The 144,179-nt window shown below is 36.5% G+C and overlaps 1 long non-coding RNA gene across 1 annotated transcript; it reads left to right on the top strand.

Annotated features, from left to right (window-relative positions):
- Positions 1–29,349: 29,349 nt before the first annotated feature.
- Positions 29,350–109,425, top strand: LOC137205037 (uncharacterized). Its single transcript, XR_010933968.1, has 3 exons — positions 29,350–29,485; positions 29,851–30,001; positions 109,335–109,425. It is a non-coding gene; the product is annotated as an uncharacterized lncRNA (long non-coding RNA).
- The last annotated feature ends 34,754 nt before the right edge of the window (positions 109,426–144,179 follow it).

Here is a 144,179-nt window from a genome sequence, read left to right as displayed (position 1 = left end):
TATGTTTTCTTTGTATTTAATTTTTGACAGTTTGATTAATATGTGTCTTGGCGTCTTTCTCCTTAGATTTATCCTGTATGGGAATCTCTGTGCTTCCTGGACTTGATTAACTATTTCCCTTCCCATATTAGGGAAGTTTTCAACTATAATCTCTTCAAATATTTTCTCAGTCCCTTTCTTTTTCTCTTCTTCTTCTGGAACCCCTATAATTCGAATGTTGGTGTGTTTAATGTTGTCCCAGAGGTCTCTGAGACTGTCCTCAGTTCTTTTCATTCTTTTTTCTTTATTCTGCTCTGCAGTAGTTATTTCCACTATTTTATCTTCCAGGTCACTTATCCATTCTTCTGCCTCAGTTATTCTGCTATTGATCCCATCTAGAGTATTTTTAATTTCATTTATTGTGTTGTTCATCATTGCTTGTTTCATCTTTAGTTCTTCTAGGTCCTTGTTAAATGTTTCTTGCATTTTGTCTATTCTATTTCCAAGATTTTGGATCATCTTTACTATCATTATTCTGAATTCTTTTTCAGGTACACTGTCTATTTCCTCTTCATTTGTTAGGTCTGGTGGGTTTTTATCTTGCTCCTTCATCTGCTGTGTGTTTTTCAGGCTTCTCATTTTGCTTATCTTACTGTATTTGGGGGTCTCCATTTTGCAAGCTGCAGGTTCGTAGTTCCCGTTGTTTTTCATGTCTGTACCCAGTGGCTAAAGTTGGTTCAGTGGGTTGTTTAGGCTTCCTGGTGTAGGGGACTAGTGCCTGTGTTCTGGTGGATGAGGCTGGATCTTGTCTTTCTGGTGGGCAGGTCCACGTCTGGTTGTGTGTTTTGGGGTGTCTGTGGCCTTATTATTTCAGGCAGCCTCTCTGCTAATGGGTGGGGTTGTGTTCCTGTCTTGCTAGTTGTTTGACATAGGGTGTCCAGCACTGTAGCTTGCTCTTCGTTGAGTGAAGCTGGATGCTGGTCTTGAGATGGAGATCTCTGGGAGATTTTTGCCATTTGATATTATGTGGAGCTGGGAGGTCTCGTGTGGACCAGTGTCCTGAAGTTGGCTCTCCCACCTCAGAGGCACAGCACTGACTCCTGGCTGGAGCACCAAGAGCTTTCATCCACACGGCTGAGAATAAAAGGGAGAAAAAGTAGAAAGAAAGAATTAGTAGAAGAAAGAAAGGAAGGAAGGAAGGGAGGGAGGGAAGAAAGGAGGGAAGGAAAGAAAGAAAGAAGATAAAATAAAGTAAGATAAAATAAAATAGTTATTAAAATAAATAATTATTAAGAAAAAAACTTTTTTTTTGAAGGAACTAAAAAACGGACGGATAGAGCCCTAGGACAAATGGTGGAAGCAAAGCTATACAGAGAAAATCTCACACAGAAGCATACACATACACACTCACAAAAAGAGGAAAAGGGGAGAAAATCATAGATCTTGCTCTCAAAGTCCACCTCCTCAATTTGGGATGATTCGTTGTCTATTCATGTATTCCAGAGATGCAGGGTACATCAAGTTGATGGTGGAGCTTTAATCCGCTGCTTCTGAGGCTGCTGGGAGAGATTTCCCTTTCTCTTCTTTGTTTGCACAGCTCCCGGGGTTCAGCTTTGGATTTGGCCCCGCCTCTACGTGTAGGTCACCAGAGGGCATCTGTTCTTCAGTCAGACAGGACGGGGTTAAAGGAGTAGCTGCTTTGGGGACTCTGGTTCACTCAGGCCGAGGGGAGGGAGGGGTATGGAGTGCAGGGCGAGCCTGCGGCGGCAGAGGCCGTTGTGACGTTGCACCAGCCTGAGGCACGCTGTGCTGCTTTCTCCTGGGGAAGTTGTCCCTGGATCCCAGGACCCTGGCAGTGGCGGGCTGCACAGTCTCCCCAGAAGGGGGGTGTGGATAGTGACCTGTGCTCGCACACAGGCTTCTTGGTGGCGGCAGCAGCAGCCTTAGCATGTCATGCCCGTCTCTGGGGTCCGCGCTTTTAGCCGTGGCTCGCGTCTGTCTCTGGAGCTCCTTTAAGCAGCGCTCTTAATCCCCTCTTCTCGCGCACCAGGAAACAAAGAGGGAAGAAAAAGTCTCTTGCCTCTTCGGCAGGTCCAGACTTTTCCCCGGACTCCCTTCCGTCTAGCCGTGGCGCACTAACCCCCTGCAGGCTTTGTTCACGCCGCCAGCCCCAGTCCTCTCCCGGCGCTCCGACCAAATCCCGAGTCTCAGCTCCCAGCCCCGCCCGCCCCGTTGGGTGAGCAGACAAGCGTCTCTGGCTGGTCAGTGCCGGTCGGCACCAATCCTCTGTGCGGGAATCTCTCTGCTTTGCCCTCCACACCCCTGTTGCTGCGCTCTCCTCCATGGCTCCAAAGCTTCCCCCCTCCGCCACCCGCAGTCTCCGCCCGCGAAGGGGCTTCCTAGTGTGTGGAAACCTTTCCTCCTTCACAGCTCCCTCCCACTGGTGTGGGTCCCGTCCCTATTCTTTTGTCTCCATTTATTCTTTTTTCTCTTGCCCTACCCTGGTACGTGGGGAGTTTCTTGCCTTTTGGGTGGTCTGAGGTCTTCTGCCAGTGTTCAGTAGGTGTTCTCTAGGAGTTATTCCACGTGTAGATGTATTTCTGGTGTATCAGTGGGGAGGAAGGTGATCTCTGTGTCTTACTCTTCTGCCATCTTCCCCTTGTCTCCCTCCTTTATTTTTTTATTTCTTTTTCTCTCTCCTTCTCTTTTCTCTCTTTCTTCCCTTTCTTTCCTTCATCCATCCTTCCCATCCTCTCTCCTTCCTTCCATTTCTCCTTCCTCCCTCCTTTCCTTTCTTCCTTGGTTTCTTTTTCTTGCCTTTCTTTCTTTTTTCTTTTCTTTGCTTTCCAAACTTTGAATAATTAACATATTGTTTGTGTAATCAAGAAAATATAGTACAATAATCATGAAATACACAAATTAAAAATATTGCATATGAAATATTAAAAAATCTTATTTTTATTTTAGTACCTGAGAATAGAGATTGTCAAAATAATTTCCTTTGTATGTGGTTGTTGTTTTCATTTCTGTCTCTCTATTTGTCTTTATCTTAATAAAGTCACACGTAGCTATAATGAATTCTTGGACCAAGGCCAGGTAAAAATGGCCCTATGGTGAGTCTTTCCTTTAATTTCTCTTCATAGACTATCCTAATGATCTCTGCTTCTCTTCTGATGGTATTTCTAAAATGCTTACGTTCAACTGGGACAACACACACCCATAATGGCAATATATTAAGGAATACCTTTTTGGTTTAAAAAAAAGTGCAAGTTTTATCTCTTCGTGTAAATTATAGATACTTATAAAATAATTAAAATATTAATATATACTTAACTGAAAGATAGGTTTCAATTAATATCACTTATCCAAGGACTTCATGGTTCTTATAATGTGGTTGCTTTAGACTTTAAGTATAGTTCTTGAAAGTGTAATGTTTCTTCAAAGCCCAGAATGAAGCCAATTTGTCTAATTTCAAATCCCAACTCCAAACCTCAATATCTGTGTGACCTTGAACAAGTTACTTAACCTGTCTGTGCCTTAGTTTCTCATATGCAAGATGAAATAATAATATAATCTATCTCTTAGGGTCATTTTAGAAGGAGATGAATGATTAAAGGTAAGTCACACATGGTAACTACACAGTAAGTGTGAGCTATTGTTCTTTCTATTATACAAACTGAGGTCCTGCTCAAAGGTGACCTCCAAATGATAGAGCAACCCTATCCTTACATAAATCAAAATATCTTCGCAGTACTTTTTACCTAACTTTGTATATTAGAATTAGCCACATTTACAGAATATCTTCGTTCTAAAGCTGTATTGACATATTTAACATATCTTAACATTAAAAATGAAATGATTGATATTATTTTAGAACTTACAGTTGAGAAAGAGTTTTTCCATAAATTATCTGATTTCAGTTTAAGCTTCACACTTTGTTACACCCTAAATAATAGTGCCTAGCCTGTAGGTGTGCTAATTACCTGAAAGAGTTCTGTACATTCAAACTCCAAGTTGCAGTTAATTAACTTAATTACTTTTTCATCATAATTTGATCCCTAAGCCCCATTTTGGTTGTAATTTCTTGTAGTGTTCTGAGCAAACCAACGAAACACACAAAAAATAGCATAATATTCCAGCTGTGACTTTTATCCTTGTATAACAAGAGACAACCAAACAAAATGTATAGCTAATAGATAATGTTTCATGAAAAGTGGAAAAAATGACAGAGAATAGGGTTGGCTGATGTTGAACATAGGTAAAGAGGAGGAAGCACCCCAGGGAAAGGGGAGAAGATAGAAGAAATCAATAAATGAGGAAGAGGTAAGAGAAAAAATATGTGGACGGGATTAAAAAAAAAAAAAGGTTAGAAAGATTTCTCAGTCAATAGAGCCAAAAAAATGAGGGAAGAGTATGAGGTTCCAAGACTCAGCTCATGTGGAAAGAGAAAGAAGAGGACATATGGAAGTGCTAGAATAAAAAAATTAAATAAGCTAAAAATAATAACAAGTGAATCTGCATTTGCTTGAAATCAGTTACAAAACCAGTGCAAAAGTGGTAGGGCTGATACCCAAATGGTCAAGGGATTGGGGTTCTAGAAGGTTTCGTAGGGGCTGGAGAAGTGGGCTCTGAAGCTTGTGAAGATTTACAAGCATGGACAGCATGCCTCAGGGCTGCTTCAGGGTAAGGACCTGCAGAAAACTCAGTACTCCTCACTCCCCCACCTCTTCCTGTAAAAAGGTAAGGGGATTTGTTGTATCTGTCTCTTAAGAGAAAATGTCACTGAGGGGAAATTGGAATCCCAGGCATACCTTACATGTAGGTATGGAGAGATAATGCACATATCCCACATGGCTGAGAACCACATGGCAAAAATTCAGTGTAGAAATTGGTCCAGGATCATTGAAGCCCTTGAAATTCCCTGAATAAACAAGCCCAAAACATCTCTGAAGTGACGTTTTCACAACAATAGGGCCTCCTATTGAAAATAATAAATTAAATAAATAAATAGAATTTCAACTAGACAAAAATTGCTAATGCACAGCAAATAAAGTAACATGAGAATTGTCAGGTAGAATGAAGAGCAGAACGACCTAACTAGAAAAAATATTTGAAGTAAGAATACTAAAAATGATTAAAGAGTTAAAAGAAACAATAAAACCATAAGCAAATGACAGCAACAAGAAGAGGCCTGAATTTAAAGCCCAAAAGTCCTGGGATTGATCAAGTTCACCAATAAATAGTTGAAAAACTGGTGTTGAATTTCTCTGAGCTTTAATTTTCTCATGGAACTGCTGATTTATTTATCTCATGGTGTTTGCATAAAAGATGGTGTGAAGAAATGCATGTAAAGTTCCTAGAAAATTATAAGTGCTCAGTAAATATCAGTGTTTATCTTAGTTCCCATTTATGAAAGAAAAAGTTAGATGTTGAAGCTCAGTCAACTGTTTATTTGCAATTCTGAGTACCAAGATCTATTTAGTGTACATTAAGTTTTGAAACACGATTTCCTACTTAGTAGGATTGTAAGAAAATAGTATGGAATAGGACATCTATCAAGATATGCAGTTAACCTAACAACAGTAGCATACCAATTTTCTCTCCATATATGTAATATCTTCAGGGACATGTAGAACATAGTCCAAATGCTTCTCTCAAGCATGACCTTCTCTAAGGGATAGGGCATAAGAACAGCACCATCTATTATTTCAGATAAGCCTTAGAAACATTTTTGTCAAGTTTGAAATACATCTTTTTCAGATACTGATTAGAATTTCATTGTTTACAAGTAATTTTTGGAAATGGATACCTTTATACCATCCCATCTTTTCATCCAGAAATCTGATATATCTCTCTCCTTTTATTTACCTTTTAAAATATTCTTCTTTCGTGAAGTTTTGTGATAACTTTCATAAATATTTCTTATAAAATTAATTCCTATATATTATAGACATTTGTTGCTATAGAGACTCACGTCTTAGATATTAGGTATCCAAGGAAACTTTTTATTTCTTTATATTTCACATCTAACATATACCATTTTTTTATTTTAAGTGCTTTTAAGTTTAATTTTTTCCTTTGCTTTTTTTAGGTAGATAGTGGCATATTCTGGATGCCTTCCTTTACAAATTATTTCTACTATTATTTATCACACTGACAAGAAGTTTCAAATAGTATGGCGTGGTAAGTGGAGAGCATAGAACTTCTTGTCCTGTACATGTTGAAGAAGTATCATTCTACATTTAATTTTCTAAAGATGACAATTTCTTTGGTATCTTTTTGTCATTTTTGCAGATGATAATTTAGTTTTCTCTCTTTTAACATATTAAAGAATTTTGTTACTAAAATTCCTACTTGGAACCATCCTTTTCTTGCTGTATATAAATTGATTATGAAGTAAAGTTCTTTTAATAATATTCGGAAGATCATGTCCTTGTGTTTTGGACAACCTCAAAAGGTCATACCATAGTTCATGTGCATGTGTTTATGTGTTACTTTGTGAGGTCTAAATATGAAGGCTAAATTTACTATCCTGAGAATAATATGTTTCTTGACAGTTTGAAGTAATGCAACTGTAAAACTGTACTGTAAGCTGTGAAGGCAAGGATATTTTCTGTGATAAACACAACTCAGAGGCTTATAGAGATATGCATGGAGTAGGTAAAGTCACAGCATAAACACAAAACATTATTAATTTTACTAAAATATTCTTTTTCTGTTGAGGAATCTATACCTTTATATTTAAACAAATAAGGATATTGACTGAAGTAAAAATGCTCAATTGTATTCTGCTATTAATGGCCCTTAGTGGAAAATTTTAAAATGCTCTGGCCCACTTGATCTGTTAAGCTATTTTTACTATGCCAGTTTTTCATTCCACTTATTTTCAGTGTTTTAAAAAATTAAAAAAATTTTGCTTTATGTATTTTAAGACAGATATTTGGCAGAATCTTAGGATCTTAGAATACTTTTCGTTTTGATGATCCCCTTTAGTCATTCATTTTATGTATTTTCATAAATAGTCATTATTATTTTTGTCATTGTTGATATTGTTATTTGTTTAAAGTCAATGCTTTTGCAAGATTTTCTTGCTTTCCAATGCCTTTGACTTAACTTCCCTGCCTTCCTTTTAAGTTGTATGTACTTCTTTTAGATATACCGCTGATCCTTGAACAATGCAACGGTTGGGTTGCCAAGCCTCCATGAAATTGAAAATCCAAATATAAACTTATAACAGGCCCTCCACATATAGGGCGACTGCATATATAGGTTCCTCCATATCTACAGTTTTTTTTTTAAAAGGAATTTTGCCCTTTTAAAAATTGTATTTATTTATTTATTTAAGATCTACTGTCTTAACTTTCAAGTGTATAATACTCTGTTGTTAACTGTAGTCACCATCTTATATTAGATCTCCAGAACTTATTCATCTTATAGCTGTAAGTTTGTACCCTTTGATCAACATTCCCCCACCCCTCAACTCCTGGCAACCATCATTCTGCTTTCTTTCTATGAGTTCAGCTTTTTTAGATTCCATATATAAGTGAGAACATACAGCATTTGTCTTTCTCTTCTCTGACGTATTTCACTTGGCTTATGCCCTCAAGGTCCAACTGTGTTGTCACAAAAGGCAGGATTTCCTTCCTTCTTATGGCTAAACAATATTCCATTGTATATGTATACCATATTTTCTTTGTTTATTCATCCATCAGTGAATACTTACGTTGTTTCTGTGTCTTGTCTATTGTAAATAACACTGCAATGGACATGAGGGTGCAAATATCTCTTTAAGATAGTGATTTTGTTTCCTTTGGATAAATACCCAGAAATTGCTGAATTATATGGTAGTTCTATTTTTACTGTTTTGAGGGATCTCCATTCTGTTTTCCGTAGTCGCTGCACCAATTTACATACCCACAAACAATGCACAAAGGTTCCCTTTTCTCCACATCTTCAGGAACACTTGTTTCTTATTTTTTTGATGAAAGCCATTTTAACGGTGTGAGATATCTCATTGTGGTTTTGATTTACATTTCCTTGATGATTAGTGATGGGCATCTTTTCATGTACTTGTTTCATGTACTTGTATATCTTCTTGGAAAAAAATGTCTATTCAAATCCTTCTCATTTTTTAACTGGATTTTCTTTTTTAACTACGGAGTTGTATGAGCTATTGATTTGTATTAACCCTTTATCCCACAGATGGTTTGCAAATATTTTCTCCTGTTTCCCAGATTTCCTTTTCTTTTTATTGATGATTTCTTTTGCTGTGCTAAAACGTATTTGATGTAGTCCTACTTGTTTATTTTTGCATTTGTTGCTTACACTTTTGGTGTCATATCCAAAAAGTCATTGCCAAGACTAATGTCAAAGAGCTTTTTCTGTTTTCTTCTAATGGGTTTATAGTTTGGGGTCTTACATTTAATTCATTAATCCATTTTGCATTAATTTTGTGAGTGTTATAAAATATGAGTTGAATTTTATCCTTTTGCCTGTGAATATCCAGTTTTCTTAACACCATTTATTGAAGAGACTAAGCTTTCCCCATTGAGTATTCTTGTCTCCCTTATCAAATATTCATTCACTGTATATGCTTTGGTTTATTTCTGGACTCTTGATTCTTTTCGGTTGGTCTATGTGTCTATTTTTATGCCAGTACCAAACTGTTTTGATTACTTTTGGTGTCTATCCAAAAAAATCATAGACATTTTAAGATTGTTTTGCCCTTCTGTAAAAAATGCCATTGGAATTTTGATAGAGATTGCATTGAATCTATAAATGGCTTTGAGTATGGACATTTTAACAACATTAATTATTCCAATTCATAAAACATGGGATAGCTTTCCACTTGCATGTGACTCCTTTAATTTCTTTGATCAAGCTCTTGTAATTTTCAGCACAGATTTTTCACCTCTGTTTTGTGCTGATCCCAGCCTATTGATAGTGTTGCTCTTGGCTAGAAATACCAGGGTTGGGTGCCTACCTGGGCCTGAGGCAAGCTCCCCGTAGACTTTTCCCCTTTTGGAACCAATGTTATGGCTGGACCAGCCCTTGTGGTTCTTATTATGACTGCAAGATGCCCTCAGCAGTTAACATCAAGACACTGTGAAACTACAGGGTTTATTACTCACAGGTCTTGGAGAGTACGTGGCATACCTGAGGCCACACAGTGAGGCCTCAGGTGGAATGAGGGCAGGTGGGGAGAGAGAGAACACACACACTCAGGCCTGGGAGCTCTGCTTTTATTGGGATCAATAGTGGGGGCCTGTGGTTTCGTGGGTTCATTCTTTACTGGTGAATTTAAAGCATAAGATCAGGAATTAATGTTCAAGAAGAGAAAAACAAACAGCCAACAGTCAGTTATCTAAGTGAATCAAAGATCTCTAAAACAAGCAAACTTTGGTGCAGTAGGGGTGAGGTGGATGTGGTGTGAAGCCTGGCTCTTACCTAGTCATGTGGCTGGCAGTGTGTTTAGTCAAGAGAGCTGTCTTTGAATTGGATTCCTTAGCAATCAGAGCTTAAGTTAGGCACTTGTATTATGATAAAAACAAAAAATAAACAAAAAACTGTCAGACACTTACACTACAACCTCTTTGGTTAAATTTATTCCTAAGTATTTTATTATTTGTGATTCTGTTGAAATGGGGTTGTTTTATTTTTTTCAGATAGTTTGTTGTTAGTACATAGAAACACAGCTGATTTTTTTTTTTGCGGTACGTGGGCCGCTCACTGCTGTGGCCTCTCCCGTTGCAGAGCACTGGCTCTGGATGCGCAGGCTCAGCGGCCATGGCTCACGGGCCCAGCCACTCCGCGGCACGTGGGATCTTCCCGGACCAGGGCATGAACCCGTGTCCCCTGCATCGGCAGGCGGACTCTCCACCACTGCGCCACCAGGGAAGCCCCACAGCTGATTTTTTTATGTTGATGTCTGTGTCCTGCAACTTTTAAAAATTCACTTTTTAGTGTTAACAGTGTTTTGGTGGCATCTTTCGGGCTTTCTATGTATAAGATGTCACCTGCAAACAGAGACACTTTTACTTCCTCTTCTCCAATTTGGACACCTCTTATTTATTTATTATTTTTCTTACATAATTGCTCTGGCTAGAACTTCCAGTACTGTATTGAACAGGAGTGGTAAAATGAGCACCCTTGTCTTGTTCCTGATCTTAGTAGGAAAGGTTTTAACATTTAACCATTGAGTGTGATGTTATATATGGCCTTTATTATGTTGAGGTCTGTTCCCTCTATACCCACTTTGTTGAGAGTTTTTGTCATAAAAGTTTGTTGCTTTTGCTGCATCCCATAAGTTTTGGTATTTTGTATTTGCATTTGTTTCAAGATAATTTTTTATTTCCCTTCTGATTTCTTCTTTGACCCATTGGTTGTTTGGGAGTGGTTGTTTAATTTCCACACATTTATTATGTTTTCAGTTTTCCTCCTGTTACTGATCTCTAGTTTCATACCGTTGTGGTTGGACAAGATACTTGGTATGATTTCAATCTTGTATTTGCTAAGGCGTGTTTTGTGTCCTAACATATATCTATCCTGGAGAAAACTACAGGTACACTTGAGAAGAATATGTATTCTGCTGCTGTTGGGTGAAATGTTTTACACATGTCTGTCAGGTCCATTTGATCTAAGGTATAGTTCACGTCCAACGTTTCTTTACTGATTTTCTCTCTGGATGATCTTCCAGTAGTTTAAGTAGGGTATTGAAGTCCCCTAATATTATTGTCTATTTCTCCCATTCTGTAGTATTTGCTAAATATATTTAGGTGCTCTGATACTGGGCACATATATATTTATAATTGTTATATTCTCTTGATGAATTGATCCCTTTATCATTATGTATCTGTCTCTTGTTGAAGTTTTTGACTTAAAATCTACTTTGTCTGATATAAGTATAGCGACCCTCTCTCTTTTGGGTTCCATTTGCTTGGAATATCATTTTCCATCCCTTCATTTGGAGCCTATGTGTGTCCTTAAAGCTAAAATGAGTTGCTTGTAGGCAGCATAAAGTTGGGTCTTATTTTTTAATCCATTCAGCCATTTATCTCTTTTGATTGGAGAAGTTAGTGCATTTACATTCAAAGTAATTTTGATAGGCATGTATTTACTATTGCCATTTGTTTAATGTAGCTGTTTTGTAGCTGTTTTGTAATTTCTTTGTTCCTTCTTTTTTCTGTTACTCTCTTCCTTGGTGACTTTATGATTTTTTTAATAGTGGTATGTCTTAATTCTTTTTTTAGTATTTTTTATATATCTAAAATAGGTGTTTGCTTTGTGGTTGCCATTAGGCTTACAGAAAATGTATTATATTTACAACAATCAACTTTAAGTTGATAATAACTCCAAACACATACTCATGTTCTACAATTTTCTATCTCCTCATATATTTTGTTTTTGATTTCATTTTTCATCTATATATACTGCATATCCATTTACAAATTATTGTTTTGTAGTTATTTTTAATACTTTTGTCTGTAACTTTCATACTAGGCTTGTGATTTACCCACCTTCGTTACCCACCTTCTCTTTGATTTTATTCAGTTTTATAATGTGTCTTGGAGTTAGACTGTTTTGAGTTGAAATTTTGGGGTGACTTACTACCTTCATGAACTTGGATATTGAAAATATTGAAATCGGTCCCCAGATTTGGGAAGTTCTTATTATTTCTTTTCTTTTTAGTTTGATTTAATTTCTATATTTAAAGAAAATTTTTAACATCTTTATTGGAGTACAGTTGCTTTACAGTAGTGTGTTAGTTTCTGCTATATAATAAAGTGAATCAGCTATACATACACATACATCACCATATCTCCTCCTTCTTGCATCTCCCTCCCACCCCTCTAAGTGGACACAAAGCACCCAGCTGATCTCCCTGTGCTATGCGGCTGCTTCCCACTAGCTATCTGTTTTACATTTGGTAGTGTATATATGTCAATGCCACTCTCTCACTTCATCCCAGCTTACCCTTCCCCCTCCCCATATCCTCAAGTCCATTCTCTATGTCAGCGTCTGTATTCCTGTCCTGCCCCTAGGTTCTTCAGAACTTTTTTTTTTTAGATTCCATATGTATGTGTTAGCATATGGTATTTGTTTTTCTTTCTGACTTAATTCACTCTGTATGACAGACTCTAGGTCCATCCACCTCACTGCAAATAACTCAGTTTCGTTTCCTTTTATGGCTGAGTAATATTCCATTGTATACATGTGCCACATCTTCTTTATCCATTCTTCTGTTGATGGACACTCAGGTTGCTTCCATGTCCTGGCTATTGTAAATAGAGCTGCAGTGAATATTGTGGTACATGACTCTTTCTGAATTATGGTTTTCTCAGGGTATATGCCCAGTAGTGGAATTGCTGGGTCATATGGTAGTTCTATTTGTAGTTTTTTAAGGAACCTCCATACTGTTCTCCATAGTGGCTGTATCAATTTACATTCCCACCAACAGTGCAAGACGGTTCCCTATTCTCCACACCCTCTCCAGCATTTATTGTTTGTAGATTTTTTGATGATGGCCATTCTGACTAGTGTGAGGTGATATCTCATTGTAGTTTTGATTTGTATTTCTCTAATGATTAATGATGTTGAGCATCCTTTCATGTGTTTGTTGGCAATCTGTATATCTTCTTTGGAGAAATGTCTATTTAGGTCTTCTGCCCATTTTTTGATTGGGTTGTTTTTTTGATATTGAGCTGCATGAGCTGCTTGTATATTTTGGAGATTAATCCTTTGTCAGTTGCTTCATTTGCAAATATTTTCTCCCATTCTGAGGGTTGTCTTTTTGTCTTGTTTATGGTCCTTTGCTGTGTGAAAGCTTTTAAGTTTCATTAGGTCCCATTTGTTGATTTTTGTTTTTATTTCCATTTCTCTAGGAAGTGGGTCAAAAATGATCTTGCTGTGTTTTATGTGGTGGAGTGTTCTGCCTTTGTTTATGCTAAGAGATTTATACTGTCTGGCCTTACATTTAGCTCTTTAATCCATTTTGAGTTTATTTTTATGTATGGTGTCAGGGAGTGTTCTACTTTCATTCTTTTACATGTAGCTGTCCAGTTTTCCCAGCATCACTTATTGAAGAGGCTGTCTTTTCTCCATTGTATATTCTTGCCTCCTTTATCAAAGATAAGGTGACCATATGTGCGTGGGATTATCTCTGGGCTTTCTGTCCTGTTCCACTGATCTATATTTCTGTTTTTGTGCCAGTGCCATACTGTCTTGATTACTGTAGCTTTGTACTATAGTCCAAAGTCAGGGAGCCTGATTCCTCCAGCTCCGTTTTTCTTTCTTAATATTGCTTGGCTATTCATGTTCTTTTGTATTTCCATACAAATTGTGAAATTTTTTGTTCTAGTTCTGTGAAAAATGCCATTGGTTGTTTGATAGGGATTGCATTGAATCTGTAGATGGCTTTGGGTAGTGTAGTCATTTTCACAATGTTGATTCTTCCAATCCAAGAACATGGTATATCTCTCCATCTGTTTGTATCATCTTTAATTTCCTTCATCAGTGTCTCATAGTTTTCTGCATACAGGTCTTTTTTCTCCTTAGGTAGGTTTATTCCTAGGTATTTTATTCTTTTCGTTGCAGTAGTAAATGGGAGTATTTCCTCAATTTCTCTTTCACATTTTTCATCGTTAGTGTATAGGAATGCAAGAGATTTCTGTGCATTAATTTTGTATCCTGCTACTTTACCAAATTCATTGATTAGCTCTAGTAGTTTTCTGGTCGTGTCTTAGGATTTTCTATGTATAGTATCATGTCATCTGCAAACAGTGACAGCTTTACTTCTTCTTTTCTGATTTGGATTCCTTTTATTTCTTTTTCTTTTCTGATTGCTGTGGCTAAAACTTCCAAAACTATGTTGAATAATAGTGGTGAGAGTGGGCAACCTTCTTCCTGATCTCAGTTTTTCACCATTGAGAATGATGTTAGCTGTGGGTTTGTCATATATGGCCTTTATTATGTTGAGGTAAGTTCCCTCTATGCCTACTTTCTGGAGGGTTTTTATCATGAATGTGTGTTGAATTTTGTCGAAAGCTTTTTCTGCATCTTTTGAGATGATCCTGTGGTTTTTCTCCTTCAATTTGTTAAAATTGTGTATCACATTGATTGAATTGCGTATACTGAAGAATCCTTGCATTCCTGGAATAAACCCCACTTGATCATGGTGTATGATCCTTTTAATGTGCTGTTGGATTCTGTTTGCCAGTATTTTCTTGAGGATTTTTGGATGTATGTTCATCAGTGATACTGGCCTATAGTTTTCTTTTTTTGTGGCATCTTTGTCTGGTTTTGGTATCAGGGTGATGGTGGCCTTGTAGAATGAGTTTGGGAGTGTTCCTCCCTCTGCTATATTTTGGAAGAGTTTGAGAAGGATAGGTGCTAGCTCTTCTCTAAATGTTTGATAGAATTCGCCTGTGAAGCCATCTGGTCCTGGGCTTTTGTTTGTTGGAAGATTTATTTATTTATTTATTTTTGCTGTACGTGGGCCTCTCCCATTGCGGAGCACAGGCTCCGGACGCGCAGGCTCAGAGGCCATGGCTCACGGGCCCAGCTGCTCTGCGGCTTGTGGGATCTTCCCGGACCGGGGCACGAACCCGCGTCCCCTGCATCGGCAGGTGGACTCTCAACCACTGCGCCACCAGGGAAGCCCTTGTTGGAAGATTTTTAATCACAGTTTCAATTTCAGTGCTTGTGATTGGTCTGTTTATATTTTCTGTTTCTTTCTGGTTCAGTTTTGGAAGGTTGTGCTTTTCTAAGAATTCCTCCATTTCTTTCAGGTTGTCCATTTTATTGGCATTTAATTGCTTGTAGTAATCTCTCATGATCCTTTGTATTTCTGCAGTACCAGTTGTTACTTCTCCTTTTTTCATTTCTAATTCTATTGATTTGAGTCTGCTCCCTTTTTTTTTTTTGATGAGTCTGGCTAATGGTTTATCAATTTTGTTTATCTTTTCAAAGAGCCTGCTTTTAGTTTTATTGATCTTTACTATCTTTTCCTTCATTTCTTTTTGTTTTTATAAATTTATTTATTTATTTATTTTTGGCTGACTTGGGTCTTTGTTGCTGCACAAGGCCTTCTCTAGTTGCGGTGAGTGGGGGCTATTCTTCGTTGTGGTCCGTGGGCTTCTCATTGAGGTGCCTTCTCATTGCGGAGCATGGGCTCTAGGTGTGCGGGCTTCAGTAGTTCTGGCTCGCGGGCTCTAGAGCGCTGGCTCAGTAGTTGTGGCGCACGGGCTTAGTTGTTCCACGGCATGTGGGATCTTCCCAGACCAGGGCTCGAACCCATGTCCCCTGCATTGGCAGGTGGATTCTTAACCCCTATGCCACCACGGAAGCCCTCCTTCATTTCTTTTTCAATTATTTCTGATCTGAACTTTATGATTTCTTTCCTTCTGCTAACTTTGGGGTTTTTTTTCTTGTTCTTTCTCTAATTGCTTCAGGTGTATGTTTAGGTTTTTTATTTTAGATGTTTCTTGTTTCTTGAGGTAGCATTGTATTGCTATAAGCTTCCCTCTTAGAACTGCTTTTCCTGCATTCCATAGGTTTTGGGTCATCGTGTTTTCATTGCCATTGTCATTTGTTTCTAGGTTTTTTTTAATTTCCTCTTTGATTTCTTCAGTAATCTCTTGGTTATTTAGTAGTGTATCATTTAGCCTCCATTTGTTTGTATTTTTTACAGTTTTCTTCCTGTAATTGATATCTAGTCTCAAAGCATTGTGATCGGAAAAGATACTTGATATGATTTCAATTTTCTTAAATTTACCAAGGCTTGATTTGTGACCCAGGATATGATCTATCCTGTAGAATGTTCCATTTGCACTTGGGAAGAAAGTGTAATCTGCTTTTGGATGGAATATCCTATAAACATCAATTAAGTCCATCTTGTGTAAAGTATCATTTAAAGCTTGTGTTTCCTTATTTATTTTCATTTTGGATGATCTGTCCATCTGTAAAAGTTGGGTGTTAAAGTCCCCTACTATTATTGTGTTACTGTCAATTTCCCCTTTTGTGGCTGTTAGCATTTTCCTTATGTATTGAGGTGCTCCTATGTTGGGTGCATAAATATTTACAATTGTTATATCTTCTTCTTTGACTGATCCCTTGATCATTATGTAGTGTCCTTCTTTGCCTCTTGTAATAGTCTTTATTTTAAAGTCTATTTTGTCTGATATGAGAATCACTACTTCAGCTTTTATTTTTTTTATTTATTTTTTTTGTGGTACGCAGGCATCTCACTGTTGCGGCCTCTCCCATTGCGGAGCACAGGCTCCAGATGCGCAGGCTCAGCAGCCATGGCTCACGGGCCCAGCCGCTCCGCGGCATGCGGGACCTTCCCAGACTGGGGCACGAACCCATGTCACCCGCATCGGCAGGCGGACCCTCAACCATTGCGCCACCAGGGAACCCCTCCAGCTTTCTTTTGATTTCCATTTGCATGGAATATCTTATTCCATCCCCTCACTTTCAGTCTGTATGTGTTCCTAGGTCTGAAGTGGGTCTCTTGTAGACAGCATATGTACGGGTCTTGTTTTTGTATCCTTTCAGCCAGTGTATGTCTTTTGGTTGGAGCATTTAATCCATTTACATTTAAGGTAGTTATCGATACGTATGTTCCTATTACCATTTTCTTAATTGTTTTGGGTTTGTTCTGTAGGTCTTTTCCTTCTCTTGTGTTTGCTGCCTAGAGAAGTTCCTTTAGCATTTGTTGTAGAGCTGGTTTGGTGGTGCTGAATTCTCTTAGCTTTTGCTTGTCTGTAAAGGTTTTAATTTCTCTGTCAACTCTGAAGGAGATCCTTGCTGGGCAGAGTAATCTTGGTTGTAGGCTTTTCCCTTTTATCACTTTAAATATGTCCTGCCACTTTCAGAGTTTTTGCTGAAAGATCAGCTGTTAACCTTATGGTGATTCCCTTGTGTGGTATTTGTTGTTTTTCCCTTGCTGGTTTTAATATTTTTTCTTTGTATGTAATTTTTGATAATTTGATTAATATGTGTCTTGGTGTGTTTCTCCTTGGATGTATCCTGTGTGGGACTCTCTGCCCTTCCTGGACTTGATTGACTATTTCCTTACTCATATTAGGGAAGTTTTCAACTATAATCTCTTCAAGTATTTTCTCAGTCCCTTTTTTTTTCTCTTCTGGGACCCCTATGATTGGAATATTGGTGCATTTAATGTTGTCCGAGAGGTCTCTGAGATTGTCCTCAATTCTTTTCATTCTTTTTTCTTTATTCTGCTCTGTGGTAGTTATTTCCACTCTTTTATCTTCCAGGTCACTTATCCGTTCTTCTGCCTCAGTTATTCTGCTATTCATTTCTTCTAGAGAATTTTTAATTTAATTGATTCTGTTGTTCATCACTGTTTGCTCTTTCGTTCTTCTAAGTCCTTGTTAAATATTTCTTGCATTTTCTCCATTCTATTTCCAAGATTTTGGATCATCTTTACTATCATTACTCTGAATTCTTTTTCAGGTAGACTATTGCCTTTTCATTTGTTTGGTCTGGTGGGTTTTTACCTTGCTCCTTCATCTGCTCTGTATTTCTCTGTCTTCTCATTTTGCTTAACTTACTGTGTTTGGGGTCTCTGTTTCACAGGCTGCAGATTCATAGTTCCCATTGTTTTGGGTGTCTGCCCCCAGTGGGTAGCGTTGGTTCAGTGGGTCGTGTAGGCTTCCTGGTGGAGTCATCTGGTGCCTGTGTTCTGGTGAATGAGGCTGGATCTTGTCTTTCTGGTGGGCAGGACCATGTCCAGTGGTGTGTTTTGAGGTGTCTGTGAACATATTATGATTTTAGGCAGCATTTCTGCTAATGGGTGACGTTGTGTTTCTGTCTTGCTAGTTGTGTGGCATAGGGCATCCAGCACTGTAGCTTGCTGGTCATTGAGTGGAGCTGGGTCTCAGCGTTGAGATGGAGATGTCTGGGAAAGCTTTTGCCGTTTGATATTACATGGCGCCAGGAAGTCTCTGGTGGACCAATGTCCTGAATTCGGCTCTCCCACCTCAGAGGCTGAGGCCTGATACCCAGCCAGAGCACCAAGACACCCTGTCAGCCACGTGGCTCAGAAGAAAAGGGAGAAAAGGAAGGAAGGAGGAGAGGGAGGGAAGGAGGAAGGGTGGAAAAAAATAAAGTTATTAAAATAGAAAAAAATTATTAAAAATAAAAAAGTTAAAAAAAAGAGAGAAAGAAAGAAGACAACAACCAAACCATAAAAGAAATCCACCAGTGATAACAAGCGCTAAAAACTATACCGGGAAAAAAAAAAGAAGGACAGTCAGAACCCTAGGACCAATGGCAAAAGCAAAGCTATACAGACAGAATCTCACAAAGAAGCATACACATACACACTCACAAAAAGAGAAAAAGGAAAAATATATATATATAAAAAATTAAAAAAGGAAGAGAGCAACCAAATCAACAAACAAATCTACCAATGATAATAAACTCTAAATACTAAACTAATATCAACATAAAACCAGAAACAAATTAGATGCAGAAAGCAAATCCCAAGTCTACAGTTGCTTCCAACATCTACCGCCTCAATTTTGGATGGTTCATTGTTTATTCAGGTATTCCAGAGATGCAGGGTACATCAAGTTGATTGTGGAGATTTAATCCGCTGCTCCTGAGGCTGCTGGGAGAGATTTCCCTTTCTCTTCTTTGTTCGCACAGCTCCTGTGGTTCAGCTTTGGATTTGGCCCTGCCTCTGCGTGTAGGTCACCTGAGGGCGACTTTTGGGAAGTCTGAGGTCTTCTGCCAGCATTCAGCAGGTGTTCTGTAGGAGTTGTTCCACATGTAGATGTATTTTTGATGTATTTGTGGGGAGGAAGGTGATTTCCATGCCTTACTCCTCTGCCATCTTGAAGGCCATTATTTCTTTAAGTAATCTTTCTGCTCCTTTCTTGTTCAGTTCTGCTTCTTAGACTCCAGTAATGCTTAGATTGTTTCTTTTAATGATAGCCCATAATTCACTCTTTTTCATTCTTTTATCTTTTTCTCCTCTGTGTGATTTCAAATGATCTGTATTTTAGTTTTTGTCAGACAATTTGTAGATCTTTATTTCTTTAGGATTCATCACTGAAGCTTATTAGTTTCCTTTGGCAACGTCCTATTTCCTTCATTATAAATGATCCTTGTGGCTTTGCGCTTATGTCTGGGCATTTGAGAGGCACCTCTTCTAGTCTTTATAGACTGGTTTCAGCAGGCATAGCCCTCCAGAGTCAGTTTGTCCAGAGATTCTGGGTGGGCCATCTGATGGTGTCCATGGGTGGACTTGCTGCTAGAGTCCTTGGGCAGGCACAGCTGGTACCTGGGTCAGCAGATGGCCAAGCTTAGTGCTTGGGTACACGGGCACCAGTCCAGTGCCTGGATCTGCAGTTGTAGATGTAGATATCGATTCCACAGGAACAAACCAGTACTGGGATTAGCTGGCAGCCAGGTTTGGTGGAACCCAATCTGGAAGCTGGAGTTATTGAGGTCATCCTCACAGTAGGATGAGCATGGAACCTGGGGCTACAAGAGTCAGCCTATAACCTGAGGTCTCGGGTACTAACCTGGGCCTAGCCTAGTGCCATGAGCCTGGGTCAGTGAGAGCTGGTCTAGAGTCTAGGTCTGTGGGTACTGGTCTGGCACTGGTGTGGGTCAAAAGTCTGGGTTCTCAGGAGTTGGCCTGGCATACGGCCTAGCTGGGAGCCTGTATTCACACGTGCCCACCTGGAGCCTCATGCCACGAAAGTTGCCCAGGTCCATGGGATCCAGCTGGCACTGGGGTGAGCCGGAGCTGAGGTTCACAGAAGCCTATTGAAAGCCTGGGGCCATAGGAGGCGCCCTGGGCCATTGGAGCCAGTCGGCACTGGGGTGGGCTGGGACCCTGGGATTGTTGGGTTCCACTGACTGCCTGGTGTCATGGGAGCCACCTGGGGCCTCAGGAGCTGCCCAGGTCCTTAGGAGCTGGCAGGAGCGAGGGTGAGCTGGGAGCCTATGTGGAGCCTCATGCCATATATGCTGCCTGGGGCTGCAGGAGCCACTGAGGCCACTGGAGTTGGCAGGTGCCAGGGTACGTCAGGGGCCTGGGTTTGTGGGAGCATGCAGGGACCACCTAAGGCCCAGGGATCAGCCTGGAATTTGGTAGGCCTCCTCTGGGGTTCACGGTAAAGTCAAGCGCTCACTTCACTCTCCTTCTCACACAGGGAGTGTCTATCTCCACACCGGGCTGCCCAGGCTTGGGGAAAGGATGATGGAGGTAGTGTGAATGTATGCTTCTTACCCTTCTCAATCCATCTTTTCTCATTTTTGTGCTTCACCCATGTGCTGTAATCCCTCACCTTGAATCCTTCACTTTTATGAAGGTATTTTTGAATGCAGATAGTTAATCAAATTGATGTTTTTGTTGGGGTAGAGCTAGAAATTCCTATGCTGCCATAGGAATTTCTCTTGACACCTTTTTTTTAGCATTATTATTAATTCAATAAATATGTAAATATTTATTGAGAGTTACCGTGTTCCGAGTACCTGTCTAGGTATTATGGAACTAGCAGCCTTGGATTTATGTCAAACATTATTATACCCTCCTTATCTCATAACTTATCTCTCATATTATCTGACAGATTATCTCTCTAGCTTTCTGTGCTATAGTCTGTATTATTTTGCAACATCCTTTTTATCCTACTCATTAATTCTCTTCACCTTTATCTGTTTTATAGAAAAATTCTTAATTTCAAACTAAAATTTTTATTTGTAGAAGTGTGATTTTATCCTTTTCTAACCTGCTTGTTATTTCCATCATCCTCTAGTTGCCTCAAGAAATGTTATAGCTATTCGTTTATGATACCTTTCAGATTTAACTCTGTTACTCTACTTGTTAAGGCTAAAAATGTAGGAGTCACCATTGATTCTTTTTTGTTCACCCTATGTCTAATTCTTGACTTCTCTTCGATATATATCCAGAATCTTTCCACTTTCTTCCACTTCCACTGGTACCAGTCTGGTACACGTCACTATCATTTGTGCCTGGATTATTGCAATAGCCTCTTAACTCTTTACTTCTAAACTTGTTCACTGCCCCCCAACCCACTATATTCTGAGCCTCAGCCAGAGTGAATGTTTCAAACTCTAATTTAGATTATGTTACTTCTGAGTTTAAAATCCTTGTCTGTCCCAGTCTTTCTCAAGGTGAAAATCAAAATTCTTTCCACGGCTAACTCAGTTCTATACCGTCTGGCACCTATTTCTTCACTTAACTCCAATTCTCTTTGTTTTTTTTTCCCTTACTCAGCTCCAGCTACATTGGCCTCCTTACTGTTCCTCAAACATGCCAGGCATGTTCTTATCTCAGAGACTGGCCCTTGCTGTTCTTTCTGGATGCTCTTCCTCTAGATATCTGCATGTGTATTGATTATCTACTGCTGCCTAGCAAATTATCCCAAAACTTAGTGATTTGAAATTTTAAATATTAACTCTCACAGATTCTTTGGGTGCAAAATTCAGGGGCATGTTGGCTGAGAAATTCTGTCTCACCTTCTCATGGGATGCAGCAAGATGTTGGCTGGGACTGCATACATCCCATGGATTTATGCATTTACTGGGCCTGGGAGACCCAATTCCAAAGAGCCTGCTCACATGTATGGCAAGTTGGTGTTGGATATTGGTGGGAAACATTTCTTCTCCATGATAGCCTCTTCACAGGCTGGTTGAATGTCCTCATGACGTGACAGCTGGATATCCCTAGAGAGTGATCTAAGAAGTCAAGATGGAAGAAGTCACACACTGTCTATTCTACAGTATCAAGTCTTTCTAGTGTCACCTTCTCAGTGAGGACTTTCTTGACCTCATGAATTTTTAAGTGCAACCTCACTGCCATCCTTGCTCCCTATTCCCTTTCTCCGTTTTTTATAGATTTTTGATGACACGTATCATCTTCCAATGTAGCAGAAGTTTAATTGCTCATTGTGTCTCTGGCTGTCTCTCCCCAGTGGAACATGAAGTCTGTGAAGAGAGGGACTTGGTTTTCTTCATTTCTATATCCACAGTGCTGAGAAGACTGGCTCATAGTGAAAATTAGTGTTGATCATTAGTTTCTGCCTTTTCAATCTGCTAATGTCTGCTTCACTGAGGTTTTCAATTCAGTGATTGTATTGTTCTTCTCTGTGTAGTTTCATCTGGTTCATATTTTCCCTTTCATTGTCTGCACTACTGCCTTGACTCCTATAAAGAGACACTGAGTACACATACCTTTAAAATGTTTAGGATTTTGTCAGAAAACCTAACTCTTCTGACTGCTCTTCTGAGTTACTCTCTTTTGAACTTCCATGGAATTTTGTATAGCCAGTGATTTTTCTATACTAGCTTCTCCTTACAGAGAACTCTCTTGGGTCGTTCTGCTCTGGTGTGAAATGGGACTTGTCAGAGGTTGTGAGACTGAGTCTTTCAAGCTGAAATGAAGGGAGAAGAATAAAGTTCCCATATATCATTTGTCAGTTTAGAGCTCTATTTCCAGAGGTTTGTAGAGAGAGACCAATGGGATAGGCTTTGCAGCAGGGAGCCTCCCCCCATTCAGAGACCACCTTTTTGTGTTTATCATGGCAGCCATTATTTGGCAGGGGTATTTCCAAGGATACACCATGAGCGAGTGCCACGGGATCAGACATGTAAGGCAGACACGAACTGGGCACTTACTGAGTTTCCGATGGGATCACATATTGCTGTCTTACTGTCCTAATACCCCATTTGTCCTTCTGCATGCTGCTGCTAGTGAGTTCTTTTGGGATCTCCTCACTTATTTCCCAAGCAAGGTGTTCATCTGCATGCAGACAAGCAGTTGTCTGTGCAGGTTCTCCTTATGTAGAGAATTTTCTTAAAGTTTCTGGTGTGTGACTGCTATTCTTCCATGTTTTCTAATACTGGTACAGGATTTTCTCTGTATATATTGTATGTTTAGATAGTCATTTTAATATGATTTAGAGAAAAAGATGTATCCCATTCATTATTTACTCAGGAAATCAGCATGATACACTTAACACGAGGTGCTTAGAGAGAGTATCTCTGTCCCATCCAAAGAAGGTCCTTTTTTTAAAAAATTTTGAGGCATAACCATCTATATTATTCCCTCAGAGCACTTAAACAATTTTAAGTTTTTTAACCATTTCTTTACTTATTCTTTGCTCTCTTTTATGTTGAAAGCTCTGTGTGGTTAGAAATTGTTATGTTTGTAGTTGTATCTCCACTGCCTAACATAGTGCCTGAAAATCAATAGTTTTAGACGAGATACCAGGGATATGAGATGAGTGAGGTAAACAGCCTGTGTAGTCTGTTAGGCCACAGACCTTCACAACTTTCAGCTTTGTGCCCATTTTGTGGTATTCATTTCTTAAAGGGGTTGAGAGAAATATGAAAATACAAGAAAATGCCTCTAACTTTACATTTCAGGAACAGCTAAAGGAGTGAGTGTTATCACTGGCAAAATAATAAGATTTCTGAACTAAATATATGCACCATTACAAAAATACACCAATAAACCTGATTGTATTATCTGCAGCATTATTAAAGACACAGCAAGAATTATCGGCATTTACTTGTACAGGAAAAACACAAACTGAAGTACAACTTCAGATAACTTCCCAGTAAGATCATTAATGACAGGAAAAATTGCCAAAGGGCATTACAGAATATTCTTTTTTACAGTATCCTCTAGAAAAGGAGAAATACCAGTTAGGTGTTTCAGATTCAGCCTTTGTCAAGGCAAGTCATCTCTGAAAATTTCTTTTAGATGTAAAAATAAACCAGAGTAAAATATTTCAGACATTTTTTTTTGACACAAGCTAAATGTAAGCCTAGAATAATGTGCTAAAATGTCATGAGAGGAAAAAAAAGAATAGCTGCCTTTAAGCTTAACTATAGTATTTTCTTGTATCCGTGCTCAAAAAAATCACCCACCGCTATTAGCTAACAGAAAACATTAAATCCAAAGGATTTAGGATCATGGCTAATGTTCTTTATGAGCTGCATGGGCCTAGGTATGGCAGCCCATATTTTACATATGTGATTCTGCTTTGGGACTACTTTAAAACCAATGTACAATATGCTGAATTAATAATGCTTATAAGTGTAATATATATGAAGAGAGTTTGAGAAACTCTTGATGGAAGGTGATATATATTTATGAGGTGCCAGATGTTTGCCTTTAAAAGTAATTTTTACTAACCCACACTATGGAGATTTGTACTGAAGTGGTCTCTTTATGGTAGTGTATTATTTAAAATATGTTCTGTGAGACCTAGGTACAATGGGGTGAATAAAAGAATAAGTACCTGTCTAAATTTTATGTATTTTTAAAAATGGGACCATTGGGGTACATTTTTTTAATGCAGGTGCAGTGGATTAGACAGAAAACAAAATTATATATTTCATATACAACTGCAGGTGTTGAAACTGCACATATTATTTTAATATTTTCTTTTTATTATGGAGGCAATCATGATATCATATACTTGTATGTATTTTTTTCAAGGTGTTCAGACACATCACGTGAATTATTTTACATTTCATAACTTCTCTGGAGGGAAACAGAGACAAGTATTATTGCCGCATTTTACAGATGAAGTACCTTATTACTAAATGGCCACTCTCTAAATGTCTTCAGAAAATTTTCAAGCAATTTGTCAGGGATTTTCCCTCTGGCCTTCTGCATTGTGGAAGAAACTGGACTGTTTCTGTTGCTGTTGATCGCCAGGGTCACCACTCCTCTGGTGACTGTCCCTGCCACTGTGCCTGGGGCACTCAAGAATGTGTTCACTTCTTCCCAAATGAAAGGCAAAGTTCACATTGCAAATTGGTTTTTTTCCTGTGATTCCATTTTTTAAAAAAATATTTTATCTTATATTGAAGTACAGTTGATTAACAATGTTGTATTAGTTTCAGGTGTACAGCAAAGTGATTCAGTTATACATATACCTATTCTTTTTCAAATTCTTTTCCCATTCAGCTTATTACAGAATACTGAGCAGAGTTCCCTGTGCTGTACAGTAGGTCTATTGCTGGTTACCTATTTTAAGTATAGTAGTGTGTATATGTCAATCCCAAACTCCCAATCTATCCCTCCCTCCCCACACACACTCCCCCACTAGTAACCATAAGTTTATTCTCTAAGTCTGTGAGTCTGTTTGTTTTGTACATAGGCTCATCTATATCATTTTTTTTGATTGCACATATAAGTCATATATGATATTTGTCTTTCTCTGACTTACATCTCTCAGTATGATAATCTTCAGGTCCGTTCATGTTGCTGCAAATGGCATTATTTCATTCTTTTTTAGGGCTGAGTGATATTCTATTGTATATATGTACCACATCTTCTTTATCCATTCATCTGTTGTTGGACGTTGAGTTGCTTCCATGTCCTGGCTATTGTAAGCAGTGCTGTAATAGACATTGGGATGCATGTATCCTTTCGAACCTTGGTTTTCCCTGGATATATGCCCAGGAGTGGAATTGCTGGACCACATGGTAGCTCTATTTTTAGTTTTTTTAAGGAACCTCCATACTGTTCTTCATAATGGCTCTACCAATTTATATTCCCACCAACAGTATAGGAGGGTTCCTTTTTCTCCACATCCTCTCCAGGATTTATTGTTTGTAGACTTTTTTTGGCCCTGCCGGTGGGATCTCAGTTCCCTGACCAGGGATCTAACCCAGGCCACAGCAGTGAAAGTCCAGAATCCTAACTACTAGGCCATCAGGGAACTCCCATGTAGACTTTTCAATGATGGCCATTCTGACTGATATGAGGTGATATCTCTTTGTAGTTTTGATTTGCATTTCTCTAATAATTAGCAGTGTTGTACATCTTTTCATATACCTCTTGGCCATCAGTATGTCTTCTTTGGAGAAATGTCTATTTAGATCTCCTGCCCATTTTTTGATAGGGTTGTTTGCTTTTTTGATATTGAGCTGCAAGAGCTGTTTGTAAATTTTGGAGGTTAATCCCTTATCGGTTGCATTGTTCGCAAATATTTTCTCTTTTATTGTGGGTTTTCTTTTCATTTTGTTTATGGTTTCCTTTGCCGTGCAAAAGCTTTTGAGTTTAATTATGTCCCATTTGTTTATTTTTTATTTCGATTACTCTAGGAGACGGATCGCAAAAGATATTGCTGTGACTTACGTCAAAGACTTCTGCCTGTTTTTCTCTAAGAGTTTTATAGTACCAGGTCTTACATTTAGGTCTTTAATCCATTTTGAGTTTATTTTTGTGTGTGGTGTTAGAGAATGTTCTAATTTCATTCTTTTACATGTAGCTGTCCTGTTTTCCTAGCACCACTTATTGAAGAGACTGTCTTTTCTCCACTGTATATTCTTGCCTCCTTTGTCATAGATTAGTTGACCGTAGGTGTGTGGGTTTATCTCTGGGATTTCTATCCTCTTCCATTGATCTATATTTCTGTTTTTGTGCCAGTGCCATACTGTCTTGATTACTGTAGCTTTGTAGTATAGTCTGAAGTCAGGGAGCCTGATGCCTCCAGCTGTTTTTCTTTCTCAAGATTGCTTTGGCTATTCGGGGTCTTTGGTGTCTCCATACAAATTTAAAAATTTTTGGTTCTAGTTCTGTGAAAAATGCCATTGGTAATTTGATAGGGATTGCACTGAATCTGTAGATTGCTTTAGGTAGTATAGTCATTTTAATGATACTGAATCTTCCAATCCAAGAACATGGTATATCTCTCCATCTGTTTGTGTCACCTTCAATTTCTTTCATCAGTGTCTTACAGTTTTTGGAGTACAGGTCTTTTGTCTCCCTCGGTAGGTTTATTCCTAGGTATTTTATTCTTTTTGATGCAATGGTCAGTGAGATTGTTTCTTTCATTGTTAATGTATAGAAATGCAACAGATTTCTGTGTATTAATTTTATATCTTACAACTTTACCAAATTAATGAATGAGCTCTAGTAGTTTCCTGATAGCATCTTTAGGATTTTCTACGTATAGGATCATGTCAAACAGCGACAGTTTTACTTCTTCTTTTCCAATTTGCATTCCTTTTATTTATTATATATATTATATATATATATATTTATATATATATAATATATATATTATATATATTATATATATATTTATTTATATATTATATTATTTATATTATTATTATATCTTCTCATTGCCTTGGCTAGATTGTAGTTCTCCATGTTTCTGCTGTCTGCCCCCCTGGTGGATGAGGTTGGTCCAGGGGCTTGTGCAGGCTTTCTGGTGGGACAGATGGGTGCCTGCCCACTGGTGGGTGGAGCTGGGTGTTGTCCCTCTTGTCCCGTGGCAGACTTATGTCAAGGGGTGTGTTTAGCAGGCAGCTGTGTGCTCAGGAAGACTTTAAGCAGCCTGTCTGCTGACAGGTGGAGTTGTGTTCTCACCCTGTTGGTTGTTTGGCCTGAGGCATCCCTGCACTAGAGCCTACAGGCTATTTGTGGGATCTGGTCTTGGTGGGAAAATGTCAGCCTCCAGGAGGGCTCACACCAGTCAGTACTCCCCAGAACTACCACCGTCAGTGTCTTTGTCCCTGCAGTGAGCCACAGCTGCACCACTCCCCCACCTCAGGAAACTCTCCAATATTAGCAGGTAGGTCTGGCCCAGGATCTTATGATGTCACTGCTTTTTTCCCTGAGTCCTGGTAAGCACGAGCCCTTGTGTGCACCCTCCAAGAGTGGAATTTCTCTTTCCCCAGTCCTGTGGAATTCCTGTGATCAAACCCTGCTGGCTTTCAAAGCCAAATTCTCTGGAGGTTCCTTCTCCTGTTGCCGGACACCCAGGCTGGGGAGCCTGACACGTGGCTCAGAACTTTCACTCCTGTGGGAGAACTTCTGTGACATAATTGTTTTCCAGTTTGTGGGTCACCCACCTGGCACGTATTGGATTTGATTTTATTGTGATTGCTCCCCTCCTACTGTTTCGTTGTGGCTTCTGCTTTGTCTTTGGATGTCTTTTTTGGTAGGTTCCAGCAATTTTTTGTTGTTGTTGATGGTTGTTCAGCAGTTCGTTAGTTGTTTGTTATTATGGTATTTTCCTAAGAAGAGGTGAGCTCACGTCCTTCTACTCCACCATCTTGTCTCCACCTAGCTGCTCCTCCACAGTGTGTCTTTCTGTAATTTGAGGAGATACTCACCAGTGGTTTAAGGTGGTGGAAAGATGCATTGGTCCTGGAGCTCTGGGCAGAGAGAGGGTCTCACAAACTCTTCCAACAAATGCTCCATCTTGCATGTCTCCGGAGGAGGGGCCCACTGTGCACGTCCTGCCCCACTTGCACTATATGCTGCAGTAGGCCCCACTCTGTTTTTCTGGGACTTGGCCCTAACTTTACAACACTCCGCAGCCGGGCGATAGGCTCCACACTGTAAATTGTAATGAAATTTTAGTAAACATTTGGGAAAGTAGGTGTATGTAAAAAAAAAAAAAAAAAAAAAAGTACTTTCAACAACTGCACAGGTCCAGACCCATCACAGAGCCTCCTCTTGGCTTGCTTTCTGTCTTACTCCTGACCCACTTCCAGAGACCATGGCAATTCTTCCCTTCCTACATCTTAGAGTCAGATCTACTTGAGGCTCCAGGAAGACCAGAACAAATTTCTTTCCCTAATCTAAAATCCACTGCCATGGGTGCCAGAATTAACTTCTTCCCATTTATCTTAAAGGAAAGTCCACCCTCATCTATACAAGAGTATGTTGCATCTTAACACCAAGTAACACCAAATTTATGCAATAGTCAAATTCACTGTCTATTGTCTGGCTTTTTTGTCTTGAATGACATCATGTATGTGACAGAAACAGCCTGGCCAGATGGGCCTGCACCCATGTCTATTTCTCATTAGGGAGTCAGTGTTGAGTCTCACTTAAGGCTCCTGGTTTTTGTGACACACAATCCTTGCATGCAGGACAACAAACAACTCAGCAGGATCTAAAGTTCTAAGGCCAGCAGTACACTGGGACCCCGTTTGAGTCTCATATCAGTCATTGTATTCATTCACTCAATGACTGACTCATTAAACAAACATCTATTTCAATATTTTTTATCCTTATATAAATTCACAGATTCATAGACTCTTAAGAGTTGGAAGGTACCTCAGAAGTCTTAACTCCCATTAAACACTGGTATCCCTTTATCCCCATAATGGACAGATTTTTTTCCTTCATTTGAACACATAAAAAAATGGAAAACTCACTGTTTTTCAGGCAGTTCATTTCACTGTTGGGCAGCCTTGATGGCTCTCAGCAATTCTCCATTATACCTGAAAACCTGCCCTTTCAGTCTTCTATACATTGGCTTACTTGGTGCTATCTCTTTACATATGGGAAGAGAAAAATAATGTGCCTTCCCCCTCCCCTTCTTTTTTCCAGGCTAAAAACCTTACTTTATGGCAAGAGAAGAATCCGTTATTTCAGGCAGGGGGAGCAACACGACAAACGTGCAGAGCAAGCACCTTGTGAAATGAGCTCACAGCACTGGCTACAGCATGAAGTTCGTGAGGAGTGGTAAGAGAAAATAGAAAAGTTGGAAATGAAGACTGGGGTCTGATTGTGGGTAGTTGTGGGCAAGAGGTTCTTTGCTGTATTTATTAGGCAGGGTCGTGATATGATCAGAGAGCTGCTTCTGCAAGAGTGATCAGGACATGACTAGATCATAAGTCCCAATTATATATGAATTTTTTGGTCAGTTCGTCCACATGTTAGCTTTTTCACATTCCAGTTCTTGTGTAATCCCCTTTCGTTGAGTGTAGGCCAAACCTTGTAGCTAGATTCTAACCACCAGAAGACAATATAAGTGCTGGGCTGTCACTTTGGTTACACAAGATTGTGACTTCCATCTTAATAGCAGACTCTCTCTATTGCCTTCTCAGCTGGCATGGTTTCATGAAGCAAGTTGACACCTTGGAAATGTCCACACTCAAGGAACTGAGAGTTCCCTCTGGCCAACTACCAGTGAGAAACTGAGGCTCTCAGTCCAACAGCTTGCAAAGAACAGAGTCTTGCCACCTACCACCTGAACATGTAAGTGGATATTTCCCTAGTTAAGCCTTGAGGTGACTACATTTCGATGCAGATCAAAACAATTTAGAAAACCTGGAAAAGTTATAAAATGATTTACTTAAAGGCGTCAGAGAACTTCAGCAGCTACAAAGACTAAAAAGAATAAGATTCCAACAAGGGGATACATTTATGGAGGAGAGCTAAGGACCTGAGCATCCTTGCAGGCATTTGTTGGTTGTAGATTTGAGACAAAAGCAGAGATCCCTAAGTAAGCCTGCATATAGTGTTGCTACTAGGGGGACAGAGTGGCCAGCAGAGATTTTGGGGGTCACACAGGACTGGGTTAACAGAATGGGAGGTTTCAGGGAGCTCAGATATGGCTGCTCTCCCCCTCAGTGTATGTCCTGAGTTCTGAAACTGCACAGAGCTGGAGGGACAGAACTAAGACCAAAGATAAAATGCCTAATAAATCAAGGGACTATATTGGCTTTGAATTGGAAGACTAGTTATTGTAACTACATCAATTTTTCCTGAGCTTATCTAAGGATTCAGTGCAATTCCGACCAGAATCCTTAAGGGTATTTTTTAGGAGAAATTGATAAACTGGTTAAAAAATAAAATCTGAAACAGAAGTATAAAATTGGAGAATGTACACTAACAGATACCAAAACTCAAGAACTATTATAAAGCTATAGTAATTAAGACAGTGTGTATTGGTATAGGCTAATGAAATGAAATCGAGAGTCCAGAAACATGCCACCTGTATATGGTCACCTGATTTATGACATAGATGACACTATAATGCCAGGGGGCAAAGATGATCTTTTCAATAAATTATCTTGTGTCAACTGTATATCCATAGGGGAAAAAAATGAAATCTGGCACTTACCTCACACTTATATAAAAGCCAATTCCTGGTGGATTATAGTTATAAATATGAAAAGTATGGCAATAAAGTTTTAAAAGATAATATAGAGGGAAATCATCTTGACCTTGGGAAAGTGAAAGACTTCTTGTAATAGTTATAAAAGTGATAACCATAAAAAATAGACTCAGATTAAAATAAAAACTACTGCTTATCAGAAGGCACCGTTTGAAGAATAAAAATGCAAGCTCCCCTGACCCCCACAAATGGGTGGTATGATTTTAAACACATATAGCTAAGAAAGGGTTTGTATCCATACATTATAAAGGACTACTACATGTTGATAAGGAAAGGACAAATCCATAGATTTAGTGGCAGGACTCGGCCGTGAAGTCAAATAAGATTCAACCACATTAGCCATCAGTAAGTTAACCCCACTCTGAGATACCGCTCTTCCCGTGGAGGAAGGGCTAAAGTTTAAGATAGAAAAATTGGGTGAGGATGTGGGACAGTGGGAACTCTAATACCCTGCTGTTGGGTGTGTAAATTGGTGCAACCACTTCAGAAAACATTTTGTCATGATACACCAACATTGGAAATATGAGAACTTTTTGATACAGAAATTCTAGTTGAAGGTTTGTACTAATTAGAAATACATAAATCTGAGTACGAAAAGAATTTTAACAGTAGTAACCATAAGAGCCCCAACTGAAACTATAGATTAATGAAAATGAATCTCCTGAATAGAACGTGGAGCAAAGGATGCCAGGCACAAAAGAATGTCATCTGTATTGTTGGATTCATAAGAGTTCAAAAGCAGAGAAATCAAAACTGTTGTGTTAAAAGTAGGAATATGGATCAACAAAAAGAAAATCCACAGAATGGGAGAAAACATTTGCAAATGAAGTGGCCAACAAGGGATTCATCTCCGAAATATACAAACAGCTCAATATCAAAAAGAACAAAAAACCCCAACAAAAAAATTGGCAGAAGATCTAAATAGACATTTCTCCAAAGAAGACATACAGATTGACAAGAGGCATGTGAAAAGATGCTCAACATCACTAATTATTAGAGAAATGCAAATCAAAACTACAGTGAGGTATTACCTCATGCTGGTCAGAATGGCCATCATCAAAAAATCTACAAACAGCTGTGACAAAGCGAGAGAGAGGCATGGACATATATACACTACGAAACATAAGGTAGATAGCTAGTGGGAAGCAGCCGCATAGCACAGGGATCAGCTCGGTGCTTTGTGACCGCCTGGAGGGGTGGGATAGGGAGGGTGAGAGGGAGGGAGACGCAAGAGGGAAGAGATATGGGAACATATGTATATGTATAAGTGATTCACTTTGTTATAAAGCAGAAACTAACACACCATTGTAAAGCAATTATACTCCACTAAAGATATAAAAATAAATAAATACTTAAAAAAATCTACAAACAATAAATGCTGGAGAGGGTGTGGAGAAAAGGGAACACTTGCACTGTTGGTGGGAATGTAAATTGGTACAGCTGCCCTGGAGAACAGTATGGAGATTCCTTAAGAAACTAAAAGTAGAGCTACCCTATGATCCAGCAGTCCCACTCCTGGGTATATATCTGGAGAAAACCATAACTTGAAAGGATACATGCACCCCAGTGTTCATTGCAGCACTACTTACAGTAGCCAGGACATGGAAGCAACCTAAATGTGCGTCCATGGAGGAATGGATGTTACTCAGCCGTAAAAAAGAACGAAATAATGCCATTTGCGACAACATGGATGGACCTAGAGATTATCATACTAAATGAAGTTAAGTCAGAGAAAGACAAATATCATATGATGTCACTTGTGGAATCTAAAAAATAATGGTACAAATGAATCTACTTACAAAACAGAAATTGAGTCACAGATGTAGAAAACAAACATGGTTACCAAGGAGAAAAGGGTGGGGGAGGGATAAATTGAGAGATTGGTAGTAACATACACACACTACTACATATAAAATAGATAACTAATAAGAACCTGCTGTATAGCGCAGGGAACTCTATTCAATATTCTGTAATGGCCTATATGGGAACAGAATCTAAAAAAAGTGGATATATGTATATGTATAACTGACTAACTTTGCCATACAGCAGAAACTAACAACACTGTAAATCAACTACACTCCAACTAAAAAATTAATTTAAAAAAGTAGGAATATGGGTTACTTTGGGGGAAGGGATAGGGGAGAAGGGAAATGATTAGGAGGGCACAGAAAAAGGGCTTTTGAGTGATGGTGTTTCTACTGCTACGAAACAGCAGTTTAAAATAATATATCAGTTTCTATGGATCAGGAATCAGGGCACAATTCAGCTGGGTGCCTCTGCCTCAGTGTCTTTCGTGAGGATGAAATTAAAGCGTCATTCAGGACAGTCCTTTCAAGCCTCAACTGGGGCTAAAGTATCTTATACCAACTCACTAATGTGGTTTTGGCAGACCCCTGAAATCTGCTTCCAAGCTCACTCGAGCAGGTCTCTCCCCAGGGCTGTCTCATGACTTTGCAGCTGACTTGCATCAGCCTGAGTGATTTAAGAGAGAACAAGAGAAGGAATGCCAAGAGGGAAGCCATGTCCTTTGTATTATCTAGACTCAGAAGTGACATTCCATCACCTCTGCCTCATTCTTTTTGTTGGAAGCAAGTCTAGCTCAAATCATACAAGGGCATGAATAAACGGGAAGCAGGTGTCATTGAGGTCTATAGAGCTTGCCTGCCAGAGATGGCAATGGTCAATTTCTTGACCTTGGTGGAGATTATGTAATTGTTTAAGGTTATTCATTGGACTGTACATGTACTATGCATTTTTCTATAATGTCATCTTTTACAATAAAAATATTTTTAATTAAAAAAATACAGTCATAGAAATTTCTTCAAGCTTCATGTCCCTGATTCCTTGAATGGAATCAAGATGCTATACAACTCCAAAGAATCTCTTACCCACTCATTTAGATATATGGACTGTTTTAAGAATATTTAGGAACTTTAACTAAGGATCCCACTTACAAACAGGTAAGTCCAGCAGTGTTCAAAATAAAAATTGATAAATTAAATTGAACTGCTCTTTTATCAATACATGGAAGCAATTGTTCTTGAGACCCTATTCAAACAAACATTTCTTTCTTAGCATGTTTTTTTTTTGTTTTTTTGCGGTACGCAGGTCTCTCACTGTTGTGGCCTCTCCCGTTGCGGAGCACAGGCTCCGGACGCGCAGGCCTCAGTGGCCGTGGCTCACGGGCCCAGCCGCTCCGCGGCATGTGGGATCCTCCCGGACCGGGGCACGAGCCCATGTCCCCTGCATCGGCAGGCAGACTCTCAACCACTGCGCCACCAGGGAAGCCCTCTCAGCATGTTTTTTAGCTGCTTGAGGACAAATTCTACTTAAGAGAAAGTCTCAAATATGCCACAAATGCCACTCAATATGAACTTAACTTTTCTAATCATAATACCTTAATTACAATTTTCTAAATTTCTTTAAAATAAAGAATTCTTTCTATTTCATAGAAATGCCAATACTGATTGAATGGGAAAATCAACTAATCATATATTTTGCCATATATAAACATTTTCATTAGTACCTAAACATGAATATTATGCTTTAATGGAAATGTAAACAGTGTGCATGGCATTAATAGAAAACTCAATCATTAAATTTGTACTAGTAGTCCAATAACAATACACATATATAAATAAATTCGCTCATGAATAAAAGAGGAGCAGCTTACACTTTAAACGTACTGCTCACTCATTCCTTGACAAACTTGACAAATGGCACAGCCCAGCCAATCAACCTGCCCTTCTTGATGGAAAAGAACACAGAAGTGAACATAGATATGAAACACTTCTGTCACTTTCCCTCAAGTGGAGAAATCCAGAGGGAACTTGAGAACAGGTTAAGACGTACCAAAGAAAAACACAATGTTTCCTTTTAGTGTAATCCTTTACTATAAGTAAAAATCATTAACTACCAAGATTTGTAATGACATATACAAATAAAGTACATCAAACTTGACTTTTTAAAAGTATATATTAAATCATGAAGTCTAAATCCTTAGATTTTTAAGAAGAATTTCACAGTAATAACATTAATAAATGTGTCAGTTATTTAGCTATTCTTTCTCTTGACTCCAAACCCATCCTTCTAAACCATGATGCTGGGGTGGAGACCTTGTAGACCACACTGCCAGCTGCTACCTGATAGTTTCCACCAACAGGGTCCCAAGAAAGGGCCTGGAAGGCTGGAGAGGAAGAAAGGGCTTATTCTGTCCTCTGTGCTTGCTGGTCCTGACAGATGGCTCAACAACAACCCTTCACCCTGGCAGTGGCAGTTGATCCCAGTGCCTGTTTTTGTGCCCACTGCCAGACCCCGCGGAAGTGCAAGGGACATGGCTCCCAGGGCCCTCCACCCACTGCTTATTGTTCCCCAGCCCCAGAGGTGGTGGTGACTTCCAGCAGATACTGTCTCTGTGTTACCTCAGTATTTCCTTTTTATACTTCCAGTTCTCTAACATATGTTTAAGCAATTTCATATACTGACTTCTCTGTGTTCAGATAACAAATATGGTTTCTGTTTTCCTGACTGGACCTCCACTGATACAGCAGTCTACACAAGAATTCATCGTTATATAATTATTACACAATTGCATTATGGCCATATGTGATCCTATACCATGATTTACTGAAGAGGAAACTGTTTTTCCTCTGCCAGTTTAAATGAAAATAATTCCACTGGTTTAAGAAGAAAAATACTGATTACCATTTAGATTTTTGGAAGTCTACGTACAATTTCTGGACTCTAGACCCATGTAAGTGCTCCATAAAATTACAAGAAGTCATGCTTGCTAGATAGTAAGAATAAACTTCAGCTAAGATTATTAATATGCATCCTTCTAAGAAGTCCTATTGCCATACCATGCATGAAAAAACTTCAGCTAAGATTATTAATATGCATCCTTCTAAGAAGTCCTATTGCCATACCATGCATGAAAAAACATAAATCATCTGTATTTGTAATACAAATTGAGAGCTTTTTCTATCCTTAACAATGATAGAAAAAATAAAGGTATACTAATTTATTTTTGGTATTCATCAAAACAAAATTATTCAAATACTACAAAAATACTTGGCAACTGACCAACCTAAATACTATGTTTAATTGGAAATTATTTTTGAAAAATACCAATAAAAAGTTTGTTTCCATTGCATTCATATGCATTTTTTCAAAATAGTTTTAAATTGTTGTAACAAACCATTATATACATATTTCTGATGAGAAGGTGAATGCCTGTGAAAAATGTTTGTCATAGAGTTCCAGAGACAGTACACACTTCAATTTTTTAATAGAAATTACTTTCTACCTATGATTCATAACTTCATATTTATGGCTTTTTGGTGGTTTCTCTTTTTTTTGAGGTAGAACACAATAGTAATTTCGAAAATAAAGAATTGAAAAGCATATGTGAAGGAATTGGGACATAGGGCCCTAAATTTTAATAGATTATTAGTCAATTTGCATTAGGATACTTGGAAGCATTCTTTTTTCCAATAATATTAAGCTAATTAATACTTATCAAATGCAAAATTGGCCATTTTAATGTGACAGATATGACATGTAGTAGGATATGAGATCATATTGAATCACTTAGTAAATTGAGAAAAAATGATAAAATATTTATGGAGCATATGGATTTAACTTTTTCTGTTGGACTTTTCCTGTTATTGGAAAGAGCCCTCTTGAGTGAAAACTTGTGCTTCGATTACTGACTCTACTTCCGCCGCTCTCCAAATTGTTCAGTAACTTATAATTGCCAAAATCATTCACTCTTTCTGGTCCTCATCTTAGAGAAGCATAGGTAATGATTTCAAGCCCATGAAGTCACTGTTCTTGCTATCTATTGGGTCATGCAACAATTTAAGTATCTAGGTGGGCACCATGAGACCCTTGTCAGAATATAAAATTCCATGGCTGGAGTAAAGAACATGCAATGCTTGGCACATGGAGTCGCTATTGATACTGACCCTAAAGAATTCTTGCATTAAATATCTGGAAAAGGTGTAAGACTGCATAGCTATCTTAATTGGGGAAAACCACCAGATAGCCTGTGATACCAAGAAGTGGCACCCGCCCCCCCCCACAAGATGTATCCCATAATATGCTAAAAATCACTCAGGGACATTTTGAGTGGGCATTTTAAAGACTGACATTGGGGCTCTATCAGCAAACCAATATTACCATGTCTTTCAAAAGGGAACATGATGGCTGAAGCGGTGGTATAACTATGACTGTAGCAAAATATTATTCCTTTAGTTCAGGCAACGTGCAAGTAGGAATTTACTACTATTACCCTCTGGAAGTCTAACCACCAACTGTCTTGGTTTCTAAAAACAACCAACTGATTTTGATCCAGGGCCACCAAGAGAAGTAATAGGAAAAAAGAATCTGTGGAAGGTACACTGTGATTCATTGTGTCTTAGACTAACAAAGGCAATATTTATATGTGCAATGGTGGAGATTTTGCCCAGGGTAAAGGACTGTTCCCATCACCTCATGATATAAGAATGCACAGTAGTGATTCACAGTAAGGAAAGGAAGGGGTTATCCTACACTTGTGTTTACATGCTGTGCTTCTGCATATACCCAACCCATGGGTACACCTGTCAGGAAGACTCCTTGAATTAATTCTTCCCTTCCATGAAATACACACAAGAATTAATGGTTTTACTACAAACATTAATGCATGTTCAAAGGCTTGTGGGCTTCCAAGGCACTTAGGACAGTGTAAAGACCTTGAGGCTACAGGTTCAAGTCCACACTGAATTTATCAGGCTCTTCATATTTCTATGGAAAGAGATTTTTATTGTCATTGTTATTTCTACCTTGTGGTAAGAAACTATCTTTTCAGTCTCAGAAGTGTGAACTACATCACACATTATTGTAGATTTTTTTGTTTTGTTTTTGCAAATGAGCAGGTGCCTATGTGGTTAAATCAAACTGAGCTTGCATTTGCGGTAATGATAGGTCTACAAAGATACTGCAAATTAATAGGAAACTGAACATTCACTCACCATGACAGTCTGTGAGTGGTAGAGTTCCTGATTTAGACCTGGAAAGATAATCAGCAATGAATGTGCTGCTCTCTTCCCTCCCTTATAAAACTTTGAAGGCAAAGGTTGAAAATTACTGACTTATTGCCTGTGAATTCATTTGAGGTGGCATATATTGAAATTGAAAGCACTATTACATGGGTAGCCCATTGTACATGGTGATAAGGAAGCTATTACTTAACTTCGCTGAACATCTGTCAAGGATTGCTCTTGAAATGAGTCCTGTGCACACTTAGCTCTGCCACAAGGAAAATAAGCTCAGTCTTTATAACACATATTAAGTCAGGATCCAGAAATGTGCATGTCCTCCTCTCTATGTCCCTGTGAAAGGGACTTCAGGGCCCTGTGAAAATTAAGCACTGGGAATTATAGGTTATAAAATAGGGCTAGTTAATTCTTTTTTTGTTTTTGATAAATTGTTGCTATAATTACTCAGAGTTGATAGTTGTGATCAGCCAGAATAAGCAATTCTGTGGTGGCAAATGACCTCAAAAACCTCAGTGGCTTTAAAAAAGTAGTAGTTTAGGGCTTCCCTGGCGGCGCAGTGGTTGAGAGTCCGCCTGCCGATGCAGGGGAAACGGGTTCGTGCCCCAGTCCGGGAAGATCCCACATGCCGCAGAGCGGCTGGGCCCGTGAGCCATGGCTGCTGAGCCTGTGCGTCCGGAGCCTGTGCTCCGTAATGGGAGAGGCCAAAACAGTGAGAGGCCCGCGTACCGAAAAAAAAAAGTAGTTTAATTTTTGCACATGTTATTTGTCCATCATTGGTCAGCTGTATACTCATCTCTCTGACCCCTTCTCTTTTTTCGCCTTGGAACCCAGTGTGACAGAGCACCTCCTTTTAAGGATATTTCCATGCTAATGACAAGGTAAAGAAGCAAGGTAGCAGATAACGTAATAGTTTTCCAACCTGCTCAGAAGTATGTCCCTTTTATTCCTTTGGCCAAAATACTAGTGGGGACTCTGTTCATGGGTCCTTTATACAAGTATGGAATAGTCAAGGACTAAAGCTGACTGACCTCCATTGAATGAGTCATCTTATCCTGCTCATTATTTAGTGTCTCTTCTATGCTAGATACTCTTTACTTAGCACTGATATAAGATATAAAAATTTGTGCCTTTATGTCCACTCCCACACAAACTGGATGAGGGGTGGGATTTTCAACTGCATTAGTGGACCTCAACTTTCAGTTCACTCTCATTTGGTATTTGTAATTATACAGGTCAATGACACCCGTGTTGGATATCCATGCATTTCACTCCTAGGAGAAATCCATGCATTTCACACCACAGTCTATCAGCCGTCGGCACAGATCCCTGCAGGTCAGGACTTGTGGTTACCATTTTGGATAAATTACCTGTTACGGTAATAGTGAACACCTTGCCTCTGACAGTTCATTGCTGTCGTCTGACTTGTCCTGTTCAGAATCTCATTCTTTTGCTTCTAAAGAACCCGGAAGGCTTCCCTACCATTAACTCCGATCCACAAAGGAAAGTTACAACTAAGCTCCCTGGAAATGGCAGTGCCCTCACCACTGGATAATCCCCTAGTGCTTTAGTGAAGGAAGTGTCCTCTAGGTCCTCCTAGGGAGCATAGGCAGCTTATGATAACACATAATAAATTCATTGATAACACATAATACATATAATAAATTCATTGATAACACATAATAAATTCATTCTAGCATGACAACCTCTCTGAACCTCTTACATCCTTCCTCAATACTATGCCAAGGCAATTTTCACAACTACTCCCATTTTTACTGTAGGCCATCATGTTTTCCAAGCTTCAAGGAGCCATTCCAGCAGTGTATCCAAATTCACTCCTGGTATCTTTTTCCTTGTTAACTCTTTTTAGGAGAGCGCCTCTAATAAATTCCAAAGAATCTCAGGCTTCTTTTTAGTTTGCTTGTTTTGTTTTTAGAATTCTTAGACATATTCTGAAATGCTTAATTGTTCTTTACATTGATGCTTTAGTCAAAATGAAGGATGTTAGTCCTGACCATTAAAAGTTATATTGGAAAAATACAGTGTGAAGTCTGATCAATGCAAACCAAACCCTCTACTAGAATGTAAGCATGTTGTTGTTGTTTTTTTCCCCAAAGTGGATGCTGTCTGGCTTCTAGTCCGGTGGCATCCTTTGGGTGCCAATTTAGCTTACTGACCACATGGTACATGGTATCAGCCTTTGATCCTTTTGGGGCATAGGTCCAAAGTGTGTTCTTAGCTATATCCATGAGAAAGGAGATCAGAGGCAACAGAACAGGTCTTCCAAGACAGTGTCAAAAGGGTTGGCCTACATGGCAGATCTTAAGTACTTTGCAAATAATACGATTGTTCACTCTGTTTAGGCATCACCATGACCAAAGAGACCCCTGTGGATATGATGGAGGTGTGACTCTGGTGGGTTTCCTTAGACATCAAAAGTTATTCTTGTGAGAAAAAATGTAGTTTAGTAATCTACAATTCCCAATACATCTTATGGATTCTATTATCTGTTGGGTCTTGACATATCTCTGCTGGAGCCACAATGCTAATTTTACTAGAGAACAGAAGACTCTAAATCTGCCCCTGATAAGTCAAGCATCATGTTGAGGCTTAAACCATGTCTGTAATAAAGATACCCTTGAACTGAGGCATTGGTGCATCCACATAGGAATTTACAACTATTTTATTTCATCTCAGGAAGAAAGGGCCCCCACCTCCCCACCCTACCAAACATGTTACCATGACAGGTTCAAAAGTTATTTCGTTTATGTGTTGGTTTGTTTTTAATAATGCACAATTTATATACATTATTCTAGCCACCTTTGTAGCAGTAGCTGAGAACATGCTTTGTTTCTGACAGCCCTTATAGAAGTTAAGGGCACAACGGCAAGATATATGTAGTGTTGTTGCTCAAGGCTTCCATACCTTGAAGGGTTCTCACTTTGATCTCCCAAAATTCTAACACAGTTTACCATAATGATCATGGTTTTTGAATCAAAGTTGATTTTTTCTAAACTCTCCCACTAACTAGGTGAATGATCTCCATTAAGTTATTATCTCAGCTTGTTATTTTATCAGTAAAATGTACATCTTCATAGTACTGACCCCACAGAACAAGTGGTCAACAAATTACTATTATCATTATCATCAACAACATATGTTAATAAGGCTTACTGATCTTTTCTGGGCATGTTTATTTCTTACATATCTATTTTTATTTACTTGGGAGTGTTGAGCTAATGTCCACAGTAACATAAGAAACTTTGGTCTTTGTGGGGGGCTCTATTTTATTTTAAAAAGGCGGATTCAGAAGATAGGATAAAATTAGGAAGACTCATGTGATTGGATAATGAAAGTAGATTGTGATTGATTTGAGTAGAATGATATTAAGAAATAATAACTATCATAAAGGAATCTGGCTTGCACTCTCACCACTCTTATTCAACATAGTTTTGGAAGTTTTAGCCACAGCAATCAGAGAAGAAAAGGAAATAAAAGGAATCCAAATCGGAAAAGAAGAAGTAAAGCTGTCACTGTTTGCAGATGATATGACACTATACATAGATAATCCTAAAGATGCTACCAGAAAACTACTAGTGCTAATCAATGAATTTGGTAAAATAGCAGGATACAAAATTAATGCACAGAAATCTCTGGTATTCCTATACACTAATGATGAAAGATCTGAAAGGGAAATCAAGAAAACACTCCCATTTACCATTGCAACAAAAAGAATAAAATATCTAGGAATAAACCTACCTAAGGAGACAAAAGACCTGTATGCAGAAAATTATAAGACACTGATGAAAGAAATTAAAGATGATACAAATAGATGGAGAGATATACCATGTTCTTGGATTCGAAGAATCAACATTGTGAAAATGACTCTACCACCCAAAGCAATCTACAGATTCAATGCAATCCCTATCAAACTACCACTGGCATTTTTCACAGAACTAGAACAAAAAAATTTCACAATTTGTATGGAAACACAAAAGACCCCGAATGGCCAAAGCAATCTTGAGAACGAAAAACGGAGCTGAAGGAATCAGGCTTCCTGACTTCAGACTATACTACAAAGCTACAGTAATCAAGACAGTATGGTACTGGCACAAAAAGAGAAAGATAGATCAATGGAACAGGATAGAAAGCCCAGAAATAAACCCACACACATATGGTCACCTTATGTTTGGTAAAGGAGGCAGGAATGTACAGTGGAGAAAGGAAAGCCTCTTCAATAAGTGATGCTGGGAAAACTAGACAGGTACATGTAAAAGTATGAGATTAGATCACTCCCTAACACCATACACAAAAATATGCTAAAAAAGGATTAAAGACCTAAATGTAAGGCCAGAAACGATCAAACTCTTAGAGGAAAACATAGGCAGAACACTCTATGACATAAACCACAGCAAGATTCTTTTTGACCCACCTCCTAGAGAAATGGAAATAAAAACAAAAATAAACAAATGGGGCCTAATGAAACTTCAAAGCTTTTGTACAGCAAAGGAAACCATAAACAAGACAAAAAGACAACCCTCAGAATGGGAGAAAATATTTGCAAATGAAGCAACTGACAAAGGATTAATCTCCAAAATTTATAAGCAGCTCATGCAGCTCAATAACAAAAAAACAACCCAATCCAAAAATGGGTAGAAGACCTAAATAGACATTTCTCCAAAGAAGATATACAGATTGCCAACAAACACGTGAAAGGATGCTCAACATCATTAATCATTAGAGAAATGCAAATCAAAACTACAATGAGATATCATCTCACATCAGTCAGAATGGCCATCATCAAAAAATCTAGAAACAATAAGTGCTGGAGAGGGTGTGGAGAAAAGGGAACACTCTTGCACTGCTGGTGGGAATGTGAATTGGTACAGCCACTATGGAGAACAGTATGGAGGTTCCTTAAAAAACTACAAATAGAACTACCATATGACCCAGCAATCCCCCTACTGGGCATATACCTGAGTAAACCATAATTCAAAAAGAGTCATGTACCAAAATGTTCACTGCAACTCTATTTACAATAGCCCGGAGATGGAAACAACCTAAGTGTCCATCATCGGATGAATGGATAAAGAAGATGTGGCACATATATACAGTGGAATATTACTCAGCCATAAAAAGAAACGAAATTGAGCTATTTGTAATGAGGTGGATGGGCCTAGAGTCTGTCATACAGAGTGAAGTAAGTCAGAAAGAGAGAGACAAATACCATATGCTAACACATATATATGGAGTTTAAGGAAAAAAAATGTCATGAAGAACCTAGGGGTAAGACAGGAATAAAGACACAGACGTACTAGAGAATGGACTTGAGGATATGGGGAGGGGGAAGGGTAAGCTGTGACAAAGTGAGAGAGTGGCATGGACACATATACACTACCAAACGTAAAACAGATAGCTAGTGGGAAGCAGCCGCATAGCACAGGGAGATCAGCTCGGTGCTTTGTGACCACCTAGAGGGGTGGGATAGGGAGGGTGGGAGGGTGGGAGATGCAAGAAGGAAGAGATATGGGAACATGTGTATATGTATAACTGATTCACTTTGTTATAAAGTAGAAACTAACACACAACTGTAAAGCAATTATACTCCAATAAAGATGTAAAAAAAAAAGGAATCTGGCTTGGGTGGAAAATTATATAAGAATGAGAGAGGACAAATGTGTGTTGTGACATCTACTATCAGTAAGATGTCTTAATAAAGAGTGATAAGAAAAAGGGGAAAAAACAGTCATTAGGCTATGATTGGATGATATCTTAAGGAAAATCAAGGGCCAAGATATTTGTTCTCGTGTAACCCAGAACGTATGTGATTGCCTGAATTATGAGTATATAACAATCACTCCACTCATTTGACAGTTTCTGTTATGAAAAGAAAGGTCATAGGGAGTAAAGAAATCTAAATTGGACATGTATTCATATGAACTGTAGTTAGTTGAGTAACTCTTACAGTTACATTTAATTCTAAGCTATACTTTTTAGTAGAAACACTTTTTAGTATACCTTGGTCTCTTGTATAATTAATTAATTATATATTATCTCTTGTATTTTCATGTTCCTGATATTTTGGAACTTCCAAACCATGTATACCCACCTTCTTACCAGCTCTATACCAGTCATTTTACTGAAATTTGATGCACTAGGGATTCTGCAGTAAGGAATTCTCTCATGCACACTTATGGCTGCTGCTTCAGAGAAATTTCTGAAGGGGTACATCTCTAATAAGTGGTCTTTTACAATTTCACTTTGATTTTATTGAATAAGAGGTATGGGAAATAAATTTTTTTTTTAATATTTAGGTACAACTTCACCTGAATCATTCTTAGATAAATTGCTAGCAAAATGCAAGGGCGGAGAGCACAACTAGGCATGCAGTCATCAGAGATGAGATACATTTTCAACAAGAATAATCACTTAGAACATGATGCAGAACAGATGGATGAAAACAGTCCATGACTGCAGCTTCAAACTAAAAACAAGCTTCACAGGTATGTCATGCAGCAAAACTATGAAAGTGCTTTGACAGCCTCCTCCACATGGTGCATTATTACTGATTTGTAATGGATTGCACATGATAATGACAACTACCATATATATGAGCTGACCAAATCTCAGCTCTTGTCTAAAAGACAATTAATACATGGTTTTGACAACATTTAACTTTACATGCCCAAACTAGACAATAGAAGATGTTTCTTCCTGATGTTTGCTAATAATTATCTGTCAAAATAGTAAGAGTGTTCTGTTGATTTCCTCTCCAAAATACATTCTGTGATCTATAATAATGAATTTGTTTATGAAGTATATAATAAGTCAATGATCAAATTTTTGTGTTCTTTATAGGCAAGTAATATTAGAAGTTCTGAAGTATACAAAGATATAGCTGATAAAATCTAGTTGGTCCATTTACTTAAAATCCATTAACTTCCATTTTCTCCTGTGTGAAATGGGAAAGATAATAGTACCCATCCAGTAGGATATCAAAGTATCAAGAGTCTCATATAAAAATCTCTGGAATCTGCGCCAAATTCCTGGGGCAAATGTTGTATGCCTGGGCTGGTGGGTGGTGTTTGTTTAGAAGCCAAGAGCACAGGGCCAAGTGTTATACATAGGAAAGATTTTGTGTGCATACCCTTATACTTTCCCATATAACATGAGTGCATCTTTGCCACTTAGATTTCTATGAAAGTTTAGAAAAAAACAAAGGTGGAGAAATATAATCTACCATAATTATAATTATTTTAAAGCAAAATTACTCAGATGTTATAGCAAAATTATTAAGATAGTGTAATATTGGTGCTAGAGTGGAGAAAATAATCAATGGAGCAATAAAGATTCCAGGTGCAACTCACACATGTATTGGAACCAAGTGTTTCAAATGCAGCTTGGAGTGAAAATTTCTTTATGTGCTTATATGTTGAAATTTTATTATTCCTCTCAATTCATATAGTTTTTTATTATTACAAAGGCAAAATGCTCTATTAATTAGTGAAAATTGCTTGTACACACAGAAGTAATTACTGAAAGCTTTCAGATATTTACAAGAACAGGAAAATAGATTAATGGTTAAAAAATGAATGTTAAAAGAGGGCCTTAGCTAGATAACTAGAGAGAAATAATCTCCTTTTAGCAAAAAGAAAAAAAAGAAATCTAAAACAAATTTAAATGACACAAAGCAGAATAAGAGATTATATTAAATTATAATTCTTATCTTTGTGGAATTGTTTATTTTACTAGTATTCATAATACTCAATAAAATATCATTTAATAGCTATATTTAATTTGTAGTTATTCATCAATGGTACAAGTTTTTCAAGAAAAAGCCCTATTTAAAAATTCCTCATCTTGTGAGGCTCAATTAAAAGCAAAACCTTCCAATTCAAATTTTATGAGGAAGACAATTTTTAAAAATCATGGACAATAATATTTATGACAAATCATCTTTGATGCTCACACAATCAGGTTTATAAAGAATATGAGGAAAATAAAAAGAGTAAAATGAGGTAACCTAAACATATTTTGCTGTCACTAATCGGACTTTAAAACAACAGATTTTAAAACAATAAAGCTTTAAGATAACAACTTGTTAAAGTTTCCACCCTCTACTATTCTGACTTCACTTCACTGGGACTTCCAATCTGTTGATTCTATAAACATTTCTTTGTCTCTAATTCCATGTGTATCCTGACCTATCTTCTTACTCAACTGAAATTATAATTCCATGGTCAATCAGTATAACCACTCCTATATTTACATACTAGACTCCCTTGCCCCTCTATTTGCTTGGTGAAACTACATAGTTGACTGGATGTAGAGAGCTACTATATTCCTGAGCCAGCTGAATATGATTAGATAAAAGCATACAAGTTCATAGATGTGTCCATTTGAAATTTGTGGTCATAAACCTCAAGGGGTCCCTTAATCCTTCCAGACAATCACATTATATGTCCCTGGTTCATTCACTCAGTCACCTTCCTAGGTGAATATTTCACACCTTCTCCTCTCTTCAAACTTGTACACCTCCTATTACATTCTCTTTCTTACCTGATGACTTTTCTTCCTACTTGATTGAGAACATTAAAACAATCAGAAGCAAATTTCTTCAGACTTCCAAACCATGTATACCCACCTTCTAGCATTTATACCCACATACTTTGCCTTCCCGTCTATGATGAAAAATGAGTTATTCCAAAAGCCAACTTCCCTAGCACTTCTTGTCCGGTAATTCTAATTTTTCTCCTCTATCTTATAACTATTTGCTCTCTACTGGATCAGTCCCTTAAGTCTAACAACATATTGCTATTTATTTTTTTTAAATAAAATACTTTACTTAAAACCCAGCTTTAGGATGGACCTTCAAGATGGTGGAGGAGTAAGACGTGGAGATCACCTTCCTCCCAAAAAATACATCAAAAATACATCTACGTGTGGAACAACTCCTACAGAACACCTACTGAGTGGTGGCAGAAGACCTCAGACTTCCCAAAAGGCAAGAAACTCTCCATGTACCTGGCTATGTGGCTAACAGGGTCTTGGTGCTCCAGCGAGCTGTCAGGCCTGAGCTTCTGAGGAGGGATAACCAAGCTCAGAACACTGGACCACCAGAGACCTCCTGGCCCCATGTAATATCAATCAGCAAGAGCTCTCCCAGAGATTTCTGTCTCAATGCTAAGACCTAGCTCCACTCAATGCCCAGCAAGCTCCAGTGCTGGACACCCCATGCCAAACAACTAGTAAGACAGGTACACAAGCACACCCATTAGCAGAGAGGCTGCCTAAAATCATAATAAGTTCACAGAGACCCCAAAACACACCACCAGATGTGGTCCTGCCCACCAGAAAGACAAGATCCAGCCTCTTCCACCAGAACACAAGCACCAGTCCCCTCCACCAGGAAGCCTACACAACCCACTGAACCAACCTTACCCATTGGGAGCAGACACCAAAAACGGGAACTATGAACCTGCAGCCTGTGAAAAGGAGACCCCAAACACACTAAGTTAAGCAAAATGAGAAGACAGAGAAACACACAGCAGATGAAGGAGCAAAGTAAAAACCCATCAGACCAAACAAATGAAGAGGAAATAGGCAGAGGAATAGGCAGAAAAAGAATTCAGAGTAATGAAAGTAAAGATATCCAAAATCTTGGAAACAGAATGGAGAAAATACAAGAAATGCTTAATAAGGATCTAAAAGAACTAAAGAGCAAACAATGTGAACAACACAATAAATGATATTAAAAATTCTCTAGAAGGAACCAATAGCAGAATAATTGAGGCAGAAAAATGGATAAGTGACCTGGAAGATAAAATAGTGGAAATAACTACCACAGAGCAGAAAAAAGAATTGAGGACAGTCTCAGAGACCTCTGGGACAACATTAAATGCACCAACATTCGACTTATAGGAGTCCCAGAAGAAGAGAAAAAGAAAGAGACTGAGAAAATATTTGAGGAGACTATAGTTGAAAACTACCCTAATATGGGAAAGGAAATAGTCATTCAAATCCAGGAAGCATAGAGAGTCCCATAGAGGATAAATCCAAAGAGACACATGCCAAGACACACATTAATCAAAATATCAAAAATTAAATACAAAGAAAAAATGTTGAAGGCAGCAAGGGAAAAGCAACAAATAATATACAAGGGAATCCCCATAAGGTTAACAGTTGACCTTTCAGCAGAAACTCTGCAAGCAAGAAGGGAGTGGCAGGACATATCTAAAGTGATGAAAGGTAAAAACCTAAAACCAAGAGTACTCTACCCAGCAAGGATCTCTTTCAGATTTGACGGACAAAGTAAAACCTTTACAGACAAGCAAAAGCTAAGAGAATTCAGCACCACCAAACCAGCTCTACAACAAAGGCTAAAGGAACTTCTCTAGGCAGGAAACACAAGAGAAGGAAAAGACCTTCAGTAACAAACCCAAAACAATTAAGAAAATGGCAATAGGAGCATACATATCAATATAACTACCTTAAATGTAAATGGATTAAATGCTCCAACCAAAACACATAGGGTGGCTGAATGGATACAAAAAGAAGACCCATATATATGCTGTCTACAGGAGACCCACTTCAGATCTAGGGACACATACAGACCAAGAGTGAGGGAATGGAAAAAGATATTCCATGCAAATGGAAATCAAAAGAAAGCTGGAGTAGCAATTCTCATATCAGAGAAAATAGACTTTAAAATAAAGACTATTACAAGAGACAAAGAAGGACACTACATAATGATCAAGGGATCAATCCAAGAAGAAGATATAACAATTGTAAATATTTATTTACATATGATCATCTCAATAGATGCCGAAAAAGCTTTCAACAAAATTCAACACCCATTTGTGATAAAAACCCTCCAGAAAGTAGGCATAGAGGGAACTTACCTCAGCGTAATAAAGACCATATATGACAACCGCACAGCCAACATCATTCTCAATGGTGAAAAACTGAAACCATTTGCACTAAGATCAGGAACAAGACAAGGTTGCCCACTCTCACCACTCTTATTCAACATAGTTTTGGAAGTTTTAGCCTCAGCAATCAGAGAAGAAAAAGAAATAAAAGGAATACAAATCGGAAAAGAAGAAGTAAAGCTGTCACTGTTTGCAGATGACATGATACTATACGTAGAGAACCATAAAGCTGCTACCAGAAAATTACTAGACCTAATCAATGAATTTGGTAGAGTAGAAAGGATACAAAATAAATGCACAGAAATCTCTTACATTCCTATACACTAATGATGAAAAATCTGAAAGAGAAATTGAGGAAACACTCCCATTTACCACTGCAACAAAAAAGAATAAAATACCTAGGAATTAACCTACCTAAGGAGAAAAAAGACCTGTATGCAGAAAACTATAAGACACTGATTAAAGAAATTAAAGATGATACAAACAAATGCAGAGATATACTATGTTCTTGGATTGGAAGAATCAACATTGTGAAAATGACTATACCACCCAAAGCAATCTACAGATTCAGTGCAACCCCTATCAAACTCCCAATGGAATTTTTCACAGAACTAAAACAAAAAATTTCACGTTGATATGGAAACACAAAAGACCCTGAATAGCGAAAGCAATCTTGAGAATGAAAAACGGAGCTGGAGGAATCAGGCTCCCTGACTTCAGACTATACTACAAAGCTACAGTAATCAAGACAGTATGGTACTGGCACAAAAACAGAAATACAGATCAGTGCAACAGTATAGAAAGCCCAGAGATAAACCCACACACAAACGGTCACATTATCTTTGATAAAGGAGGCAAGAATATACAATGGAGAAAAGACAGCCTCTTCAATAAATGGTGCTGGGAAAACTGGACAGCTACATGTAAAAGGATGAAATTAGAACACTCCGTAACACCATACACAAAAATAAACTCAAAATGGATTAAAGACCTAAATGTAATGCCAGACATTATAAAACTCTTAGAGGAAAACATAGGCAGAACACTCCATGACATAAATCACAGCAAGATCCACCTCCTAGAGAAATGGAAATAAAAACAAAAATCAACAAATGGGACCTAATGAAACTTCAAAGCTTTTGCACAGCAAAGGAAACCGTGAACAAGACGAAAAGACAACCCTCAGAATGGGAGAATATATTTGCAAACCAAGCAATGACAAAGGATTAATCTCCAAAATTTACAAGCAGCTCATGCAGCTCAATATCAAAAAAACAAAAAACAAAAAACAACCCAATCCAAAATGGGCAGAAGACCTAAATAGACGTTTCTCCAAGGAAGATATACAGATTGCCAACAAACACGTGAAAGGATGCTCAACATCACGAATCATTAGAGAAATGCACATCAAAACTACAATGAGGTATCACCTCACACCTATCAGAATGGCCATCAGCAAAAAATCTACAAACAATAAATGCTGGAGAGGGTGTGGAGAAAAGGGAACCGTCCTACACTGTTGGTAGGAATGTAAATTGATACAGCCACTATGGAGAATAGTATGGAGGTTCCTTTAAAAACTAAAAATAGAACTACCATATGACCCAGCATTCACACCACTGGGCATATACCCTGAGAAAACCATAACTCAAAAAGAGTCATGTACCACAATGTTCATTGCAGCACTATTTACAATAGCCAGGACATGGAAACAACCTAAGTGTCCATCGACAGATGAATGGATAAAGAAGATGTGACACACATACACAATGGACTATTACTCAGCCATAAAAAGAAACGAAATTGAGTTATTTGTAATGAGGTGGATGAACCTAGAATCTGTCATATAGACTGAAGTAAGTCAGAAAGAGAAATGCCAGCACATATATATGGAGTCTGAAAAAGAAAACGGCTCTGAAGAACCTAGGGGCAGGACAGGAATAAAGACACAGGTGTAGAGAATGGACTTAAGGACATGGGGAGGTGTAAGGGAAGGTGGGACAAAGTGAGGGAGTTGCACTGACATATATACACTACCAAATGTAAAATAGATAGCTAGTGGAAGCAGCCGCATATCACAGGGAGATCAGTTCAGTGCTTTGTGACCACCTAGAGGGGTGGGATAGGGAGGGTGGGTGGGAGACGCAAGAGGGAGGGGATATGGGAATATAAGTATCATATAGCTGATTCACTTTGTTATACAGCAGAAACGACCACAACAATGTAAAGCAATTAGACTCCAATAATGATGTTAAAAAAAGAAAAACCAATGCCCCCCAGATTTACTTTGAAGCCAAAGCAAACAACACAAGCAGCTTTACTTACCAACCAGCTAGTATCAATGCTATATGTTTTTCCCCTTTGTTAGCAAAATTCTTCTATGTTTAGTTTCTCTAGTTCCTAAATACTCATTCCCTCTTGAGCCACTTGATAGAATTTTGCCCCCAAATTTCAGCTGAAACTGCGTTTGTCAAATTGATCACTGAACTTCAGTAGCTAAATCAAAGGGATATTTCTCACTGCAGCACTTAACCAGTTAATCATTCCTCCTTCCCTGGTAATCTTTCTTTATTGGGCTTTTGGGACAACTAATTGTACTGGGTTTAATCGTGTTCCTACATAATTCACATCCATCTGGAACCTGTGAATATGTCATTATTTGAAAATGAGTCTTTTACAGATGTAAGCAAATTAAGATGAAGTCATACTGAATTCAGGTAAGCACTAAATCCAATAAAACTGCTGTCCTTATAAAAGAAGGGAAATTTGGACACAGAGACCTAGAGAGAAGGAAGATAAGGTGAAGACACAGACACACAGGAGATAAGACCATGTGAAGGTGGAGACATAGGTTGGAGTGATGAATCTGTAAGTCAAGAAATGCCAAGAATTATTGGCAACCATAAGCAGCTAGAGGAAGCAAGGAAGGATTCTTCTGTAAAGCCTTGGGAGAGAATATGAGCCTACTGACACCTTGAATTTGGACTTCCCACTTCCAGAATTGTGAGAGAAGAAATTTTGGTTTAAGGAATTCAGTTTATGGTACTCTGTTATAGCAGCCCTAGGCAATTAATACGCCTACTCTTTTGGTTTTACTTTTTCCTGACTGATCACCCATTCTCAGTCACCTTTATTGGTTTTCTGCTTTCCTCTGACCTCTTAGAGGTGGAGTTTTCTTAGGCTTAATCTTTAATCTCTTTTTCTCTACCTGCATTTTGTAGAAGATTGTGTCAGTGCTCTAATGAGATCATCTGAGCCCCCTTTTTTACTATATTAATGTGTTTGAAAGCCTCTGGGGGTGGGACGCTTCCGTGTCATTTTACTTCCAACAGCAAGCACCTACAGCCTTTTTTTTTTTTTTTTTTCCAGAATTACCCTTGAGATTTTGGAGTCTGCTTTGGTCTCCACTAACCATTGAAGGTTTTTAATAAGTATATTGATATAAACATACTTATATTTTAAAGGGACATTATGGCTGCTCTGCTAATAATAAATGGTAGAGGGGCAGGGATAGATTCATAGAGATCTATTGGTTTATTGCAATACATCCCCTCCAACACACACATACCAATGCAGGCACACACGCACCCACAGACACACAATGTCCGGCTTCACGTACTGCAGGAAAAAATGAGGAAGAATATTCTTTTACCTAGTTAGTTTTTCTGACTTTGATTACTTGGAATCCCTAATGATTGCTTGGATGTCCCAGAAATCCATGCTAGATGTGATTTCACCTCCACATTCTGTCCTTGCTTTGAGATGAGCCTGCCCCAGAATTCTGGAAGAAACTCCTTCTGTTTTGTAACTGGGCTTCCATTTTTTTGTTCTTTTTCTCAATTTGTTACTGCTTTAAGCATGTGCAGTGCCCACCTACACTCCCCCTTTTAATTTTTCCAAATATGCTAAGAACAGGCTAGAATAGTAGAATGTTGACTACAAGAGAAGCAAATAGCAGATGATTAGAAATATGATCACATGTCAATGGTTAGAGACAATGATTAATAAATCTCGTGATATATTCATACACATGGAACATCATTCAGGCAGATAAAAGGAATGAAGAAAGCTTTCTATGTTCTGATATGAGAAGATCTCTAAAGTACGGAGTTGAGTAAAACAAGCGAGGTGTAGAAGAGTGTAGGTAGTACGCTACCGTTTGTGTTGATTAAAAATTAGGATATGTTCATAATTGCTAGCAGACACACAAAAGGAAACAGCCCAGTTCTATTTTTTTTCTGTCTTTCCTTCATCACTCAGTGGAATCTTACATTATCTATGTAAGCACTGGAAAACAAAAGATGCACTTGCTTCCCCCAAACAAAGAATTTTCTGGTATAATGCACATGTATTTAGGAAAACAAAATAATTCATTTCTTTAATCTGTAAGCATAGCACTCTATTAAAGATACACCTAATTTGTGTAAAAATTTAAACAAAAGTCTTACCAAGGCATTCTTAAGTATTAGAATTCAGGTTTATGGTAAGTTTAAGATTATTATTTTCTAATGGGTGGACATATAATTTTATAAAGAGCCTATTTTATGCTTTTTCTTTTAAAAACAAAATATAATTCTATGCTAAGTTGATGGATCTATCTCTAGAGAGAAATCGAGAAATTTATATTTAACACCGTAGTGTAAAAATTTTAGAATTCAAAGAAAAGTAGAGCAAAAAATACAATTAACACTCCTATAGTCATGATAGAGATATAACAACTGTACAATTTTGTCATATTTGTATTATGTTGCCTTTGATGAATTCTTTTAAATAAATTCAAGGTTATTACATTTTCATCTTAAAAACTTCAGAATGCAGCTCTAAATAGTAAGGATATTTTTCTACCAAAATATTATTAAAGCTATAAATAGTTAACAATAAATCTATAATATGAGGCAATAACCTTATATATTCAAAATTCTCTAGTAGTCCCAGAAAAGTCTTTGACTTCTAAATTGTTCATATCGGTGTCTAATCAAAGACCATGATTTGCATTTGGGTTTTGTGTTCCTTAACTTTGTCTTAATCTATAACTCTCCTCCCCCATTCTTCAGTTTTTTTTCATAATATTGGTTTGCTGCACATATTAAGCAATATGTTCTACCTATCTTGTAGAATAGGCGAGCAAATTTAAATGGTACTTATTCAATGTCAAAATAACAGAAACCTCAAAAAGCCTACCATATATATATTATGTGTGTATATTTATATGTATATATATATACACACGTATATATATATTTTAATCATGATTTTCTCTCTTAATTTAAAGTAAGCTTTTTATAGATTAATAATCTTTGAAAACATAATTTTACTCATATTTCTTATGAATTAATCATCTCCCTTTACTTGTTTTTATTTAATTTCCCCTATTGTATCTTACTCTGTAACAAACTCCTGTGCAATAAATATTCTCTCCTGCATCTATTTATTCCCTTATCACAGATCCTCCTAAACAGAATTACTGGCCAACAGTAGGATGACACACATTCCCAGACCCTTTTCTATTAACAGAAACTTCTTCAATCAGCACTGGATATCTCTTTGTCACCACACTCTCCCCAATACTGAGTACGATGATTTTTCACATTTGCATTTGTGTGAAAAATAAAAACAAATTATTCTTTTAATTCAAATTAATTTTACTACTAAGAAGTGTGAATTTTATTTCCATCCCTAATAACCATTTTTATTTATTCTTTGGGAACTCTATGTTTCTCTTACCCATTTTTCTATTGAGGCATTACTGTTTTTCTTTTCATTGTTGAAAACTCCTCTTTAAATCAAGGACATTAACTCCTTGTCATATTTGTGGCAACATTTTCTTAGTTTGCAGTTGCCTTTTAATTTTGCGATGTTTTTGACCTGAATATTTACTCTATTTCCCATCCTTGTTTTATTAATTTCCTTCAATGCCCATAACCACTATCTCATTTCCCTCTTTGCAGAATCAGTCATTTTAGTGTTTCAAGTATAATATTTTGTGTGTGCATAAATAGCATTTTGTTATATGGATACATAGTATTATGTTACATACCAAATCCTGTTTTCTACTTAAAAAAATGAAGCAGTATTATTAAGATCCATCTGTGTTGATAGGTATGCATTTTGCATTTAGTCAATGCTACTAAGTATTGCATATTCCATGGTTAACATTTACCATATTTTACCTGATCATTTTCCCAATGATGGACACAAAGGATGTTTTCACCTTCTTTCTGCCACACACTGGGAGAACTGTCTTCATACATATCCCTTTATGAACTAGAGTAATATTTTCCCGGGGATACATATTCACAAGTGGACCTGCTGTTTCACAGGCTATGTACTTACGTAATTTGACTAAGTGTTACTTGAAGGCTTTCCACAATGGCTATGTCACTCGACACACTCACCAGCAGTGTACGAGGGTTCCTATATTTTGACATCCCTGATAGCATTTAGCATTATATGAAGCCTTTTATTTTTCCCACTGCAGTTTTAATTTGCATTTTTTTGATTACTAGTGATTTTCCATGTCTCATCAATTACTAATTAAGTTGAAGCATATGAATTTGCTGAGATCCAAACATTTTTGATTTACAAAATATGGCAGTTACATATGATTCAACCTAATAGCTTCTTGTGTTTTATCTTCTATAAATAACCTTTTTTATTTTATTACTCATTTTCATTCAGGTTGCATTGCTTTCCTTTTCTGGTTCTTTTGCAGAAGATTCTTATATTCTAAATACTAATCTCATGATTTTTAGACATTGACAAATATCTTCTCTTCTTTCTCCTATTACTTTGTTTGTGACATCACTCCTTAAGAAATTCTCGATTTGGGCACGGTAGTAGAGGTAGTCATAGTACGCAATTATTTATCATTTACTGTGTGAAAAACATTGCAAATTTTAACATTTCACATATATTAAACCGTTTAGTACCCATTTTAAAAATGAGGAAATTGAGGCACGTAAAAGTTAAAGGATTGTCCAAGTTCACTCAACTAATAGGTGTTGGAGCTCTTATCCTTTACTCTACAAATTTCTTGTCTTATCGTTCTAGTTTTTGAAGGTTTGTTTTTTTTTTAATGATACTTGACCTGTGCTAGCACTCTATACATTCATGCACTTCATATTTACATGTAGATTAGATGAGGATTCCGTTTTTTTTTCCCATCTATCAGACAATCTATCCTTTCCCTTTAGATTGTGGTGCCATTTTAATTTTATGCTAAATTCTTTTATATATGGGTCAGTCTCCATTCTATTTCACTGGTTTATTTGTTCATTCCTGTATTTTATTACTATGGTTGGGATGTATATCTGGATATATGATAGGGCAAGTCCTTCACTCTCCTCTTTTATGACTGACTTTGATATTGATTTATCTTTATTCCTTTATATACATGTTAAAGTAGTTTTATAAATATGTTAAAAAGAACAGAGGAGGCAAACCTATGAAATGATTATAGCAGTATGATACAAAGTTTAAAGTGAGAGCACAGTTTTAGAAGGCCAGGCCTTGGAAATCTGATTAACCTAGAGAAATATCAAGGACAAAGCTGTCCTGAATCAGGCATATCCTGTAAAGGCAGGCAAATGGAGGCACAACATGGCTGTTTGAACGCTTCATATTATCAGAGTGGAGGGAACCCTAGAGTTCTGAGGCTTGGAAAGGCAGCATGACCTACCTCTGTCCCTACACAGGAAAACATTTTTAGAAAACACAAGAAATTTGTGTTTTGTTTGTGTCAGATCGAATCTGACACAAACAATATTGTAATAAAAAACATGAAAATCAAATGATACCTCAGTTGGAGGGGAAATACTCTTAAATTGATGCTACACAGAAGATGAACACAGTATCCTAATATTTCAAAATAACTTAAAGACATCAGGCAAATTCTCAAATCCTGGAAAGAATGTCATAAATCAGAAAATCTCAGGAATGAGAAGGCTTAACAACAGAACTAAAAGAATAGCTTACAGAATTCAGGAATAAGAGTGAAAAACCAGGAGAAAAATATTTTTTAAATAAATGAACTGAGAAGAAAGGTAAGAGTAAAAAGATACCATGTAAAGCAGAATGAAGGGACTGAAATGAGATGGTTGAAAATATAAGAAATCAAAAAAGGAAAAGGCAATCAGAAAAAGTGACGAATATAGGAGACAGTCAAAGGAGATGTACAGTATGTGTGGTTGTAATATGCTGAGGAGAGAAGGAAAGCCATGGGATGAAGTATTTTAAATTATAATTCAAATAAAAATTTCCTGAAATAATTATGATCATAAATTAAAAAGGCACAATGTACCTGGGAATTTAAATCTGAATGTCAAATTCTGAGATATATCCTAAAAATATAACTGAACTTCAAAGATTTAAAAAACATGTTTTGAGTTTCCAGAAAAATGACTAACTTTGACCAGCCACTGGTTTAAAAACTTTCAGAATGCAAGGAAAAACATTACTTATATAAGGAATCTAAAAAAAAAAAATGATACAAATGAACTTATTTACAAAAGAGAAATAATCTCACAGAACTAGAAAACAATCTTATGGTTACTAAAGGGGATAGTGGGCAGGGGGAGATAAATTAGGAGTTTGGTATTAACATATACACACTTCTATGTATAAAATAGATAAACAACAAGGACCTATTGTATAGCACAGGAGACTACTCAATATCTTGTAATAACCTACAATGGAAAAGAATCTGAAAAAAAAAATATATATATGTAACTGAATCACTTTGCTGTACACTTGAAAGACAACATTGTAAATTAACTATACTTCAATAAAAAGAGAATCACACACAAAATATCAGCTAGTATCAGATGTCTTGGCTGTAATATTTGATGCCACAAGACCTTAGAGCAGCATTATTTAGACACTTAGAAAACGTGAGTCAGGTATTTTAAATTTGTCCACACTGTTCATAGATCATAGGCAAACATTTATGGGCATGGAAGAACTTTGAGAATATTGTTCCCATGTGGTTGGCCTGAAGAACCAACTAGAAAATAAGATTCAGCTATCCAGCATATGACTGATGAAACTTTGCCACAGTTACTGTTGATGAACATATAATAATTTAACTTTATACTTCGGACTAAATAATGGGCATAAAGATGACAGAAATATATGATAATATAAGAGTAATGCCACTGACAAATATAAGAAGAGAATGGGAGAGTCCATGGAAAGTGGACTAAACTCACTATTGCCTCACAGGTATAAACTGGGACTAAAAGTTAACCAGTTTAAATTTGATACTGGAGGAGAAGTACAGGAATTTATTGACTCAAAATAGCTTTAAAAAGGGAACTAAACATAACACATTAAGAAATTAGTATAAATATATTCAATAAATCATTATACTCTTTTCTAAAAATTAGAATACACATGGCAACAGGCTTTAGAAATCACTGTGTGTGTGCGCGTGTGTGTGTGTGTGTGTGTGTGTGTATGTAAAAGTATTAAAGAACCAACATCAGTTTACCATTTCTGACTAAGGAACTAGGGTTCATGTAGAAATGGGTGATTCCAGTTTTAAGACAGGAAATATACAAGATAGGTCTGGACCAGGTCTGGATAGGTCTGGATAGGTCTGGTCTTTTTGTGTCAGAAAGCAAATATGCTCAACAACAAATATGGCCAAGTCAAATTGACAAAGAAGACAATTAGAAAGAGGTACCAGTTGCCAAACCTGAGACAATTTACAAATGAAAAAGAATAATGACTACAACTGAATAGAAGATATTCAGCATATAAGAACCATGAATTGGTTAGGATGTACAGAATACTTTTGAATAACAGTAATAGTGATTGCCATACTTCTTTTGTTCTTCATTATAATGAGACTGCTTTCAGTGGTTCACCTTTAAAATACTTTTCTCTATTTCTAATCTGTTATGATAATTTGATTTTAAAAATTAGAAATAGTTTTGGGGATTTCAGAAAAGATTTCTTAATTAACTTTTATAAGCTTACTAATGAATATAATTTTTGTTTAATTTGAAAAAGAAAGTATTTTACTAATAAATTTATTAAATTAATTCATCTTTTACTCTTACAGTAAATGCTTATTACTATCATTGGAAGTAGGAAACAGCTCACCTATAAAACTGTCTAGTCTAGAAGTCTTTTCAACATTGTTTTATGGATTTTGGTCTGTTCCTATTATTTCTTCTCATATATTTAACTCTTTAAATACTCATGTAATTTTGAAACCAATAGTGATAGTACTTTGGGGGAAAGTAGTAACTATCTTTACTTCTAAATTTATTTTTATTTATTTACTAGTTATCCCGAAAAAGATATTATAGCAATTTCAATTTTATTTTGCCTGAGGCTTTATGGTTTATTTAGTATTATTTTACTATAGTCATAAGATACCAATAATACTGCTAATTATTATTAATATGGTCTGCTTTGCACTCAATTACAAGTTGTACAATAGGAAGGTGAAGAAGTTGAGGTTTAGTTCTGTAAATACACAATTACTAATTATTGGTTCAAGGTGCAGTAATTTAAATAAGGGATATTTTAAAGAAAAAATATACATGAACCCCCAATAACGTTTGATAGTTGGGTTACAATATTTGAAGTTCCTTTTAAAATTTCTGATTCCCTCAAAATGGATTAAAGACCTAAATATAAGACTGGATACTGTAAAACTACTAGAGGGAAACATAGGCAGAACACTCTGATGTAAATCACAGCAGTATCATTTTGGATCTGTCTCCTAGAGTAATGGAAATAAAAACAAAAATAAACAAATGGGACCTAATTAAACTTAAAAGCTTCTGCACAGCAAAGGAAACCATAAACAAAACGAAAACACAACCTACAGAATGGGAGAAAATATCTGCAAACGAAGTGACCGACAAGGGATTTATCTCCAAAATATACAAACATTGCATGCAGCTGAATATCAAAAAAAGAAACAACCCACTCAGAAAATGGGCAGAAGATCTAAATAGACAGTTCTCCAAGGAAGACATACAGATGGCCAAGAGGCACATGAAAAGATGCTCAACATTACTAATTATTAGAGAAATGCTAGTCAAAACTACAGTGAGGTATCATCTCACACAGGTTAGAATGACCATCATCAAAAAATCTACAAATAATAAATGCTGGAGAGGTTATGGAGAAAAAGGAGCCCTCCTACACTGTTGGTGGGAATGTAAATTGGTACAGCCACTGTGGAGAACAGTATGGAGGTTCCTTTAAAAACTAAAAAGAGAGATACCACATGATCCAGCAATCCCACTCCTGGGCATATATACAGAGAAAACCATAATTCGAAAAGATACATGCACCCCAATGTTCATTGCAGTGCTACTTACAGTAGCCAAGACATGGAAGCAACCTAAATGTCCATTGACAGATGAGTGGATAAAGAAGATATGGTATATTTATACAATGGGATATTACTCAGCCAGAAAAAAGAATGAAATAATGCCATTTGCAGCAACATGGATAGCCAAGAGATTGTCATATTGAGTGATGTAAGTCAGACAGAGAAAAACAAATAGCATATGATATCGCTTATTTGTGGAATCTTAAAAAATTGGTACAAATGAACCTATTTACAAAATAGAAAAAGAGTCACAGATATAGAAAACAAACTTATGGTTACCAAAGGGGAAAGAGGGGGGATAAATTAGGAGGCTGGGATTAACATATACACGCTACTTTATGTAAAATAGGTAACCAGCAAGGACCTACTGTATAGCACAGGGAACTATACTTAGTGTTTTGTAATAACCTATAAAGGAAAAGAATCTGAAAAAACAGATCTATATGTATATATAACTGAATTAGTTTTTTTATACACCTAAAAGTAAAACAACATTGTAAATCAACTATACTTAAAAAAAAAAAAGGAGTGAAAAAAAAGAAAGAGTGAAAAGAAAAAGAAAAGATATATGCACCAGCCAAGTTCACTGCGGCATTATTTACAGTAGCCAAGATATGGAAACAACCTAAGTGTCCATCCATGGATGAATGGATTAAAAAAATGTGAGATATATATATATATATATATATATATGTACACACACACACATATACATGCAATGGAATATAATTCAGCAATAAAAAAAGAATGAAATCTTACCATTTGCTACAACATGGATGGACCTCAAGGGCATTATGCTAAGTGAAATAAGCAAACACCATATGATCTCTCTTATATATGGAATCTAAAAATTAATTTAAAACAAAAATAAGCTCAGGTACACAGAACAGATTGGTGGTGGCCAGAGGGGTGGGGGTAGGTGATGGGACAAATGGGTGAACAGGTTTTGTTTTTCTTTAGTTTAAGTTCAATGCCACTAAGTAAAAAATTAAAATATAAAAAAAATGCTGATTCTTTGAAGGAAAGCAGATAAATCAAGTGAAAAAGCCTTTTTTAATATTTAAAAGTATTTTGTGATCTAAGGAAGTCAGAATGTACATTTATATGTTCTTCTCCCTTGGTATAAGGTATTTATTTACAATTCATATTTTTTTCACAGGGACTTGAACAAGCCCTCTTGAAGAGAAAAATTTGATAACGGTATTAGAATGCAGAATAGAATTATCCTACACACTGAAATTGATGTGGTTAGAGTTCATATTAGTGTCACATTAGTAATAAAGCTGAATACCCTGGATCATTGGTCACATATGACCTAGAATATCTTCATTACCAAGTTTCATATTCATAACTGTTCTTTAATTACTGTACACAATTAGCTAATAATGTGTACACAAGTAACATACATTATTAGCTACTCACCAAAATCTGGAGTAAATCCTCTTGAGTAGCAATAAGTCATGTATATTTTAGAGATTTACTGGGGTCCATAGTCTCTCTAAGTAATACAATTTACATTCAACAAACATTTACTAGTTGACTGATTTTATGATTATCAATTTTAAAAGATTTTGCTGGAATAATGGTTGTCTTTTGACCACTCAAATTGAAATGAATATTTTCCATTTATCTTACCATTCTCCACACTCACAGTCACCTCAGCATCAGATGCATCTCCTTCCTTGGTCCATCTCAAGGTACCATTAATATGAATACATTCACAATAATGTGTACTAACCTCAATCTATTACTTTCTGACATTGCCTTTTGATCTCTTCAACCTTGGTAACTATTATCACATTAAGCAACCTTTTACAATTATTAGTATTTAGAAAAGAAACCCAAGGAGCAATTAAATGTGTTGCCCTCCTTGTAGTCTGTAATTTTCCCTTTTCCTATTAAGTAGTGGACTTGGACTCTTCAGTGACATTCTTTTGATTCTCAGGCACTTACAATAAGTGCTTCCTTATTTCTTTTTGTAACCTCTGCTAATCGGGTTTCATTCCATGACTCTGTCTCCTGACTTTGCCCTAACACAGACCAAGTAATTACTACTCTTACATTTTTACCTTGTAACCACACTTTTCCTGCCTTTTTAATGTAATTTCAGTAGTGCCCTATACTCAAGTTAGGGCATTCTAGGTTTCTGAAGGTGATTTTCTGAGATGAGACATATAATCAAAGTCCTAACTACTTCTGTTCACAGCACTTATTGGAACACATTGTACATTAATCTTTCTCCACTTAAAAACGTCAGAAATTTGAAACATTTATTTCAAACAGCAAATAAATTTCATTCTGAATATTTGGCTTATTTTTCCAGGAGCAAGCTTCTTTTAAAACACTGCATTTGAGATAAATTAGGAGTTGAGATTAACACTTCTCTGTATAAAAGAGATAAACAAGGACCTACTGTATAGCACAGGGAACTATACTCAATATTTTGTAATAAGCTATAATGGAAAACAGTCTGAAAAAGAAAAAATATGTATATGTGTGTGTGTGTATATATATATATATATGACTGAATCACTTTGCTGTATACTTGAAACTAACACAACATTGTAAATTGACTATACTTCAATTAAGTAGAAGTTAATTGTAATTAACTATACTTCAATTAAGAAAAAAAACACTGCATTTTAATCTATAAATGTAAGACTAAATAAGCACAGAAAACAAAAATTGTGCAGTGATAATTGACAAGGTTTTGTTGTTGTTGATTTTGCATATATCTAATTTATTCTGTGAAGAAACATAAAAAAACAAAACCCTGGTATAAAATTAATTACTTCTCATTGTCAATTAAGGTAAATGCGTCACACAATTTTAGGCATAGTAAATTGTTCTAGTTTACTGAGAAGTGTGTGCATGAAGAACTCTGGTAATGAACTTGAAGGTCTAGCAGTTCACACACTTCAAGGGGACAATCCAGTCCCAAACTTTATTATTCAGCATGACCAGCCACATATCTGGCCAGCTGTTCTTGGCAGTGGGATGAGAACTTCATCAAACAATTTATTTTTTTAAACCCTAAGTAGTTGTTCCTAAAAACACCAAGCTTGCCACCTCCTTGTTCATCCTAGGATTCTAGGGCTTTCAAAGGTGATCTCTTGAGTAGTAAATATTTCCTAGGTCATTTTGACTCATGAAGAGAAAACACATATACACACATTACTCTTAGAATTCAATTTTAAGTTCACTAAATGTCTATTTATTTTAATGCTAATCTTGTGCTTGTAGAGCTTTTCTTTAGCTTTCAGAGTCTCTGAAAATTCCATTTGAAATACTGAAACACACAGACACACACAATGACACACACACACACCTATTTTCTTTCCCTAAGTGGTAAGTAGTATTGATCACTCAGCCTAAAATAGAACGGTGCAAAGCAGAAATATATTGTTGCTTTGATTTATGGCAATGTGTGTATTTCAGCTTAATGAAGATTTTCCTCTTGGGAACAGTTAGAAAATGGATTGTAGTGTTTTGATGTAAAAGGGCAAAGGAGATCTTGTTTTGTTCTGATTGGTTTCCCTATTTAATCTCAGGCAGTCTTGGGAAGTTGTGGAACAGTAGCTGAATATTCTTTAAAAATGAGCCAAATTTCCAACATATATTAGATGGAAACTAAAACAAGGAAACTTACGTTGATTGGACTATGGAACATTTGGTGTATTAGACATTTGCAGAGTACACACACGGAAAAGAATGCAGTTGTTCAGCAAAAACTTTGTCCCACCAGGCATCTTTTTTATATTACGAATTTTTTTCATTTTGCGGGAATATAAAAGAATCATGATTGACAACTTAAAACCTAAATATGCTGCCGAGGCAGCACCAGGGCAGCAATGGCACAGAAGAGAAGGAGACTGAGTTACTGTCAGTGATCATAATTGTGTGCATGGCACAGGTAGCTCTGCACAGAACAGAGCCTAAATGAAACGTCTCTCTCCATGGGTCTTAGAATCTGATGTGATCATACTGACAGCCAAAAACGGGCTGCTTTATTATTATTTTTTCTTTGAAAAAGGAGTTTCTTTTTATTTCCCTTTGTCAGTCACTTGGTAGTGGCATCTCCCTGACTGAAGAAAATGCGTGAGCCATGTCTGAGTGACCAGCATCTAAAATAGGCTAAGTCAACTTGGACTTCTGATGTCGGCTTTATTGCCTTTTCTTGACAAAATTAATTTATGTCCATTTTAGAAAATACTGGCAGAAAATGAAATTTAAAATTTTGCACAACCACATTATCCAGAGATAACCTCTGTTAATATTTTGCTTATATTTTCCCAAACAATTATCAATTTGTCATACATCTAAATGTAATGATTTTAGAGACAGTTGGGGCCAGAGTCTGTATTTTTGGTACATTACCATTTTTAACTCACTTTATCACTAACAATTTTCCATTGCTTTAAAGATTCTTCCTGATCATATTCATGGTTTTGGCAACTTAACTGTATGGATGTCCTCGAGTTTATTTGTAAATCATATTTATAAAATCATTTGATTTCTCAGGGTCCAAAATAAGAATGTCTGAAATTGTAAACATTTTGGCAGACAAACTTACTCATTTTCTTCTTTTTTCCCTATCCTCTTTGCTCAAATCACTCAGACTTTCTGTTTTTGTTTTTTTTTTTTTGTATTCCATTACACTATACTTTATTGTGTGGTTTGGTAGCTCTCATTTCAAGAGGAATCACATGTATATTCTCATCTTTCAGCCAAATGTGTTTCTAACATAGTCTTTTATAATTTCTTGCTGTTAATTTTATTAGGGTATTATCTGAATTAAAAAATTATTTATAATAGAGATACTTAGAAATAATATGCTTTACTATTTAATGACTGATGGTAGCTTAAGAAAAATTCTCAGTGTTCCTACTATTTATTAAGAGGATACATTATTTTTGTGGAAATGCTGCTTTTTATTGTGCAAAAACATTTCTTTTACATCAGCATAGTCTCTTTTTTCCCTTCTCTCTTTCATCTTAATCAGAAGGATAGGTTATATTGTTTTCCACAAAATGCTACTCAGAAACCCTATAGAAGTGATCTAAACATTATCCAGACATTCAAATTCCATATTGCATTCATTTTTCCTTCCTTAAAGCCTAAGCCTGGTTACTTACCTAATGATGTTTACACAACCTTATTTCCAAGATTGCTATTGTTAACTGTTAATTGTACAAATAGTTATGTTCCTTCTGCCATAGTTAATTTAATGTCTTTTCTGTATAGTTAATGATCATGTAATACCCTAAAGTGGTATGTGTTTTAAAAAGTATAATCTGCCATTTACCCAAAAAAGTCATTTCATATAATTGATAAGCACTATTTTCCCCCTTTCATTTGGCTCAAATACCATGGCTTGAAATATTTTTCCCCAGTTAAAAGTCTGTTTTAACATAATAATGATTAAAGATTACTATTTACAGAAATAGGCAGAGTTTTCTCTCGGTTCCTAGAGGAGAGCAGGAAGAGGAAACGGACGAGGGCAAAATGTTGAGTTTAATATGAAAATTATAGAAGTATATTAAAGGGGGGGATACTCTCTAAAGTAAAGCTCTCCCAGGATGAAGGAGGAGAAAGTTCAGTCAGTTTGAAATTAGACAACCGGGTTCAATTTCCAGAACTGCTACTTCCTCATGTTATAGGATGGTGGAAGCTACTTAATCTTGTTCAGCCTTCATGGTATTGTGAAAGTCACTTAGCCTTTTAACCTCAGTTTCCTCATGTATAGATTACAGATAATCTATTTTGAATAACTGTTATGACAATTCACTGAGGTATTGTGCAGAGGTAAGTGGTTTGTATACCGGTAGCATTTTTTAAAAAATGGTGAAAAGCAATAGAGTGCTTTAGAAATAGACGTAGCACGGAGATGGGTCCAGAGATAGATGTGAGATAAAAGTGAAAACTAGGTCCACACCTAGAGTCCACCTGAAAGACAAAATAGTGCTTGAATTACCTTTATAATGGAGGTGGGGGAAAGAAGTAGATAAAAGGGAGTTACAATTTAATGAGCGTATTAGGCACTTTTAGTCATACCGTATTATTAAATCCTTAGGACAATTTGAGAGTGAGTTTTATTATCCTCATTTCACAGATGATTAAATAGATGCAAAATAAGTTTTCTAAGTAACTCGTTCAATATCACCCAGCAAATGAAGAGAAGAATCTGGAAATAGCTCAAACCCAGACAACCAGGCCCAAAACATGCTCCTCCTATCACACCACTACCTCAATACAACTACGAAAAGCCATGCAGATGTATATTAACAATTTGCTTATTCTTTTCTTGGTCTTCTGTTAGCCGATAAGATAAATAAGGGGGGCAAGAATGATGGCCTCTGTCTGCTTTGGAGTACCTAAGGAGAACAGGTTCTCATTAACACAGAGCCCAAATATTAATGCCTCTGATGTGCTGTATTCATGAGTACTCATATTTTCTAATAAAGGGGATGCTATCTAATGAAAATTACCAAAAGGGTACGTAGGTACTTGAGGATGATGGCAATAAAATCATTTCTAAAGATGTGAACAGGGACTTCCCTGGTGGCACAGTGGTTAAGAATCCGCCTGCCAATGCAGGGGACACAGTTTCAAGCCCTGGTCCGGGAAGATCCCACCTGCCTCGGAGCAACAAAGCCTTGCGCCACAACTACTGAGCCTGTGCTCTAGAGCCCGCGAGCCACAACTACTGAAGCCCGTGCGCCTAGAGCCCGTGCTCTGCAACAAAAGAAGCCACCACAGTGAGAAGCCCGCGCACCGCAATGAAGAGTAGCCCCCGCTCGCCACAACTAGAAAGACTGCACGCAGCAATGAAGACCCAACGCAGCCAAAAATAAACAAATAAATAAGTAAATAGCATCACAATTAAGTTAAAAATCTCAAGATCTGCTAAAAAAAATATTTAAAAAAACGATGTGAACCAATCACCTAAAATATCTCTTCCCCAAATGGTAGTCCATATCTCCCTGCTTATGATGGGACACATAAGGGACAATGAGAACAAAGGGGACAAGAGGGAAAGACAAGATCTCCTTTTAAGAGTATAAAAATTTGCAATACACCTCCATATAAAAGTGAACTCACCTTACTTTCTCCAATTTTGATTGTATAGATTTAAAACGTTAAAAAATACCTAAGAAAACAAATTTAGGTCACAGTCTGGATTCAGCTTATGAGCATAAAACTTTCTATTTGTCTCCAACTGTTGAAGCCAAGATCTCTAAAGGAGGCACTGAACTCTATGGGTAGACAGAGCATTGCTGCATTATCATTTCTCCAGCTGCTGGAAGCTTAACTATGTGGTGCCATGTCCGAGAATGTGAAAGGAACATAGGATATGAAAGCATTATGATGTGTGATTACTTTGTATGTGGTGTGTGATAAAGGCTAGCAGACTCCTCTCTCCATTTGGCTTTTCAGCTTTGCACACACTTTCAGGAAAGGTTGCCAAAAATCTTTCCTCGTTTTTCTATTTCTAAATTTATTCCTGCGTAGAGGTGAATCTATATATGTGCAACTCTAATACAAAGATCATGGTTATAGTACCTTTCCTAGGATTTGCAGGGAACATATGGAGAGCAGATTATTCAGGTTGTAAAAATTACCACTTCAGATTTGGTTCACTTGACTTGTCATCCTTCCTGTCATCCAGTTCTCTCTTTTCACCCACCATGTAAACATCACTTTGGCACAAGATTTTACTTTTGAAGTTGATGAGATCTCAGGGGCTCTTTGTGTGTGTAGGTGTGCACAAACAGGCTGCAAAATGTGAACTTCTGTTTTGATGTAAGAAGAAAGGAAGAATTGGGTCTTTATTTTTTATTTTGTAGAGATGTGCAAAGTCAACCTTCATTTACTTTTAAATGAACGCCAAGTATTCTTAAGGCAGAAAGATTTGCTGAGGGATGGGGCAGAGACAAAATCGACATAATGACTGATACGGATGAGCTTGAGTCTACCAGCCAAGAAAAGATACATGGAGAAAGAACTAAAGGATAAGGAAGAAGGTGAATGTCAAAAGAAAACCATAAAGTCTTGTGGAAAATTGAAAAATGGAAAAAAGTTCAGGCTGGGGAATCCTAGAAAACTTACTGTAAGAGGAAGACTTTGAAGGGCATCTTTAAAGACATCAAAGACATTCAGGGTTTTGAGAAGAGTGATCTTGGTATCAAAAATTATGATCGCAGGGCTTCCCTGGTGGTGCGGTGGTTGAGAGTCCGCCTGCCAATGCAGGGGACACGGGTTCGTGCCCTGGTCCGGGAAGATCTCACATGCCGCGGAGTGACTGGGCCCGTGAGCCATGGCCGCTGAGCCTGCGCGTCCGGAGCCTGTGCTCCGCAACGGGGAGAGGCCACAACAGTGAGAGGCCTGCGTACCGCAAAAAAAAAAAAAAAATTATGATCACAGGCACAGAGGCAGGAAAGCAAGGGCCAACTTCATTGCATTGCAATTGGGAAGTGAGAGTCCATGAAACTCCGTTGTAGGGAGAGTTGGAAAGCTCATTTGGGGTATGCTGTAGAATGCTTCAATGCCTTGCTTAGGAGACAGCAATTTATTTCTCAGGCAATGGAAATCACTGAGATTTTAACAACAAGAATTAGATAAAAAGTGTGATTCGGGGAAACAATTCTTGTAATATCGTAAAATATAGATTAGAGATCGGGAAGTTAGGGGTGGGAAGAGCCAACAGTAGGCTATGACAATAATTCAGGAAAGAAGGAATCAAGTGTAAATTTGTATGATTCTGGAAAAAACCAATAGGAAGAAGTCAAAGCAAAAACATCGCTGGGAAAATCTGCACGATGACGCTGCTAAATTCAAATATAGTTGGGAGGGGAGAAAAATTCAAAATAAGACTCAAGCTGAATACTTGGGATGGGGATCTGGGTAGCTCATGAGTAACTGGTATTCAAGGTGAATTCGGTTTACCTCCTAGGCTGTATTCTCTGTACTTTAGGATGAGTCAGGAATCAGGAAATGCAGTTTGTAAGAAAAGATCAAGATTTTACTGAGTAGAGAGTAAGAAACCAGTGGAGAGGAAGAGTTTGAAATACAATGAATAGACAGGAAATTGATGGTGGAAGAGGGTTAGAAACCAATCAAGATCACAAGAGGATAGTTAGCCTTAGAAAACAGGAGGGGGTTTATATTTTTCTCTCCGTAGAGGAAGGAGAAGAGGATGGATGAAAACATACAGATATTTTCAGATAGGACAGAATATATTTGAGGAAGATAGAGTTAAAAAGCCTAGATCAGAATAAAGTCCAGGGTGAGGAGATTTTCTGTTTGTGAGGGAACTATAATTGTGGCTGGAGACAGAAGAGTGTAGGTAAAATGGAGACAACTCACTGGGGAGTATGCAAGACCCTGCAAATCACGTACGAGGGCTTACAGCTGCTCACCCTTCATGAAGAAGTTCACACCAGCTGGGGGAAGTTGGTCTCACTCAATCTGTCCACAGCAACAATTTTGGTAAAGCTCAGATGGAATTTAAACGCCAACTACACTAAATAAGTCATAACAGGTTCTGAAAATATGGCTATTTCCCTGTTTCTTAGGAGTTGTTTTTCTCCCATTTTTATTTTTAATTGTCCCTTTCAAACTGTATTTAGATGTGTGAGCTCCTTCATTCTTTTTTCAGGAATATGTGGTATAACTATACATACTTCTCTAGGTTTAATTATAGATTTCTAATCCTATACTCTTTTGTTCAAGTGCTCTCAATCTAAAGCTGTTTCTTTTCTAAAATAGATGTAATAATCATCAGTACTTACACTAAGTTTTATTGAAGAGTATAGAGCTATACTCTATACCTTTTATTGACGGTATAGAGCTGATCTGCCACATCTTTTTTTGTAAATTATGATACATACTTTTATTTCCATAGTGCTTTCACTACTATATGTAACATACAGTTGATTACAGTCTTATAACAACTTTGTAGTAGGTATTGTTTTATTGCCATTTTAATTTTGACAAAACCTACTTCTAGAGAGATTAGGCAACTTCCCTAAGGTCCACAAGTTGACTTCACTTGGTAAGTGGGAAGAATTAACTTAGACACTGATCTTCCTACTCTGTCCTGTGTTATGTCTATTCAGTTAATTAAGTTGAAATTTGGGGATTCATGTATAGTAATTAGTCATTATTAAACTTTACCTTTAATTTAGTTAACAGATCCTTAACTTAGTCTTAGGTACTCACAATTTGCTGATTCCTGTGAGAAATCAACTAAGTAGAAGGATTATCTCTGTGTTCTTAAGGAATTGGTATTCTATTTAGGAAATTATAACACATGTATGCAAATCTTCTTAGTGAGGGAGGGTATGTGAAATGAAAGGTGTGTCTATATTACAAATTTCTCATTTCCTAGTGTTTTTTGTTCTCTCTACATTGTTCACTTCCTGTATCAAGAAAAAAAACTATGCTTAGATGAAAGAGATTGCTGGTCTCAGGGTCATCAAATGACAAATTACTTTATTCAGCAAAAATCATTAGACAAATTTTTGAACCTAGTTAAGGGCAAATACAGCAAGTTTCTGCTAAGATAATTCTGTTACATTGAAAACATATTTCTAAATAAAAATAATTTTTCATTTCTGTTTTAGTATATATTACGTGAGCCCCAAATATACTTTTCTCTCTTTATTTATACAGCAATGCTAAAACTTTGTTGGCAAAGAACAGGTGATATCTACTGCAAAATATTACTAATCAAAGTTATACCTTTGCTACCTAAGAGATTTGCTTTTGAATTCCTTTAAAATAAGGACTATCAGTTTCTTATTCATTCCAAAATAGTTCTTTCTTTTTAAAATTCTCATGAAGTCCTCCTGCTGCTCTGTATCCATCTGGAAACAAGGCAAGAATAACTAAGTTACCATCTTCCTACAAATTGATGTTAACCACTTAGTAGCCACTGAAATAAGCTTTTGGCTTCAGTAAAATTTCATTATAATGTGTTCAATTTTCCTCCTTTATTACTGCTTAACTTTCAGGACTCCTGGTTGAAAGTAATGAAGACAAAAAAGGACATCCAAAATGATACTGATTGGTTAATGTTCCCACATTTGGAGGGAAAGAAACATTCTCTTGAGCCAAAAACTGATTTGCTTTTCATGGATTCTACTTTGAGAGCATTAGAGAAGAGAGACATTTGCATATCCTATATATTGTATAAACTCAGCCTTCTCATTATATCTAGGATTGGATTTTATGTACCTTATTTCAACAATATCCAGATCATTTATGAATTATGATTTCAAAATAATTTAAGTTTAATTTGTAACATTTATGTAATGTTTTATATCCTCTGACATCTAGGCCTTGTTTTATATTTCCTGTAGCATTATTCAAGATGTTCTACATCAATTGTTCTTGACCAGGAAATATTTATAGTAAATGGCCCTAGGCCAATAATATGTCTTTTGCTTAATAAAATTGCACTCTGAATAGTTTAAAAGGTGCCTGTGTTTAATGGCAAATATAACACTGGCTGCTCCTTTCCTGTGCCAAGTTGCTGTCTAGTTCAAGGTGTTAAATAGCATAATGAGTTTGGTCCCTTCTAATACTGAAATAAAGACCCAAGAGAACTTCCACAGAGAGGGGGTTTTACAATGGAGATGACAAGTCATTGTGAATATGACTTTTCCGAAAGAGGAAAGCTTCTAACTTTTCAAGGCTGTGTTCGTTCTCCTAATTCATGAGGTGGTCAGAAAGCTGTGCCAGACAGAACTGTCAATAGTTTAAGACGTATTTCAAACACTGACATTCAAAGATGTTAATATTGCTTTTTTCTAATTTTGCCTATGTGAACATTATTCTCTGCTCAGAGTAAGTGATTTGGTAAAATAGTCTTTTATTCTCACAAAATCAATTCTGTGTAAAAAGTATGAATTAAATCTTTCAGAAATCCTAAACTGTAGCTTTGGTTTGGATGAAACAGAAGTTTTTAGTGGTTATGGATTTTTTTTTGGGGGGGTGGGAGTGGAGATTATAGAGTTTGACTTAAGATTTGAAAGTAATGCCTATGGACTTACACTAAAATAAAAATTCTTTCTGAGCTTTGATTTTTTAAAATTTAATTATTAACACCTTTAAGGGAATTAATAGACTATAGCATATCTCATAAAGAAAAAAACTATTTACTATTTTAAAATAATTCTTCTTATACATTTTAGATACATTTTAACCTGTTGGAATTTACCTTTTCATATATTTAATAATTGGGCTTACTAATGTTTTACACAAAAAGACAAGCTTAAGATCTAGAAATCAGACCTAGTATAAAAAATTTCTAAAAATAAATTCCCCTGGTAAGCCATATGAATGATGCATAATGTAGACTTTTACTGCTGTCTGTATTCTACGTTGTAGAATATATTGATGTCATTATAAAGCAGTTGTTTCCAAAGATTATTTAGAAGATTAGATGTTATTTCCAAAACTAATTTCTGATGAAATATATTGAACAAATATATTTAATGAAGTTAAGCAGATTTCACATTTTATTACAGGACTTTTCAGAGCCTTTCCTATGATAAAACTCATTGTGATTATCTGAACAAATGTCTATAAATGTAGAATGCATTTCCTAAATTCTTAAATCAAGAAAGCTTCATTCACAGAGCATTTCTGTGGGATATTCTGTCCAAAGCATAGACCCAATCTCTACCCAACAAAAAAACCCACAATGTTTCCCTCTGTCCAACAGAACATAGTTCAAATTCTATTATAGTTTATAATTTCCCTTGAAATTGGCCCCAATCTATTTTAATTCTTCATTTACTGGCACCCTCTTCTATTGCCCACCTTTCCACTGGGAGAAAACAGAAGATCTTTATTTTCCAAACAGTTCAGGTACTCAAAATTCTAGCTTATTGGATAATTAACTTTTGTATTTTTAGTGAAGAAAAAATTGTTATACATAGAAAACTTAAAATAATATTCCCCTTAGGGAACATGGCCTGAGACTATCATCTAAAGCTCTTTGGTTGAGGTTTATAACAGATATGCCTGTATAAAATCTTTTACCATAATAAGTGATATCACAGCAAAATTCTAGGTTTTATATGTGTGTGTGTATAACTGATATATTCTACTGATTTAAGTGAGATACACTGAAATTGAATTTTTAAAAATCCCTATTATCTTTCCTTGGCTTGATGAATTCCTCCAAATAGGTACTGAAACAAAATTACCAGTATTGCAATGCTATATCTTCATGAAAATAAATGTATTTAATTTTAAAATTTATAAATATTTATGTCAACCATCTCTGGAGGAATTCTATAACTGTAATTAAGTCTAAATAGGTAACTAAAACTTTCTGTTGACCCAATAAGCTTCATTAATAAAACTCTACTCATTTTTGATCATGTGTTCAGAGACCACTCAGTTCTATTTTTGAATGAGGGGTTTGCTATATAAATGATGAATTAATTATAGCTAGTCACTCATCACTAAGTCTCACAAAGTCCTTGAAAATACTTTGCAATTTAATTCAAGTGATATGATTTGAGCTAAGTACAAAGTTATTAGATAACTTATATTTGGCTTTGTGAATAACTATTTTTATTTTAGTTAATTTTAGTTTATTATAAATAATATGTATTCTGTCTGATTATAATATAAAAGAACACATTTAAAATTTTGAATTATATAAAGAACATGAAAAATATTAACCATAAACAAGCCACTCAGACATGATAATATTTTGCAATTGCTCCTAAGTTCATATATATGCATACATATAAATTTAATTGTGCATATAATCCATATTTATAACAAATAAATTATTTAAATTTATATGGATAATGGAAATACATTAAAATTGAGATTGTAAGCAGCCTGCTGTGTCAATTAATCTTATATTGTGTGTGCTTTCCTCAGTCTTTATATGGTCTAAGAAAACATTGATTGGATCTTCACTCATACTTAATCATTTAGCTGGACATTGCTTGTTTTCAATTACAGTCAGCCCTCCATATCTGCAAGTTCTGCATCCACAGATTCAACCAACCAGCAGATCAAAATTATTAGAAAAAAATAAAATTCAAGAAAGTTCCAAAAAGCAAAATTTGTCACATACCAGCAACTATTACCTAGCACTTACACTGTATTTACAATGATTTATATTGTATTAGGTATTATAAGTGATCTAGAAATGATTTAAAGTATACGGGAGGATATGTATAGGTTATATGCAAATATTCTATTTTATATAAAAGAGTTGAGTATCGCAGATTTTGGTATTCGGGGGTGGGTCCTGGAACAAATTCCCCCGGGGATATCAAGGGATGGCTGCATTGACTACTATAAATAATATTGACATAAATATGCTCACTTATAAATCTTTGAATGAATAAGATTATATCTTTAAGATGAATTACTAAAAATTTATTAGATCAACCTACTAGATACATTTACTATTCTTTGACCTGTAACCTTTTATCACACTGCCAACTGCAATGTGTGAAAGTATCTACATTACTGTCCCTATCACAGCATTAATATAATATTTTTGAATATTTTGAAAAATTAATTGCTTAAAAAGACATTTTTGTCAAATTCATGTATTAGTGTATTTGGTTTGATGAAACATTTTTTATGTTTATTGACTATATTTTTGCTTTTGTTAGTTACCAGTTTAGATTCCTTTTCTTTTTAAAAATTAGTACACTCATGTTTATTTATTTAGAAGATATTTATGTTTTTAACCCTGAAAATATCCTATGTGCTACAAATATTTTCCCTGCCTGCCTCTTTCATTTTAACTTCATTTATAGGGCTATCATAATATGGAGGTTTATATTTTTAACCTCAGTAGCAACAGTTTCGTGCTCATTCCTCCCAGATCTCAGGGCCACTTTCTTGAGTTAACCCCATATTGTCATTTCTGTTTTTATTTCTTCTGGCATTCACATCTAGATGTCTAAATAATTTGCTCATAATAAATTTCATCAATTCAATCCTTGATAAGGGTTTGCTAATTTACATCCCCTTCTATCTCCAACTCCAATTAGTTTTGTAAACCCATCTTTAATTCCTCTGTTGCTTATAATTCGATCATTAAATCAATACCTTAAACATATAGGTAATAAGTACTTTTTCATTCCCTCGTAACTTTAAATGAACTTATCAAGGACTCTGCCATCTCATTCTTTCTCTTCTCCCTTACACCTGTGTTTTGCACACTTTATTAAATGTTTCTTGCTTTATTTATAGGTTGGTTCTAAAATTTGAAGTAAGCATTATTTATGATTATCACTAAATAGATAAAATTCACTGCAGAATCATATCGTTTTCTATAATTACACTTCCTTCTCTGTGCTTTCAGTGTCACAACTCCAGTACCACTCAAAAGCCTCTTCTTTGTTAAAGCCTAGTAGGTGTCTCAAATTACACTGTTTTTGCTCTACTTCATATTTGAATCAGGCTTTTCCAGAACTGAAAAACGTTCCTCCTTTGGTTCCTCCTAGAGCTGCTAATTACCTTTCTTTTGTTTTGTTGGGAAAAAATTAATACATGCTTTCTTCTCCATAAAGAATATTTGTGGTTGTAATGATGCCATTATATTTTTATTTTTGATGTACTCTTTCTCCTCTATTTTTCTTCGTAAACACCAAAGTCTCCTTATTTTGTCTTGGATAGGCTTCTTTACAATTGATCTGTGGCTGTCATTTACCGTTGTTTGTTTTTCCTGAAGTTTCTGATTGCCTGTTATTTCATACCTTATTTCTTCTAATGTCTCTATTATCATAATTATCCTGTGGAGCATCTTTTTCTCAAGCCTGATCTTTTGGCCAAATGTAGCCCTAAAGGATTAGATCAACTCAATCTTGAATCTCTTAACTGCTTCTTATCTCTTGTACTCATGTTATTTTTTAAAGTATAACCTCAGTATCTTCCTATGAAAGGTACCCAGGATGTAAGAATCTTTTCATGAATGAAATACCTTTGTTCTGCCTTAACATTTGATTGTTTGAATAAAGAATTGTATTTCTTAAAGTGTGTTTTCTCAGCACAAAATGCTTTTAAAATTGATGTATTTAGATAAACTTTTATTTTCCTTTATAATATCTTCTACTGCTCTCATATTTAGTAAATAATTCTTAATCCCACAGATCAAAATTCACTTCAGTTTTCTATTATTTCGTTTTTCAGATTGAATCTATTATTCCAAAATGTAGTATAGTGTAAGATTAGGATCAAAGTTAATTTTTTACTATAATTAGATGTATTTCTTTATACCATCTGGTGAATAATCCATCCCTATCCCTGATTTATCTGTGATATGTCCTGTGGCATATTCTAAATATCAACTATCTATATTTAAGTATCAACAAAATTAATTCTGCTTGACCTGTCTGTTTACCTTCTTACACCAGAATCACATTATAGAAATAATTAAAACTTTGTGCTATGATTTAATATCTTGAAGAAAAGTCTTCTTTCTTTATCCATTTTATTACTCTTATTTTTTTCTGATTAAAGATATTTACATATCTTTCTATATATAAAGATTATCATTATATATCATTATATATATAAAAGAAAATAAAGATCAGTGGACTACAATAGGCTCAGAATGTTAATATTTCACATATAGTTTCCAATTCTTTCATATGTATAGAGTCACAGTGGAAAATGCACTCATCCATAACTGTATCATGACTGCATAGAATTATTTCCCTTGTGAAGATAGACGTACAACATTTCTGTAAAAGTTTTAATACTGATGGACATTTCAATCATGTGTCATTTTGTCTATTAAAAAACAGTGCTGGCAGCGCTCTTTACAATAGCCAGGACATGGAAGCAACGTAAATGTCCATCAACAGAGGAATGGATAAAGAAGATATGGTACATATATACAATGGAATATTACTCAGCCATAAAAAGGAACAAAATAGTGCCATTTGCAGAGATGTGGATGGACCTAGAGACTGTCATACAGAGTGAAGTCAGAAAGAGAAAGACAAATATCATATAATATTACTTATAGTGGAATCTAGAAAAATGGTACAGATGAACTTATTTGCAAAGCAGAAATACAGTCACAGATGTAGAAAACAAACTTAGGGTTACCAAGGGGGGGAGGGGGAGTGGGATGAATTGGGAGATTGGGATTGACATATAGACATTACTATGTATAAAATAGATAACTGAAGAGAACCTACTGTATAGCACAGGGAACTCTACTTAATTCTCTGTGGTGACCTAAATGGAAAGGAAATCTAAAAAAGAGGGGATATATGTATATGTATAACTGATTCACTTTGTTGTACAGCAGAAACTAACACAACATTGTAAAGCAACTATACTCCAATAAAAATTAAAAAAAAACACAGTGCTGATATGGAAATCCTTACGCATATGTCTTTGCACTTATCAGATTATTTAACTGATACAAGTTCCCTAAGGAGAATTTCAACACATGCCCCTTTCATAACTGTAATATAGTTTCAAATGCCTATTTATGAATTTATGTCAAATAGTGTACACTAGTGGCCTGATTTCCCTCATAATTATCATTATCATTTTATTATTATTAGAAAAAACAAAAAAGTTGCTTCTGATAGGCAAAAATCATATCTCATCTTAATTATAACTTTTACCTATTTGGATTACTAATAATGATTATAGGTTATATGTATTTATTTTTAAATTCTGTGTATTTTTTTCTGTTATCTATTAGACAGTAATTTTTTCTTAATGATTTGTAGAAGTAGCTCATAGTTGACTGTCAAATATTGTACATTTCCCCCAGTTTGTCATTTGTCTGTTAAATATGCTGTCATGTTTTTACCACAAGTAGTGTTCATTTTTTAAAATTAATTTTGTGAGGGATTTTTTTTCCTGGTTTTAGATCAGAATTAGAAAGGATGTGATAACCGTAAAATTTTTTAAATTTAAATTTTCTTCTAGAACTTTTAATAATTCCATTTTCATATTTAATTTAGAAATGAATGTGGAATTTATTCAAGTAGAAGGAATAACATAAAGATTTAACTATTTTTCGCAAATGGCTTTTCATCTGTCCTAATGCAGTATATCCCCCACTGCTTTTGAATATAATTTTTATCATATTGTTTTAAAATTTGGCTCTCTGTCTGGACTTAATTCCATTTCAGCAAGCCATATTTCTATTTTTGTTCTAGTTTGAAGGTTTAAAATTACATTAGATTCTTAAAATATTCTAATATTATTGCCAATTGGCATGTTCTGTCCCCATTAATAATTTATTTTTTAATTTGGTGACTTAAAGTCCTCTCTCCCAGAAGACCTGGCTAGCTTGCTTTATTTTTTTTTTCTCTTGTATTTGCATAGAGAAGTCCTTGGTCTCCCTTGAGTGCCCTGGACCTTGTGCTTTTTCCACAACGTTTGCAGCTTCACGTTCCTATAGGCCAAGCCACACATTCCAGTCCAACTTCCACAAAGTTTGTGTAGGGGGTTGTAGAGTCTCAGTCCAACTAATAACTTCTTCCATTTCTTAAACTTGTTAACTTTAAAGAATGCAGAGTTATATCAGGAACATCAGAGGGAGGGATAACTGAGCCAAGTTAGAATTCAAGCTTTCCTGTCAGGTGACCTGGTCAATCTTAGTTATCTCCCAGACCACAGCAACACCCGTTATCTATGGCCATGTGCCACAGGACTGTAACCAAATACCACACAAAACCTCACTTTTACTTACATAGTTATCTCCATCATAATATGCCATTTTACTAAATGTTTTTAAGTAGGAGTATTTGCTGAATTTTATAAAATACTTTAAATACATCTATACCAACAATCATATTTTTGCCTCTTAACATGTGTATGTGAACAATTACAGATTCCCTGATGTTGAAGCAAGCATCCTTGCTTTTGCAGAATAAACAAACTATAATCAGTTTATGATCTAGTATCCTTTTAATGCACTGCTGTATTTAATCTATGATCATATAAAATATATATAATTATACTTACAGTGAAATCATTCATTAATATCTAATTTATATCTAAGATGTTTCCATGTCTTTCATAAATGAGAAATAACAACACTTAGACATATCTATTGAGTGCCTACTCAGCAGTGCTTGGTCAGCAGTGTTCAAGGCACTTAGGTTTCAGCTGTGTCTTCATGGAATTTACCCTCCAGTGGCCAGAGGTGCAAAGAAAGCATGTTAAAAAGAAAAAAAAAATAAGTTCACATTGTGATTCAACAAGTAAAATAAAATTGGTTGAATAAGAAAGACAGTAATGCTGGGGCAGAACAGCCTTTGAGGGAAAGTTCAGGAGTTGCCATTTGAGCCTGAGTGATGAGAGGGATTCACAGCTTAGGAAGAACATTCCAGGGAGAAGGCAAGAAAGCAAAGTTCCAAGAAAGTGGTTTTAGTTTTTTATGTACTTTTTTTTTTTAACATCTTTATTGGAGTATAATTGCTTTACAATGGTGTGTTAGTTTCTGCTTTATAACAAAGTGAATCAGTTTTACATATACATATGTTCCCATATCTCTTCCCTCTTGTGTCTCCCTCCCTCCCACCCTCCCTATCCCACCCCCCCAGGCGGTCGCAAAGCACCGAGCTGATCTCCCTGTGCTATGCGGCTGCTTCCCACTAGCTATCTACCTTACGTTTGGTAGTGTATATATGTCCATGCCTCTCTCGCGCTTTGTCACACCTTACCCTTAGGTTTGGTAATACCAGCATCAAAAAATTATTGGGAGAAACTTTAGAATTTTCTATTTCCTGGGCTATGTTTCAGTGGACTAGAGATTATTTACTTGCTGAAGGTGTGATAGCATTTGTCAGAAAAATCAGAAGGAACTGGCTGCATCTGGTTCAGTATTTCTTTGATACTTTTTGTATTTTATATTTTTGGTTATAGATTAACACCTAGATTTTCTACCACTTCAGAAAACCAGTTTAATACCTGTTTAAAATAAATACTTGTTTTCAAATTTATTTCCATCGTGTATGGGGTATTTTCTCATGATTTTTAACATACCCACTGCAATTGTAGTTCTTTGTATTCAATAATTACTCTTCTCAGTAATTTTCTTTATTCTGCTCTGAAAGGTTTCCAATGTTTGCTCTTTTTGTTGTTGTTTTTTCTAGTTGTCATCTTTTTACAAAGTATCAGACTATGAATTGTCAGTTCACTGCTCTTTTGCTTGATTCCTTATTTATTATCTTCTTGTCAATTTTTTAACATCTTAGATCAAACTTTTAAGTAATGAATTGTCTTCCCCATCAAAAAGTCTCTGACAACATATCATTTGATTTTGTAAATCAAAGTTTTGTCTTCCCTTTGACATAACATTTAATAAGAGGATCAAATATTTTTAAGTTTTACATGGTTCTTATTTTTGCATAGCACATTGGAGCCACCAATTAACTTTTACTTGCTTCTAGTTTGGCCTTGCGGTTTGTAGAAATTTCTTCCAAGTGCTAATAATAAGTAGATTTTTTTAGCTGAAGCTGTCAAAGTTTGTGTATATCTGTATTCATTAAATTATATCTATAATTATATTAGTGGTAATTTAATAGCAATTTCCTTATGAGGTATTAGACTGATATCACTTTGATCAATTAGTTTATTCATTTAACAGATATTTACTGAGTCCCTACCTTACACTAGTCATTGCCCCAAGAAATGAGGATAAGGCTGCTATAAAAGGGAAAAAAGATCCTGGCTTTATGTAGCATTATAGATATAATTTATAATGTAGAAAAAGAGAAAAAAAAATGCCTAACTGGAAAGACACAAAATCATCCACAGTACTTTTCATCAGTGATGAACAGTTACCACATTGGTGTGCTTATTTCCAGTTTTTCTTACTAAGGTTTAAATAAAGATTTGAAAAAGAGATTTCACTCACTTTTAAAACATAAGCCAAATTCTAGAGACAATCACATTAGATTTTAAGGGTCTTAAGGTGGGTCAAATAAGAAACCTGAACCATTTGAACCAATGTCCTCAATCTTTTTGAAAACTGGAAATAAGTCAGGCTTTCTTTGTTGCATATTTTCCATTAGCTGTTGCTTAACAGAGAGCATTTTAGATACCTCTCTTTGCATTGCTGTCTTGATTTTCTTTTTTTTCAATTTCAGCAGAGTGGCTCATAAATAAACATGTTCACGGCTCAGGTTGGGAGTGACAGTTTATTCTTACTATTTTGATGGATTGTACAAGATATCTACAGTTCTCTTCTCTAACTAAACTTCCATGCATGGACTGTAAAATTAATCATAACATGGCAGCATGCCTAAGAATTTTGAACTGCTTCTCTCTTGGCGACTCTCAGTGTCAAAGTGAAACTTTCATTTCAGTAATGATAATTAACGTAACCTACTTTTTGGAGATTTACCCTCAAACTGATAATACATACTGCCCTTTCTTTCATCTACAAAGTTCATGTGTTCAGCTGTCTATAGATTCTAATTAATCAAAGTGAACTTCTTCCTTTGGTCACTGAATCATTATTGATGCTTTTAATAGAATCTTGTTGTGATATTTTTCACATATTTGCTGCTGACCTTGATGTCTGTGTACATACACAGTACTGCATCATTAAAGATTGGCATCCAACTGTGGTAATGCCCTTCTGTGAACCCCAGCTGCTCTGCATCTTGAGAACAAGCTTCATCCTAATTGCAAGGGAAATGGGAGGTAAAGGGAAGGCTGTGTATATATTACTTACCCCCAATACAAGGGGATGTCACACTTGTTCAAATGTTTACACTCTTTTTTATTCCTCTTCCAGCTGAGCTCTTTCAGCTCACTGGGAAGAGGCTGGTGCTTGAGATCTGAAGGTCAGGAATTCTATCACACTGGCAGGTTTCATGGATGTGGTTAGCAGATGACTATGATGCCTGTATTCTTTGTATATAGGGTCACAGATCATTAAACATCACTTCCATTAACATCTGCTTCTGTCTTTCAACAATAATGTATGAGCCAATGGAATGTCTTAACAGGGGAAAGGTAACAAATTTATTGGCCCTGCTTTCCAGGCATATTTGCACACATACACACAGAAGATATTAATGGCTGTACTTATATAATAATAACATGAAAGATTTTTCCCTTGTATGCTATATAAAAATATGGCTGAATGAAGAATTCAAAAAAGTAGAATCCCCTTTCTCAAGACCCTGCTAATGCTGTCTTCATAATGTCCCTCCTCTATTCCACTTCTCTCATGTTCTACTGCATACCCTTCACTGACAGTGCTGGACTATGGCATAATATGTAATCTAATTTTCATCTGTCTAATGTGGTCTAATGTCTCTGTAGCATACTGACTTGTTTATAACACTTCTTTACTCTCCTCAACCTCCTGCTCAAAATCCATCAATGGCTTCCTATTGACACAAAGCATTCAAATTCCTTAGCCTGATATTCAGAGTTACTTATAATATGAACTAAGCTTCCCTTTTAATTATTACTTCTTACTGCTATACTACATATACTCTCTTGTTTAGCCAGGTAAGTCACACCATGTGAGAGGGTGTTGCACAGTCAATACTTTGGGTATAGAGTTTGAGACCTGTCGTTTTAACACTAGTCTTTTATCTCTTATGATGCATTTCTAAAAATTATTAAATTTCGAGTCTCTTCTTCAAGGGGGACAACCACCAACTTTGTAGGATAATGAACTAATGAAGGTAAAGTGCCTGCATGGAGCTTGAGGCAAGGGAGATGTTCTATAAAGAAAGCTGGTAGTAACTGTAATAATGGTGGCAAATTCTCCCAGCTAGTAGTTTCCAACCATTTCTATTACTCAAGACTAATCCTTCAATTAAGTTACAACAATATTACTTCTTGTCTTATGAGTTTTATTCATGATTATTATCAAGCTACTGATATTTCTGTCCTCCCTTAATTCTGCAATCTAATTATCTGCATCATTAATTTGTGTTTTAAATGCTCTTGTTTTATACTCCACATCAAGATTGGAAGCTGCTAGAAGGGAAATCTCTTATGTTATATCTATTTTCAATTCTTTGCTACAATAGCAATTTCACAAATTTTCAGAGCATTTAATGTATATTTGTTGGTTATTTTATCTACTGATATATTACTAAGTCAATGCCATACATCTAAGGAATATGGTTTTATGACTATATTAAATGGAACTTAGTATTTTTATGAGAACTTTCACTAATAGCCTGAGTTCAACTTTAATTTTAACAGAAGTGAACGCAATTTACTAGTTGATGACAGAAATTCAAACTATCAAAAATTTCTTCTCTTTTAATTTTAGCTAAATCTATTGCATAACACAGATCCTTGTTGAACTCAATGACGTCATAATTATTTTTATCCAATCAACTTTGTGTCAAGAACATGCTAATCCCCACATAATTCTGAACATGTTATATCATTATTCCCATTTTACAGATGACAGCACTAAAACTCAGAGACAATAAGGGTAGTGCCCAAATGTAGAGAGCTACTGTGATTGATTGAACTATTATTCAGCAAATATTCACTCACGTCCCTGCCTCCTTCTTGGAATCCAGTATGTTCTATGCCCTATCTTGATTTGGCCATGTGCTTTGGCAATGGAATATTCATAATTGAATATTTTGTGAGCAGAGCCTCTAGATGCGTTGCGTAGTTCAGCTTGCCTTTTGCCTTTAACTATTTATTATGATAATAATATACCCTAGGTGGCCACTGATCCATAGGAGATGTACCTAAACCTGACCTGTACTGAAGAATCAGGCCCATCCTGATCACAGATTGAAGCAGAGCTGCCCAGCCAAGCATAGCCTATAGAACCAGACTGCCTTGATCTGTAGACCTATGAACTAGAAAATTAAATGTCTGTTGTTGGGGATGGTTTGTTAGGTAGCATTCACACCCCAGTAGCTGCCAAATCCACTAATAATTCAATGAGCTAAGATTTGAACTCAGATCTGTCAAAATCCATGTCCTTTCCACCATACCACGCTTCATGAGCCAAAATATACACAGAAGAACCACATTTGAAGTACTACTCAAAATCTCAGCTCATATAATTTCAAATTGATCAAAGTAGCATTCTGCTTTCCTTACAGTGCCACCAGAACACTCCTGTATGTAAAGCACACTGATTGTCAAAATGAGCATCATTAAAAATCCTTTCTTAATGCCTGAGAATCATTTTTGGCATACTATTTGTATAGTGAGGACATCCAGACCACAGAACCATTGCTTCAAAGGTCTGCTCTCACATATGTACACTACTCCAAACAAATCCTGCTTGAGGTGAATGCATTACAAGACAGTTCTAAATTAAATATAAAGTTTAGGAACTGATTATGTATTCACCAATGATAAACAGTCATTTTTCAGAGGTAGAGGGTAAGCTACTTACTTTAGAAAGTCACGTCAAATTGGAAAACGGGTGATTAACAACATGTTAATTGTCAAATGTGGTAGATAATTGAAAATGTGATAACTGACATATAATTTTGGCTATTAGCACGTCATTCACTGATTCTAATATTTGTATGTCCTTCTGATAAAAATTCTGAGTGCCTAAAATAGATTGCTAACACAACTGAACTGGCTACAATCAGTGGTATTTAATTAACCAGTGCTAACTGGTAGCTGCTAGTTGGCATCCAACTTTGCCAACATCTCAGCATGTTCTTTCTCATTTTAAAATTTTATTTTGGAGTCTCAGACTTCTTAAATAGCAGCAACCTCATCGAAAAAGTGTTGGTGTTTCACTTGCTATCTGAAGTCTCACACATTGGAAATTCCTGTTAGCCACCACTTTCTTTCTTTAAGTGCTAGTCTGATAGTGATTGCAGGCGACGGCTGCAAAGATGGCTGCCAACAGTTCATCACATTCCCCTACATGCTTGTCCTAAACCCCCGCCACAAGGGGGAATCCATTTCCTCTCCTTGAATCTGGGTGACCTTGTAACTTGCTTTGACCAACAGAATGCTACCAAAATGACTCTGCCAGTTCCAAGTCTGGGCTTGAAGAAACCTGGTTGCTTAATGTTTGCTTTCCTGGCATCCCACTTCCGTGTAAAGAAGGTTGGGCAAGAATTCTGAGTGATAAAGCCTATGAGCAGAGTCCCAGGCAGCCCTGCAGTTCTTCTAGCTATTCTGAGGTGCCAGACGTGTGAGTGAAGCCATCTGTGATCATCAAGCCCCAGTCAAGCCACCTGAGACAATATCATGTAGAGCAAAGATGCCCCCAGTTGCAGAAAGGTGAAAAATAAAAATGGTGGTTGCTGTTTTAAGTCACTAAGTTTTGGAGTGGTTTGTCATACAACAGAGAGCTGAAAGAGGGATATAAGATACAATGCAAGACGGAGTCTTTTGCAACACTTTTTAAACTTTCCTATGAATGATCTCAGTTCTAATAGAAGCATTTTCACCAATGAAAATCTTTTTTATTTTAGTTAAAGTCATTAAAAAGTCATGCTTTATTGCATTCTTTTCTCATTTTTGTTCAGTTTGCATCATTGGATAGCTCAACTATCTTTCAATTTTAATTGTTAAATGTATGCGCATACACTTAGCAGAAAAAATTGAAGTTCATATATAAAATATAGATAAGTCATAATATTTATTTCAACAATTTTTAATTTGGTCTTATAATAACATGTATTAAAAATGAGTCATTTCATAGAGTTTTCAGCAGCAGAGGGTAAAAATTACACAAACTTTGGAAAATATTTACTTCAACAGAATATTTTGATGTTCTTTGAATACATATTTTATACCCCAATCTGTCACAATGTGGAATAGTTAAATACACTTTCACAATGACTATGTTTAAAGTGAGTTATAATTAAGCACAATTAATTAGCAACTAGCAACAGAAAGAATAACGGTTTAAACTTGGCTTTAAACTTACAATGATTTCTTCAAAGTGTAGGCATACACATAATAGAGACAATTTTTTTTTAAATTCTGTATAGGTAATTACAATAGTAATCTTAGTATATTAATTTCAAATTCACGTTCTTCTGACCACTGTGTCTAACAAATGAAATGAAATTGTCCAAATAAACAGACCACAAGGATGTTGCTGTACATACCAACTCAACTGAGAATCATTTTTACCTCCATTTTCAGGATTAAATAAGTCCCTATTAAGTAGAAAAGTCAATGACAAAAAGGCAGTAGATCAATATTGAAGCTAATTTAGTCAGTTTGGATATCACTTTGGATCAAAAGTCAGCATCACTGACATGAAGATTGTAAAGGTGGATTGGAAACTTAAACTATGGTATAACTCTCCTGATGTAACGTGTATGTTGAATGGAAATTGTGGTGCTGGAATTCTTGCCTCAGGTTGCCTAGATGAACATGGAATTTTTGGAATATCTAGAGACATAAAAGGACTAAGGGAAGTAATCAATGTCAAGTTGAGAATCTGAAATATTTAACTCTGACTTTTAACAGAGACAAGCTCAAAAATTTAAATGGCTGGGAATGTCTCAGGATTTCAAAGGATTTATCCTTTTTTAATAATCATGAGAGAATAAAAGGGCTTAGGAAATGCACCTTTACGCTGCATGATGAGAAGAAAAGAGGTAGAACAATAATATGTTTATAATTATTTTAGGCATTAAAATACTCAGAATAGTATTGTATTCTGAGTACTGGGCTGCTTTCAAGCAATCAGAGCCTTGGTCACTGAGTGGAGTTTGAGATTTAATTACTTCAGCAGGTGGCTCCAGAATTCTAACTTTAGGAAGAGAACTGTCTTTGGGGAAAATACCTTATTGAGACAATTGGAAGTGGTTGATGAGACTCTGAAAGCATGGTTCTGAGGAATCCATGCTGGTAAAGGTGACTGTAATACTGCTTTGCATTGGATATGAACAGAAATCTTAGGGGGCTGTGAGAGAGTAAAGAAAATAGGAGATAGGAGATGGCTGGGCAGCATGGTAGGAAGATAAAGTCAGAACAAAAGAAACGGTTATGAAGCTTCAGGAACAGCAGTATTTCCAGTGGGGGCTATTTTCTAAATTGACAACTTTTTAGAGCAGTTTTAAGTTCACAGCAAAAGTACAGAGAGTTCCCATACGCCCCCTGTTTCCACTGCCACCTCCCCAGCCTCTCCCACTAACATCTCACACCAGACTGGTACTTTCTTACAACTGATGAACTTACACTGACACTTCATTATCACTCAAAGACTATCCTTTACATTAGGGTTCACTCTTGGTGTTGTACATTGTGTGGGTTTTGACAAATGCATAATGACATGTACCCACACTATAGTATGAAATAGAGTAGTTTCAATGCCCTAAATATCCTCTATACTCTGCCTATTGATCCCTCCCTTGCCTTTACCCACCAAGGTGGAATTTTAAGTTGAGAACCTTGCTGTGCACTCCTATCCCTCTAACCCTTAATAAAGGTTTATACACAGAGTATACTGAGCTCCTCCCCAGTGTTAGAACTTAAAAACAGAATAAGACGATCTAGACACTTAGTTAATCCCTAAATATAAATAAGAGAACTGCTGAAAATCAAAAACATCTTCAGAAATTCATAGAAACCTTGGGGAAGATATTTGATTCTCCACAATCTGTAGATTAGAGGTTTGAAACAATTTCATTAAGATCTGAAGAAACAACTTTTAGCTGATATCTGGATTAAACAAGTCCCATAATACTTTAAATGTACTTGGTGATAAAAGCAACAGCCTTCAATTTTGTCGTGCTGGGGATAGCCATTGTAAAATTGAGTAAATTGCCCAGTCTCTTTGTAAGTTCAATCAAAGGACACTCAGATCACCATTTCCTTGGAGTCTAGCAAAGTCCTGCACACATAAACCGGTCAATCAAATCTTAAGTGTCTTAGCCTTTAAGGGATACTTTTGCCATTCATAAAGAGCTGACAAGTTTTGACATATGGATTTTTTTTTAAGGTGGGAGGACTCTTTCAAGTAAATGGAAAGGAATTTCAGAGTATTGGTCTCTCCAGGAACATTGTTTAAAAATAAAACGAAACAGCATCAACAACAACAAAAACCTGGATGGATTTTTTTTTTCATTCAAGGAATGGACTTTTCTGAAGGAAATTTATTCATTCAAGCCATATATAATAAAAATAAATCAGAGACTAAGTCACATTTTGGGAGGAGAGGATCTTTGATCCAACAGCCTTGGGAGCAGAGATTGAGTGGAAATGCTAGAAGGGAGAGGGTAGGAATCATTTTATGTTCAAGCTTGGGAAGTGGTGTGAGAAGAGAGAAAAAAGAGAGTGCAGACAGTGATCAGAGAAAAGGAAGGAGGACCCTATCAGGTCTGAGTAGATTGTTGCAGGGAGTCTTGTCCCATAGAGAAAACGTTAAAAATACAGGAGAAGGGGGTAAAATGGATACAGTAAAAATATTAATATGTGCAACAAGGATGCAGAGCATTGGAACAATAGTAATAAATGAGTTAATACACAATAGAAATAATTAAACCAATGAAAGGCATGGTACTTAGTGGTTAAGAGGATAGACTCTAGAATCAGTGCATCTGGATTCAAGTTCTGAAGCCATCCCTACTGGCTGTGTTACCTTGAGAAAGTTACTTAACTACTCTGTGCCTCAGTTCCCCCAACAGTACAATAGAGATACTGACTGCTTTCCTTCCTCTTTGCACCACAAGGACTGAATGAGTTAATCTCTGTAAAGTACTTAGAATGGTGCTAAGCATATAGTGAGCATTTAGTACATATTAGCTATTACCATTACTAATATGAACTAATATTTAATAATGATAACAAAATATAGTAATAACTTGTATAAGTAAACCCACTGCAATATAAAATAACTGGAAAAAAAAAAAGACAAGACAATATAATGGCCAGGTGAACAAGTTTGATTCACAAGGACAACTTGTGACACATAAGGAATTAGCTTAAGAGCAAATGACAAAAAAACGCTCGAACCTGGAGCTGTCTTCCCGCCTCCAGTCCTTAGCCACAAGCCCCACACAAGTAGCCTCAATTCAACTCAAGTTTGTATGTTTCATATAGAGGTGTCTGAATTAGTTGTATATAACTAATAAAATGGCTTAGTAAATCAGTATATGCCTTTTTAGCCATCCTGTGCTCACTGAACGAGCTTCAGTTCTGTTTTTGTTTGGGTACAGTCTTCATGTAAAAGTCCTAAGTAGGAAATTTTATGGAAATGATGCCTAGATCATCCTGATACTTCCACAGCACCCAAGGAGAACTGGCCCTCCCTTCTTGGGTTCACCCACCACATACATGGGGAGGGTTATCCAGTATCACACATATTAGTTATTTACTGACGGACTTTCTCTATAAATGAAGTTTTCAGCATTATGATTACTCTGTGATCCCAAGTGTGAGATATGACTATTATTATGTTTTCATAGAATAATAGGAATTTTTAGGTGAGAGAAATCATAAACAATATGTGGTTGTCTCACTTTATAAAATAGGAAAGTACAAGAGTACAGAGAGATTAGGTGGATTTTCTAAGATTGTCCAGCCTAGAAATAAAATGAGGACAAGACACCAGATAGCTTTATTCCTATTCCTGCCTGCATTTGACAAACCTTTCTTGCTCACAGTGTCCCTTCTCTACTCACAGAGTGATGATGGTTTTCAGAAGCCAGGATAAAAATGACAATACACAGTCATCAAAAAGAATAGGGACAATACAATGGCTACTTAAGTTACAGAAATCCTTCCATCATGCTGATCGTGTAAACGCACAATCAGCACTTAAAAGCAGTATTCCCCTGAATTGTGTAGATTGCTGCATCGGCTCAGCATGTGCGAGCTCATGTGTGTGTGCTTTTGTGTGTGTGTGTGTGTGTTTATTCTGTGATTTTAATTTAGCATGCTTCAGCTGAATCCTATTTACTTAGTAACCATTTTGGTCTTTTGATCCTGGTTTATTTAGTAACCATTACTTTTTATATGTCTACAATATTCAGGGTTTTTTATGTCTAGATTGCAAGGAACTCTTTCACAAATTATACGTCAAAAAGTTGATTCAAATAATGAGTGGCAACAATAAGAATAAATCACTCTTTTCTATTCCAGTCTTATTTTGTTATTCATATATGCTGAGTGTGTGCATGTGTGTATCATGCATATATAGCATGTCTTTGTATATCTCTCTGTATATTGTTTTCTGCATGTGTTTCTGTGTCTCTCAGTCTTGTCATCTATCTGTGTTAGTTTATGCAGCTGTGCAATCAACTATTTACCTTGCAAGGAAAATACTTTAATAGGTCTGTAGCCCCGTGGACTAATACTAGATAAAATGATAACTAAGACTAGATAAAATAATATGCAGAGCACACTAATTAACAGGTATCTGAGGCTTGGAGAATGCTCGAGACGACTGGGGAAGAGGTCAAGGGCGAAAGGAGAGTTCTACAGTCTCGGAGCAAAGCTGAATCCTGGGGGTAAGAGTCAACAAGTGTGAAGATTCCATAGCAGAAATGGTGAAGAATATTTAAGAAAAACATTTCTTAAAATTTATTTAAAAAATGTTCTGGTTTCCATGCTCTGTAAACTACCCCCTCCATTTTCCAAAACATGTACATAATGTTTGCCACACGTACATCTATAAGTTGGTGGTGCTTTAGAGAATAAAATAATCTGAGTTACACCTGGAGGAGCCATAATATAGCAATGAACACCATGCCTAGTACACAGTGTAAGCAGAGAAGCAGCTGGCAAATGCCTGGCTGAGAAGTGGAGACAAGACACACAGACCTTGCCCAAATATAGTAGAGGATGTGTACCCTTGAGGTGGGATGCATATAACACGTGACCGTTAAGGTTCCCTGCAGAACCAAGTGCTATAACTAAAATGATGTATAATCTCTGTTAATCCCTTCATTTTGCAAGTGTAGACACAGACTGCTGAGAAATATAATCATTCTCTCATGACTTTTCTATTAGGCATAACTTCCTAAGAACTCCATTGTGAGAGAAGCTTAGTTTATATTTCATGATATTTCATATAATAATAATGTGGTTCCTGTGTAACTGTACCACTAAAAATAGCACCATGTCTCTGTAATTGCTAGCACAGTTGATAGTCTGTGCACTAAGCAGGGATGTGTCTCATTCCATAAATCATTCACAACTGCCGCAGTGATCCAACAGTTCATGACCTTAAGCAAATAAAAATGAACATATTCCCTAAACAACTGCACACATACACTGACCCTCAGCTCTTCTGCAGTTTGATTTTTTTTTTTTTTTTTTTTTTTTTGCTTAAAGCCAGAAAAACAGTATGTCTCTTTTGGTAACTTTTAGTCTTCTGGTGTTCCTTTAGATCTTCATCTCCTAACAAAGTGTAAGAGAACTCCGAATGTGTGTAATGTGACTGCCCTAAAGCATGTTAAAGGTTGGATCTATTCCATGACATGAATTAACATATCATCCTTGACAAAACCGGATTTGGAAACTTATAACTTCACCTTAGGAATATACTCCCAAGTAAAAATAATCACCATAATGTTTGATCCTTGTGATTATTTTAAGCCCAACCTGGCCTCCCTAGTGTTCTGGTGAAAGAGGCTCCAAGTCATCAAAGAGAGAGAAAGACAAATCAGGACAATGAAGAAGTAACTCTGCTCTTCCCATGACTATGTAGCCAAAGAGGCAGGAGGTGGTACCAGAGTTGATACTCTTACGATGCCAAAGGTGGAGGATCCTAATTTTTAACCATAAAATAATCGCTTTGAAAATATTTTCTATTATAAGCTATTTAAGTATGTTAGAATAACTAACATAATTGTTAAAGCCGTACGCAATTATAAAAAGTTTTATGATGCACAATACTCACTTGGGCTGATTTTGTTTTTCCTCGGAACTAGGGGACTTTGTCCACTGTTACCATGTCATCAGCCCTCTTGTGCTGTTCTCCCAGGAGTTGAAGAAAACCCTACTAGTTGGTAGAAGAACTGTTCCTAATGACAGCATTGTGCCTGGAACGTCATAGGCATTGAATAAATATTTGTAATAGACAGATACGTGTAACGGACACGTACTTTTGGCTGGACCCATTCCAGTCTTCAGCACCCAATTTCACTTTCTGGATTTACTCTTCCTTCACGCTCAGTACTTGTTATTTGAGTGAGACTGCTCCTACTCCCCCACCCCCAACCTAAAGCACAGACCTATTACCCAGGCCTGGCTCTTCACATATTTTACATATGCTCTTTCCTGGTCAAAATGAATATGCAACTTAAACTGGTATGATAAATGCTCGATTCTAGGATGTCAGTTGGAATTTTGGAATAGAAAAAAATCTTGCTTTCTAATAGAAATTCTGGCTATAAAAATGACATGAGTCTGGAAATGTCAGGTTTCTCCACATCAACACTGCCTGTTCAGGAAAGAGTTCAAAACAGGAAAAAAACAGAGAGAGTGAAAGAGCATGTAAGAGCGAGAGACAGAAAGACATGATAAATTGGATAAATTCCTATATTCTACCATGCCTAAATCCAAACACACCTGTAATTTTCAGGCATTGAATAAAATTTTTTTAAATTTACGTTTATCTGAATTGGGTTATGGTTACTAGTAAAAGAAAGAATTCTGATTAACACATTTTCAATTGTTTCATATTTCCCCCAAAGTGAAGAGTGTGTTCCATTCATGAAACAAAAATGTGCCAGAGTATGACATGTTTCTAGGATGGAATGGGAGAATTACACATAAATTTCTTTAGGCTGATCAAATAAAAATACCTTAGAAAATGTTGGTAGTAGACTAAAACAGAAGAAATGACTCATTTTTTAAGCTCTTATTTTCTCTTAAGTGGGAGGGTGTAATACGTGGTCCCTGAGATGACCCCCAGTGATTCCACTCCTGGTATTCCTGCCTTTGATAATCGCCTCCCTTTGACTGTGGGCTGGATTTAGTGACTCACTTCTAACCAATAGAAACCTATGACATCATTTCTGCATTTAGGCTATAAAGAAACAAATGCTTCCTCTTGAAGCTCTCCTGCTCTTTCGTGAATTTCTCACCATGTCACATATTGTCCTGTGGAGGAGTCCATGTTAATTAGATTTGAATCAGATCGTCTGCCAGTCAAATCTCTAGATTGGACTGCAGCTCCAGATCATAGGTTGACTACAACCTCACGAGTGAGCTGGAGGCGTGGACACCTAGATACCCAGCACACAGATTCTTAATCCACAGAAAATATGAAATAACAAATGGGTACTATTTTAAGTTGCTAAGCTTTGGAGTAGTATATTACACAGAAACAGATAAAAATACATAGGAATAGAATCATGATCAGAGCTTATACAACAGAATCAAAGTTGCTATTGTAAAACTGTAGCTATCTCTTGCCACCAATTAGCAAAAAGCAATCTGCTAAGGGAAATTCGGCTTGTTTCAGCTTTACCTGAATCTCCTGGCTGCTACTATCACCATAAAAGACTTGAATAAAGTTCTCTCTTCTAAGCAAACTCAGCATATAATTTCTGGCTTTTCCCCTTATGTTACTGGTCTGCCACGATTGCCTTCTATTTAACACTTTGGACCTTCGGTAGCAGAACTCGATATGATGTTACCTGCAATTATTACCTTTACAACACAAACAGGTTCTGAAATGTAACAGCAAAGAAACGTCACTTCCATGAATCTGAACAAGTGAAATCAGGGCTGGAAAATTAGAGGACTACCCAGATTAAAAATAGCTAAAACTTCCCCCTAGAGGACTTTTATGCACAAATGTGCTTGGATACATAAGCTCACTTTTGGAGTTGAAATTTTATAAAGGTCTTGTAAATTTTCTTAAAATCCATGTGTATTGAAATTCTAAACTTTGATTATATATCTTAAGAATCCAGAGCCCTAAGATCTAACCCTGTGAAAATAAACTATCTCGGGAGCAAGTAAGCCAGTGGTAGTCATAAGTAAATGTCAGAATACACTCTAAATAAAATCAGGCTTCCTTTCTGGCACCATTGAAGCAACTACTTATTCAATAGACTTTTTCCTAAGTTGGTGAATTTAGATTCTCTAGGATAATTTTTAATAAGGTTAAGTTTACTTTTCCTTCCACATTTCCTATTTACTTATTTAGGTTTTCTTTAAAAGCCAAGTCACAGAGCTGTCATTATGAGAAAGTGATTTACATGATCGCACAAATCTTCTTACGATCTTTTCGAGGAAACATATTTCAGCGTCTCCTGGAATAGAGACCTGGAATTTTTAGAGAATTTCCAAAATACTCCATCTTCCCACACAACCACTATGTTGGCTGCTCTGAAAGAGTCTTAATGTGGACGGTTCTGACAGGAATCAAAGGGAGAATCCAAGGCAGAACATTAGAGTAGACATGACGCCTTTTGAGTTTTCTGATGAAATCTGAGTTATATCAATTAATAAGCCTGTTTTGTTTAACTCTTGTCATACTGACAGAATTGTTTGGCTATTTAACAATAGGAGTCATGGGCAAACCAGAATACCAGGAAGCACAGGAGAATGAGAGATAGATCAAAGAGAGAGAGGGAGGGTGGGATGGAGAGAGACTGGAATTTCCAGATCTGTGTTTCCATACCTGCGTTTTACAAGGTACCACTTCTAGAAGCTACCAGGCTTTTCCCTGTATCACCAATGAGAAAAGTAGCCCCTCCTCTCAAAGGGAAGAGAAAATCAGAGGATTAAATGAGGGGCAGGAACCATTAACTCAACACTTCCCTCTTTTTGATAAAGGCGGAAATCTCCTTTCTGTCAGTGTGAAGGAATAACAGATAGTAACAGAACCCTTAACAGATCATTTTTCTCACCTCACGTGAGCCTTCTGTTCTAGAGAGCTATTCCTTTACTCATTCAACAGTGCTTCTCAAGCTTGAATATGCATACAGATCACACAGAGATCTTGTGAAATGGGGATTAATTCCATTGTTCTGGGTAAAGTCTGAGATTCCGAATTTCTAACAAGCTCCTGGTGATGTCAGTCTGTGGACTACATTTTAGTAGCAAGAATTAGAATATCTGGTATTTTGCAAGGCTCTCACACTCTCTCCCCTAGTTACTGTGGGAATATATGCAGACACTGTTCTCAAGGAGTATACAGTATATGCAAAAAGAAAAGTCAATCTGTGTGTAAAAATAGCTCACGCATTAACAAAATTGATAGCAATTAGTGCATTGGGGAGGCACAGACAGGGCCGGCCTCATGGGTGTGTGACCTGTGCAGTCTCACGGGGCCCCATGCTAAGAAGGGCCCACACTTGGTTTCATGCTCTGCTGTCACTCTGGAAATTCTTATTTAGTTGTGAACGAGAGGCAATTCATTTTCATTTTGTACTGGATCCCACAAACTAAGTAGCTGGGTACAGATGAGGTCCTATGGGGCATGAAATAGGGTGAAATCTCCTCCTGCTGAAAGGAATAAGAAATAGTTTCAAAAGGAAGACGTATTTGAGCTGTGCCTTGAAGAGGAGAAGATTGGAACAGATATATATGTGGTGAAGTAATTGCGGGGGGAGCAATCTGGGCGGAGGGTTGGTGCGATCAAAGGAATGAGGACCAGAAACGGTGGCATGTGGGAGGAATGGCAAGTAGTTTAGTGTGACTGGAACATAAAATGCTGAGTGCATAGGATGCACTCAATAAATTTTTGTTGAATGCAGGTCTGTTGAATGAGTGTCCCAGGGAGCAATGTACTGGCTGTACTGCCAACCTACGAGAGAAACAGTGATACCACTGTATTAAACTGTAGCAAGTAGTGTGGCCTGTACTTTTAAAGGTTCAAAAGTGGAGATGGGGGCTTCCCTGGTGGCGCAGTGGTTGAGAGTCTGCCTGCTGATGCAGGGGACGCGGGTTCGTGCCCTGGTCTGGGAAGATCCCACATGCCGCGGAGCGGCTGGGCCCGTGAGCCATGGCCGCTGAGCCTGCATGTCTGGAGCCTGTGCTCCGCAACGGGAGAGGCCACAACAGTGAGAGGCCCGCATACCGCAAAAAAAAAAAAAAAAGTGGAGATGGTTGAAAGTGAAGATTCAAACAAAGTTCACTAACAGGTATGTTTCTGAGCCCTGCAAAACGGTGGGCTCGTCACCGATTGTACCCTAAGAGATTGGGGATGGGGTGGTGATTTCCTCTTTGCTAAAACATTATATTTTAATTTTCACTCATCTGGAGAAATGTTTTTTTTGTTTTGGACATTTTAAAGAAAGCACACATTGATACAAACAAACAAAAAAAACATTGCCTTTGAACAGAATTAGAGACTGAGGTTAAACCATTACTGTAATTCTTTAAACAGACAAAGAACAATGCTCTACATAGGAACAGCATTCATATTACATGTGAAGAAACCATGCATAAGAGTGTAAAAGGACTGAAGTAACCGGAAAACAGGGGAAGAGTAGTGCTTCATTTCGGTAATTTTTTCTTTTTTCGATAAGAATAATGAACATAAGCTTTTATTTGTCTGTTTTTTTTTTAGGAAGGAGGCCAGCATTTTGAGATAGATTCACTTAGGGAAGGCATACAACTTGATAAGGTTTATCTTTCTGCTGTAAAATTAGTGTTTGGAGTCCAAATTGACAGCTGGGGAAATTTTCATGCCTGACCGCAGTGCAGCTTTGCCCCTTTGCCCTTTAGGCATCTCTTAATTTTCCCAGAACTCGGTGTCTTTACTTTCCATCCCTGCAGGGACAGACAAAGTGGGCAGGACAACAGAATGCCATGAGCATAGCCATTCAATTAATTCCCATTTAAGATGCTGAACACACAGGCCAGAATGGTCAGTATGTTGCTCCCACAATTCCATCTCCAGGGCCAACTCTGTGCCAAGGTTCCCCTTGAAACCAAGAGCAAACGCCACACTGCAACAGGCACTACCCATGGTGGACTGCACAGCAATGGGATGTGCCCTTGATCTCTAAATCCCCTCTGCTGGCTACCCTAGAACTACTTTTGCATGATGTGATTGGTAATACAGGAGTATTTTATAAAATCCTTACATAAACCAGACCCTGCGCTTTGTATATGACATATTAACCCAGTATCTTTTTGCCTTCCATTTTGTAATTGCTATAATTGTAATTAATTTTTCTATCCCTAAAATAACTTCTCAACATAAAACCTTGAAAGGAAATAGAATGCATCAAAAGCTTTTAAGAAGCCTGAAATGTCTAACCTTACAGTTTCTCGCTTTCTTTTTGAGGAAAACAAAGCCAGACAAAAACCCAGCTGAAATAAAGCACTTTTAAAAATTATTCTAGAAACAAGTCTGTCCAGAAATTATGCATCATAAAATGGATATTTATATTTTGCAAATTAGCAGATGAAGTATGCCTGAATTGCAATAAAGATGAAAAAAAGCTTTATTTAAAATGTTTATTTCTTCATCTACAGAGTCTTCAATAAAAAAGCAAATATTGTTTCTATCTTCTGTCTATTGGTCAGAGTATTAGCTACCCAGTCAACCAGACTTTGCTCATGGTGTATAAATGCAGATATAGTGAGTTTCAGAATAAACTACTACAAACTTAGTAACTGGGAGCAGCTTTTTCATATATGGTCTGTATCTGCGGTCTTCATTGCTCCCATTAACTGGACACTTTCTAAATACTTGTTCCTTTAGTGTCACAGAGATTAAATTATATTTTCCAGTTGAGGAAACAGGTTGGCTTTTTGGTGCTGAGTCTCTCTGGCTTTTAAATAGAAATAAAACAGACCCACTTTGCAATGCTGTTGTTTGGATTGCCTCACTTATGTTCTAAGGTATCTAGGAGAGTCACTCTTCAGAAAGCACGTTCCTTGCTATGGAGACATTTGCATGCACAGAGGACAGACGAATATCATTGAATTGGCAAGTGTCCACAGTCAGGCTGAAGTGTGAAATGCTGTAATTAATTGGGATGTTTCAGACAGAAACCTATTAGACAAATAGTTAAGGGAATTGTGGGATAGGGGTTTCTTGCTTGAGTTATTCAATAATTACTCTCAATTTCATTTTGGCTATGAAAATGTGCCAGTGATACCAGATTTGTGTCACACTGGTCTGAGTGAACCCGCCGGCACTGTTGCCATGGTGAAAGACTTAGGAAATGTGCACTCAATTGGTTTCTGAAAATAGGGGATTTTTAATTTATCCTTAAATCCCTTACACATGTAAGCACTCTTCCTCTCACAATTAAACCTTTTATGTTTTAGTTAGTTACCATTACCAAAAGAAATATGTCTAAATGAAATATTGCTGAGTTTTAAAAAATATATATAAAGTGTTAGCGAGACAAAGCATAATGACATCATAACACATAACATTCATGGTGGCTAATATATTTAATTTAGCTAGTTCAACATTAACCTCTTAATTTCTAGGAACATGTCTAAAGATAGACAAAGTTCAGATGATTTTGAAGGTAGTCAGATACTACAGATGCAACTTGAAAGATTCATCACTGGAAATCTGAAATTCTGACACATGAAATATTATACTAGCATCGGGGATTAAGAAAAAGGACATTTAACTTGTGTACACTTTCTATTTAATCATCTACCACACTTCTCCAAAGTAAGAACGTTCCCGTAACTCTAAATGTTTAAATAGCCGATATGCCTGGGTGTTTACCCAATTCTCAATTTCTGGGTAGGACTGGGGAAAGTAGGGGGGCGTGGCTCTTCCTCCACAGGGCTCTGATTTTAGCCCAAACAGTTATACAGACATCAAAGAACACCCCTGGACAACCAGAATACAACAGCTGCAGACTTCCTTTGATCTCTGCTCAATGACCTCTTCATCACATTTAGTATCCTTCTTAGCCTGGGATAGTTTTTGAATCCCTATTCCTTCTAGGAAAGCTACTTCCTGCAGACTAACGCTAGTTACCAAAGTCTTTTCCACGGGGGAAGGAACTGTATTGACAACTGTCTTCCCTGTGGGCTGTGTGTGTTCTCTATGCCTATTTAGTACTGACATCTATGGTTTTTGATTCTGGTCTTTCTGACATAGCAACATCCCAATCTGTTGTAATTGGGCTGTAATTAGCAAGAGAACCTTGATAATTCAGGGCTTGTCCTCTGTGGGCTGCCTAGGTCTTTTGTTTCCTCAGTATTTAATCATTCCCCTGATGTTGTTCCCTTTAATAACATAAATCAGTTGGAAGAAAAAAAATTCTCAAATCAGAAAATTAGCTACCGATTCTAATAAGAAGATTGGTTGAAAAAAAAGCAACTGAAATAAATAACTCAGTGATTTCAATTTTTCATGTCCCCATGTTCTGTAGGAAAATAATTATAATCATGGTTAAGATGTTTATACAATTGTGGACCTTCTGTTCAGTATTCAGATGTGTTTTTTGAGATCATTTACTTTACAACTTTTAATATGACTGATCTTATAGACATTTCACTTACCCCCATTGCGTTCCATTTTACCCACCAAAAATGTGTTAAATACTGGCTGCAGAACAGACGCTGTGCTAGGGTTCCTGTGGGAAACTTAAAGGGGGGAATAAACAAACACTCAGTAGCAGAGGGTCCTCCAGTGGTATAGACTGACAAAACTCTGACAAAGAGGGAAAATGTGATATGTAATACATGAAAATAATAATAAAAGATTTATCCAAATTTATGGGTAGAGGGCTGGCTTAATGGAAAAGGTGGGATTTGAGCAATTCAGTACTTTGTTGCAAAACTACATTATGCAGATAGCATCTTGGACACCTGAATAAATGTATGCATCTACTTATTCCTAAATGTATCTATATGGACCAAAAAAGTACCTGTGGATTTCTCATGCTGTGTCGAATGATTTACCACCTTAGTGCTTTGGGGAACATGTTATGGGAAGAGCTGAATGCACTCCTGTCCGTTAACTTTTTGGTTCATTTGTTTTTTGTTGCCATAAGCACTTATGATAATAGAAGGTCATCAGCAAGAGAAATGTGTTATTATACATTAAGCAATACAATCAAGCAGTAAATATATTTACTTCCTAAGAGTACAGCGCCTTGTCCTAAAAGAGAATTAAAATGTGGATGATTGTTGATCACTTTCTCTTGGGTGAATCACAGGTAGGCTCATAATAATGGATATGGTGCTCGAGAAACTGACACATTATTATGTGAAGTCACTGCTTCTCACTTCCTCCCAGAAGGCTGGCTAGGTAAAGGCTATCATACGTCTCAATGATCCTAGCTCTTCTCCTTTATAGCACACAACACGCTGTGATTCTTGTTCAATGTCTGTTTTCACTGCTAAACTGTAAACTCTAAGAGGGTAGGGCCTTCCTCACTACTAAATATCCAGAGCTATAGTAGGTAAATATTTACTTACTAAATGGGTAAAGAACTATGTTAGAGGATATGGAGAATGCTTTCAAATTATGGCAAAATGATCTTAGTTTATACTTAAAAAAAACCCTGATGTATTTCTTCTTTGCTCTATATCATAAATGTACCTTGTTGACTTCTGTGGAATCATATCCCCCACACATGGTTTCATTATGTGTTTACATATCTGTTTCTCTTGTTTGACTTCCAGATCTCGCTCAAGGATATGATGAAAGAGTGTGTGGGAGATGTGCAGTATTTAGAATGGGGACCTCAGGGCTGGGACCAAGTGAACAAAAAGGAACTTTTACTCAGGATGGCTGAAACTTGAAACAGTACAGCCAGGAGGAGAACTTGCAAGATTGTCTGGAAGGTCCACAGTTAGTTATATAAAAAGGGGTTATCTTTCAGGTCCAACCTGAAGATAAACTGAAAGCAAGAAATTAGTATAGTAGGGCTCAAGTCTAGAGGATTTCAAAGAGGGAAGAATATGTAAATCAACTGTACTTCAATTAAAAATAATAAATGAAAAATAAAAGAGGGAAGAATCAAGAGTAAAAGGAAAGAGGAAAAGTAGTGTCCAGCCAGGGCCTTAGTCTGTCAGGGAACATGGAGTTGCCACTTTATTAATACGCAGGAAGCTAGGCTAACTGAGAGATACCGTATCTGGCTAGACTATTAACAGCAGGGAGCACCTTATCTGTGAATTTCTAGCACTTTGCACGGTTGTCGAGTATATGGTAGATACCAGTATTTATTGAATTAATGGATGAATCACTGCCACTTTCATATTCCAGACAGCTTTATTCTTTGGTTCTACTGGATTCTTTTACCTTGCAATGAGTATGTTTCCAAAACAATTTGACACTGTGAGAATCATAAAGATTATTGCCAAAACAATTAATAATTGTGATTTAAATGTCTTGTATGGATAGAAAATAATTACATTAATTTTTCTCTCTCTAATAAATATGTGTATATATATATTTATTTATAATTTACTTTCAAGAATAAGATAGTAACATAGTGAATTTATTTACCAAATTAACATTCTAAACTTAAATTTCATCATGTCAACAATATTTTCATTTACTAATGGATGTAATCTAATATTAAATATACATATTCACTTTCTGATAATGTAGCGTTTTATTACAAAAGACAAATGAAATGTGGATTAAGCTATATAATTCATGGACCCTGATTAGAAAATGTTATTCATTTTGCTTTGCTCTTTCCAGGCACTCTTACTTCCAGTTACTGTGTCATTGATAGTAACCTTTGTTTATCGTCAATAATATCATCTTTAAATAGTAAAGATTATGTAAATCTTATTATATGAACATACATATTTCTATATTTTAATTTTGTGAGGGCTATTATTCTCTACTAAAATTGAATTGGTAATTAAGACATTTCTTTTGAAATGTTTGAAAATTTCCTTTTAGAATGTAAATACTTAAGCATTTGCAAAAGGGACATGAAATGTTCCAGACCAGGAGAAACAAGATGTCAGGAAGAAGTCTACACAGATTGGACATCACTAGGGCAGAGGAATATTGTAGAAAATGTGCATTCATGGGATGACCTGACTCCTGGCCAGCTTGAGGAAGGATATCAGACTAGACAACAGACACAAGACCCTCCCTCTTCCTGTACCAAAGACCTCTCTCTCCTCAGATCACACACTCTCAAATTCTTGAATCCCCATATATAAACTACTCAATATTAGATTTGAAACCAAAACCGAGCCACAAAGGATGTAATATGAACAAATAAGAATGTAATAATGTGAAGAAAGTAGGGAGCACCTTGGATGTGTGTGACCATTCCTACCCAGGGAAGTTTCCAGATAGGGGAGGCCAAAAGGGTGGCATGCAGAAATTCAGGTAGATGCAAATTCTGCTGAGTGGGAGGCCAGGCACCCAGTCAGTGCTCAGACCAGGCTTCACATAACTTCAAAAGCCTACTGTTTCACTTTGCTTAGTCTCCACCCAGAAATAGAAGCAATAAAGAGCAAAATAAGGAGAGAATAAAGAAAACAATAATGTTAATAACGAAGAATGAAAGAAGTAAAAGCGATTGATACAATAAAAGAATTTCTAAAAGATAACAGATAACATTTTTAAGGTCAATGGTCATTTTAATCACAAAATTTCCCTCTCTGGTTAAAATGTAAACCCTCTGCATCTAGGTAGGTTCTATTTATCACCATTTCTAGGTTTAATCTTTTAAGCTTATTACTAAAATTACTAACTTAGGTTATGCTGAGAGCGATGGTTCACTGGGCATACCCTCATGTTTGGGACAGCAAGCTTTCCTAAAAACAAAATTAACAGATAAGGATTTTTTTTGAGTGGTGGTTATGGGGGAATAGCCACTATTTACTTTAAAATGTAAGCTATGAAAATATAGGTCTTGGTCTTGGAAAAGACTTCTTTTTTTCTATATGCCAAAACCAATACTTACATACAATTTTATTGTATTTTGACTTTGATCCTTAATTGTTAATAATGACTAATTTTTCTAGTACTAGTTTATACTCTGGTTTGAGTAGACCTCTCTTTCAACCATCTTGAATATTTTAATTAAATTTAAAATGTTTTCAAAGTGCACACACTGCTCTAGGGCTTTAGGCCAATATCCATCAATTGCTTTGCTCTTTCAGTTGAGTGCAAGTCTCATCCATGACAGCTTTCTGTAAATTAGAGATAAAGCCTTACTCTGCCTTTTTAACATTTTCCATGCAGCTTGATAACTTCTGCATCTTTCCTTTTTCAGGGCCAAAAGAGAAGAAAATTTGTGTTAGATTTCCTCCTTTGTTCTCTCTCATCAATTATTTGCCTTGTATTTATATAGTCTTCTTCTTATTAGCAATCAGATTAAAGTCACAAATTGTGCTCAGATGCGCACTGTTTTCCATTAGAGGAACATGTGTCTTTTTATAAGACAAATGATTTTTAAGACCACTTTTAAACATAACAAGATTTAGAAAGGGAGATATACATTGATTTCACCATATGGCTTTTGTCCTAGCTTTGTGAAGCTATTGAAATACGTTATCACATCCTATCTCATCATTAGCATATTCTGACTTACTCTTTGTAAGAAAAATACTCTGCAATCATTCAAGGTTACAATTATCTTTGCATTTTAAATTATTGTTACTCTAACAAAACCTAAAAACATAATTTCTGTTCACTTAAATTTAGCTTTGTATCTTTTTCTTTATTCATTAGAAGGTCTTCTATTTACTAAATACAGGAATATAATTTTCACACTAACAGTTTAAAAATACAATTCACTTTTATTCTGATGACTTTTATTGTATTTTACATAGAAATGTACATTTCTGCGGCTTTAATTTTCATATTAACTATATTTATTCTTAACTATTTATAATTTATAAATAAATTTATAAAATTTTATATAAAATAAAATTTTATTTTTATAAAATAAATATCATTTATTTTGTTTTTCATATTAAGGAAGTGTCAGCTTCCAGTTGCTGTCGTTGGCTCTTGCTAATTTTGTCAAGATAGGTTAACAAAATCAAGTCTTTATTTAGGATGGACTTTGACACTTTGGGCTAAATGAATGAGGGCAGAATCCCCAAAGTGAACCAGGTACTGCTCAGAACATAGGAAGAACACAAATCCTACTTCCCATGACCTTCTAGACTCTGATATATATATACCCCGAGCTCCTTGAGTCCTGTTGTAGGATTTACTTGTGCACATATCACATCCCCAGCTCAGCATCATCCGTGAATTATGTACAACCCCCCCCCCCATTCTTTCCAGTCACTGGAGGAGGTGACGCACCAGGCAGACCCACCACCATGATCCATCGGATTCCAAGGAGCAAGCTGAGTCCTCTAGGCAGTCCCATGCCAACCGTGCCAGGCTACGATGCCTTTGCCTTTATGTGTAGTTTCTCATGTGTTTCTCATCTGTTTGGATAGTTATACCTACTAGAAGTATTTTAAAGTGCAATTTCACCAGACACTGTATCAAATGCTTTACCAAAGTGCATGTATTCCATCTACTACATCCTTTTATCTTCTATTCTTGTCTATACTAAAACATAGGCCCCTCCCAGCTGCCAGATGCTTCTTCTAGATCCCTCTCATTAGCCAAAAGGAAGTCTGCAATTCTCCACAGCTGTGGCAGGGTCTCACGGCTCCCCATGCCCATGTCACTGTAGACTCTCACTTTTACACTACCTCCCAGTGAGGAGAAGCCCACTGATATATTCCCCCTCTCAGCTGCACAACTTCCTAGAACAGCTTAACAGTTAAGAAACCTGAAGTTTCCTCCCTCAGCTGCACAATTTAAAATCCTCCCCACCAAAGGCAGACCAGGAACCTACATTTTATCCTAAAGAAGCAGCCTTCCACTCATAGTTAAGAATATGGTGGGGCTTCCCTGGTGGCGCAGTGGTTAAGAATCCGCCTGCCAATGCAGGGGTCACGGGTTTGAGCCCTGGTCCGGGAAGATCCCACATGTCGTGGAGCAACTAAGCCCGTGTGCCACAACTACTGGGCCTGCGCTCTAGAGCCCGCGAGCCACAACTACTGAGCCCTCGTGCCACAGCTACTGAAACCTGTGTGCCTACAGCCCGTGCTCCGCAACAAGAGAAGCCACCGCAATGAGAAGTCCGCGCACCGTGACCAAGAGTAGCCCCTGCTTGCTGCAACTAGAGAAAGCCTGTGTGCAGCAATGAAGACCCAATGTAGCCAAAGAAATTAATTAAAAAAAAAAAGAATATGGTGATCCTGGCTAAAATATGATTGCTATCTTTGTAAGAAGCCTACAATGCCTCATAAAATATCACCCACTATGTGTTTAATTTAATGTTATAAAAATTTTTAATTGTTGTGAGTATGGGGGGCAGGGAGATAAAAATTTGGATAAGTGGTTATGTAAAATAATGCATACTGAGGAAAATACCCGGAATTGCAGTCACATAAACAAAGAGAAGAAATTTGGTTTGAGGGAATAACATGGATGTTGAGTCTAGAAAGGAGACTGTATTGGCACAATCTTTGTGAAGAGCAACCCTTCTCACAGTCATCCACATGTTTCTAAATAGCTGGGTATTTGAATCGGGTGGGTATTGGGAACAGTTACGTTTATAGTTCTCCCCAGACTTCTTAAGTGTTCACTGAAAATAAACATAATAAAAATGGTTTTTAAAAAGGGAGATGAGAAATACTGACCAAATTTAATACTACCACATCTCAGTACAGATTCCTTTTATCCCTTGAGGGGCTGTGAAATCTGACACTGCTCTGCAGACAAGCTAAAGCAGTGTGTCCAGAACACCATCCAACATCAGAGGACACATGGCTTCAGTTTCAACAACCTTGACAGATGTGCACATCTCCATTATGGAACTAGGGCACACGTATAAGGAGATGCCCTTGCCTTATGTCATTTCTGCTTTATAAATGCAAATATCAGTTGAATTAAATGATGGACTCGAATAGGTTTCCCAGACAGAAATGAGGCTCCATTGAAACCGTCCGGATTTGAAAACATGGAGTGGAAAACACATTTATACAGTTTAAGAAGTATTTAGAAGGTCATGTCAGAAAAACCAGTGACCTGCTGTGAGTCTTTTTCTAGTTTTAAGCTGTAATGGATTATCCTTGCACAGGCAGAATGCACTTATAAGCCAAAGTACAGATAGGTTTGATATGATACAGTGATTTTAAACTGTGCTTTAATTTGCAGCTACTTGAACCACTTCTAGTTTTTACAGATATTGAAAGTTGGAAACGAGTCAAGCAGTAGCATGTTCCAACATATTGCTCCAAGTAACAGCATATCACTTCACTATGTACAGTAAGAGTCTGAAAATTAATAACCAAGCAAAAGACACTTAGCTAAAAAAAATGACAAAATAAGAGACTAGGACAGGCTTTTATTAAAGCCTGATTATTGAGGGGAAAAGTGCTAAATAGATAGAATCCAGCAGTTCTGGCAGTGACAGTTGCTAACTCTGTGACTTTGGTCAAATCCATATTTTCTTTAAGCCTCAGATACCACTTCTATTAGATGGAAGAAATACCAGCCATTTTTATATAAGCATGGTTAATGTGAGAATCAAATGAGAGAGCACATTTTGAAAATAAAAGAGAGCTCTACAATTTCTGGTTTTATTATTATCTTCATAACCATTATTTTTGGCCAGGGCAATGGTATCTTTTCTCATGGAGCTCATATCTGATAGGAGAGACTGACATAAATAATTGTAAAAACATTGTAAATAGAAATAGAGGCATATAATAGATGTTTATGCTACACTGAGAGAATAATCAACTCACTCTTTTTAGAGGACTGAAAAATTACTTCATACTGAGTGTGATGGTTAATTTTATGCGTCAGTTTGGCTGGGCCATTGGGTTCCCAGATACAGTAGTTGATCAAACATTATTCTGGGTGTTTCTGTGAGGGTGTTTTTGGATGAGATTAGTATTAAATCAGTGGACCTGAGTAAAGCAGTTTGTCCTCCCCATTGTGGGTGGGCCTCATCGGGTCAAAGTTCTGAATAGAACAGAAAGACTGACACCCCCCATCCTCCCCCCAGGTAAGAAAGACTTCTACAATTGACTGCCTCAGTCTTCACTGGCGACATGGGTTCTTCCTGCCTGATGGCCGTTGAACTGGAACCTCACCTCTCCCTGGGGCCCCGGTATTACTGGCCCACTCTGCAGATTTTGGACTTACCAGGCTCCGTAACTGCATGAGCCAATTCCTTCTAAATCATATATTTTAATATATATCATATATATAGATATAGATAGATAGATGTATATAGATGATTCTTTCTCTTGAGAGCCCTAAGACAGAGTATGCCACTTATCCTAAACATTAAACTCGTGAGTGGGACTTTGAGAAGGGGATGAAGACGTAAAGGACTCATAAGTAGAGAAAGCAGAATGCGAGAAATTAGAATCGGGTTGTGCAGAAACTCCAAGAAGTTCCATTTGGGCCTTCATGGTTGGGAGTTAGAATGGGTGGAAGGGGGTTGCAGGGGCAAGAGGTGAGTTTGGGTGTGAGATCACAGAAGTGCCTTGTATGCCATACGAAAGCATTTGGACTTTAACCTAGAGGAGATGAGAAGCCATTTGAAGGATTTAAACAGGGAAATAAGATGATTAAATTTGCATTTTAAAAGATTACTCTAGTTGCAGTGTCAGGTATGGATTAGAGAGGGTCAAGGCTGCTGGCAGGGAGATTACTGAGCCAGTATAAGCCAGGATAATGAGGTCCTGCACTGTCAGTAGTGGTGGAAAAGGAAACCCGATGTATATATAAGATACAAAAGAGATAGAATCAACAGAATTCGGTAAGTGGTTTAGCATGGGGATAAGGGGTAGGGCGGGGGGTGGGGTGTTGGTGGGTAGATAAACTAAATAGGGTGCCCAGCATTCAGGCTTGAGGAACTCAAAGGGACTGATATTGTAATACACATGGAAAAAGATGTAATACAGATGGAAAAAGAGGCTTGGGGAAAATGAGACTTAGTTATATTTCTAACATGTGACATTTATGATATATGTTGTAGCCCCAGAAAAAGATGTCTATTAGGCTATTAGATAAATGGATCAAGAGAAAGATTAAAAGTCGGGACTGGAGTTATAAAGGTAGGGATTTGGGAAACTGGATATAAAAATGATTGGTGTTGATGAGATCCTTCAAGAAATCTGTGAAAAGTAAAAAAGGAAGAAAACTGAAACAGAACTCTTGAAGGCTCATGAAAATGAATCCCCAGTTGCTTGTTAAAGAGATTTCTGATTAGGATTGGAGCAAAAGATCCTTTATATGATGTTCCTTGAAAGAAAATAGATATTTAAACACTAGTTATGATTTGTATTATGCAAACATGGAGTTTGATGCTGCTTTGACACACCATCATCTATCTTTCGACCTTATAAATTACATCTACAGAGTCAGCATTTTAGTGAGATGCAAACATTTTAGACGCCTTAGAAAAAGAATTGGCACTTATTTAAAATTGATGACTTAGGGACTTCCCTGGTGGTCCAGTGGGTAAGACTCAGTGCTCCCAATGCAGGGGGCCTGGGTTTGATCCCTGGTTGGGGAACTAGATCCTGCATGCATGCCATAACTAAGAGTCCACATGCTGCAACTCAGACCCAGTGCAGCCTAAATAAATAAATATTTTAAATAAATAAATAAATAAAATTGATGACATAAAACCTATTTTGTGTCTTAAGCAAGAATTACAGAAGACAACATATAGTCACTGTTTTCTCTCAGTAAGTTTCCTCATCAGGAAAACAAAACAACTTCAGAAACATATCAGTGTTAACTGGAATGATCTTAAGGTCATTTCTAGAAATACTCGTCCATGGTCTTATGGTTACTATCCTTCCAATGTTCTTATACAAGTGGCTCCGCAAAGTTGCAATATTTTATTGTATGGGAGGAACAATTCGGGCATTTTAGGAGGGGGAGGATGAAAAAGAGGGGAGGACAGGAGGGAAGGTAAAAGAAGGAACAGCCCAGTCAGAGACCTTATGTGGCCCTTAAAGATCTATCTATCTATCTATCTATCTATCTATCATCTATGTATGTATGTATGTATGTATCCCTTATCCCTTTAGAAAAACTAATCACTGACATCTGCATAGAGAATATATGTGTAAACAATATACAAGTCTGAGAGCAAACAGTCAAATTAACAAACTCTCCAAACAACAAAACCCATCACCACCAAAATAAAACTCCTTTATCTAAATTGACATAAACGACTAGTAATTTGTATTTTTTTCTTTTTGCCTACAGTTTCCTTTGTAAAAGTCCTTTGGGGAGCACTGATTTTCATCACCAGAGCCCAAAATGTTCCAGAGAGATCCTTCCCATTGGAAAAAGCAGCAAGTGCCCCTGTTCGTCACAAGCATTATCACTGGCCTATGAAACAGCCTCATCTCCTCTCTGCTATAGAAACGCGATGTCCGATTCATGATTAACTAAATCATCACTAATTTAGAATTCCAGAACACTTGACATATCAACAAATCTTTAAAAAAATCAACATATTTTATACTTTATCTTGGGGCAAAAATTTAAAGAAAAATGAATTGCTATTCTTACTGATAGGAAGACAAAAGTTCTTTGTAATGGTACTCTCAGGTTTTTCTTTTGATTTTTTAAAATAGCTGTTTGTTGTTTCTTTTAATAGTATTCCACCAGCTTTCACATAAGTCTGTTTTTCTTCATCTATTCCTCTGAAAAATTCATCGCCCACACTTCTCACCTGCTCTCTGTTTCTTCCCTCCTGATGAAGGAGTGGGGGGTACTAACAGCAACAAAACACAGACACATGGCCACACCTCCAGCCCCTCACACACACTTCTTCCTGCTCACACCCCGTCTATCTGCTTCCCACCATATCCAAGAAATCCACTTTTTTTGTTTAAAAAAAAAATGGCATAAAGACCTAGCATAAAGACCCTTTATTCTGCTCTTCTGAGAACAGAATATTTCCAGGACTAGAATTTTAAAATATTTCTTAGTTTTGAACAGAATAAATTACTATGAGAAAAAATATTTAAGGATCTGTAACAGAATAGAAAATATGGAAACGTCACTGTAACAAATGGTTGCATACATTCAAAGAAAAAACAAGTATCAAAAGAGATGCAACGTCCCACTGAACTAAGCAAAACTATATGGCTAAAGGCGTTGCTGTCCAGTTATAAGATAGATAAGTCCTAGGGATGTGATGTACAGCATGGTGACTATAGTTAACAGTACTGTGTTGTATATTTGAAAGTTGTCAAGAGAGTAGATCTTAAAAGTTCTCATCACAAGAGAAAAAAGTTGTAACTGTGGTAATGGATGTTAACTAAACTGATTTATGGTAATCATTCTGCAATATATACACATATTCAGTCATTAGGTTGTACACCAAAAATGAATACAATGTTATATATCAATTATATCTCAATTAAAAAAAAAAGCAAAAGGCATTGCTGGATTCCTAAACTCTCATATATGGATCCAGAAAATGAAGTATTGCCTACTTCCCTGATTTCTAATTATTTCAGGAAAATTGAATTAGCAGTATTCTTCTGCTTACTTACGATTTTTCTATTAAAGTTCGTCTTATCATGTGAAGATATCAGGACCTAGGGAGACACACTCATGCTGCAGCAGAAAGTACAAAGAGCAGATGAAGAGCAATAATTTTATTTTTCTTAGCCTAATAGGCCACTAACCCAATTTGTTGATGCAATTTTGTAAGGTATACACAGGCCACTTGAACAAGGGAAATGAAATTAATCACTGCAACCTCAGTCAGGAGAAACGACCTTCAGCTAATGTCCCTTTTGAAACAGAAAAATTTCAAACTTCTAGAGAATTATAAGAAGCTCAGTGGAGCAGGCACTGCTATGCTTTTCTGAACCCCCAGCGAAGCCTGTGAACGTTACTCAATCCCACTATAGCAAGGTGGATCCTCTTACTGTTTCCACAGCTGCCAGGGTATTAAATTCTGACTGCATCCAATGCTGTGATCATCGTACTGTGTCTAACTGCACACCAGTCAAGTGTTGGAGTGAGTGCTGGCAGAGGACCTCTCCTTCCTGGAGCCTGTCAGGCTCTGATAAGTACAAGGCCTCCTGTTCTCCAGTGATCTGTCCATCAGCCACAAGGGCTCCTCGATGACCAGCACTCGCCTCTCCTGACTTTCCACATGCACTCCATATGATTTCCTGTTGAGCAATTTTTTTAAAGCATTATTAACTCTGTCAACTAAAAATCAAAGGTTTACTTATTAACAGAAAAAGGAAGCTTTTTTTTTTTTTAAAGTGGGGGATGACACTCAGCACTACCTTAAAACCCTGAATAGGTATTAACCAAAAAAAGACAGAGAAAATGAAGATAAATGGCTTGTACCTGTTCTTCACCACACACTGTCTCTTGACCATGATTTCACTTCTGGTCACTTTAAAATACCAGATTATGTCATATACTTCATATTCCCGCAGAAAGGCTAATGTATACCAATCACTTACAAGAAATAAAACCATAGATGATACCGCATTTTTTCAAAATATGCCAGTAAGTTAGCACCAATCATTTTATATATATATTTTTTAAAAGTTGCCACATTTTGTGATAAATGGTTATGGAAGTTTTTTATGTAGTTATTTCTAAAGAGGTCCCACTGTGTGTATAGGAAAGTGGTGGCTGTTATTAGTTTAAGTAATCTTATAAAACACTTCAAAAATAAATTTTCTATTGTTTGTAATCTCTTTTAAAATATTAATAAGATTCCCAAAGACACATACATAAATAATTTCTTTATATAAATATATATAAAATTTTTCCATAGTATCTCATTTTTCACAAAAAAAAATCTCCCTAATTTTTATTTCCCAAGAACTGTGGAAATTCAAGGTTTCAGATATGAGTTTGTGCAAATTATAAAAATGTTTTTGATTTCTTCTTCAGTAGTTACGGTTTGTGTAGACTTTGAAAGTACACAATAAGAAACTTATTTGTAAGGAATGCATTTTGAGGCCGACAATACAGAAGAATGAAGGGAATAATCATTTGTGAATGACTACCTATTGTCATTTCTTTATAGTCCCAAGATCTTCCTAAGGAATATACCTACCAGATAAAACTTTCAACTTTCTAATAATTAGTTTTATCATAGTTGCAAATTATAGAAAGATAAACTTCACAAAACCTAAGTTAATACCAGAGTTAGCATACAAATATTTTAAATACAAATTATGTTGAACTCTCTAGCAAACAATTATTATAACACTTGGAGATACAACCAAGATTTACACTGCCGTTAGATGTTATGTTGCACTTAGTGACGTGTAATTTGATGCCATGTTTTTTTGCAGTAATTTCTCACAACCGTTCTGTGCTACCCATTAAAATCAATGGTTTCTTTCTAAAGAGAATAGAAGTAAATGCATGACGATGCTTGCTGAAAAGCACGTAGACAATTCCCTGATTGGAGTGGCAGGCAGATTTCATAAGTCTCTAGTTTGTAGCATTACTCATATTTATATAGAGTTGAAAGTGTCTCATCTTAGAAAATGTATAGTGAAAGAACTAAGGGGATTAGGAAGGAATTATGTACAACTGAGTTTCAAACGTCTGATAAAAAATAGCCTATGGCCTTTTAGATTTTCCTTATAAGCAGTTTGAAATAATAATAATAAACATGAACATATTTGAGTGTTTACTGTGTGCCAGGTAATGTGTTAAGAACATTGTGTGAATTATCTACTTTAATTCTCATAACAATTTAGGAGCAATACTCCTGTCATTCCTCTTTTCCATAAAAGAAAATTAGGTCTTAGGTTAAGAAATTTCCCTAAAGACATACAGCTATACTGTGACAGTGTTTCTGATGCCAACATACGTGCTTCTAACTACTTCTTTAAATAAAGGTGAAAGTATCAATAACTACACAGGTGAAAAAAACAATATTTGCAATCGAGATAACAAAAAATCCAAAAAGCAAAAGGAATGCTTTCAACATTATCTCTAGAATTAAAATTGTAGCATTACCGCTGATTCCTCCTTTTATTTCACATCCTTTCTTCACCTCATTTAGCTTGACTTTCATAAACACAGGCTATGCATTTTGACTATGCATAGATCTTACCAATTGGAACTTTGTGGTGGTGGGGGAATATTATTAAATTCATTATGTGTATAGCTCTAACACACTTATAAAGATCACATGTACAGAGTGTGATTATAGGATTGGAGAGTGCAGGGTGGAAAACAAAATCCTAATATCTAAGAGGTTGCCTTATTCCTCTCTGGGCCTGAGCACCCAGCCCATGTGCTAGGCTACTTTCAGTTTCACATCATCAGGCTTTGCCTTCTGCCTGGATCCTTTTATCATAGTGTCTACAATACTTAAGTTTTTAAAGATCTGTCTCTCCCTCTGCAGTCTAAATTCCCAGAGTAAATAGGCAGACTTTTATTCCTCTCTGTGTCTTCCACTGACATCTTGGTGCTTGCCACAAAGAGATACTTTAAAATTTTCCTTTTAATTTAAAGAATAACAATTCGTGATTGGAATATTAGGTAGTGGATTCTTAATTTGAGGGAAATTTGGAATAGATAACTTTGTAAGTCCCTTCTGTAATTATGTGTTTAATATCACAGGTCAGTAGAGAAAATAGCACATGTATTTTGAATTTGGTGTGTAATGTTAAGGATATTGCCTACTCTTTGAGTTTACTATAAAAAAGCATAGTCTACACAAAAAAGAGAAATAATGTAACACATGTTCATGTACTCCCCACTCAGCTTAAGAAATAAGGCATTTTCTTTTCTTTCTTTTTTTTTTTTTTTTTTTTTTTTTTTTTGCGGTACGCGTGCGTCTCACTGTTGTGGCCTCTCCCGTTGCGGAGCACAGGCTCCGGACGCGCAGGCTCAGCGGCCATGGCTCACGGGCCCAGCTGCTCCGTGGCATGTGGGATCTTCCCAGACCGGGGCATGAACCCGTGTCTCCTGCATCGGCAGGCGGACTCTCAACCACTGCGCCACCAGGGAAGCCCAAAATAAAGCATTTTCTATAGGATTAAAGACCCCTCTTCCTTCTGCTCCTGCACAGAACTTGCTTCTACGCCTGAATTACAGATTTGCCATTCCCATACATTTCTTCATATGTTTTAATCATACCTTAATGTATCTATGACAGATTTATAATGTTTGTATTTATATTTATAACATTGTTTTCTGTGCTAAGAAATCTTCTATAAAAGTGATGTCAAACTACACATTCTTCTACCTTTTTTCACCCAGTGTTTTGTGACTCATCAATGCTTTGTGTAGAGTGCTCTAATTCATGACCTTTAACTTTGAAGAGATAAAGAACAAAATAGCATAGACTTAGTCCTTGAGCACTTGGAAGCGGCCACATGAAAATATGATCAGAAGCAGTCAGGGTTCCTCAGCTGTGTTTGGGGTTGGTTCTGGTGTGTGTGTTACGGTTATGGACTGGAACACAGAAAGGAAATCAACTCCATGAAGAGCACGAGGGGCAAGAGGGGAGCTATTGGGGGTTCAGTGACTCGAAAACAGGGAAACAGAGGTTACTTTTCTCTGTGATTTAGAAGGTATTGACCCTGGGCTGAAAATGGGGGCACACTGGATATTAATGAGAAATTAACATCGACGGAGCTAAGAAATATCTGTGTGCCCTTGAGGTTAGTGAGAAGAGCTTGAGTGTGATATGTTTGGTGATGGGGAGTCAGTAATTATGTAGGGATCTGAGGGAGAACATTATAATGATCATGAGTGGAATGTATTGGAGAGGATGTAGAATCATGTCAGGGAAGTCAGTCATTAAGAGTGCTCTTTAAGTGAGGGATCAGCCATGGAGAGCATATGACTACAGGGGAAGCTGTGTCAAGGTGAAGAAGGATAAAACCAAAAGACAATTGTAGAGGAAAATCACAATTGTAGGCACAGCATCTTGATTAATCTGTCTCGCAAGAGGAGTGAAGAAGAGATAAGGGTTTATACACATTATCAGTGTTCCAAACCTGAAAATGAGCGTTTTTTCCTTTTAAACTACAAATTATGTAAATTAGGAAAGCTATCCCAATTGATAGAAAAACTTACTGGTTGATAGAGCATATAGATGATTGGGAATTAAAGGAAGATGAAAGACTTATTTCATCCTCTCTCTCAACTCTCTTAGGACTCTGTGAGGGTTTGGGGATTTGTGAGCAGGGGAGAATGAGAATAAACAAAGAGGAGGGGAGGAGAGTGAAAGTGCCAGGAACTTTCTGGACTGGATTAATTTACTCAAAGGTAAAATCAAAATGCGGAGGAAAAATGAGTTCCCACCTTTACCCTACCACCACTCGTTCAAATGCTAGCTCATTTGCAATTTTATTTTGCTTTATCTATGGCCAAGCTAGTCCAGTTTCTTCAAGCATGACATTCTTGAGGTCAAAGTCTTGGGTTTGATGCTTCTACAGAATAATTAACTTTGCTCTAACCTGTGGTCACAGCTCATATCCCAAACCCTGACAAGTTGCCTTTGTTTGCAAGAAGGGATGAGATGAAAGAAAAATACTGTGAGAACAACAACCCCAAAGCACGCTCAGCAGACAGGGATCAGTAATGACATATTTATTTATAAAAGATGAACTTTGGACTCCTAATTTTCATTTTGTAGTCTTAAAAGATGAAAACATGAAACTTGCTATAAAGCATAAGGTCAAATTGACTTCTTCTAAATGAGCACACTCAAAGAATACACTTAAAAATATTATAGCAATTAAAAAATCTTATTTTCCACCGTAACATGACTAGAACATCTATTAGCTAAATAATATAACTGATCATTACAATAAATAAAATAGTTTATACTATGAATTTTTTCCAGAAGGTTAGCATGATTTTTGATATTGAAATTATAGAGTTTCACCTCAGTTTTTATTAAATTTCACTTATTTTCCTTTTATTTAGATCCACAAAGTCATTAGCATTGCTCAAAAAGACTGGAAAATATAATATTCATTCTAAAGTCAATTGGGATTCTTTAAAGATTATTTCACACTTGAAAGCAAGTAAAACAAGTTTTTAAAATATTATATATTTTATTTCGATTCAGAAGTATTATAAGCAGGTTTTTGTTTGTTTTGTTTTTGTAGAAGCTCTTATTCTCGTGGAATTCTTTTTCCTTTCTAATAATATTTAAAAACTATTTCTCTATATTTCAACGTTAGAATATTTTGTATATTGCCCTTTATTCTAACGAATGATTTTAGAATATAAAAAATTCAAACAGTTTTTATTTAATCTACTTGGCTGTTTTAAAATTACAGTTAAAGGCAATATATAACATCTTTATGTATTTTCTTTATCACAATTGCATGCAATTGACTTATAAAATTATTCTTTGGTTTTCATGCAGACTTGTATATTGAATATATTCTTCCTCTTTATAATTTCACCTCTTTATCCTCTGTTAGATTTTGTACCTATCGGATTTGAAGACTAAACATTTTTTTCAAATTAAAAAAAAATTGTCATTATCAAACAGCTTTTTTTCATTTGCCTTTTCTCAAGTCTCTAGTGAGGGAAGGAAAACAAACATGGCCTTCATCTTGTTTGTGAACACACTACCTTGTTATCAATGTCACTATAAACTAAGCTGATCAAAAAAAAACCCTGTATGTTTTAACCCTAACTGTGGAAAGCATTTGGGTTAGACACAGTTAAGCGTGGCAGAACCAGAGAGGGTCTAGGTCTTGGCTAGACTAGCATAGGGCTCAGCCAAAAAAAATCCAGTTTTTTTTTTAATTTAGTTTTTTATTGTAAAAACAAGCACATAGAAAACCTTATACATTTGAAAAATATCTTTATATTACCTTAGAACGTTTCCTGAACTTTTATCAATGTATATCCATGCATTTATATAGTCTTAGTTGGTAAATGTTGGCTCTGCTGACTTAATAGACACATCTTCATTTACTAACACTGTCTGCATATTTATCGTTCTAAATTATTTGGGGGGGGGGTTGATGAATGATTTTTAATTACGCAATATAATTTTAAATCATTTTTAAATTGCATTAAAAATTTTTAAATTGCATATCCCTAAAGGTTAACTTTAGGGATAAAAAACAATAAAGGATTTGAATTAACTAACAATCCTGAGAATTTGTCTTTACTAAATTATTCAGCAGAAGACAAAAGCTATGTGCAATTTACCATTATCAATGAAAATTGGAAACCATAAAAATAGTCTGTAATAAGTGCATGGTTAAGAATAGAATATGATGATGTATCAGTTTGACCGACTACAGTGTAGTGATCAAAAATAATCGTTATCAGGCCTGATAAATATGGAGCCATATGTATAGAATTATGAAATGTGTAAGGCTCTGTATAAATATTAGAATAACTGTCTAAAAATGAAAACAGTTAAATTAGAGTGGTGGGATTGTGTAGTGTCTTGTCATTTTTATCAAAAACATTTTGAATATTTCTCCATTTAAAAGTGACTTCTTTTAAAATTAATGTGCTGCATCCTAAGTATGGTTTGTGAGAGTAAGTTCATTGAAAATAGCATGATCTTGGTGGGAAAATAGTAGTTTAAAACCAAAAAGAAGCACTGGTCGCATACAAACATTTAAATAGATGTTATTCCTGGAGGGAGGTTTTCCTTAAAAAAAAACTTCCATAAAACAAGAAAGAAAATAGGCAAATTCCAACTATTGAATGATACTGTATAACAAATTAATATTAAAAATTGGTATGAAGAGACACTCTTTTGTAAATGGCATTAGAGTGTAGTGACTAGGAGTCAGGTGACTTGATGTTTTTTGCTCAGACTCTGTTAATCAGTGGCTTTATGATCTTAAACACTCTGGACTGAGTTTCTTACTATGAAAAATGAGTGTTTGAACTAAATGACCTTTTAGGTCCCTTTCAACACTGAAATTCTATGATATTAATTATTAGGACTTGGACCAATTAAATCAGCTGAGATAAGTGGTGGAAGAGAAGATCAGAATTAGTTCAGTGAAATTTGAAAGCAAGATTTTCAAAAATTGCAGTAAGAATATTTAACATGAGATACATCTTATTTTTAAGTGTACAATAAAGGCTCGTTATTGTGAAACAGATCTCTGGAACTTTTTAATCTTGCAAAACTAAAACCCTACACCCATTAAACAACAACTCCTCATTTTCCCCTCCCTCCAGTCCTTGGAAACCACCATTCTACATTCTGTTTCTATGAATTTGGACTAGTCTAGATACCTAATTTAAGTGGAATCATGCATTATTTGTCTTTTTGTGCATAATGTCCTCAAGGTTCATTCGTGTTGTGGTATATGGCAGAATTTCCTTCTTTTTCAAGGACGAATAATATTCCATTATATGTATATACCACATTTTGTTTATCCATTCATCTATCAAAGAACATTTAGGTTGCTTTCACCTCTTGGCTATTGTGAATAATGCTGCAATGAACATGGGTTTGCAAATATCTCTTTAAGATCCTATTTTCAATTCTTTTAGATATATACCAAAAAGTGGGATTGCTGGATCATATGGTAATTATTTTTAATATTTTAAGAAACCTCCATACTGTTTTCCATTGCAGGGGCACCATTTCCCAGTTTTTAAGAATACATATTATTTTTAGAATAGTCTTAACTTTATAGAAAAATTGCAGAGTATTAAAATTGCAAAAAATTAACATTATAAAAATATGAGAGATATTAGAGTTCCCATACAACCTACATCTAATCTCCCCAATATCTCATGCTTATTAGTATGGTACATTAATTATAATTAATTGATATTGATAGATTTTATTAACTAAAATGTATACTTTATTTAGATTTCCTCAGTTTTTACCTAATGTACTTTTGTTGTTTTTCCAGAATCCAATCCACTTTACCACACTGCATTTAATTATCATCTCTCAGATGCCTCTTGGCTGTGATAGTTTCTCACATTTTTCCTTGTTTTTAATGACTTTCACAGTTGTGATACATACTGGTCAAGTATTTTACACAATGTCCCACAGTTAAGATTCCTCTGATGTTTTCCCCATGATTTGGCTGTGGTTGTGGTGTTTTGGAGGAAGACCACAGAGATAAAGTGCCATTTTCATCACATCCTATCAAGGGTACATACCATCAACATGACTTATTACTGTTGATGTTGACCTTGATCACTTGGCTATAGTACTGTATTAGTTTGCTATGGCTGCCTAACAAAGTATGACACATCGGGTGCCTTAAACAACAGAAATTTATTGTCTCTTGGTTCTGGAGGCTAGAACTACAAGATCACACGTCCACCGATTCAGTTCCTTCTGAAGGCTCTCTTCCATGCCTTTCTCCTACCTACTGGTGGTTTGCCGGCAATCTTTTGGCATTTCTTGGCTTATAAGTGCATCACCCCAATCTCTGCTCTCATTTTCTCCTGTGATATTGAGAGTAGAGCCTGGACACTGACACATCAAATATCAATTTTTTTTTCTCTGAAGTTAGAAACAATGGTATAAGAGAATCTCATAAATCCCTAATCCCACACCTTCCTGCCATCCTTCCTGTTACTGTATGAACAGTAGTTCTAATCTAAAGCCAGTCTGCCTACTTCTCTTTCCTATTCAATGATTTTATTTAAGAAATTTGTTTTCTCTCTCCTGCATCACCAGCCTTTTCCTCAGCACTGTCATTTCTTCTTGCTACCATCCTAGCCCAAGTCATCATCATCTGTCTCCTGGATAACTGCAATAGCCTCCCAACTGGCTTCCCTAGTTCCACCTTTGTCTCCGTATGGTCTTGTCTCAAAGCTGCAAAGAAGATCTTTAAAAACATCCATCAGATTATGTCTACTCAAAATTCTCTAATAGCTCCTCATTTTATGCAGATTAGAAACCATAGACCTACATGTCCCTGCGTGATGGGCGGCTCCTCTTGCTCTCGGACCACATTTCTGCTGCCCTTTCCTCATTCAGTCTGCTCTCGACAGAGGCCTCCATGCTGTTCCTTGAACACCTCAGGACCTTTGCACTGTGTGTTTTCCATGACTTGCTTCATCACCTCCTTCAGGTCTTTCCTCGAATTAACTTTCTCAGTTAGGTCTATCCAGTCCACACTGGTTAAAAGTATGTGATCACCTGCTCATCAGTTCTGCCTCACCTGTATCCATAATATTTATTACTTTTTAACAGGAAATATACCCCTTGTTTTTGGTGTGCATTTTCTGTCTCTTTCCATTAGAATATGAGCTCCATTGGGCAAAGATTTAAGTCTGTTAATTTTTCCTGTTTTTGTCTAATGGCCAGACCAATGCCTGACACTTGGTAGACTTTCAACAAATTTTAAAAAGAAATGTATATAATAATAATAAGATAATGACCAGCATATTGAATATTTTCTATGTGTTAACTAATCTTAATAGATTCTTTATACATATTAACACATTTAATCCTGAAAACAACTCTATAATGTAGGTACCATTATTTTCCCACTTTACAAATTAGGAAACAGGCCAAGTTCCCAAAGCTAATAAGTGGAGGGTCCAAGAAGTGTGGTCATTTTCTTATTTACCTTATTTTTTATTTTTCAAATATTCTGCATTGAGTATGTATTTCCTTCATAATACCAACAAAATTTTAAAAGTCCTCCAAGTACTCCTTCTACTGTTACCTCACCCAACAATTTCTTACAAGATGTATTAGCTGATATCTGTGATTCTTTTCCTTGACTATTTAAATGCGTATTTTCTATATATTGTTTATCCCTAAAATTAGCTCCTGTGGTTATAACTACTCTTTTAAAAATGAATCTCACAGATTTTAATATAGTGCTCATTTATTGATGTCTTGAATGAATATGGGGTGATAAACATTTGGTTGTATCCAACTTTACTAAGAATGTTTATGCTTGTGGGTGTGCATTTTGAAAGTAACAGTTTTTTTTTTTTGAAAGTAGGAGTTATTAATGCATTTGCTTCAGTTCTTTTACTTTGAAGTTGAACTACAGCATACTGAAGGACTTCAGCAAGCTAAAAGATCCTCTAAGCAGCCCCTTAAAACATGTCAATGAAATAATACAGGGTAATTATTTTGTTCTATTTTTAAAGATGGCACATAGAGGTTAAGTAATTTTCTTGAAAGCAGAACATTTACGTACTGTATTTTTAATTATCTTAACTTACCTGTGTGATTTACTGCTAAAATTTTTATGAATGTACGTGTGGTTCAAAAGCTAGCAACCTGATGATACAGAAGGCAAACAGCCAACAAGTTTGTGGTAAAAATGAAAAAAATCACCAGCAACCATTACAATCTCAATCTGGTAAAATGGTCTAGTGATATGTAATTGTAGTCATTATTTAGATAACTGAGTAATGGAGGTTAATTAGAAATCAGCACAGTATAAAGAAAAGTAAAATTTGGGTTAGTTAAAACAGTATTTGGGAATCAAAATTCCATAGCAGATTAATCTCTGAAAATTTATCTAACCAAACTAAATAGAAGTTAAATGCTATATTTTACTTGGTACATGGGCACTTATTAGGGGAGTCATCTGTCACAGTGTTAATCTCTGCCTTCCTGGGGTGTGTGTGTGTGTGTGTGTGTGTGTGTGTGTGTGTGTGTGTGTGTGTGTGTGTGTGTGTGTGTGTGTGTGTGTGTGTGTGTGTGTGTGTGTGTGTGTGTGTGTGTGTGTGTGTGTGTGTGTGTGTGTGTGTGTGTGTGTGTGTGTGTGTAGTCATAAAATGAGGCTCACATACAAGTGGTAGTTTTTTATAAAACAATGAAAACAAAATGATTTAGCAATTGACAGATTGACATAGTGTTTAATCTCTAACATGATTATTAAAGGCAAGATAGAAATTAATGACAAGGAAGTTAGTAGAGGACCGAGATGATATGTTTTTCTGTATGGACTATGTGTGGTGCACAGATACAGAGAGAAGCTTTATGGAAGATCTACTTCTCAAGTTAGCCCATTCTGAGCATTATTCCTTCACTGAATTTGCACACACCTTCCATGGTAGTTTCCAAAATGACTGCCATAATATCCTTCTCTCCCTATATGCACATACTGCTTGTTATTTGCTCTTGGTTTAGCCTTAGTGCATTGTTTATCCAACAGAATGCAGTAGAAGTAACATTCTGGGTCTTACAAGATTAGTCCAAAAACAGTCCTGCAGCTTCTACTTTGGCTTCTTGAATGCCTGCTTTGGGGATGTTTCTATTTGGAAATCAGCCCCCAGGCAGTGGGAAGTCAGTTGAAACCACATGGAGAGACCATATAGCTGCACTGGTAGACAACAAAGATGAGCTTCTAGGCTGAACAGATAGCATCACTGACAATATGAATGAGCCACCTTAGATGTCTGGCCCCGTGGAGTCTTCAGATCACTCCAGCCATAGCTGCCAACTTACTGTAACTTCATAAGAAATGCAAAAAAACAATCAACCAATTGAGATCAGTCGACCTACAAAACCATGAGAAATCACAATAAATGGTTGTTTTAACCCCTGAGTTTTGCAGTACTTTTTTCCCACAGTAATAAATAACTAGAAAAAATATAGTGCCAGAGGTTGGTTGCTGCCTTCACAAGAACTTAAAACATGTGGCCATTCTTTGAAACTGAGAGGCAGACACAAGCTGAAGGGATCTCAAGAGGATTATTATGGTAGATTTGAAAGGCGTGGAGGGAATTTTGTTAGAGGATAAAGAAAAGTGACCCATTTTATATTTGTTGTATAAAAATGTTTGACAACACTTGGGATTAAGCAGAAAACAGAAAGTACTATAATGGATTTTGATTAAGATTTCCAGAACCATAAAAGTACAAATGTGTTTTGAAAGCCATGTATGATCAGGTACAGATAGAGAGAGAAGGGATGAAAAGCGAATTGTTCATTTTCAAAAATAATTTTGAGGAAATATAACAGTCTGGATATTCTAGGTCAAAAGTTAAATCGTTTCTAATATCTTGGACTTTCACAATGACAAAAAAGCTTTCAAAATAAGGAACGGACTCTGGGCAAAGATCAAATACAAGGTCTTGCCAGTAAAATGAGGCTTCGGGGTAGCAATGTTCAGACTGAAGTTGTGGTTATAAGGCCTTTTGTTACGACTTCAGAAATATTTAAGGCAGTGCTTTGTGTACCATCTCAGCTAAGAAGACTTCTAAGAATCTTAAGGGTATACTTCCTAGGCATTTTAAGCTGGGAAGTATGATAATGATATACCTTTTAGACTCTCTCTCTCGACAAAAAGATTTCTAAAATCTTTATAGCATTGTGTCATGATTCTCAGCTCTAACCAGAATGGGGCTTGTCTCAAAGAAATTTTTGACTATGCCTTCAGTCAAGTAAATTGAACCCTAATAAGATTTATAAGAAATGTCTAACATTTTAGGGATATTGGATGAATAAAAATGTCATCACTTTGGAGTAAAAAAGGCAGAGGCAGTTCAAAATGAAAACCTTCAGGGCCCGCAACCTTCTATGGGCAGAAAGCAAGATGAGAGATACTTAGCTGCACACACTGGTCATTTGTTATGGACGACTTGGATCTCAGAACCAAGAGTCTGGAAAATGGACTTAAGAGCAATGGAGAATCATTCCTAGAGGGTAGATTTTAAGCTAACCAGGTAACTGGTGATATGTGCAGAGGTGGACTGGTGATGGCTATGTGCCCCCATCCTCTTTTTCACTTTTGAAATGGGAATGTCTATTACAATTTTCTTATCCTTGCATCACCATTTTATACTGGGTTTGAGAAGAAGGCATAGAAGAGGCAGAGCCATTATAGTTCACAGATTTTCAGACAGCGAGGGAGAGGACTCATACCTGATAACCTGGAGTTAGACCCAATTTAGATGCTAAGATCCTGGGTTTAAAACTAGTACTGTAGGGACTTCCCTGGTGGCGCAGTGGTTGAGAGTCCGCCTGCCGATGCAGGGGACACGGGTTCGTGCCCCGGTCTGGGAAGATCCCACATGCCGCGGAGCGGCTAGCCCGTGAGCCATGGCCGCTGAGCCTGCGTGTCCGGAGCCTGTGCTCCGCAATGGGAGAGGCCACAACAGTGAGAGGCCCGCGTACCGCAAAAAAAAAAAAAAAAAACTAGTACTGTAATGAGGTGAGTTTCAAGCTCTTATTTGGTGAATAACTGGATGTCCCACAAGACATGAATTATGGGTCTCATAGGGCAGCCTGTGGAGGATCGTCCTGAAGATGCTCATCATCAATTCCTTCCCTTGTTATCCACGCCTACTGCTCCTCACATTAAAGGGTGAAATCCCCTCTCTCCCTAAATCTGGACTGTCTCTAGTGACTTATTTAACTCATAAAATATGGTGAATGTGACATTCTGGGGCTAAGTTAAAAGGCTTGCACTACACTTGGGCATCTTAAAATGCTGACTCTTCGAATTTATCCTTAATAAAAACCCACCACACTATAAGAAGCACAAGGTACAAAGAATAGCTGTTCCATTAAAAAATCCAGTTGAGCTTTAGTCTAGAGCCATAATCCACTATCTGTCATGGGAATGAGCTATATTGGAATTTTACTCCAGCCCCAGCCTCCTTTTGACTGCAGCTGCATAAAAGACCTCAAGGATAGCCAAGGTGAGCTTGTCAACAAAGAGAACTATGAACGATTCTAACAAATTGATGGTTTAAACCAGTGAGCACTGGGATGGTTTATTTGCAGCAATAGATAACTGGAACACCATCATTGTGGCAATTTGGGAGGTCAGGGGAGACAGAGCTTATCCATGATGATAGCAAGCAGGAGGTGATTTTTGGATGTTGGGGGAGAGGCCAACATCCTGCACACCTCTGTGGACCTTTCTATTGTATGGAACAAAACCTTAAGCTGTTTGGGGAGGGGTAGCAAACACTCTCATCTATAAGATGTGAACGGAGTAATAAGCAGTAGGACGAGGAATAGGGGCAAAGCTCTGCTCTCTTTCCAAGGTTCTTCTCTATGATGAAGTACTAGCCTCTGAGGGAAGGGCAAGTGTTCTTAGGTCTTATATCTTATATGAACACCAACCAGAGTTTTCCTTCTACTGGAGCAGTGGTAGGAAACTCCCACCTAGTACCAACCACAGATACAAGGTCGGATTTGGCTCCCATGAGGAAGTGGATTATCAATGCTAAGATAATCCCACCCCAAGTTCCAGATGTATATGGCCTCCCTAAGGCTGAAGTGAGACAAGGATTACATAGAACCTCCCACCCCTAAAACAAAGTTGGTACTTATTAACAAGCAATATCAGTCAACGACTGAGGGAAAGACAAGAATGTGGAGAGAGACCCTTTCTGTGGTATGGGCATGCAAAGATGGTGAAAGCTCAATGTGGAACATAAGTGCTCAAATAAAACTGTGTTGCACCCCAATCTGCCCTCCAATAATGCAATGCTAGTTGACAACCAGAGGAACTGAAGCTTGTAATATACTGACATTAACTGTACAAGCAACAAAACCAAAACCCAGCTAAGTTTCTGATTAGACTGACTGAATAGCCCTCCATTCTAATGGTCTGAATAAAGAGCCTATATTCATATTAAATATTATTTATCTCAGTCTCTATAGATCTAAAGCCCATATCTGGAATTCAGTGAAAAATTATAAGATATGCAGAAAAATAAGAAAAACTAGTCATTGTCAAGTGATAAATAATCAACAGGACCAGATTCAAACACAATACAGTCTGTCCTTTGAAACTTTGAAGCCAGGCATTGACTTCTCCTCTCTAGCTATGAAAATCCTAGATGGCATCTTCTTCCAATTGAAGGCTGTTTTGTTCACATTGAAAAACTGTTGTTTAGTGTAGCCACCTTCATGAATTATCTTAGCTAGATCTTCTGGATGACTTTCTGCAGCTTCTACATTAGCACTAGATGCTTTACCCTGCACTTTACGTTATGGAGATGACGTATTTCCTTAAACCTCATAAACCAACCTCTGAAAGCCTCAAACTTTTCTTCTGCAGCTTCCTCACCTCTCTCACCTTCATAGAATTGAAGACAGTTAGGGCTTGTGCTGGATTAGGTTTTGGCTTAAGGGAATATTGTAGCTAGTTTGATTTTTCTATCCAAACCAATAAAACTTTCTCCATATCATCAATAAGCCTGTTTTGCTTTCTTATCCTTTGTGTGTTCACTGGAGGAGCACTTTTAATTTCCTTCAAGAACCTTTCCTTTGCATTCACAACTTGGCTAACTGTTTGGCACAGGAGGCCTTTGAGCCTATCTAAGCTTTCAACATAGCTTCCTCACTAAGCTTAATCATTTCTAGCTTTTAATTTAAAGTGAAAGACGTGGAACTCTTTCTTTCTCTAGAACACTTAGACACCGTTTTAGAGTTATTAATTGGCCTAATTTCAATATTGTTGTATCTTAGGGAAGAGGTAGGCCTGAGAAGATGACGAGAGAGGGGGAATGATCAGTTGCTGGAGCAGTCACAACAAACACAACATTTATCACTTAAGTTCCCCTTCTAATGCAGTGCCTCAAAACAATGACAATAGTAACATTGAAGATCACTGATCACTGATCACAGATCACCATAACAAATATAATAATAATGAAAAAGTTTGAAATACTGCGAGAATCACTAAAATGTGAAAGAGAGACATGAAGTGAGCAAATGCTGTTGGAAAAAAGGCGCTGATAGATTTGCTTGATGCAAGGTTGCCACAAACCTTCAATTTGTATAAAAAATGCAATACCTTCGAGACACAATAAAGTGAAGCACAATAAAAAGAGGTATGGCTGTATTAGAAGAAGTAAAATGTCAACCCACAATTTTATATCCAATTCAAAGATCTCTCAAAAATGAAAATAGATTGAAGCTTTTTTTTTTTTCCTGAAGAGAGAGAATTTCTTTTTTAGCAGACCTGCACTACAAGGAATGTTCTTCATTTAGAAAAAATATGCCAGAAGAGACTTCTCTACAAAAGGAATGAAGCACTCAAGAAATAGTAAAATAGAAGGTACATATATGTACCATTATGTGTTGCTATGCACCACTCCAGATCTTTTTGTCTTTCTCTTCTTGAACACCAAATTACACAATGGAGGAACGAGCCTCTAGATAAATTTTTCTTCCAAATCTACATCACAATAACCAATTCTAGAGCTGCCCTATGTTCTTCATTTGGATTCTTTAAGAAAGTAGCTCCAGGTGGAGCAATTAGCCACATTTGATACAAAGGGTGATCAGTTTGATAACACATCAAAAAAAAAGAAAAGCTTTTTTCCTAACTCCACTCTCTCCTTCATCATTTATAAAAACTGAGGCTATGTGTCTTAATGAAATAATAGTGTATGTTTTGACCAATCTCTGCTTTCAGTGGAATTTGGGACAGATGTTGGGATTGGTTAGTTAAACTGCTCAGCATAGTGATACATAGCTGTACATAGACCTGGGTTTTTTCTAGGTTTCTGCTCCACCATCATCAGGTGAGCTTTTTCTTGGTTGCAAGATGCTGTGGATTCCATTCTCATGATAACCTCTCAGTTCAGAAAAAGAGTTTTTATCAGAGTGGAAAATCTGTCCCAAATGACATGCAGCAGAGTTCCCCCCCATGTAACATTGGCCAGAGCCACATAACCCGCCAGGCCTAAAGTAATCACTTCAGGGAATTAAGACCAGTGTGAATGGGAATGAGACCAGTGTGACCCATTTAGACAAATAATGATTCATTCTTGGGCCTGAGGACAGTGGCCATCTCCCATGAAAGATAGATATAAAGGATGTGGTGTGGAATCTAACAGAATCAGTTTGGTTAGGAACTTCTATAGATTGTAATCAGGCAACTGCTTCCCCCTCTGTCCAACTCTTTTTCCAAGAATTATTTCAAACTCCCCTGTTGAAAGTTGACAAAGAATCAAGTATAGAGAAAATAAGCAAAGATTTCTCAGGTTAGAGAGAATGGCTAACTGAATATGCAACACAAAAGCCATCTAAGCCCTCTCTAATCATTCAAGCCATTGGAGTTTTGCAGTGTGTATTGGGGAGAAGCAAAGCTTCTTTGGCGATAACAGTGTGTCTTAAAATGAACACTTAACAAATTTGGAAGTAAAGACTCATGATCTGTATCCTACAAGAGGATGGTGCCCAAACCGGGACAGAACAGAATGGAGCATAAATAGTGTGGAAGGAAATAATAGGATAAGCCAAAGCTGCACAATGAAACGAGGAATTCAGACCAAGGCAGAACGATGTTATGCAGTTTTTACCACTTCCTCAGGAATAGAAGTAGATATTAGCAACATGTGGAAACATAAGAGTTGTTGAATCTAATTATGCCCAGGTTAGTTCAATATTCAGTATAATCCTACTCACTAGGAGGTTCAGGCATATTTTTTTCTCTCTCTCTTTCCCTTTTCTTTGCACCTCCTCCCTTCCTTTCTCCCTCTCCCAACCCCCACCCTGCCCTCTCTGCTCTCATTCTCATTCACACACACACAAAGACACACATACACAAACTTTATACTGATAAAATCTGGAATTATACCTGGTAGATATTTGGACTGAGTAGAAATTATAAGTTTATTAAAAGTGGTCACACCTTTGCAAAATATTGCATTAAAAAGACATATATTCTATTTTTGAGCTTACACATTACAACCGCACATTCCCCTTTGCACAACAACACTGCAATTGTAGAGTGTGCCATAAATTGGCTTTGTGGGTCTACATACATTGCTATGTCCCATAAGCATGCCATTAAGAACTAAGTATGGTCTACTTATTTCTCTGCCAAGACTTCTACTTTTTCTCTTCCATTGACCAAAATTTCTCACTTTTTAATTTCCGTTAAACTTCTGTTCATGTGTATTGTTCACTTATCTTTCTTACTCCATTTGTTTTTAAATCTGACAGGCTAAAAACCCATTACAGAATTGAAGTTAATATCTCAGAAAAGGGCATGACTTTAGAATTTATACTTTTATTACAATAATATCTTATGCTTTAATGCATCTAAATATACATGCAGCTTATTCTTAAAAAGAAATAAGTTTTAAAACGGTGCATGCAATAACCAAGGCTTTGAAACCCTCCCAATATTAAATGACAAAAAATTAACTTAATATCTTTATTCCTCCAAAAGCTTCTTTGCAATGCCTTGCTGTTATTTATTTTCTTTACAAAACTTTATACTTTGGATATTTAATTATACAATTTCAATAGAATTAATTTTAAAGAGTCACTTTCCAATTATCTAAATCATGAGATTAAGGCTACATTATGATTCTCAGATGAATGATTTAGAAAGAAAATTTATATTAACAACCTCAGAATTATTATTAGTCACTGTTAAAAATATTTTTTTATTTTTATCTCTTACATGTTTTTCTTAACAATGATCTTATTCTATATAATCAATGATTAACATGTTTTTCCTACCATTAGAATGTACACCTAGGAGAGTGATACATGAGGCTCTTAAGCCTCAATGTTTAAAGAAGAATAAATGGATGAATAAACAACAAAGATAGGTAAGTGCATCTACTATCTATTAAGTGCTATATACTGTAACTAATATACCTACAGTAAAAGCTTTGCTCTTTGAAACAAACACATCCTTACAGATGGCCAATAGACACATGAAAAGATATTCAACATTGCTAATTATTAGAGAAATTCAAATCAAAACTACAATAAGGTACCACCTCACACCAGTCAGAATGGCCATTATAAAAAGTCTACAATCTGTATATCTTCTTTGGAGAAATGTCTATTTAGGTCTGCACATTTTTGGATTGAGTTGTTTGTTTTTTTGATATTGAGCTGCATGAGCTGCTTGTAAATTTTGGAGATTAATCCTGTCAGTTGCTTCATTTGCAAATATTTTCTCCCATTGTGAGAGGTGTCTATTCGTCTTCTTTATCGTTTCCTTTGCTGTGCAAAAGCTTTTAAGTTTCATTAGGTCCCATTTGTTGCTTTTTATTTCCATTTCTCTAGGAGGTGTGTCAAAAAGGATTTTGCTGTGATTTATGTCATACAGTGTTCTGCCTATGTTTTCCTCTAAGAGTTTTATAGTGTCTGGCTTTACATTTAGGTCTTCAATCCATTTTAGTTTATTTCTGAGTATGGTATAACGGAGTGTTCTAATTTCATTATTTTACATGTAGCTGTCCAGTTTTCTCAGCACCACTGATTGAAGAGGCTGTCTTTTCTCCATTTTATATTCTTGCCTCCTTTATCAAAAACAAGGTGACCATATGTGCATGGGTTTATCTCTGGGCTTTCTATCTTGTTCCATTGATCTATATTTCTGCTTTTCTGCCAGTACCATACTGTCTTGATTACTGTAGCTTTGTAGTATAGTCTGAAGTCAGGGAGCCTGATTCCCCAAGCTCCATTTTTCTTTTACAAGATTGCTTTGGCTATTTGGGGTCTTTTGTGTTTCCATACAAATTGTGAAATTTTTTGTTCTAGTTCTGTGAAAAATGCCTTTGGTAGTTTGATAGGGATTGCACTGAATCTGCAGACTGCTTTGGATAGCATAGTCATTTTCACAATGTTGATTCTTCCAATCAAGAACATGGTGTATCTCTGCATCTGTTTGTATCATCTTTAGTTCCTTTCATCAGTGTCTTATATTTTTCTGCATACAGGTCTTTTTTCTCCTTAGGTAGGTTTATTCCTAGGTATTTTATTCTTTTTGTTGCAATAGTAAATGGGAGTGTTTCCTTAAATTCTCTTTCATATTTTTCACCTTTAGTATATAGGAATGCAAGCGATTTCTGTGCATTAATTTTGTATCCTGCAACATTACCAAATTCATTGATTAGCTCTAGTAGTTTTCCGGTAGCATCTTTAGGATTCTCTATGTATAGTATCATGTCATCTGCAAACAGTGACAGCTTTACTTCTTTTCTGATTTGGATTCCTTTTATTTCTTTTTCTTCTCTGATTGCTATGGATAAAACTTCAAGAACTATGTTGAATAAGAGTGGTGAGAGTGGACAACCTTGTCTTGATCCTGATCTTAGAGGAAATGGTTTCAGTTTTTCACCAGTGAGAATGATGTTGGCTGTGGGTTTGTCATATATGGCCTTTATTATGTTGAGGTAAGTTCCCTCTATGGTTACTTTCTGGAGGGTTTTTATCATAAATGGTGTTGAATTTTGTCAAAAGCTTTTCCTGCATCTATTGAGGTGATCATATGTTTTTTCTCCTTCAATTTGTTAATATGGTTTATCCAACAAACACATGAAAGGATGCTCAGCATCACTAATCATTAGAGAAATGCAAATCAAAACTACAATGAGATATCACCTCACACCAGTCAGCATTGCCATCGTCAAAAATTCTACAAACAATAAATGCTGGAGAGGGTGTGGAGAAAAGGGAACCCTCTTGCACTGTTGGTAGGAATGTAAATTGATACAGCCACTGTGGAGAACAGTATGGCAGTTCCTTAAAAAACTAAAAATAGGACTACCATACAACCAGCAATTCCACTACTGGGCATATACCCTGAGAAAACCATAATTCAAAAAGAGGCATGTACCACAATGTTCATTGCAGATCTATTTACCATAGCCAGGACAAGGAAGCAACCTAAGTGTCCATCGACAGATGAATGGATAAAGAAGATGTGGTGCATATATACAATGGAATAGTACTCAGCCATAAAAAGAAACAAAATTGAGTTATTTGTAATGAGGTGGATGGACCTAGAGTCTGTCATACAGAGTGAAGTAAGTCAGAAGCAGAAAAACAAATACCATATGCTAACACATATATATGGGATCTAAAAAAAAAAAAGGTTCTGATGAACCTAGGGGCAGGACAAGAATAAAGATGTAGACATAGAGAATGGAGTTGAGGACACAGGGAGGGGGAAGGATAAGATGGGACAAAGTGAGAGAGTGACATGGACTTATATACACTACCAAATGTAAAATAGATAGCTAATGGGAAGCAGCCACATAGTACAGGGAGATCAGCTTGGTGCTTTGTGTCCACCTAGAGGGGTGGGACAGGGAGGGTGGGAGGGAGACGCAGGAGGGGGGAGATATGGGGATATATGTATATGTATAGCCAATTCACTTTGTTATAAAGCAGAAACTAACACACCACTGTAAAGCAATTATACTCCAATAAAGATGTTAAAAAAAAAAAAGTCTACAAATAATAAATGCTGGAGAGGGTGTGGAGTAAAAGGAACCTTCCTACAGTTTGGTCGGAATGTAAATTGGTACACCCACTATGGAAAATAGTATGTAGATTCCTCCAAAAACTAAAAATAGAGCTACCATATAATCCTGCAATCCCACTCCTGGGCATATATCTGGAGAAAACTCTAATTCAAAAGATACATTCACCCCAATGTTCATAGCAGCACCATTTACAATAGCCAAGACGTAGAAGCAATCTAAGTGTCCATCAACAGATGAATGGATAAATAAGGTGTGGTATATACATATATATTATATATATACAGTGGAATATTATTCAGCCATAAAAAGAATGAAATGCCATTTGCAGCAACATGGATGGACCTAGAGATTATCATATTAAGTGAAGTAAATCGGACAAAGACAAATATTATATGATATCCCTTATATGTGGAATCTAAAATATAATAGAAAAATTTATTTACAAAACAGAACCAGACTCACAGATATAGAAAACAAACTTATGGTTATCAAAGGGGAGAGTGGGGGAGGGATAAATTAGGAGTATGGGATTAACAGATACCCACCATTATATATAAAATAGACAACAAGGATTTAATGTATAGCACAGGGAATTATACTCAATACTTTGTAATAACATATAAGGGGAAAGAATCCGGAAAAGAACAGATAGATAGGTAATCTATCTATATATATCTGAATCACTTTGCTGTATACCTGAAACTAATACAATATTGTAAATCAACTATACATTAAAAAAAAAACCAAAAAAACAAGTCCTCCCTCCCCCTGACGCTAAGGGCAGCTTGTATAACTAGGTGGCAAAGTAAAGGTATCTTCCTCCTTTCATCCATGCCCACTGACATTTTGTGCTATGAGATGAAGTCTTAAATGTCCAAGATTTCTTCCTCTCTGAACTGTATACATTTTGCCTCTCTTCTATTTTTATGTTTCATGTATTCCCACCGTATGTTCCTTGATATCTCACCTCTTCTACCTTTATACTGTGATGGTTAGGTTGCTTAGACTGAAGCAAATCTATACATGTCAACATGTGCTTGGAGATCATGGACAGGATGGATAGAATCCGGGAAAGCTGACTCAACATCTGCATTAGCTCACCCCATGACCATTCTTCAGTTTTTTTGTTTTTGTGTCATTACACTTTGTTTCATGAAGGTGAAGAAGTGGTTTAATAATGAAGGGTCTACAAACTTTATTGGAAAAAATATCTCTTTTGTAGAATTCCGTAGGAATGTTCTGCTGCCCAATGGAGAGTCCCTTTGATTTCAAAATTTTCTGTTAGAACCAAATTGTAAAATTATTGCTAATAAACATTTCCCACCTATAATGAATACCCTCAATTATAATAAAAAATAAATTTCTTTTTCTACAATAAAAAATTATCTGAAAGTAATAGAAAATAATAAAATTAAGGTAAATGCTATAAATATAATTTTAACTTAGATACAATTTTATAATTTTTTTGTAAATATTCAATTTTCAAAACATTACAGGTGCAAGTGAGGTTTATCTGTTTTATAGCTCTCATCGTTGAGAGGCAGTAATATATTTATTGAATTTATATTAATATTGTATGAAATTAGCAATCTGTCTTATGAGTATTCATTTTTGTGCATATTTACATATGAGTAAAAACATATTGGCACATAATTTATACACAACTAGGCATCTTTACTGTCAAGCTTACCTAAATTAAGATAAAAGAAAGAAATCCTTTTAGTTCACAAAGTTCAAATCCATTTGGTGGCAAAGAGAAGTGAATTGGCAATCAGTGAATTAAGAGAAAGAGACTCTCTATTCCAGTGTGCTGAGCCAAGGCATAATTGTATTATTTCTTTAAATGTAAAGGCTGAATAACTTATTTCATTAAAAATTATGGTGCAGTAAGTTTAGAATCTCTATTTGCATATTACTCCTATAGCTATGAATTAACATTTGATGTACTCCCTTTAGTCAATTTGTGCACATGCACAGATTTTCATTACATCTACAGCAAGCTGCTGCCTGAGATCCAAAAGTCAAGGATCTAACTGCAAATGGTTTAGAAGACATCTTTAAGATTAGTGAAATGTGCCGTCATCCCTCTGGATTTAAGAATTAAAGATGAAGAAAGAGAAAATATAAGCAAAGAAAAAAAATACATTCACAGTCAGATTCTTCTGCAGTGAGTTTACCCAGCCAACTAAATACTGCTCCAGAGTGCAATGTACAAAGCTTGGCAAGTCACTAAAAGTCAATCGACTTTAAATATGAACACATTCCTCAGGAAGCAGTGGTGACCTTCTAAAATGACTTGTTTGAAAACAAACAAAAAGTAATACAAGGGGAGTGCTACCACTACTAAGAGTAAATGCTGTTTCAAAAATACTGTTTCAGTGGAAAACGAGTGATTTCCATAGGCCCAGAGCCTAGCCCTTGCTTGAAGGGTTCAGCTGTTTCTTAAGGAAAATGACCTTTCCTGCCCTGGGAGGCCCAGGCAGAAACTAGGCTGAGCACTCCCTGAGTCTGCTGAGGGGACTGTCCACACACTGGCTCCCTTTTTACCTGTGTGTAATAGGCTGCTTCATGCATACTTTTTACAGGGAATGTGCACTGGACAGGAAAGATTAAAATAGCTAGTCTTCTAGATTAAAAAATTAAAAATCTACAGTTGATACCGCTGAGTCGCAGCTTCTCTCAAGGGGACCTTCCTTTGGGAACTTTGCTTTCAGTTCTTTCTCAGCAAAGGGCGGAAGTCAGAATTCAGAGTTCCTGTTTAAACAGTGCAGTTCCACAAGTTCAGTGGTTTAGCTTTTCTAATAGTCTACTGAACAACTGGTTAACATGGTAAACATACTGTCCTAAGAGGTGACTAAAAATGCTTTTAGTTTGACTGTGGTTGAATTCATTAAAACACACACATGCACACATGCTCCCACATTCACGCATGAATACAAGCCCACTCAAAATCTCCAGGCTTTATATTTTAATTTGTTAAACAAAAACTTGTCTGATTTCTATCATTTGCAAATCTCTACAAGGAAATAAATGCACCACAAAATGACTTAAGTCATTTAGACAGACTGAGGCAAGACAACAGGAGGGAGAAGAGTGGAAAGTCACATTGTGCCGAACCCAGAAGAAGCAGGAAGACAGAAGAGAGTGACCAGGAACAATCAAACTCCTCAGAATGCCCATCTCTGCCTTTTAAGAATGGGAGGAGGCATCTAGCAGAAAGTAGATCTGGAAGCAGCAAAATCTGGGTCATTTCTCTAAACTGATCCATCCAGGAATATTGAGCTAGTTTGCAAATTTCAGGAAAGACCAGAATGTGTCTCAATTTAAAAAAATGAACATAATGATATGTGGCAGACAATGTGTGTAGGGGTGTTATGATTAGATTAGGTAGTTTTTACATTTTCACATAAAGAATCAGAAGACTGAAAGTAGCCAGGAATCACAAGCATGAATATCTTGAAATTGCAACTAGGCCTAATTATTTTTTTAAGTTTGAGGTTTTGCAAGTAAGAGTTCCACTTAATATAATTAGATATTGTAGCTGTTTGAGTTTGTTGAAGCATGTTTCTTATCTTCTTTTATTACTTTTTTTCTTTGGTGGGGTTGGGGACAAAAGGATTATGCAGGCTTTGGAGAGGATCTGGGAAAAACACAACAGATCTAAAGTCCTTTCATCTTCATCTTAGTAAATCTCTAGACTGGACAGGACCAAGAAGGATGGCAGCTTTCCTTGCTTGTGAAGAAGTCCTAGCGAACAAATCTGCCACGCATGGCATAAAAAGGCAGGAGCAAAACCCCGTTCTCACTTCAGCCTCACGCTGTTGGAGGCCCTTGAAAGAAATTAATCTGAGCAGATTTAGGACTGATTTAGGGCTTTATGTCCACATGGATTGGCAGTTGGTGAGACCTCACTATTAATGGTGCACAGTTAATAAATAATATGTCTCTGTTTGCTTTGGTAGCTGTTTAAGCATTAAAAAGCTTATGAAAAGATTGCTTAGACAAAAACCCCACATATGGGCAAGGTCTTGGTCTATGCTGGACGTCTTCCATTCAGGAATCCCATTTGCACTCTGCATGGTACGTCGCCCCCCAAACAACAATTTGTTATTCATTTTACCAAGACAGACCACATGAGTTAGGGAGACATTAAAAATTCTAATAAATAAGCCAATAAATAGCATTCAAAAATAAAAAAAGGATAAGCATATCCTACAATGGAATAATGTTACTGTTCCCTCATGCAGAGATTGGAATCTAAACAGCTACTACTTACTTACAGGGTGAACCTGTGTCCTCTCAGAGTATTTACATTCTCCTGCTTGATAAATGAGTCTAAGACACACTCCAATTCTGATTTCAGAAGCAAATTAAATTTCAAAATTAATACACATTTAATTTTAAATGTCCCTTTCATAGCACCTATCTCTAGTAGACCTTACGAAGAAAAACTGCAGGCTCTGTGATCCTAAATGACTTTTGACCTGATTTAAACCCTGGGACTTAAAAAAAAAAAAAAAAATGAAGACACCAGCTAATGAAGGCGTCTGCTAGAATATCTTATGCAGCATAATGCTTAATCATGTCCGAGCACTGCTCTGTGTTTGCAAAATCTTAGTTCAAATTTTCTCAAATCCAATCCATAAATGGATACATTTCAATTATTTTTTATTATATATTGATTGCAACTGAGTATTGAAATGCTGTGTAAAGAATAATCTGATCACCTTATGCTAAAAGTAACTTTGTAAATGAACTGAAAATAAAATGGAAATGAAAGCACCTAAACCCTATGTCTCCAAAGATTGGCTCACATATCTTGGACATAGGTTGACATTGTAGATTATGCATTATAAAAGTATTTTCACTTTCTCTTTCTTTCTATAATTCTTCCAGGTGAGAGTTCATGCCTGAGTTTCCTTTTACTTCAAATTATTGTTATTTTTTTAATTTAAGGGAACTATTACTCTTTTACAAGTAAAACTTTCCAGGAAAGCTTGTATGGCATTGCTGTTACATGAGTGACATTTGCAAATATTGAGCATAATCAGTTTGCTTTGAAATTGGTCACAGTTTTTCTACAAGAAACTCAGTTTAATGGAGAGGTTGAAGTGAATATGCAGATAAATCAGGTTATTTTGGATGTAGTAAATGAAGTCCCCCATATTCTTTCACACTCTATTGTATTATTCTATACTACACACAGTTAAGGCTAGCATATTATTCAAAGTACTACATCGTATTTCCTTTCAAAATTAGTACAATAATCTCATAATTTTGGATGATGTATTAAATTTATTCATTGCCAAAAAGTCTGGCAAATAAACAAACACATCCATTAAAGAGAAAAAAAAAAAAACCCATCAACCTATGACTTCTTTTTCTGGAATGACCCTTCCTGGGCCTTCAGCAAGCAATTATTGAAATAGTTGCTGCATTTTCTTGGAAATTACATGGTTGTATGCAAACAAGACTTCATCCAGAAGTTTTTTGTTTGTTTGTTTTGTTTTGTTTTGCGGTACGCGGGCCTCTCACTGTTGTGGCCTCTCCCGTTGCGGAGCACAGGCTCCGGATGCGCTTGGCCCAGCGGCCATGGCTCACGGGCCCAGCCGCTCCGCGGCACGTGGGATCCTCCCGGACCGGGGCATGAACCCACGTCCCCTGCATCGGCAGGCGGACTCTCAACCACTGCGCCACCAGAGAAGCCCATCCAGAAGTTTTAAATGCAGATTTCTAGGAGTAACTTCTTCAACTGGGATTGGGAGAAATTACATTTTATATTGTAATGTGGATTTAATGTAACCATGGTAAAATGTGGCAGGTTAGGAATCCTGTCTGTCACTGATTTACTGCTTAACTGTAGGGAAACACAATAAAACAATGCCCCCAGCACTGTCATAAGCCCTTCTTTATTGTCAAGGTGTCAGAATACTATGTCAGGTAGTCACTAAACTTAAAAGTGATTTATGATTAGAAAACCCAACTAAAGATTTAGTTTAGTTTATCATTTTCAAAACTACATGAAAAGATCTTTTAAATTATATCCTTTTTTTCTGGTCTGTGCAATATGACCCACAACAGAGCAGTTAGCTCATAAAAAGAACATACATTATGAGAATGTTCTAAATTTTCACATTTTGTTTATATTTTATGGCTTTCACTTAGGTTAACATGTGGTGCAATTTTACAAAGCCTGATTGTTCACGTATTTAATTTCTATGCCCATAAAGCCATATATTTTTAATATAATCCAACCAGCAGGAAATGATCAGACTCTACTAAATATTTTAATATTAGCCTGAAGTTGCGAAGTTAAATATAAAAGAGAAAGTGGTTTTAAAGCCTGTGACATTTCACACTATTCCATCAGTAATAAAGATATATAAATCAACTTTTCTGGAATGTGATTTGGGAATTTTAAAATACTAATGCTATGAAATAATTAATGAAATATGATATGTAAAGCCAACAATGAACATAAGAGTATACTTTTTGTTAGTAACTCCTTTTCCATTTTAATGCAAGAAATTTGCATTTTAAAACACAAGACAGTTATTACACAAACAGAAATTCTGGTGGTTTGTAAACTGGAATCCTGTGTTGTTCTTATACCTGATTTGTAAAATTGCTGATTAATTACTTTTGTCCTAAATTTTAGGCATTTTTAAGAAATCACATCTGTTAAAAAATAAAGCACTCTTTTTAATCTTTTCTTAGCTGTAAATTATTATTGTTTTAAGTTTAGTTCTGTATATATCCCAATTACATATTAAAAGAAGGGCTGATGCAACTGTTGTGTGGTAAGCAGGAAATGGTTAAATAAAAAACCCCAAAAAGAGTAATACTAAAGATTTTTAACTCTAATTTCTGAAGTTAGGCTATATTGAGGGACAGAAAAGAGCACACTTTTTTTTAATAATAAAGAAGAATCATGTAAGTGGACTCTCCAAATACTCTTCTCTCAGATAAGGCCATAAAAAAAGACATTAGCAGACATTTTGTATACAATCTTCAGAGAGGATATTTTGTGAATATATTTACGTCGGAGACAAGTCCCATCTCCTAAAGTAATTATATGGAATTGGTTCATACCATAACAAAATAGAAATGGAAAAAAAATACCATTTGTAATAAGGAGACTAAATGATATTTGAAACATGATGTTTCAAAGCATTAGAGTCAAATTTTTGAGCCATGTCAGAGAGAGAAGACATTTCAGTGAGTCTCAGTTCTTTTCCATGGGTAGAATCTGTGTGGGATGGATAAGGAGATCAGAGATAAAAGAACCTGGGAGAAGACAGAATAGTAGAACGTGTACCAGAATTTAGACAGAGGAGTATTTGATAATTGCTACTCTGCTGTTTAAAAGTCTTCAATGTCTTTCTAAGTTCCTAGATATAACATATTTAACTTTCAACGTTCTGCTTTCAACTACCTCTCTAACTACCCACCACTTCCCAAATATAATGTACACTCACACCTTAATGAACCACTTAAAGGTCCCTGAGCACTAGGTGCCTCCACCCTTGCACATGCTTTGCTCCTTGTTTGAAGTGCCCTTTACTTCCTAGCCTGTCAGGAGAACAAATGACTCACCTTTTGAGAGTCATTTACGGTGTCACCGGTTTGGGGAAATCTTCTCTGACCCACTTTAGATATTTATCGTTTGTGCCATCAAGACTTGTGAAGGATTTTTATTATATTTATCAGAGTGTATTGCAAATATTTAAACATATCTTTCCCACCTACTAGGCTTTAAACTCCTTGCCAGAAAGGAAATTAACTTGTTTCTCCTCTACCTCTGGTTCCCAACATAGTGTGTGATGCGTGAGAGAGATGTAACTTACTCTCGTTGAATAAATGAATGGATAATGGAAGGATATTTGCTCAGATACTACTGGTTAGCAACATCACAAAATAACCAATAAAAAACCAGAATTGGGCATTTGTAAATAGAATAGTGCGTTTCAATATTATATTTATTTCCCACTGCTTAAGACATTCATTGGGGGTACTATGAAAGAAATACTAGAGATGATAGAAAAGGGATTAAAATAACAGCTATGGTAATATATGCATTTTGACCCACTTGCTTTTTTTTTCTTTTTTAAAGAGCACAGTAGAGGGTATATTATTTTCTCAAATGCTTTAGTCAACTGGATTGTACTTTTCTCTGCACATCACCTCTCTTTGACGGACCACTTGAGTTCCCTTACTGTAAAGGTTATCCATTCTGAGCTTTCTGTCTACTCATTCAGACATGTACCTAAAGATCGTTAGCAGAAAAGACCCTTAAGATTATAGGAAAACTAAGTTGCTATATTAGCTAATTCTGTAAAGCTGTGAGGCTCCCAAACTAACAATACATATATACATAACTTCTTTCTAAAGCAGTTAAAAATTGGTGAGCTCTCACGTTGTGTCAGGCATTGTTGTAGATACTTTACATGTACTCTCTTCTTTAATCTCAACAATTTATGAAGTTCTATTTTAAGCCCATCTTGTAGATGAGGAAAAGGGAGCACAGGAAGTTCACATTGCTAATCAGTGAGTATTTAAGAAAACTAAGCCTTTACACATTTATACATTTGTAGTGGTCAAGACCAAACATAATATGCCAAATGCACTTTCATGATTTCTGCTTTTGCTAATGACAGTCCTTCAATTTAGAATCTCACACTCCTGTGAAATCCTAGTAAACTTTCTATGCTTCACTCAAAAGTTACTTTGTTAAGAGTTTCCTTCCTCTTTGTTGCCAAAGCATTTTGCTTGCCCTTCTATTGTAACACTTATTTCATTCATATCTGTGTTATATGCATGAATATTACTTTTCTTGTGCTAAATTGTAAGCTTCTTGAGGTCAGCTACTGTGTAAAAATGTCTCTGTACCCCCAGCAATCCTTCATCATTGTAGTTCAGTAGGCACGCAATGAATTTATGTGAAATAAATTATTCTTCATAATTTAATATAGGGTGCTATTTTCCAGTTTGACTTCTGATACTGAATATCTCTATCTTGTATTCATGTAGAAAGGGGATAGGGATACCTGTTATTTGTAACTGAAGCATGTTTCAGCTAACTACCTCATTCATTTCCCTCTCATTCTCATGTCTTCCTTCACTAATGATTTTTTTGTTTTCTTGTAAAGTAATACAATTTGGTAGTGTTTAATTAGCATTCTGGCTTTTCTTGCTGGAAGTTGGAGAGGCAGCTTGCAGGAATTTTTAAAGGTGGTTTTGGGGAAACTTTATATGCAATTCTAGGAGTCTTTAGGGCCATCAAAGCCTATTTCTAAGAGCAATAATATTCTTCAAGTTTTAATAGGTTACTGTAAGAGACAGAGGGTTTATATTTACTGCTTGGCATTTGCCATGCTATTGGCATAGTTCCATCAGTTGCATAAAGTAAAGGTACAAAAGAAAGCTTTATGTTCCTTAGCTGAGTCACTTGAGAAATCTGCAATCTATCCCTTAGTGGTAAGATGTACCATCAAATTCAGTCTTGCCATCTTCACTGTGCCTATGCTAAGCACGGTGTCAAACACATGAAAAGAAAAAAGAAAAAGAAACAAATTATCTGGAGTAGCAAGTGACAGTCATTTACAAAAATAATTTTGTTATCTTGGAATCAATTTAGAAACACTAGGCTAGTGTTTAGTGTTCCCTTAAAATTTTTTATAACGACCAATACACAGCCAGTTTATGCAACATGATGTCCAACTAGGACATAGTTTGCCACCAACTCCAGCATTCAATTGAAATATCATATTAAAAACTGTTAGGTATAAAATAAGCTACAAAGCATATATTGTACAACATGGGGAATGTGGCCAATATTTTATAATAACTATAAATGGAGTATAACCTTTAAAAATTTTGAATCACTGTATTGTACACCTGTAACATATACTATTGTACAGCAACTATACTTCAATAAAAAATAAAATAAAATGAAGTAAAAGGATCCAAAAAAAGCCACCTCCACAGATAAATGGGGGTCCTCAGTAAACTTTACATCAACATAGTCTTTTTATGTTGGAGCATCAAAACTCACGGGCCCAGGGCTGATTATGTTTTCTCACACAGTCTGGTTGAGGACTCTTTGTAGAATTGAACTGAAATCTAAGAAACTCAGAAGATCCACCTAAGCACAGTTATCTCTATAATAGCAGAATGAAAGTTTGCCATGCAAGTTTTATGCCAAATACATTATGACTTTAAATCTATTGTATCAAAGAATTGCTCCTAACTTCAAGCATCTGATTCACCCTGAGTTAGTGTCAGACTCTACCTGTTTAAGGACTCAGTCCCACAACACTGCCATCCCCAAGGGAGCCACTTCTGTCTGACTTGACTACAAAGTCAGGCTTCCCACAACCCCTCCTACATGTTCAATCATGTGTTACAGACCTCACAGAACTCAGGGAGACATTTTAATTATGTTTACCAATTTATTATAAAGGATATTATAAAGAATACAGATGAACAGCCCAGTGAAGAGGAATATAAAGTGAGGTCTGAAAAGGTCCTGAGAACAGGAGCTTCTTTCCCTTTGGAGTTCAAGAGTGCCACCCTCCCAGCACATATGTACCTATGTTCAACAACCTGGAAGCTCTACCAATTCCTTCATTTAAACTTTTTATGGAGGTTCCATTGTGTAGATATGAGTGATTAAATTATTGACCGTTGGTGATTATCTCAGCCCCTCTCCCCTCCCTTGAGGCTCTGGTGTGAGGATGAAATCTGCGACATTCTAATCACATAGCTGGTTCTTCTGACAACCAGTTATCCTCGAATGGTCACTTCATTAGCATAAAGTCAGGTATGGCTGAAAGGTGTTTATTATGAATAACAAAAGATTCTACTCTGACCCCTATCACTCAGGAAATTAAGTGTTTTAGAAGGTCTGTATCAGGAACAGGGGATAAACACATTCTCAAGTAAACCAATGATCAAAAACACCTATAGGAAATTAAACACAACAGTAAAAGAAAAGAATGAGACAGAGAAAACAAATATTTTTGCCATTCATGATTTCAAAGTTGAGTCCACTCGTGATTGTTAACTTGCCACGGTTTTGTGGAAGTCATAGAATTCTCCAAGTCTTTTATTTTCTGATTGGGATGGGAATTCCTTTTTTTAGAGCTTTAGATGGGGTGAAAATTAGGTATTGCCAATATTTTCCTTTACTGGTATTGATAGATTTTTTACTTCACCTTTTGTTTACTATTTAGTGCCAGTGAATATTTTCTAAATATTATTTTCCCTAAACATCCTTTATAGTTTTACAAACATCTATTGTTTTATATACCTTGCTGATATTTTTATAATGATAACTTTTATAATGTTAATTTCTTTGTTTATTCTTACTATCTATTCTATAGTTTAAAAAGCTTCAGGAAAATATGAAAAAGAGGGACTCATCTTACAGTTACATTTTTACTGAGCTTTAAGGTTAGTTGTGCCTTATTAAATTCAATAATACATCTCAAAATTTTGAAAATAAGGTTATCAAAAATAAAAAATGGTGATTTTAACACTTTTTATAAGTGGGGATATTATACACTAATGTAACACAGAGATTGAAAAAAATTCTTTGCTATGTTTGTTCTTTTCTATACATCTTCTTGGTTTTTAAATTAAATTCAGATAAAAATGATGACTATAAAAAGTTAGAATTTCTGTTACAATAGAATTATCTGGATGTTATCACTAAACAGTTTTCATTATTATCAAATAAAAAGTATCTCTCTAAAGTAAAAAAAAAAATCATGCCTATATTTAAAAAATAGAAATAATGAAAGACTTCTTCCCATATTCTTTCTTTCCCTGAATAAAAACAGATACATTGTGTGAATACAAAATGGGAAAATTTAATTTAACTTATTATTATTCCTTTCATTCTCATTTTATGCCTAATTTTATTATTTTTTACATTATGCTATTCAC

The sequence above is a fragment of the Pseudorca crassidens genome, chromosome 13, assembly GCF_039906515.1.
Source record: "Pseudorca crassidens isolate mPseCra1 chromosome 13, mPseCra1.hap1, whole genome shotgun sequence".
Classification (NCBI taxonomy): domain Eukaryota; kingdom Metazoa; phylum Chordata; class Mammalia; order Artiodactyla; family Delphinidae; genus Pseudorca; species Pseudorca crassidens.
This window is presented reverse-complemented; position numbering and strand designations above follow the sequence as displayed.